At 45.8% G+C, this 131896-nt stretch overlaps 47 protein-coding genes and 1 non-coding gene across 51 annotated transcripts in view, besides 13 other annotated features; 23 read left to right on the top strand and 25 right to left on the bottom strand.

The window, feature by feature from the left end:
- TSTA_124070 (peroxisomal multifunctional beta-oxidation protein (MFP), putative) overlaps positions 1 to 1243 on the top strand; it is a gene marked incomplete at both ends in the record, with an annotated part of 2924 nt that extends 1681 nt beyond the window's left edge. The window contains one exon of the mRNA XM_002482625.1: positions 1 to 1243. This exon is cut by the window's left edge and continues 892 nt beyond it. Within this exon, the coding sequence (XP_002482670.1) occupies positions 1 to 1243 (1243 nt within the window).
- A 274-nt stretch (positions 1244 to 1517) lies between these two features.
- Positions 1518 to 4208, bottom strand: TSTA_124060 (Rho GTPase activator (Bem2), putative; the record flags this gene model as incomplete). Its single annotated transcript, XM_002482624.1, has 2 exons — positions 1518 to 4016; positions 4111 to 4208. 2 exons carry the CDS (start codon positions 4206 to 4208, stop codon positions 2000 to 2002), a joined length of 2115 nt encoding a protein of 704 aa, XP_002482669.1. The 3' UTR covers positions 1518 to 1999.
- Positions 4209 to 4415: 207 nt separating this feature from the next.
- Positions 4416 to 4438: a microsatellite.
- A 2852-nt stretch (positions 4439 to 7290) lies between these two features.
- On the bottom strand, positions 7291 to 7661 carry TSTA_124050 (uncharacterized protein; the record flags this gene model as incomplete). Its single annotated transcript, XM_002482623.1, has 2 exons — positions 7291 to 7308; positions 7356 to 7661. 2 exons carry the CDS (start codon positions 7659 to 7661, stop codon positions 7291 to 7293), a joined length of 324 nt encoding a protein of 107 aa, XP_002482668.1.
- Positions 7401 to 8897: a mobile genetic element.
- On the bottom strand, positions 7788 to 8942 carry TSTA_124040 (uncharacterized protein; the record flags this gene model as incomplete). Its single annotated transcript, XM_002482622.1, has 2 exons — positions 7788 to 7988; positions 8025 to 8942. 2 exons carry the CDS (start codon positions 8940 to 8942, stop codon positions 7788 to 7790), a joined length of 1119 nt encoding a protein of 372 aa, XP_002482667.1.
- Positions 8943 to 9104: 162 nt separating this feature from the next.
- TSTA_124030 (Rab geranylgeranyltransferase, beta subunit) lies at positions 9105 to 10717 on the top strand. Its single transcript, XM_002482621.1, has 5 exons — positions 9105 to 9315; positions 9389 to 9674; positions 9744 to 10195; positions 10254 to 10378; positions 10430 to 10717. The coding sequence occupies exons 1-5, from the start codon at positions 9214 to 9216 to the stop codon at positions 10470 to 10472; spliced, it is 1008 nt and encodes a 335-aa protein (XP_002482666.1). The 5' UTR covers positions 9105 to 9213; the 3' UTR covers positions 10473 to 10717.
- Positions 10718 to 11155: 438 nt separating this feature from the next.
- TSTA_124020 (uncharacterized protein) lies at positions 11156 to 13088 on the top strand (the record flags this gene model as incomplete). The annotated part of the gene is made up of 2 exons (XM_002482620.1): positions 11156 to 11432; positions 11499 to 13088. The coding sequence occupies 2 exons, from the start codon at positions 11156 to 11158 to the stop codon at positions 12935 to 12937; spliced, it is 1716 nt and encodes a 571-aa protein (XP_002482665.1). The 3' UTR covers positions 12938 to 13088.
- Positions 13089 to 13607: 519 nt separating this feature from the next.
- Positions 13608 to 16949, top strand: TSTA_124010 (DNA mismatch repair protein Msh3; the record flags this gene model as incomplete). The annotated part of the gene is made up of 1 exon (XM_002482619.1): positions 13608 to 16949. One exon carries the CDS (start codon positions 13608 to 13610, stop codon positions 16947 to 16949), a length of 3342 nt encoding a protein of 1113 aa, XP_002482664.1.
- Positions 16950 to 17738: 789 nt separating this feature from the next.
- TSTA_124000 lies at positions 17739 to 17810 on the top strand. The gene has a single exon. It is a non-coding gene; the product is annotated as a tRNA-Met (tRNA).
- A 1020-nt stretch (positions 17811 to 18830) lies between these two features.
- Positions 18831 to 21557, bottom strand: TSTA_123990 (oligopeptide transporter, putative; the record flags this gene model as incomplete). Its single annotated transcript, XM_002482618.1, has 10 exons — positions 18831 to 19088; positions 19264 to 19467; positions 19692 to 20229; positions 20372 to 20466; positions 20629 to 20683; positions 20759 to 20867; positions 20951 to 21099; positions 21161 to 21341; positions 21404 to 21451; positions 21506 to 21557. 10 exons carry the CDS (start codon positions 21555 to 21557, stop codon positions 18831 to 18833), a joined length of 1689 nt encoding a protein of 562 aa, XP_002482663.1.
- Positions 21558 to 22790: 1233 nt separating this feature from the next.
- On the top strand, positions 22791 to 23459 carry TSTA_123980 (uncharacterized protein; the record flags this gene model as incomplete). The annotated part of the gene is made up of 3 exons (XM_002482617.1): positions 22791 to 23204; positions 23260 to 23394; positions 23439 to 23459. 3 exons carry the CDS (start codon positions 22791 to 22793, stop codon positions 23457 to 23459), a joined length of 570 nt encoding a protein of 189 aa, XP_002482662.1.
- A 590-nt stretch (positions 23460 to 24049) lies between these two features.
- On the top strand, positions 24050 to 26201 carry TSTA_123970 (uncharacterized protein; the record flags this gene model as incomplete). The annotated part of the gene is made up of 2 exons (XM_002482616.1): positions 24050 to 26059; positions 26130 to 26201. 2 exons carry the CDS (start codon positions 24050 to 24052, stop codon positions 26199 to 26201), a joined length of 2082 nt encoding a protein of 693 aa, XP_002482661.1.
- A 1259-nt stretch (positions 26202 to 27460) lies between these two features.
- Positions 27461 to 27673: a mobile genetic element.
- A 70-nt stretch (positions 27674 to 27743) lies between these two features.
- TSTA_123960 (uncharacterized protein) lies at positions 27744 to 28350 on the bottom strand (the record flags this gene model as incomplete). Its single annotated transcript, XM_002482615.1, has 3 exons — positions 27744 to 27907; positions 27963 to 28107; positions 28192 to 28350. The coding sequence occupies 3 exons, from the start codon at positions 28348 to 28350 to the stop codon at positions 27744 to 27746; spliced, it is 468 nt and encodes a 155-aa protein (XP_002482660.1).
- Positions 28351 to 28714: 364 nt separating this feature from the next.
- TSTA_123950 (thioesterase domain protein) lies at positions 28715 to 29800 on the top strand (the record flags this gene model as incomplete). Its single annotated transcript, XM_002482614.1, has 2 exons — positions 28715 to 29235; positions 29263 to 29800. The coding sequence occupies 2 exons, from the start codon at positions 28715 to 28717 to the stop codon at positions 29798 to 29800; spliced, it is 1059 nt and encodes a 352-aa protein (XP_002482659.1).
- A 985-nt stretch (positions 29801 to 30785) lies between these two features.
- TSTA_123940 (DUF1479 domain protein) lies at positions 30786 to 32370 on the bottom strand (the record flags this gene model as incomplete). Its single annotated transcript, XM_002482613.1, has 3 exons — positions 32074 to 32370; positions 31196 to 32021; positions 30786 to 31120 (listed from the first exon to the last, which is right to left on the bottom strand). The coding sequence occupies exons 1-3, from the start codon at positions 32332 to 32334 to the stop codon at positions 30786 to 30788; spliced, it is 1422 nt and encodes a 473-aa protein (XP_002482658.1). The 5' UTR covers positions 32335 to 32370.
- A 4263-nt stretch (positions 32371 to 36633) lies between these two features.
- TSTA_123930 (fungal specific transcription factor, putative) lies at positions 36634 to 38305 on the top strand (the record flags this gene model as incomplete). The annotated part of the gene is made up of 2 exons (XM_002482612.1): positions 36634 to 37363; positions 37414 to 38305. 2 exons carry the CDS (start codon positions 36634 to 36636, stop codon positions 38082 to 38084), a joined length of 1401 nt encoding a protein of 466 aa, XP_002482657.1. The 3' UTR covers positions 38085 to 38305.
- A 697-nt stretch (positions 38306 to 39002) lies between these two features.
- Positions 39003 to 40260, top strand: TSTA_123920 (uncharacterized protein; the record flags this gene model as incomplete). The annotated part of the gene is made up of 5 exons (XM_002482611.1): positions 39003 to 39149; positions 39373 to 39573; positions 39671 to 39847; positions 39921 to 40067; positions 40174 to 40260. The coding sequence occupies 5 exons, from the start codon at positions 39003 to 39005 to the stop codon at positions 40258 to 40260; spliced, it is 759 nt and encodes a 252-aa protein (XP_002482656.1).
- Positions 40261 to 42230: 1970 nt separating this feature from the next.
- Positions 42231 to 43727, top strand: TSTA_123910 (uncharacterized protein; the record flags this gene model as incomplete). Its single annotated transcript, XM_002482610.1, has 2 exons — positions 42231 to 42477; positions 42556 to 43727. 2 exons carry the CDS (start codon positions 42231 to 42233, stop codon positions 43725 to 43727), a joined length of 1419 nt encoding a protein of 472 aa, XP_002482655.1.
- Positions 43728 to 44348: 621 nt separating this feature from the next.
- TSTA_123900 (uncharacterized protein) lies at positions 44349 to 45983 on the bottom strand (the record flags this gene model as incomplete). The annotated part of the gene is made up of 5 exons (XM_002482609.1): positions 44349 to 44884; positions 44957 to 45353; positions 45417 to 45683; positions 45715 to 45817; positions 45889 to 45983. 5 exons carry the CDS (start codon positions 45981 to 45983, stop codon positions 44349 to 44351), a joined length of 1398 nt encoding a protein of 465 aa, XP_002482654.1.
- Positions 45984 to 48942: 2959 nt separating this feature from the next.
- TSTA_123890 (pogo transposable element, putative) lies at positions 48943 to 50758 on the top strand (the record flags this gene model as incomplete). The annotated part of the gene is made up of 2 exons (XM_002482608.1): positions 48943 to 50535; positions 50672 to 50758. The coding sequence occupies 2 exons, from the start codon at positions 48943 to 48945 to the stop codon at positions 50756 to 50758; spliced, it is 1680 nt and encodes a 559-aa protein (XP_002482653.1).
- Positions 48988 to 50481: a mobile genetic element.
- Positions 50759 to 50775: 17 nt separating the features above from the next.
- Positions 50776 to 50804: a sequence feature (AT_rich).
- A 620-nt stretch (positions 50805 to 51424) lies between these two features.
- On the bottom strand, positions 51425 to 52571 carry TSTA_123880 (uncharacterized protein; the record flags this gene model as incomplete). Its single annotated transcript, XM_002482607.1, has 2 exons — positions 51425 to 51952; positions 52280 to 52571. The coding sequence occupies 2 exons, from the start codon at positions 52569 to 52571 to the stop codon at positions 51525 to 51527; spliced, it is 720 nt and encodes a 239-aa protein (XP_002482652.1). The 3' UTR covers positions 51425 to 51524.
- Positions 52572 to 54007: 1436 nt separating this feature from the next.
- On the top strand, positions 54008 to 57683 carry TSTA_123870 (ankyrin repeat-containing protein, putative; the record flags this gene model as incomplete). The annotated part of the gene is made up of 1 exon (XM_002482606.1): positions 54008 to 57683. One exon carries the CDS (start codon positions 54008 to 54010, stop codon positions 57614 to 57616), a length of 3609 nt encoding a protein of 1202 aa, XP_002482651.1. The 3' UTR covers positions 57617 to 57683.
- Positions 57684 to 58088: 405 nt separating this feature from the next.
- Positions 58089 to 59035, bottom strand: TSTA_123860 (uncharacterized protein; the record flags this gene model as incomplete). Its single annotated transcript, XM_002482605.1, has 4 exons — positions 58927 to 59035; positions 58691 to 58870; positions 58367 to 58617; positions 58089 to 58316 (listed from the first exon to the last, which is right to left on the bottom strand). Exons 2-4 carry the CDS (start codon positions 58707 to 58709, stop codon positions 58089 to 58091), a joined length of 498 nt encoding a protein of 165 aa, XP_002482650.1. The 5' UTR covers positions 58710 to 58870; positions 58927 to 59035.
- A 452-nt stretch (positions 59036 to 59487) lies between these two features.
- Positions 59488 to 60220, bottom strand: TSTA_123850 (uncharacterized protein; the record flags this gene model as incomplete). Its single annotated transcript, XM_002482604.1, has 2 exons — positions 59488 to 59576; positions 59602 to 60220. 2 exons carry the CDS (start codon positions 60218 to 60220, stop codon positions 59488 to 59490), a joined length of 708 nt encoding a protein of 235 aa, XP_002482649.1.
- A 562-nt stretch (positions 60221 to 60782) lies between these two features.
- Positions 60783 to 62899, top strand: TSTA_123840 (uncharacterized protein). 2 transcript variants are annotated; one of them, XM_002482602.1, is made up of 11 exons: positions 60783 to 60909; positions 61107 to 61156; positions 61212 to 61268; positions 61328 to 61357; positions 61409 to 61450; positions 61499 to 61574; positions 61631 to 61671; positions 61728 to 61753; positions 61804 to 61990; positions 62053 to 62481; positions 62533 to 62899. In XM_002482602.1, the coding sequence occupies exons 1-11, from the start codon at positions 60868 to 60870 to the stop codon at positions 62573 to 62575; spliced, it is 1023 nt and encodes a 340-aa protein (XP_002482647.1). In that variant the 5' UTR covers positions 60783 to 60867; the 3' UTR covers positions 62576 to 62899. The 2 variants fall into 2 exon arrangements, with proteins under 2 accessions (XP_002482647.1, XP_002482648.1); XM_002482603.1 differs by having other exon boundaries at positions 61212 to 61574.
- Positions 62900 to 63462: 563 nt separating this feature from the next.
- Positions 63463 to 66642: a mobile genetic element.
- TSTA_123830 (uncharacterized protein) lies at positions 65948 to 66312 on the top strand (the record flags this gene model as incomplete). Its single annotated transcript, XM_002482601.1, has 2 exons — positions 65948 to 65977; positions 66007 to 66312. The coding sequence occupies 2 exons, from the start codon at positions 65948 to 65950 to the stop codon at positions 66310 to 66312; spliced, it is 336 nt and encodes a 111-aa protein (XP_002482646.1).
- A 423-nt stretch (positions 66643 to 67065) lies between the features above and the next one.
- Positions 67066 to 67123: a microsatellite.
- A 1254-nt stretch (positions 67124 to 68377) lies between these two features.
- Positions 68378 to 68920: a mobile genetic element.
- TSTA_123820 (kinesin, putative) lies at positions 68635 to 73345 on the bottom strand (the record flags this gene model as incomplete). The annotated part of the gene is made up of 3 exons (XM_002482600.1): positions 68635 to 72982; positions 73034 to 73196; positions 73240 to 73345. The coding sequence occupies 3 exons, from the start codon at positions 73343 to 73345 to the stop codon at positions 69076 to 69078; spliced, it is 4176 nt and encodes a 1391-aa protein (XP_002482645.1). The 3' UTR covers positions 68635 to 69075.
- Positions 73346 to 73590: 245 nt separating this feature from the next.
- TSTA_123810 (pogo transposable element, putative) lies at positions 73591 to 75695 on the bottom strand (the record flags this gene model as incomplete). Its single annotated transcript, XM_002482599.1, has 2 exons — positions 73673 to 75695; positions 73591 to 73638 (listed from the first exon to the last, which is right to left on the bottom strand). The coding sequence occupies exons 1-2, from the start codon at positions 75518 to 75520 to the stop codon at positions 73591 to 73593; spliced, it is 1896 nt and encodes a 631-aa protein (XP_002482644.1). The 5' UTR covers positions 75521 to 75695.
- Positions 73871 to 75517: a mobile genetic element.
- Positions 75696 to 77453: 1758 nt separating the features above from the next.
- TSTA_123800 (uncharacterized protein) lies at positions 77454 to 78270 on the bottom strand (the record flags this gene model as incomplete). The annotated part of the gene is made up of 2 exons (XM_002482598.1): positions 77454 to 77755; positions 77910 to 78270. 2 exons carry the CDS (start codon positions 78268 to 78270, stop codon positions 77454 to 77456), a joined length of 663 nt encoding a protein of 220 aa, XP_002482643.1.
- A 1386-nt stretch (positions 78271 to 79656) lies between these two features.
- On the top strand, positions 79657 to 80006 carry TSTA_123790 (uncharacterized protein; the record flags this gene model as incomplete). Its single annotated transcript, XM_002482597.1, has 2 exons — positions 79657 to 79823; positions 79853 to 80006. 2 exons carry the CDS (start codon positions 79657 to 79659, stop codon positions 80004 to 80006), a joined length of 321 nt encoding a protein of 106 aa, XP_002482642.1.
- A 1837-nt stretch (positions 80007 to 81843) lies between these two features.
- On the bottom strand, positions 81844 to 82503 carry TSTA_123780 (phosphoglycerate mutase family protein, putative; the record flags this gene model as incomplete). Its single annotated transcript, XM_002482596.1, has 3 exons — positions 81844 to 81928; positions 81996 to 82218; positions 82287 to 82503. The coding sequence occupies 3 exons, from the start codon at positions 82501 to 82503 to the stop codon at positions 81844 to 81846; spliced, it is 525 nt and encodes a 174-aa protein (XP_002482641.1).
- A 1331-nt stretch (positions 82504 to 83834) lies between these two features.
- Positions 83835 to 86038, bottom strand: TSTA_123770 (sugar transporter, putative; the record flags this gene model as incomplete). Its single annotated transcript, XM_002482595.1, has 3 exons — positions 83835 to 85772; positions 85825 to 85932; positions 85979 to 86038. The coding sequence occupies 3 exons, from the start codon at positions 86036 to 86038 to the stop codon at positions 83835 to 83837; spliced, it is 2106 nt and encodes a 701-aa protein (XP_002482640.1).
- A 1047-nt stretch (positions 86039 to 87085) lies between these two features.
- Positions 87086 to 89324, bottom strand: TSTA_123760 (uncharacterized protein; the record flags this gene model as incomplete). The annotated part of the gene is made up of 6 exons (XM_002482594.1): positions 87086 to 87234; positions 87286 to 87480; positions 87534 to 87683; positions 87739 to 87863; positions 87912 to 88751; positions 88804 to 89324. 6 exons carry the CDS (start codon positions 89322 to 89324, stop codon positions 87086 to 87088), a joined length of 1980 nt encoding a protein of 659 aa, XP_002482639.1.
- Positions 89325 to 91045: 1721 nt separating this feature from the next.
- On the top strand, positions 91046 to 92495 carry TSTA_123750 (ATP phosphoribosyltransferase His1, putative). Its single transcript, XM_002482593.1, has 5 exons — positions 91046 to 91283; positions 91342 to 91376; positions 91429 to 91926; positions 91982 to 92119; positions 92167 to 92495. Exons 1-5 carry the CDS (start codon positions 91267 to 91269, stop codon positions 92400 to 92402), a joined length of 924 nt encoding a protein of 307 aa, XP_002482638.1. The 5' UTR covers positions 91046 to 91266; the 3' UTR covers positions 92403 to 92495.
- Positions 92496 to 92547: 52 nt separating this feature from the next.
- On the bottom strand, positions 92548 to 93689 carry TSTA_123740 (short chain dehydrogenase/reductase family; the record flags this gene model as incomplete). Its single annotated transcript, XM_002482592.1, has 2 exons — positions 92548 to 93383; positions 93440 to 93689. 2 exons carry the CDS (start codon positions 93687 to 93689, stop codon positions 92548 to 92550), a joined length of 1086 nt encoding a protein of 361 aa, XP_002482637.1.
- A 165-nt stretch (positions 93690 to 93854) lies between these two features.
- On the bottom strand, positions 93855 to 95034 carry TSTA_123730 (alcohol dehydrogenase, zinc-containing; the record flags this gene model as incomplete). Its single annotated transcript, XM_002482591.1, has 2 exons — positions 93855 to 94148; positions 94198 to 95034. 2 exons carry the CDS (start codon positions 95032 to 95034, stop codon positions 93900 to 93902), a joined length of 1086 nt encoding a protein of 361 aa, XP_002482636.1. The 3' UTR covers positions 93855 to 93899.
- A 494-nt stretch (positions 95035 to 95528) lies between these two features.
- Positions 95529 to 96568, top strand: TSTA_123720 (uncharacterized protein). Its single transcript, XM_002482590.1, has 2 exons — positions 95529 to 96292; positions 96352 to 96568. The coding sequence occupies exons 1-2, from the start codon at positions 95582 to 95584 to the stop codon at positions 96529 to 96531; spliced, it is 891 nt and encodes a 296-aa protein (XP_002482635.1). The 5' UTR covers positions 95529 to 95581; the 3' UTR covers positions 96532 to 96568.
- Positions 96569 to 96645: 77 nt separating this feature from the next.
- On the bottom strand, positions 96646 to 97197 carry TSTA_123710 (uncharacterized protein; the record flags this gene model as incomplete). The annotated part of the gene is made up of 2 exons (XM_002482589.1): positions 96646 to 97130; positions 97183 to 97197. 2 exons carry the CDS (start codon positions 97195 to 97197, stop codon positions 96702 to 96704), a joined length of 444 nt encoding a protein of 147 aa, XP_002482634.1. The 3' UTR covers positions 96646 to 96701.
- An 893-nt stretch (positions 97198 to 98090) lies between these two features.
- Positions 98091 to 98125: a microsatellite.
- Positions 98126 to 98455: 330 nt separating this feature from the next.
- Positions 98456 to 98492: a sequence feature (A-rich).
- Positions 98493 to 98725: 233 nt separating this feature from the next.
- Positions 98726 to 101299, top strand: TSTA_123700 (uncharacterized protein; the record flags this gene model as incomplete). The annotated part of the gene is made up of 1 exon (XM_002482588.1): positions 98726 to 101299. The coding sequence occupies one exon, from the start codon at positions 98726 to 98728 to the stop codon at positions 101297 to 101299; it is 2574 nt and encodes an 857-aa protein (XP_002482633.1).
- A 547-nt stretch (positions 101300 to 101846) lies between these two features.
- On the top strand, positions 101847 to 103767 carry TSTA_123690 (bicyclomycin resistance protein, putative; the record flags this gene model as incomplete). The annotated part of the gene is made up of 6 exons (XM_002482587.1): positions 101847 to 102076; positions 102129 to 102228; positions 102294 to 102621; positions 102645 to 103060; positions 103140 to 103567; positions 103596 to 103767. The coding sequence occupies 6 exons, from the start codon at positions 101847 to 101849 to the stop codon at positions 103765 to 103767; spliced, it is 1674 nt and encodes a 557-aa protein (XP_002482632.1).
- A 196-nt stretch (positions 103768 to 103963) lies between these two features.
- TSTA_123680 (uncharacterized protein) lies at positions 103964 to 105386 on the bottom strand (the record flags this gene model as incomplete). Its single annotated transcript, XM_002482586.1, has 3 exons — positions 103964 to 105027; positions 105083 to 105265; positions 105320 to 105386. 3 exons carry the CDS (start codon positions 105384 to 105386, stop codon positions 103964 to 103966), a joined length of 1314 nt encoding a protein of 437 aa, XP_002482631.1.
- Positions 105387 to 106772: 1386 nt separating this feature from the next.
- TSTA_123670 (flavin-binding monooxygenase-like protein) lies at positions 106773 to 109047 on the top strand. Its single transcript, XM_002482585.1, has 2 exons — positions 106773 to 107434; positions 107484 to 109047. Exons 1-2 carry the CDS (start codon positions 106798 to 106800, stop codon positions 108737 to 108739), a joined length of 1893 nt encoding a protein of 630 aa, XP_002482630.1. The 5' UTR covers positions 106773 to 106797; the 3' UTR covers positions 108740 to 109047.
- On the bottom strand, positions 107509 to 110812 carry TSTA_123660 (efflux pump antibiotic resistance protein, putative; the record flags this gene model as incomplete). Its single annotated transcript, XM_002482584.1, has 8 exons — positions 107509 to 109180; positions 109238 to 109468; positions 109519 to 109564; positions 109586 to 109652; positions 109698 to 110090; positions 110258 to 110358; positions 110413 to 110431; positions 110574 to 110812. 8 exons carry the CDS (start codon positions 110810 to 110812, stop codon positions 108786 to 108788), a joined length of 1491 nt encoding a protein of 496 aa, XP_002482629.1. The 3' UTR covers positions 107509 to 108785.
- An 894-nt stretch (positions 110813 to 111706) lies between these two features.
- TSTA_123650 (Maleylacetoacetate isomerase, putative) lies at positions 111707 to 113030 on the bottom strand (the record flags this gene model as incomplete). The annotated part of the gene is made up of 3 exons (XM_002482583.1): positions 111707 to 112169; positions 112224 to 112467; positions 113000 to 113030. 3 exons carry the CDS (start codon positions 113028 to 113030, stop codon positions 111707 to 111709), a joined length of 738 nt encoding a protein of 245 aa, XP_002482628.1.
- A 464-nt stretch (positions 113031 to 113494) lies between these two features.
- Positions 113495 to 115337, top strand: TSTA_123640 (D-amino acid oxidase, putative). 3 transcript variants are annotated; one of them, XM_002482580.1, is made up of 7 exons: positions 113495 to 114092; positions 114141 to 114309; positions 114367 to 114643; positions 114715 to 114814; positions 114872 to 114967; positions 115119 to 115223; positions 115276 to 115305. In XM_002482580.1, exons 1-5 carry the CDS (start codon positions 113626 to 113628, stop codon positions 114948 to 114950), a joined length of 1092 nt encoding a protein of 363 aa, XP_002482625.1. In that variant the 5' UTR covers positions 113495 to 113625; the 3' UTR covers positions 114951 to 114967; positions 115119 to 115223; positions 115276 to 115305. The 3 variants fall into 3 exon arrangements, with proteins under 3 accessions (XP_002482625.1, XP_002482627.1, XP_002482626.1); XM_002482582.1 differs by having other exon boundaries at positions 114872 to 115337; XM_002482581.1 differs by having other exon boundaries at positions 114367 to 114655; positions 114872 to 115337.
- Positions 115338 to 115912: 575 nt separating this feature from the next.
- Positions 115913 to 115995: a sequence feature (GA-rich).
- A 10563-nt stretch (positions 115996 to 126558) lies between these two features.
- On the top strand, positions 126559 to 127855 carry TSTA_123630 (uncharacterized protein). Its single transcript, XM_002482579.1, has 3 exons — positions 126559 to 126930; positions 126988 to 127037; positions 127085 to 127855. Exons 1-3 carry the CDS (start codon positions 126649 to 126651, stop codon positions 127695 to 127697), a joined length of 945 nt encoding a protein of 314 aa, XP_002482624.1. The 5' UTR covers positions 126559 to 126648; the 3' UTR covers positions 127698 to 127855.
- Positions 127856 to 128248: 393 nt separating this feature from the next.
- TSTA_123620 (short-chain dehydrogenase/reductase 2, putative) lies at positions 128249 to 129480 on the bottom strand (the record flags this gene model as incomplete). Its single annotated transcript, XM_002482578.1, has 3 exons — positions 129034 to 129480; positions 128585 to 128978; positions 128249 to 128528 (listed from the first exon to the last, which is right to left on the bottom strand). Exons 1-3 carry the CDS (start codon positions 129353 to 129355, stop codon positions 128249 to 128251), a joined length of 996 nt encoding a protein of 331 aa, XP_002482623.1. The 5' UTR covers positions 129356 to 129480.
- A 332-nt stretch (positions 129481 to 129812) lies between these two features.
- TSTA_123610 (sorbitol/xylulose reductase Sou1-like, putative) lies at positions 129813 to 130861 on the bottom strand (the record flags this gene model as incomplete). Its single annotated transcript, XM_002482577.1, has 2 exons — positions 129813 to 130744; positions 130801 to 130861. 2 exons carry the CDS (start codon positions 130859 to 130861, stop codon positions 129879 to 129881), a joined length of 927 nt encoding a protein of 308 aa, XP_002482622.1. The 3' UTR covers positions 129813 to 129878.
- A 629-nt stretch (positions 130862 to 131490) lies between these two features.
- Positions 131491 to 131896, bottom strand: part of TSTA_123600 (pH signal transduction protein PalI, putative) — a gene marked incomplete at its 5' end in the record, with an annotated part of 2268 nt that continues 1862 nt past the window's right edge. Inside the window, one exon of the mRNA XM_002482576.1 lies at positions 131491 to 131896. This exon is cut by the window's right edge and continues 251 nt beyond it. Within this exon, the coding sequence (XP_002482621.1) occupies positions 131586 to 131896 (311 nt within the window). The 3' untranslated portion in view covers positions 131491 to 131585.
- Positions 131493 to 131519: a microsatellite.

The raw sequence follows: 131896 nt of genomic DNA, 5'->3' as shown, positions 1-131896 counted from the left end.
CATGACCCGAACCATCTTGCCCGAGGAGTTGGTCCAGGCTTTCAAGCCTGAATACGTTGCACCTCTTGTTGTTGCTCTTGCTTCTGATGCCGTTCCCGAGCCTGGTACCAAGGGCCTATACGAAGTCGGCAGTGGTTGGTTCGCCGAGACCCGATGGCAGCGAAGCGGTGGCCATGCCTTCCCAGTCGATGTTGAGTTGACACCGGAGGCTGTCGCCGCTGTATGGAAGAAAATTGTTGACTTTGACGATGGTCGTGCTGACCACCCAACGGACGTGTCAGCCGGTTCTGAACGTGCCATGGCCAACATGAGCAACAAATCCGGTGGTCAAGCCAAGGCTGCCCCAAGTGCCGATCAAGGCATCTTGGCTAACATTGAAAAGGCCAAGAAGATGACTGCTGAGGGAACACCATTTGAATATACAGACCGCGATGTCATCTTGTACAATATCAGTCTCGGTGCTAAACGCACCGACCTGCCATTGGTCTACGAGAACAACGAGAACTTCCAACCTCTTCCAACCTTTGGTGTTATTCCATGGTTCAACACCCAGACTCCCTTCAACATGGACGACATTGTTGCCAACTTCTCACCAATGATGTTGCTTCACGGTGAGCAGTATCTCGAGATCCGCAAGTTTCCCATCCCCACAGCAGCCAAGACAGTCAATGTACCTAAACTGGTCGACGTCATTGACAAGGGCAACGCCGCCATTGTTATCTCCGGCTTCACCACCAAGGACGCACGAACCGGCGAAGATCTCTTCTACAACGAATCCACCGTCTTCATCCGCGGCAGCGGCGGTTTCGGCGGCTCCCCCAAACCCACAGCCCCTCGACCAAAAGCCGCCGTGGCGGCGTACAAACCCCCCAAACGCGCTGCGGACGTAGTCGTCGAAGAAAAGACGTCCGAAGACCAAGCTGCTCTCTACCGCCTAAACGGCGACCGAAACCCACTCCACATTGACCCCGAATTCAGCAAAGTAGGCGGCTTCAAGACCCCCATCCTACACGGTCTCTGCTCATTGGGCATCTCCGGTAAACACGTATACCAAAAATTCGGAGCATTCAAGAACCTCAAAGTCCGATTTGCGGGCGTCGTGTTACCGGGTCAAACACTCAAGACGGAGATGTGGAAGGAAGGGAATGTGGTTTTGTTTCAGACTACTGTTGTTGAGACTGGAAAGCCTGCTATTAGTGGTGCGGGGGCTGAGTTGCTTCAGGATGGGAAGGCGAAGTTGTAAGACGTACAAAATTTGGAAGGTGGTAGATAGGTTCATGGATAATTGGATATTTGTTATAGTATTTCAAAGTTTATATATTGGCTGTCATGATTATTGGATCAGTTTACTATTCTATTTCAATCCGAGTATCTATATGGAAACAATCAACCTTGTGCCTAGGCACCCAGTAGCAGGAACATACCTAGGTATTGAATGTCATAGATACAGTACAGTCTGCTCTGTAAATCCAACCTACGCACCAAAAAAAACACCAGCAGAAGGAGTCTAAGAATGACAAAACCAAAAAGATTTTAAATTCTCCTTCTCCACAGAGAAAACGAGGCGCGTGTATCTATCTACCATAGAAACAACAACATGCAAATGGAGCAAGAAGAAAACGAACCAACGCAGTTAACGCCAATAGAGGGAGAAAATGAGACAAAAAGAGAGACATCATTCCAGAAGTGTGGCTAAACCGAAAGACGAGAGACGGGCAAAAAGGACAGAGACAATAGAAGCATTCGCCAAATTGAGGACTCGCTATACGCCATTGTATGCTCCGTTGGTTAAACAAATAACAGACCGAGGAATGAAAAGATTGTGACGACAGAGCAGGCTGAAAAAAAAAAAAAAAAGAAACAAGTAGAAATCCAAACTAGTGTCGGTAAAAAATAGGTACAGCAATAGATGAAATGGTAAAGATTGATGTGATGCGTCGGATCTGCTGTTTCCAGAGTGTCAAGAGGTGCCAATTGGGACATGTCTGATGATAGTCGACTAAATTTTGATGGGTGAAAGAGGAGGTCCCAACTCTGGCAGTTGAGACATGCTCTGTCGATGGTTTTTCGTGTCCTCCAGGTTAGCAGGTCGCGTTTTTCGTGCTGTCGCTGCTGGATTGGGTATTGGTTGATCGTGATCTGGCTGGCTACTCCCCGACGATGAAATCGCACGCTCCTCGGCAGCTGACGAGGATTCAGGAAAATCAGTTCTCCGTTGTGAGAAATCTGGAATGGTGGTGCCGTTACGACCATTAGTAGTGTTGGTGGGTTTTCCATTGGGTTTCGTCTCCTGAGCCTCCTTGGCGGCCCTCTCCTGAGCTTCCTTTTCATCCTGCACCCATTCCTTTTCTGTCCAACAACCCTGCCAACAGTTCTTCCAGTCACAGACTAGAAACTGAAAGCAGAATCCGTCGATTTTCATGCATGGCTGGAAACAAATGCATAGATTCTGATAATTCATCTTGTTCTGCTCCACATACGAATGTAGTAGATTCAGGTGGCACGTTATTGCAAAAAGGAGATAGTAGTTGTATGGTGGAAGTTTAGACAGTTCGTCTTTAAGCAGCTGTGGTGCCGTCGTTGCACCTTCGCACTTCTCCGCGATCATTTGCTGAGTTGCTTTTGGTAGAAGCTCATCCGGTAGTTCTCGCAGCCACGCCTTAAACATAGATCCAATCGTGTTGATATCGTACAAGTCTGGTTCATCGAATAGATTGATGTCACCCTCCGTGTCAAATCGGCGCTGCCAATGTTTGACTTCTTTCCCACTTCCAGGAACCCTATATAATCCCTCCTCTTCACATCCTTTATAGTTCAAATAGTCGATACAGCGATAGGGCAGCGCGGGCATCCAGTATTCGGTCTTGTCCTTACAGTCTTCCAGCCGCTTTGAGATTCGTGTTTTTCGAGTTTGTTCCACAAGAGGGAGGTTAATAACAGTACACACATAGTTGTCATCCAGGACAACTTCCCGCTCATTTGTACTTCCGCTTCTTGTGATTTTGCCAAAAAATCCCTTTCCAGCCTTACCTAGTCGATCTGCAGCTCCACTCGATGTATGCTTGATATTGTTAAACAGAAAGGTTGATGCTCCTGATACTTGCATGAACGAGCTGGATGGCGCCAGCGACGGATTTTTCTCTCTGCGACTGGTCTGGGGCCGGCCCTCAACTGGTCGATCAGGCGGTCGGTTATTTGCATTCGAGTTGGACGTTTCGTAAGTGTCTTTATCCGATCGCATGGGTGCGGTTCTGGGAGGTCCGGATATCTCCTCCTGGCTTTCAGAGACCTTGAGCAGAGTTGCATTGGAAGGACGGCGCAGCCCTGCACTTCTAGGGGCAGACTTATCATCTACCCTGACGGAGCGAGTTCGTGAGAGTAAATTTCCGAACCGTGGCTTGCTCTTCTTTTGTGGCGGACCTCGAGCCTGTTGTTCTGCACCGTTGCGAATGTCACTCATACCTTGTCGACTGGATTGCTCGTTTTGAAAACCCTCGGATCTCTCCTTGTCTTGTCGAGAAGCGGCTTCTAGAAGATCAGGAGTTGATCCATTTCTCCGTAACATTGGATAGGACCGATCACGAGAGCTTCCACGGCTTTTGGACGGCGGTTCCGCTGAGAGACCTGAACTGTCAGAATTGGTAATCTTATGGGATGACCTAGAAGCTTTCAGATTGGCAAAGAAAGAACGTGAAGGATCGCGATTGTGTTTCGCATTGTCTTTTGGTGATGGTGGGTACTGAGGCATCGCAGTGAAACTCGGGGTGGGTGGCTCTGGTTCATTTGGAGAAAGTGGTGCATTCATAGAGCGTGTCCTCGATCGCGAGGTGACTGGCCGTATAGTTGGTTCATCTCTGATTGACCGCGGCGATGATGGTGAGGATCTCGGAGAACGGGGAGTAATGGGGCTTAAAGTGGATTCTGGTTTCAGACCATCGGCGCTTTTCGACGCAGGATTTAGCATGGCCTTATTGAACGTGGAAGTTTTGAGATCGAGGTTCGTGACTTGATTCGATCTGGAAGGCATTTTGAAAAATCGCTAAATTGGCACAGCCAAAACTAGCAATTGTTGTCGTATGGAATAACACTGCAATGTTTATCGTAACCCACCCCGCCAAGCGTGGAGCAGCCGATATTGTAACGAGGCTGTCGAATCGGAGCCGTACGAAAAGGAGAAACAGGGATTTGAGGTTTCTAGGAACAGACATGTTTTAGATTAGCAATCGTTTCAAAAGACAGAGATGTCGACGCAACATGAGTGTGACTGCTCAATTCACAAGCGCGGATACGTCTCTTAAACATGGGCTGCTCAGTTGTAGAAGCAACCCCACCATTGGGGACTGATTGTTGACTTGTGGTAGGCGATAGTCCATCGCTATCGCCAAAAGTCGTCTCGCTTTGTGGGAAACAGAGCCAAAAAAAAAAAAAAAAAAGAAAACCACAAAGGCAGGATAATTACCAACAAAGAAATGAGACAAAACACATACCAAATCTGGCCTGTCATATTACTCCGGAGACTTTCCTTCGCTATCGTCCCTGCTCCACTGTATCTGTCGTGTCCAAAAATAAGAACTACCGATTGCTAGTGAATGCTTCGTTGGGAGCATAGATCAGGCCGTGGAGCGAACAGTTTAGCGAGGTGACGATGCTCGATCGATCGCTTGAATATGTAATGGCCGGCACACAAATGCAAAGATGATCAACCGCATGTGTCTAATATCTCGGGTATTTCCAAAAGCAAGATAAGAGTCGTTCCAAGCGAATCAGGCGTTGAGTGCGGGATAGGAGGTGAGTAATCGTACAGGAACTGCGTCTTGTTGCGTGGGCGACAGGTGGTCGTAAACTGACTGAAGGTGAACAAGCCCGGTTGATGGCCGTCAACAGTGTGCACTGTGTGGTGGATGGCTGCGAAGGTCTCTGTGGGCTGCCCCCTGTCTCTATGATGGATCACAACACAAGCGGCTTTTAGGAGAACTGCTGGCTGTAGCAGCTGAATGTTTTCCGAACGTTATTTTTTCCGGTTGGGTTGGATTTGTTAGACACCAGACCCGCACAGACAATGCATTCCTAGGTACGGACGGAGCACGGAGTAGGCGGTGGCGTAGAGACTGTAATGCAGGCACGGACCCGAGAGTGTCGAGGCTAAGAATGGCACGGTATGAGGTCGTATGCAGTGGTATAGAATGCTATCCAATATTAAGGTGGACGTGATAAGGTGGTGTTATAGTCAGGATGAACGGTGAAGTTGTTGGAGAGAAAGAAGTCGTCGAAGTCACCGAGGGGCAGGAGCCAGGGGCGCTGACCAGGAAAGAATGCCCAGTCCCAATACGGAATACGGGGATGCCGGGACTATTACTTATTCCTCAGTCATCTCTACATTTGTACTACTACTGCCTTTCTCTTTTTATTCCACTGTGGACGATGTGTAAAGACAAAGGAAGAGGTATGGAAAATTATGATATTAGCCTTTCGCCCCAGGATCGCAAGAGAAGGAAAAATTGATCGGCTTGGCTACGCATTCTTATGAAATGTTTGAGATCTCAGGGCCTCCACCAGCAGCCATGGATCGTCGCTGGACGGAGTATGGCGTACCAACGAGTCAACATCCTGCTAGAGTAGATACCTTGTTATTGACGCGTGGCGGTACTTGTTGTAGCCTAGCAGACACGCGAGCAGCGCCATTACTTTGCGAAATGACAGCGTGTGTACAGAGTATGCAGGGGCTGATCCACTTCAGGGATAGTTACGTACGAGGTAACTGATCATTATTGTCAGTGATCAATGACCCCATAGCAAATGCAGGTTTAAATTCTGATATAAACGTCTTGAAGTTGGAGAAAATATAACCATGCTAAACATAACATTCAATAACTCTGAAATTAAAAGATCACCTCGCCAGGAACATTTATTGAGATATTGCCCGCTAGTCCTGTTTGAGTGCTGGACTCCACTATTTTCCATTAACAGACCCTCTTAAGGTGGCACTAATCCAGAGGTGGTATAGCTTGCGACGTTATTCTGGCCAATAAGTATTGCCAGTGTAGATGCGGTGAGAGAGTCCATGGTTCCAAAGCAATAACAGCTCGACACTCCGAAACTCCAATTTCCACATAGCCTACGCCATATCATTTCTTTCGACTTGACCACGAGAGACCGTTGCATTTACGTACATGGCAAATGGCCTGTGCCAATTTTGGCAGATGTAAGCAGTGTACGTACGCTGTCGGAGCATAGGCCAAGGGGCAGCCCATAACGCAACACGCTGCCCCCACTTGATTCTGAAACATGCATCTTGTGGCGGACTCAGCGGGTATATGAAACACTTTGCTCCACGAACTACTCAGGCTATCAGTACGTATAACTATGTTCTTCAGCTCGGAGACAGACAACAGAGATGCATTTTTATATCTATGCTATGACGACGACTTCTAGCCACAAGAGGATGAAGGTCTCAAAGGATGAGAGGCTGCAGTATTTACCTAAACCGGTATAGTCGACGGTACGTGCCATGGAGCATACCAAGATAGGTATCCACCTACATAGAAGTGCACGTGCTGAATCAACTGCCGAGTCCTCACTACGTTTCAGTATGCCAGTACTACAGAGGACGCTGTGCATCTTTGAGAAAAGTGTCTGCTTTCATACGGAGTACATAATGCACGGACCAGATGGCTCTTGCATTCTTGCCGGTGGCTGTCAAGCTTGATGGGTATGGAGCCCGTGGAACAGCATGCCGATTTGGGCAGATATTGAGACTCGGGGAATATTTGAGACTGAATCCTTCCGTCTGCCTGGAGTCTAGACTCCAGGATCTATCATCTGGACCGCGTTTAGGTGGTTGAGTCGTGTTTTGGAGTGCATGTTCAATTCCACGAACCCGCTCGATGTCGATTCTAGCTCAGGCAATTGACCGTACGATATATCGAAGAATCGGCTAATACAATCCGAAATCTCTCGTAGACGGTAGTACCAATCTTGTGCCGGATGTGACTGGCTGCACAGCACATGTCACGTGACCTTAGCTGGAATGTCAGCGTGCTACACCCGTGGATCTCCCTCCGGCGCGGATAAATTATGATCCGGGAGTCATGTGACCTCCGTAAAGGGGTCAGCGCAGTTGTAGTTTGCTTAGATAACCAATAACAACAACTAACTAACGTAATCGGTAAGCGAAGCGACAATGTAAGCGAGCCGACAGTTTCTCTCCGAACGCGTACGCAATATTGAATTCAAATCTCAATTTCTAACCCAAAATTATAATTATACACAAAAAATTAATTACTAGTAAGATTAGGGCATTGAGGTCTTCTATGCCCGAGAATATTACACTCACTACACCGAAATTGGCGACGTACTGGTGGATGAGAGACTGGGAGCTCAGGCTCGGCCGGAGCAGTGGTAACAGCTTGAGATGCCTCAACCTGACCTTGTAAAAGTGCCTGAGCTTCCTCTCTGGTAATTCCTTGATCATGGGATATTTGCTTTTTAGATTTTTGACGTTTTTGCTTCTCCTTCTCATATGCAGCCCGTAGATCATGGAGTTCCTTCTGGGTAATTGTAAGCTCATTAATACTCATCTCATAAGCCTTTGATGCCCGTGTAAACACTTCACCAATAGCTTCAGATGAACTTCTTGTATGCCGGCTTATTCTCTTTTTCATTGTAGTCATTTGGCGCTTAAATTAACGTGGGTTTTGAGAGATTTGCAAGCAGGATGATTGTGTATCACTTGATCGACTTGGAGGGGGTGTTGGAGTCTTCAATCGAACAGTAAGCTGTTGATAAACTCAATCTGGATTGAATGGTACTAATCCAGTTACTGTAAAGCTATTCCGAACAGTTTGGGCTTTATATGCCATCGTACGAGCCTTTGGGAATGCAGTAAGAAAGTCAAGTTTATCAATATGATTAAATCCAAGCCTCATTTGCTGCTCAACAAGCTGTCCATAATGTCGCTTTAAAACAGCAAAACAGCCAACATCAAGAGGCTGTAAAAGATGTGAAGAATGAGGAGGCATACAGACTGGAATAATATTATTCTCAGTGCATGTACGGTCAAATTCAGCAGTCAAATGACTTCCATGGCCATCAAGAATTAACATGCGATAATTTCCCATTGCACGGCCATTAGTAAGAGGAATAAAATGGGTTTTAAGCCATTCTAACCCAATCTTATCTGTAGTCCATCCATTATCACTGATATTGATTCTCCAGTCATCAGGAAGATCCTCAAACCAGCCTAACCAAGTATATTTCTTTGCCTTGAAAATGATATATGAAGGCAGGGCCCATCCAGTTGAATTAATTACCTCAATTGCAGTCACCCATTCTCGATTTCCAGGCTGTAATAGCTTTGGCCGAGCATATCGATCGCTTCCAGTAATAACCTTTGCGGTTGCACAGAGTCCCATAGCAAAGCCAGTCTCATCAAAATTGTAGATATCTTCTAGTAAGATTCCGTACTTTGATATAACCTCTCGTACGCGATCAAAGTATTCTTGGATTAACTTCGGATCTTCGCATTTAGCACGCTCGTAGTTATATTTCCGTGAAAATTTTGATTCAATCTCTGGGCGACGTTGAATGAGATTATAGACCCATTTCTCTCCAACCTGTTGATTTCCACGTTGTGAAAGAAGGTAATTAGCCATCTCTCGTACAAGAGAGTGCCGAGGGGGTAATCCACGTTTGTCTAGATCGAGTACCCATTTGACAAGTGATTCCTCTTCAAATTGAGACAATTTATGTCCATTGGCACGTATTATAGATCTTTGTTGAATTCCGTTTAACCTGTCATATAGCGTCGTCCGAGGAATATTGTAAATGATTGCAGCTTGATACACACTTGAGATTTTTCCATTTTTTAAGTCGGAAATAGCTAACAAGATCCGCCCCTCTTGCTCTGCTAAATTCTTTTCGTTTTTATTGCGAATTGGTGGCATGTTGACGCGTTGAATAGTATGGAATCAATATTGAGTACGCGTTCGGAAAGAAACTGTCGGCTCGGTTACATTGTCGCTTCGCTTACCGATTACGTTAGCTTAGCACATTAACATGGGAATCGCTTGTCATGGACCCACATCGACTTCACGATCCGATGCAGGCATCCGCTTAACACTTGAACAGAGCATCATTCGAGTTCCCTTCCGCATAATCACTGACAAACGGGAGATCGATCCTCAATTCATTAATTCCAGTGGCTCTGACGAGGAAATGTCGCTAGTCTCGGGCCCTGGTAGAGGCGGAGGAGGTGCTGGTATGCAAGAAGAGCTATGTACAGACAAACATGTGTCATATATTCAGAGTCTCAACAAAGTGCGTCACCCCCCTACCTATCCGTTATTGATCAAGCACTAAGTGGTCAAGTCTGATTTTGATAAACTCTCAGCGCAGTGATGAACTTGAATATGCATACACAGATCATCTTCGTATGAACGGTGTCTACTGGGGTTTAACCCCATTGCATCTTATGAATCATGCTGAGGCGTTACCAAGAGATGAGACGATAGACTTTGTACTCTCGTGTCAGCATGAAAGTGGTGGATTTGGAGCTGCACCTTTGCATGATGCGCATATGCTGTACACCGTGTCTGCTATACAGATATTGGCTACTCTCGACGCCTTGGATGAATTAGACAGAGCAGGCCGTGATGGGAAGAGAAGAGTGGCGTCATGTATGTTTGTCCTATTCAAATAAATATTTCCGCGTGCAATGATACTGACGCTTCTTCTGAATACTACAGTCATAGCATCCTTACAAGATCCCAAAACCGGGGTCTTCAGAGGCGACGAATGGGGTGAGTCAGACACGCGCTTTCTATACGGCGCTCTTCTGTCCTTGTCGTTGCTAGGAAAGTTAGACTTGATTGACGTCGACAAGGCTGTCTCCTACGTTCAGCAATGCATGAATCTGGATGGAGCGTACGGCGTCCGGCCGGGGGCTGAGTCTCATGCCGGCCAAGTGTTGACATGTGTGGCTTCTCTAGCTATTGCTGGTCGCTTGGATCTCATTGATAGAAGTCGTCTTGGGACCTGGTTAAGCGAGCGCCAGCTAGAAATAGGTGGGCTCAATGGACGGCCTGAGAAGCTTGAAGACGTGTGCTACAGTTGGTGGGTAGGTGCCAGCCTCGCGATAATTGAGCGTCTAGATTGGATTGATAAGCCGAAGCTTCAGTCTTTTATATTGCGCTGTCAGGTAGGCTCCTATCTACGACTAACCGCATATCAACTGAGCTCTGGTTGACTCGCAATAGGATTATGATCATGGTGGACTGTCTGATCGGCCGGGGAATGTAGTTGATGTATTTCATACTCATTTTGGTCTGGCTGGTCTAAGTCTCTTAGGACATCCGGGCCTTAAACAAATAGACCCTGTGTAGTAAGTTCAGCAGCCGCTTAGGAGTTTGGATTGGCTAACATCATGCCACAGTTGTATGCCTAAAGACGTAATAGAAAGGCTGCTTGGAGAGTAAATGTCGGTTTCTCTGTCAATTATAAGTGGCTATGTCTGTGTTCTTGTCGTACTAGTACGATATGTTGATATACTATCACCAGCCTTCTTACCTCTTGCTATCTAATAACCCACTTTCGACATGCATGGATGCTGGGATACAAAGCAAGAGGATAGCAATATTCTGTGAGAATTGTCTTCAGGCTCGGTTGTACTGTATTCCAAAGTAACTAAGCCTCCCAAGATAACACAGTACATGTTGTGATGGACTTAGGACTGTAGACACCAAATCAAGTGACTCAAGGGTCGTTCCTGCCGCGTTTGTCTCGTGAGGGCCGTAGTTTCCCGTTTGCCTCTACCTTCCCTGTGTGTGCACTCGCCCTCTCAGAAACAACATCGTCTGTTCTTTCTCTCTTCAAAACCCTGTACAATCTGATCTTTTCACGACTTTCTTGTGTAAGCGCTCTACTTTTATTGAGCATTGTTTGCTCAACTTATCCTCCTGTAAACTTCCACTCCTCAGCTACCATGTGGTAGATTGAGTAAGTAGAAACCAGGAGTGTCTTGTCCTTGTTTCTGTCTCTTTTTTGTTTTCATCGCTCAGTTTGAATCAATTGCATGCTTTTATTTGTTACTGTCTGGGGGTTTTTCACATTTACAACTGTTGTTACGTGTGTTTAAGTGAGCCCTTTCATTCTATCCACGATGGATGCAACCTCCCTCTCTTGCAGCATCTGCAACAAAAAGCCCCAGTTCAGCGACATCTCTCATCTTCTTACCCATATTGCCTCAAAGGCCCATCTTGCAAGTCACTTCAGGCTCCAGGTAAAAAGCCATCATGACCCTTTCGCTAATGAGGCTTTGACTCAATATGACCAATGGTATGAGGAAAATGATATTGCTCGACTGCTCTCTGACCGTATGGCTTCGTCGAAGTCATCTCGAAGGCGACCGAGTAATCGATCGCTCGGAACAGAAACTGGTAAGACTCTCAGTGTTCCTTCTTACTCTCGACAAGTCTGCATCAGTGGTACTAATTGCCTGGAAGATGTGCCGTCTCAATCATCGTTCACTTTCCCTGAAAACAATATCGACCCCCGTCTATCTGACGCCTACCAGCCCCTGACCGAAGGTGGCCATGACAGAATCAAGGTCTCTTCATTGATCAATTCTTCTGACCCAAGAGGGATGTTTGCTCCCAAAGTCGAAACAGGGTCACCGTTACCAGGAATCGAGAACATCCCATGGTATGGCCACAACAGGGGCAGACACAGCTTTGAGCACAAATACAACCCGTTCCTTTCCATGGAACTACACGGAACACCACTCAAGGAAAAAGAGAATCTAGAATTCTCTGGCTCCAACCTTGATATTCCAGAAGATAAAAAAGTTGACGAGGTCTCTAGACTGAAAGGGATTCAGTGGCCGGGCATGGACTGTTTCGACGCTGCGTCGGATGCCATGAAGCGCCAAAGAAACCAGAAAAAAGACGCTAGTACTTTCAAAGCGATGGAGGCGGCTTCCTGTGCCAGCGAACCGAGCGAACTAGTGTTTTCCCCTTCGGGGACATTGCGGAGAGAGCGTCAAATTACTGGATTTGTCGAAGAGGATGATCTTCTCCCTGGAGAGTGGACTATTCCAAAATATCGTCGAGACCGTCGCGATCGCCGTGGTCGTGAGATACAGGAGACGTCTACTGCTCGTGGCAGGCAGGGATCCCAACGTATTGCACTTGCCGTGGCGGATGCCAATCGGTCGGTACTCGGAGGTCGGGTAGCAAAAAGAGAACCTCAGGCGAAGCGTTCAGCATTAGGGGATGAAAAGCGTCGAGAGCCCTCGATCCAGATTACCTCTTCCAAAAGCAAAGACCACGGGCTTTCTCATGGCCATTTTCGTCGTACCTACGATGAAGATGTTGATTTACAACTTTCGGCTGGGCCCACTGGCCGACGACGTCTTAGGTCTCGACTGAACATCTTCAGAGATAATCACACTCCCGAGGTAGAGCACAAGCGTGATGCTCCTAGCCTCGACATAGTCTCACATCCTACCACCCGCAATGAGCAGCACGGTCTGACGTATCAGCAACGAGCGAGTGATGCTCTCCATAACCTGATGGAGACGAACGATTCGTATAAGATGCCAACGCTATCACATGATACTGGGCCAACTGCTGAGCACAGTGACTCCCACAATCGTACAAGCGCTCCAAATACATCCAGAAATATCGATGGTATATATCTCGTCGACACAGCCATCGGCCCAACCCACCGAGTCCCATACGATCCCCTTGTTGGAGGCAACGTACTTCACTATCGATGGGACTGGCATGGCACTGAATTGGGACGAGGCGCGAATGATGCCGACGACTCCATGCTCGATGGTAGCTTATTCTATAACCGTGCAGTATCCACTGACTCGACAATTTACCAGGACGAGCAGGATACTAAGAGCTGCCTCTGGCTCGACGGCAGCTATGGCCGATGAATGAAGCCAATGCACAAACCGATTTTATAACCCACTGGGGTATTATCCATTGCATCTCTTTCTCTTTTATGAGCAAGTCTGCTTGCTATAACAGACACCCACCTTCATTTGACAATCCGATGCTTCGAGACTTGGCATTGATATTCGAACTCAACAGGGTCGTGTTATACATTTCATGTTCAGCAGTTTCTCATTGTTATGTCCTTTTTTTTTCCCCTATGATCGAACCACATCAGAACTGGAAACGATGTCTTTCTTGGCCAAGAAGAGCATCAGTTATATTATATTCTTTGTGACGCATGTTATGTATCTATTATCAAATTAGCCAGAACATCAATCAAGCTTTGTAGTCTTTCGAAACCGGAACTTTTAGTTAAGTTACAGATGGTTGTATGACTGCTTATGTAAGTGGGCAATTAAGCCGAAAAGGGACGGCGCGTCGCGCGTCAAGCCCTCCGCTTTCTGTAAACTCGTAACTTGAGCTCGGGTTGGGACATCAATTCAACAAGAAGGCTATTTGCACGTTATCCCATTTATTTGTCTTTTATGTGCCAAATATTCGAGCCTCTACCTGCTGCTACAGGCAAGTAAGTTAATTGACCCCTTTGTTGCCACCCTCCGAATCAGTTTCATATAGCTAACAAACCTGCAAAGATAGCAGAACACAAGCATGCCCTCTCAATCATCACCGCCGTCATCATCACCCGCCTTGAAGCGCAAACAGCAGACTATATCGAGCTTCTTCACCAAGAAACCTCTTACAAAGGAACAAGGAGGATCTTCGAGTCAAGCAGCCGCCAAAGTCGAAGCAGAACAGACTAAGACAATTCCCTCGGGAAAGGAGAATGCAGTCTTTGTTGGCGAAACAGTCAGTCCAGTATCAAGGAAAGATGAAGAAGGGGAAAATGATATTGCCCTCCCGGCCCGCAAACGGGTTAAGGTTGACGTTGGAAAAGAGACTCGCACGGATGTTGACAACATCCTGAATTCGTCACAGCGCACGGACAAATTCAAATTCAATAGCTCGCAGTTAATAAATGGCGGCCAGGGAAATGGAGAGGATGAACAAGCCCGGAAAGAGAAGGAACGACTACACCAGAAGTTCGTCAGGCGATTAGGTGGACCGGATTGTCTTATCGGCATCAATAAAGCTGCCGCGAATGCGGATGAGGGACTTGCAGAAGGAGGAGAAGATGCTGAAGAGGAAGAGGAACAGCCTGCTCCGGCGCCACTGCCCCCAAAGGGCAGACAGAAAAAAAAGTCCGGATCGAAACTCACGCCAATGGAGAAACAGGTCATTGATATCAAACGCAAACATATGGATACACTACTCGTCGTGGAAGTCGGATACAAATTTCGATTCTTTGGTGAAGACGCTAGAACTGCAGCCAAGGAATTGAGTATTGTTTGCATACCGGGAAAGATGCGATTTGATGAGCATCCTTCCGAAGAGCATTTGGATCGCTTCGCTTCCGCGAGTATACCCGTCCACCGACTGCATGTCCATGTGAAACGGCTCGTTACTGCTGGACACAAAGTAGGCGTTGTTCGACAGTTGGAGACCGCGGCACTCAAGGCAGCTGGTGATAATCGAAATGCGCCGTTTGTGCGAAAGCTTACGAATGTGTATACAAAGGGGACGTATATTGATGATGCGGAAGGATTGTCGGCTCCGGCAGCTGCGTCGGCAGGTGCTACGCATACGACTGGGTATTTGCTGTGTATTACGGAATCGAATACAAGTGGGAGTGATGAGCGTGTGCATGTGGGTATAGTTGCTGTACAACCCGCCACGGGTGATATCGTCTACGACGAATTTGAAGATGGGTTTATGAGAGGCGAGATCGAAACGAGATTGCTACACATCGCTCCTTGCGAGATTCTTATTGTGGGTGAACTTTCAAGGGCCACGGACAAGTTGGTTAAGCATCTCTCGGGTAGTAAAATGAATGTCTTTGGCGACAAAGTTCGAGTTGAGCGAGTGGCACGATCGAAGACAGCCGCAGTAGAAGGACACAGCCGTGTTGCAAGTTTCTATGCGGAGAAGCTCAAATCAACAGAGACTCGTGATGATGGTAATGCTAGTGCACTTCTGGAAAAGGTTCTACAACTACCGGATCAAGTCACGATATGTCTATCTTCTATGATTGATCACTTGTCTGAATATGGTCTGGAGCATATATTCGACCTGACCAAGTATTTTCAGTCTTTCTCTGCGCGGTCTCATATGCTTTTGAACGGTAATACGTTAACAAGTTTGGAGATCTATCAAAATCAGACGGATCATTCCAGCAAAGGCAGCTTGTTCTGGATCATGGACCGAACACGAACACGCTTTGGTCAAAGACTTCTCCGCAAATGGGTGGGCAGGCCTTTGTTGGATAAAAGACAGCTAGAAGAGCGAGTGGGTGCAGTGGAAGAGTTGTTAAACTCTGAGCAAAGTACTCTTACTGGGAGATTGAAGGACTTGCTCAGTAACATTCGAAGCGATCTGGAGAGAAGTTTGATCCGCGTCTATTACGGGAAATGCACTCGGCCAGAACTTCTCACGCTTCTTCGAAATCTACAGAAGATTGCGAATCAGTTTGTTTATATAAAATCCCCTGAAGAGACGGGATTTCAATCTACCATGATTAGTGAAGCCATCGCTGCACTACCTACCATCCAAGATGACGTTATCATGTTTCTCGACAAGATCAACGCATATGCAGCGGAGCACGATGACAAGTATGAATTCTTCCGCGAATCTGAAGAGTCAGAAGATATCACCGAACAAAAAATGGGCATAGCTAGCGTTGAGCATGACTTGGAACAACATCAGTCCGTTGTCGCAGAGATACTAGGTAAAAAGAAGGTTGAATACGTGACTTCAGCAGGGATTGAGTACCTGATTGAAGTTGAGAACAATTCGGCTCAGATCAAGCGCGTTCCTGCATCATGGGTTAAGATTAGCGGAACTAAGAAGTTATCTCGTTTTCATACACCGGATGTCGTTCAGCTTATGAGACAGCGGGATCAGCACAAGGAGGCACTTGCCGCTGCTTGCGATAAGGAATATATGAGACTTCTGGCTGAGATATCTACTAGATACCAGTCTTTCCGGGACTGTATCCAGTCTTTGGCATTGCTGGACTGCTTGCTCTCGCTCGCAGCTATTGCTACGCAGCCCGGATACACGAAACCTCAATACACCGACGAAACTCGCATTGTAGTTGAACAAGGTCGCCACCCAATGGTCGAGCAACTCTTACTGGATAGCTATGTTCCAAACGATACAGCTCTTGCCACGAATGAAACGCGCGCTCTTCTAGTCACTGGTCCGAACATGGGTGGAAAATCGAGTTATGTCCGACAGGTAGCTCTGATAGCTATCATGGGCCAGATTGGGTCTTATGTGCCCGCCAAATCAGCGACGTTGGGCATGTTAGATGCCGTGTTCACACGCATGGGTGCATTCGACAATATGCTGACGGGCGAATCAACCTTTATGGTTGAGTTGTCCGAAACAGCAGATATCCTGAAACAAGCTACACCTCGCTCTCTAGTCGTACTCGACGAACTGGGCCGAGGTACATCCACCCACGACGGCGTCGCAATTGCACAAGCCGTGCTGGATTACATGGTCCGCTCCATCCGCAGCTTAACATTATTCATCACGCACTACCAAAACCTCTCCGTCATGACCAAATCCTTCCCAAACAATGAACTCCGCAACGTGCACATGCGCTTCACCGAGTCTGGTGAACCCGGCGGCGAGGAAGAAATCACATTTCTGTATGAAGTCGGCGAGGGTGTCGCGCACCGCAGTTACGGGCTGAATGTCGCACGCTTAGCGAATTTGCCTCCTTCGGTACTAGATTTGGCCAAGTTGATGAGTAGTGAACTGGAGGAGAGGATTAAGCGTAGACGGTTGGCGAATGTGGCTAGGAGTGTTGGGGCGATACTGTCTGATACGGATGGGGATAGGGAGGGAGTTATTGAAAAGCTTGTTGGGTTTGCGGATCAGCTATGATTCCGTGTTGTTTGTATATTATTGAATGTTAATGAGGAGACTAAGATAAAGTTGTGTTTGGCATGTAGAAGTAGAGCATGCATACATGGTTAGCCTGGAGGCTTGAGAACCCGATATAAGAAATTCATCAGGGGGTTACTTAAATAGACCTAACAGCTCGTTGTAAGTTGTCCTTTTTACACACGGTCATCTGTCTCGTCTCTCTTTTCCGTATATCGACTAATGCAAATAATTGCTTCGCTCTCTCTATTTTTGGAGCTCGGTTCATGTCTTATCGTAATCTACCAAGGTACGACGTAGATTTCCTAGTTTGCTATCTACCCGACCTCGGAACTCATTGGAGTCATTATATATTCCACCTTGGGAGCCTTAGGAGTAACTACAACCTTGGAACAGTACATGTACGGATCGGGGAATATTTCACCTAAACTCAGAATTTGACATTATTCTAGCAAGATATGATTTAATAAATGCTCCACTCCCGGCTCAATGAATACCGAGGTAGCTAAACATCCATGGATATACTCCCTGGGGCAGGTCAATGTCCACGGACCACTGGTCCGTTCCGGGTTGTGCCTCAACTAAGCAACTAGCTAGATGCAGACAGTTCTAAATCCACCAGGTACCTAAGACTTATTCCAGCTTTGTAAAGTCTATAATTCATCACCTCAGTGATATAGAACATTTCAAAATATTAAAAATCGCCTATCTGGGTAAGTACACGTACAAAAGCGGCATGGTTGATTTCAGCAGTTATGATACAGAATCTAGGAAAAACTTTCCATCGAAAGCATGTTAGATCAGAGGAAGATCGCCGGGCTCATAACCCGGATGTCCCTGGATCGAAACCAGGACATGCTAAGATGTTCAATTTTTTTCTCACCTTTCACCAAGGTTTATTCCTGATCGTGAATTCAGGTTTCTTTTATTATTATTTACTGTAGGTGTACATGTTCAATAAACATGAATTACATACGAAAGCAAAGAAAAAGCCCAGGACTCACCTCGACCACAATATGGTATCCTACGTGTTATGGGCAGAATCCCCGTTCTTGGATTCTCGAACTTCGCCTAAGCTTATCCTCAACACGCTGACTGGCTGTGAACCTCACCGCCGCGGAGAGCAGAATACTAACCAATCAAAGCTCGCCTTCGCACACGTACCCGCTACACCACACCTTCATATAAAACCCCTATTTGGGCGCCAGGAATAGTTGCACTTTTTCTTCCTTTCTTTCCTTATCGAATTCTTTTTGTATGTTAGGCTCTAGATAGCCCGTACCCTGATCTTAGACTGGGACACTAAGGTTCTGGGAAAACAGATATTTCTCCAGTTTCTGGAATATCTATAGAGATCGGCTCAGTTATGCAGTTAAGTTAAGTTAGCATCTTTTAAGTGCAGTTACTGCGTAACTGGCAGATAATAAGACAGAAATTTTATGTACAGGACAAATAGTAATCCCTTAGCAAAATCAACATTCTCATACCTTCTCTATTCATCCTGTGCCGTCTTAATCCCAAGAAATCCCTTCCAGGAAATAAACGTTTTACAGAAACCTCTGGTCTAGGAATTGCTAGAAAGTCACGCACAGTTTATGTCATGCATGGATATTTTATTAACTATCAACAAGTAACTTGGCTTTGCATCTAAGCTCAAAGCACAACATTACGAGATAACCCTAATGGCAAATGTATTACCAATAACCGTACGACTCTTTTGTATTAAATACTGCGTGTTTTACCAGTACGGATTTGCAAACGCCGTTGATGTCGACGAACAGACCTACTCAATCCATGACTACGAAGGTAATTCTGTTTATGACAATTTTCAATTTGAGATATGCTACAAAATCCGATCCATGGGCATTCTTGCGACATTATCTACGTGGAAGAAGACGACAACTTTCCATTACAGATTTCGGCCAGGTCGGACGGTATTTTCCAGTACATCTGGGACGACGAAGGTGATATTATCAGCGGACACAAGGCCCGTTGGGTGTTACGTGAGAGCCCAGTGTTATTGACCATTTGCTCACTGCAGAACCGCCTCATCCACACGAAACTCTGGTTTCTGGAATACCTGAGAGCGCCTCTGCAAGCTACGACGCAATAGATAGTCGCATCACTGCCCTCCACATTCTGTGCCTGATGGTTACATTTATCCTTTCTATTACTTTTGGTTTAGCTACGTCCTGATAACACGAAGCACAGGATTACGCAGTAAGGCTATTCCAAAGAGCCCATGAGCCTGATAATATTGATGTTATTCGAATATTATGACTGATCCCCAAAAAGGGAGGAGAAGGATAATTACATGCAGGTAAAGGGGATATCCCCAGGGAACCGGAATAGCTAATATTCCGGTGTTGATACTCAACACCTGGGGATTCCCGTACGCACAATTGCCGAAGACCCCCTCCCTGGTTCTTGCGTCTCTAGTGCAGAGGGTTGATCGTCTTGAAGGCGAAAATGAATGATTATTTCCTCCAACCTCGGAAGGGATCCTTAATAGGGGTGTCTAGAAAGAGAGGTCCAGATGATATAATTTATATACTCATTGATTTCACGACAACCAAACTGCACGGCTCCATCTAATGACAAATACTTGGGTTTAACTATAACAACTGCTGTCTATCTTTGAACAACCTCACTCGTAGTTCCTATCATATTTTTTGAACACCACCCAAAACACCGAAGCACAGACGATCATAACCGATGCTAACCCTGTATATAGATACATACCCTTTGGATCATCCGAGAGTGGGATACAACAATCTCCAATGCAGACCCAACGCCGGACGATAATTGCGCGAGAGCCTGCACTAAAGTGCGCATATTTTTTGGTGCCTCAGAATAGCTGTATTCGGACAAAGTTGTAAACCCTAGAATCTCGGCAGTTGCTAGCAGGAAGTATATAGGGGTTTGTGACCATACGCTAATATCGTTAGGTCTATTTGTATCATCCTTACAAGCAAGTGGATGATCATAACAGGGACCTCGTGTGTATATAAGCTTTTGTATTACTGCTGCAACCGCCACGGATCCGCCCATTGTGATAAAAGCCCAGGTCATGCGAGCAATAGGCCTGAATGGGATTCCAATCCTTCGAAGTGAAGGATATAGGAACTTTTGGATTATTGGTCCGAGTAAGACACACACGACAGGGTTCAGAGCCTTGATGGTGTCGTTTGGAATGCCGTCTAGTCGTATTTGGCCAGCTTGAGTAATCAAATTGTTGACGCTTTGATTATTGCACAGATGATACAGCACGAAGCATGCCCTGGATATTCGATCGAGATGTTAGTGGCTTAACAAGCTAAGTCTTAAATGTTTTATGATAGACAGACATGACTTTACACGCTTTGAGTCCTCTTCGGATCTCTGAGACAAACAGGTCGTCTCATTCGACTTCTCTTCCGTACTTTTCTAGTTGATATGCAGGTTTTGCCCCATCTAACTGGAATCCTTCTCGAACAGAGTATATGATGACCTTGATTGCCTGCGGAAGTACGTTTCCCTGAGGCGGAAGCTTCACTTTTCCAGAATTAGAACAGTTCTTCTGCTTTTGTGGGACATAGAGGTAATTTTAAATACCTAAAGGCTTGTACCAGAAGAATAGCAAAGGGACCACGATCCAGACAGAACACAGAGGCATGAGGTAGGCTGCCCAGAACCCAACCTTTTTCTCTAGATAGGTAGAGGCAACCAGAGACAAGCTTGCAATACTGGTGAACCTGATGGTAACATTTGAAGACTTAGCTCATAATACTTGCCAGATCATGTCTTAGCAAATTCACAGTATAGCTCACCAGTAGAAAACATTGTATATATACTGGAGAGTCAACATGCGGCCTGTGACAGCTCGTTCACCGGTTTTTGTAACCACAAGCTGCGGGACCATAGTAGTATATTGATCTCCTGTCCAAGGAGAGAATTAATAAACCCAACCATAGAATGGTGACCTGCCCGATGCATCTGCCCGTGGGAGCAGGGAAGCATACCTATAAAAGGGCTTATAGTAGCTTTCACACCACCAGTCCCAAATCCTAAAAGAAACATTGAAAGTGCCAATCCAACCACTTTTACCGAATGCTCTTCAACAGCCGGAAGAGAAGTAACGAAGACCACTAAACATCCGCAAAAGTTGAGACTATAGACGAAACATCAGTGACTCCCCTATAAAATGACAGCAACAAAAAGGAGAAACTTACAAGAAGCAGATACACAGAGTTTTGTACCGTCCCAGCCAGGCATCTGACAAGATAGCGAATGGTACCGATGAAAATAACGTAAAGGCATAAAACGCACTCGAGAGCGTTGTAGCGGTTGCTTGACCTAGCCCTAGGGCGCCTGGGATTGCATTACTATCCCGGGGATACTGCGTGTAGTTCTCTACAGAAGAGAAGTTTCAATATGAGTGTATCTTCATATAGAGATATTGTTCCGAAACTTACGCCATGGAGTGGTGACAGCATAGAATGTAAACCGCTTCGCTCCACTGGCTATAAGAGCAATTCAGACAACAAATGGCAACGAGTCAACGACGTGCCGTAGACTTTGTATCTCCTCCTCGGTTGCATTCTGCCTCTCACTTTGTTTCTTTGGCATTTTGTTAGTCTTAAGAAGAACTTTGAGGAAGAGGCGTAGAAAATTGAAAGTCAATAGTCACCTAGGCACTGAGAATCAATCGTTTAAGATTGACAACTTGAAAGGGAAGATGTGGAATTGCACCATATGGCCTAGCATATTGCAGAGCATTATATATTTCCGAGTTTTCGAGGAAACGTAACGGTGATAATTTGTAGCGGGAGGACTAGGGACGCAGGATGAAGAAAGGAAAACATGAACTAAAATGACAATCTCCAGCACGCGGCTGACGCAAGCCAGCAGAAAGAAGATTGGTGTAAAAGGAAGCATGCATGCGGGCCTCTTAGTATCGACAGTAATTATCCATCCTATAGAATTAGGTCCGTGGTCTTAACATGCGGACTGATCCCCATGAGTCACCTGATCACCTGCCTCTTTAGGAAATGTCTCTCGTGAGCAATTTGTAACTAAAGAGACAGCATTCAGACGCACTCTTAGTGCAGATGCTAATGCCTAACGCTGTCAGGTAACTAATCAGTAAAATGAGCTTTGTGTACACTGTTCGCATGGATCCAACTACGTAGGTACTTGAAGTCTTGTTTGGAGAAGATTGGGAGAAAGAGAGAGTATTGTCATCACTATGCCCAAAAGAGGTTGGAGGGAGCTAGTCTTGGCACCATGTCCAGACTCCATACTCTTTCAGAGTTTTTCTTCTCCTTCACCCCGTCATCTTCTTTCATTATTTACTGATTCTATCACCAGGTTCCCTGTACAATCTTTTGATTACAGAGTTGTTACACAAAATGAAAATTTTCAGGTTAAGTGTTTTATCGGACACTCCCAGTTTCTGTTAGATCAGTCTAGGGCCAGGGTCACATCTTGCTCGGTGAAGCTATTCATAAATGAGTTTGATCTTCAGCGCCCTGAGGATCCGCTAGTAATGTCCATCTAAATCTCTGGCTTTGTTCGACTCTTGGTGACTCACTTCTGGCAAAGAGGCGTTGACTACCTGCCTTTTAGGATCTGTAATACAGCAGCATCCAATACGCTACCGGATAGCTAAAATGCATTTCTTCATTTCCATATGCACCGGTGGCAGTTCAGTTCTGAGCTTCGAGATGGGTTAAGTGACTATTTATATGTTCCTTGAACCCCGAGTGAATCGAATCTTTTTGACATTCAGATTTCAACCTCTGTAAACCAACTCTTCCTCTTCTATCTCATATCATCCGCTGATACGAAGTCGAATACAACATGGCGTCTAGACGCTTTACGTTCCTGGCGGTTTGGCACGGTGTACTAGGCTTACAACGCCAGAAACCTCATTCATGGCATTTTGATCGGCTTCGAGAGGAAGAGCAAGAGCTCCGAGAAGCGCAAGCCTATCTGGAGAAAATCAGCGAGGCTTCGGATGTCATCTTCTCAATCAGTCGAGCTCAGCATGATGGTTTCAATATCCAACCCTTGCCTAGCTTCTTTGATCGAAAGTATATGCTTGCCTACCCGTACATGTTCGGGAAGTTCTCGTCGCGATGGCTCTTCTACATCACAGCTTCCTTGTTGTGTCGCGCTCCCCATATCGTACGCGAGGTGGTCAACCCGACAAAGAACGAAAAGCTACTTCAAGTTGCCACTCGTCATCAGATTGATCCCGTCCGATTTACCCGAGTTTGCTCGAAGCTGCTACGTATTTGGCCACTTCTTCCGTGACATCTCGTCATAGGCCTTGGTTGATCGGACCCTGGTTGGTGACAAGTCGGGAAAGACGGGCAACTTTTGGCACTTTCTACCTACAGGTTTTGACTCTATTTCTCATGATTTATCTACTCCGAGGTCCAGTTTATGGCGGGACACACATGTGTGTTGCGCTGGTATATTGGTATATTGCATTGTCTTATATAGATACCACTACGATATGGCTGACTGTCTTTTTTTGTCATAACTTTCACGAAGTGCAAAGGCATTGTGTAGGGAACATTCTTTTAAAAAATATGATGTGGTGACCTTAAGATAACTCTTTCTGGGAACCAACGCTAGTCTGTTAGGTGAAGTGTTCTTTTGATATGAAATCAGACATTCTTTGAGCTTTGCTTGCTTATATGAACAATCAATCCAATGTGTCTAGTGCATTGTCTCTTCTGATGCCTGATGCCGGATATATTATCTCAAAGCACGTCTCAAACAAAGAGATTTCTGCAGGATTCTTTCAACTTGTTGCTAATCCGTGTGAGAGTGGTAGACAAAGAAATGCTGTATTGGGCTGCAGTGCTGCACTTACGATGTGCAGAACACTCCAATATCGCGGTGCAACATAGCGGAAACTGATTCACTTACTGCTCTCCATGGGTATTTAAGTAGCTGTTTCCCCAGCCCAGGTCTGGAAGTATTGACTCTACATTTTCTCAAACTCACGCTACTTGCGTGTCTATCGATCAAATATGTCTCCAAATACGACGGAAGTCTATACATCTACGACAATTAGAACCCTCAATTCATCCCGGTCAGCAACTCCTATGACTGAGCAAACTCCTACTTCTCCAAATGCCAAACCGACTGTTATCGGACTGTACGGAATCCCCGGCTGTGGAAAGACATTTCTTCTGAAGAAGTTGAAAGTCATCCTCAGGGATGATAAATTCATATTTTTCGATGGCTCTGATGTGATAAAGGAACTCGTTCCAGGTGGTCTGGATGCCTTTTCTAGATTTCCCAACAGCAGCAGGAAACATTGGCGGACCTGCGCTATCAAAAAGATCAAAAAAGATGCCGAGGATAGCGGAAAGACGGCGATCGTTGCAGGGCACTTCATGTTCTGGTCCGAAGTCAAGGAAAAGGACGTCGTTTGCAACGAAGCGGATTTAAATACTTACACTCACATCCTCTACTTGGATGTCCAACCTAAAGTTATTGCGCAACGACGACTTGAAGATCAGACTCGCAATAGAGCCAATGACTCCATGGCACATTTACAAGAATGGCAAGATTACGAGAAGTCACAGATGCGCAAACTTTGCCACAAAAATTCGATCCTATTTATGTCCTTGTCTCCTCGTCTTATGGATTTGTCGATGATTTCAAAACTGATAATGGATTTCCATTATCATAACGAGAAGATCAACTCGGCATCAATCGACCATAGACTAGACGAAATCATGGCGCGCATGGATGGCCCTGTCGAAACAATGCTAGTTCTCGATGCTGATCGAACTCTGACGGCTGAAGATACAGGCAAGCTCTTCTGGGATGACGATGGCCCTGGACCATCGCGGTTGGACGGTATCTTCCGCAAGCCGCTCCGATATTCATACCTCGCCTTTCGCCAAGCGATGCTGTTTTACGAGGAAACATATGACGATGACGAATTCGACCGCCGCTGCCGAGATGTCGCAACACGAACGAGCGTATATCCCGAGTTCTTGTCACTATTACGCCTGGTAAAAGCCGAACCTCATGTCGGTGCCGTAATCGTCACTTCAGGACTTGGCCGTGTCTGGGAGAAAGTGCTACAACGAGAAGGACTTTCCGAGAAAATCAAGGTTATCGGGGGCGGCCGTCTTAGTGACCGCATTGTTGTTACCCCGTCGGCCAAAGAAGCGGTAGTGGACCGTTTACAAGAGCACTACAAGACTTATGTCTGGGCTTTCGGAGATAGCCCGCTGGACATTCCAATGTTGAAGAAAGCGAACCAGGCAATTATTGTCGTGGGAAACAAAAATGAACGAAGCAAGACGATGGATGAAGCCTTAGAACAGGCTTTTGAGGACGCAGATTTTAAGCCTCAACAGGTGGTTTTACCTTCTGACGCTCCTCCACGTCTTGACGCAACCCGACTGCCAGTGATGAGTTTGACACAACAACAGTTCACTGCCGACGTCTTCACTCGTGGCCGGCCAAAGCAAAATATCGACATTATCAGCGCGACAGATAGAACATCTGCAAAGTTGCTTATGACGGCTATGCGGGATGCACGCAATAATGGTCCTATTCTATGTAAAGCTCACCGGCGTGTGGGCAGCTATTTGGCAACCGAGTTTGTCAGCTCAGTCATTGGTGTAGAAAAAAGCACTATTCCACATGTCCAGGGGTATTCCACTGATGGATACCGACTCTTCCGGGAGGACCAGACCTTGATCGTTTCTCTTATGAGAGGAGGAGACCCCATGGCTCGTGGAGTCTGGGACGTGTTCCCCTGTGCAATGTATCTACATGCAAAAAATCCCACAGACATCAAGTGCGATCACTTAGATGGTCAAATCAACATTCTACTTGTTGACTCCGTTGTGAATACGGGAAAGTCCATTGCAGAATTTGTGCAACACATTCGCAACCTTCATCCCACCGTTCGCGTTGTGGTTGTTGCTGGCGTTGTTCAAGCTGAGTGTACTTCCAGCGGCCATCTCTCCCAGGTCTTGGCTGGAAGCTACGACAGTCTCAGCATTGTCACATTACGTCTGTCCCAAAACAGATACACTGGCTCTGGAAGTACCGATACGGGCAATCGGCTTTTCAATACCAAGCATTTGGTATGATGTTAAGCACCTTCATGTACTGATGATATATGGATCTCGAGGTCCCATAGTCGCTAATACATAGCATGAGCCTGGAAATAAGAATTCACACAGCTTTACCTTCAATCAATCCAATTTGAAATTGCTACGGATATAGAAACCTTCATCTGATAGTACTGTACTGCACTTTGTCGTTGAGTAAGCAACGATCTCCGTTCAAGAGCAAATTGCCTGCAAATAATCATGTCAAGAAGTTTCAATAGTGTAGTGGCTTAGCACACACGCTTCCAAGCGTGAGGTCCGGGTTCCCGGCTGTGTGCCGTAAGTGTCTTGAAGCTTAAGCTTCCTTTTCCTTTTACCTTTTCGCCTCAGCATATTATAGATATGGTTCTTTGAAGAGTCTCGATCCCATTTGGCAGAGCGCACTGAGGTGAGTCCTTGAGGGCATCGGACTTCACATCCAGTACCATCCACATATTCGGCAACACCGGCACATCTCCTGTCTCTTAGGTTTCGACCACCTACTGGATTCTGAAACCACAATCCGGGGGGAAGCGACGAGACGGGTATCAACTTTTTAGAAGCGAGGTCGCCATGGGAGTTCAAGTAGCTCATTGGCTCAGTGAGTGAACCAGAGTGCACAGCTTTAGCTCACTGATCTGGTCAGCGTGGTCAGGACGTGCTCAGTCTACTCAGTGAGTAAAAGCAGCGAGGGGGCGAGCACTAAAACGGAAGGGGAAAGTCGAGGCGCATCAAAGGGAATCCGGTAGCCGTCTCGTCGCTCCCCCCGACCCTTGACCGGGTGGTAGTCTGCCGAGGCTCAACAACCACCGAAGCTCAACAACCAATATGTGTGAAACGTTTTGTAGTCCACCAACGCCATATATTTTATATATAATAACTAGACAAACTAATAATACCAAGACACGATTCACCTGTTACCTGTAGTGTCGATTAAAAAAACCCAAGTTTTGAGGCTCTGTTGCAGCCTCTTCCTCCCCCGGCTGCCGTTTACTAAGAACATATTGTTTATGAATTTTCATCAAATCCCCATCATGACGGCGTTTTATGAGGCGATTCGCATTCTTTACATAGAGCCTAAATTGGCCATTATGAGGTTGCCTTGATTAACTGTTTTTATACGGCGTGCGAGACCGGGGTTTGCTCATCCAAAATATCCTTTATACTCTCAATTGCTTTCACAATCTTATTGACGTAGCAACGAAGTTCGAATGGATGAAGATGAGATCGGTTTAATGGTTGGCGAGCTGGGAATAGTATCATCAACATCGCCATAAATTTTGAACGTATTCCCATTATCAATAATTGCATCCTCAGGTTGGATCATTTTATCCAATGCAGCACGAGGATTGTAAGGCCAAATTCTTCGATCTTTCCAACCATGTTGTCGGATTATTCGTGTTGTAAAGTTTTGTAAACAGATATCACGTAGCTCATCAAAAAGTCGTTTTTATCAAAATCGAAGCTACCGAGCCGAGCCACCTGATTCACCACTCGTCCATGAACATGTTTATATTGTTGAAACGGGACTCCATCGAGCGGTTGTAAAAGATGTGTTGAGTGTAGAGGAAAAGTAAATGCTCGAATGCGATCAATTGTGCAATACTCAAAGATGATTATCCATAATAAGTAATCGCCAACTCTTCCCATCGTCTGTAAACCGATTGAAATGCTGTAATCATTCAAATACGATCTCATCGGTTATAAAACCACTTGAAGCCGGTGCAGTAAGCCAATCCTCATCTTTTATATGGTTATACCATTCCTCCATATGCTTTTCACCCTTTTGGATATGCTGTAGCCACTGCCTCCTCTTCCCCTTTCCAACAATAAATCCAGTCTCTTCATCGCGGGGGTAATTTTGAGGTCATCCATAACCAGTTTGAGGTCAATAAACCATCGTTCAACCTGGCCATAATGCTTGGAAGCCGTATGTTCCATTTCTTGAGGGCTTTGAACGATCCGTTGATAATTATCTGGTAAACGCTTAAGATAAATCCAATCTTTGCCGGCTCTCCGTGGCGTTCCGTGAGCAGCAAAATCTTTGACGATCAATAATTCGCATTTTCCTCAATTTACTTAGCTGTAGGAGCTGCACCCATATTATCTAGATATCAAATCCATACCAAAAGCGCTTTTTCTTGATCAACCAATAACAATCTGTTCGTTGGTGAGAGAGTATACCCTCGATCCGTCGTGCTAGCCTTTGTCGGGAGACTCCAAATGCACGCGCTAAAAGCGAGATTTTTTTGATTTTTACCGTGTTTATATGTGTCAACGGCCATGGTGATCATTTGTTCCTCCTGTTTTATTGCCCAGCGGTAATTTTGGCGGTGTTTTGGACGTTGGAAAATGTAAAGCTGAGATTCTTAGAATATTGGTTGTTGAGCTCCGGTGGTTGTTGAGCCCCGGCAGACTACCACCCGGTCAAGGGTCGGGGAAGCGACGAGACGGCTACGTATGTTTTGTTGGTTGCTGAACTGACAACAACAGTACCTAATTGTTTACACTTGCCTCCAACCAGTAGTGCGATTGCGAAGATACATACCTTGCATCGTCTTATTTTGAGCAGACGACAAATTTCCACAAAGAGCTATTAGCTATTAGAGATAGCACCGAATATTAGCCCAACAAATATCATCACCAAAGATGATCGCATCAGCACCAAAGTTATATGCCGGAGAACAACTGGAGCAGGCGGCCGGTTTTCCCACACTTTATAACTACTTTCCAGCTGATCCGGAAAAGCAGTTGATCGTATTCATTCCCGGCAGTGGACACAACGCCCGAGTCGCTTATGGCGCACACCGGGGTTACCAGCAAAAGGATTTTCTAGCATACTGGCTAAACAGTCATGGCCATGGGCTGCTAGCGATTTCATATCCCATCGAAAGCGACCCCGAACTTATACCAGCTACTGCTCCCCATTTCCGCATTCGTGATTGGGGAAAGCAAGCTGCCGAGGTGACACATAAGATAATTGAACAACATGGCCTGTTTAAGGAAGTTGTGCTCGTTGCATGGAGTATGGGTGGAAGGATAGTTGTTCCGTACTGTGCTCATGCGCATTCCCTGGGGATCGATGTGGCCTTGTTCGCCTCTCTTGCGGCTACCCCTGGTGTTCATGGTTCACGACCGCCGCCGGCGGAAATGTCAAGTACGACAGCTGGGTATGCCGGAGCGACAAATCAGTACAGGTCATTCGCGTTACAGGTCGAAGAACAGAATCAGAAATTCAATAATGGGAGAGCCATATTTTCCGAGGGCGTCTATCCACGGGAATACTGTGGATATACCCCGGTGAGTCTGACAGGATGGGGCTATCGCTATGATAATGAGAGCCGCAAACTCGTCGTTGATAGGTGGATATCAACTGAAGACGCTGCGGTAGATCAGTTCGAACATTGGCCCATGCTTGTTGCTTTGACGGGCACTAGTTCGCTAGATGCTCGTCACGTTATAACTGACCAGGCAACCTGGAGTTATATGCTCACTCGCAAACTGATGCATATGATAGAGGCTCACGATGTGAAGAAGATTGCGGAGAATGGAAACTGGGGCAAATTGATTGAGATGGTGCATTCCTTGCCAAGTCAGATTTCATATTCTATTCCAGGAAACCATTTCTTCTTTGTGGGCGAGCCAGGGGCACGTACAACTGCGGCATTTATAGTTGAGCATCTGGAAAAGGCGAAGAAATTCAAACAAGAATTTCAGGCCTTGCTCAATACCTAAAAAGAATCTATTCATGCGATAGAGACCGAGGACACCTAGTTATAGGCAGAAGAGAATAGGATGCCAAAGGCTTCAAGCGGATTACTTTTGAATTTACAGACGGCTGTTAGTGCAACCACGAACTCATGAAAACTTCTACCTCTCCAGACAAGAAGCCAAAGGTATGTAAACATCAAAAGAAGAAAGTAAGAACAGCTGTATTCTCCCTTCACCTGCTGGTAACCTATCACACATGCCATATAACCAAGGATAATATCTAGATGGACATATCCTCAGTAGTGAAACAAGAACTGCTCCCAGAAAGTACTGCATCTGATCTTAGGCTTGTCACCAACATCAAGGCCCATGAAATATTTATTCAATGCTACACATCTAAAACTCAAATCTAATCAATTTGGTTCATGTATATCATTTTAAAACAGGCCCTAGTAGCACATTAATGTATACAAAGTAACAGTATAATGTGAAGTGAACAGTGGGAATTGTACTTGCATGAAACTCTTTCAACCACGACTGAGTGATGGATGTAGAGTGGCTACCACCAATTGCATACCCACATAAAACATAAGCGAAAACAACAGGACTCATGAAGATTCTAGGCACTAAGGAATTATCACAGCTTTTGGTGCTGATAGTGCAATATATGCCTTCAAATGATGTTTGGAATGTTGCCAAGTTAGTGGTGATTCTTTTCTTATTAGCTTCGAAACTCGCCCCCCGCGTCTTGCGCTGTTTAAAAGAGATGTTGATTGTTTCTCTGTTGACTCCCATCACCTTATTTCTCTCACCCACCCCGCGTCTGCGAAACAGTATAGATTCATCTAGTGTACGATGTCAGGGAGAAGTCTGAGCACAATGCAATTCTACTGTGTCCTGGTGTACTGCCCAGGTGTTTCTGGAATTGTATAATAACAGACTAAGGCTACAATTTTTTGATATATATTTTTCAGACATAACTGTTTCTTCACATATCACCATCAACCACTCAACCAAAGCATCTTCTGTTTGCAGTTTCAATTACTGCCTTTTCACCATCAGACATATTTTCCTCAGTTGTCCATGTGTTTGAACCCATACCCATGGCATGTAACCCCTCATCCGAGACTGTATCCCAATCAAGCTGACCAACAAAGCCTCGCTCGCCGACACCACCGGCATCTGGAAAATCAGGAGGTGGGCTGAATTTCAAGGCTGCCTCACGCTGTCTAACCAAGTACTGGGCATTAGACGATGTCAAAGGGCATACTGGAATATACAGTACGCTAGAATCCCCTTGCCCATGGTGTTCCTTATCAACAGAGTGAATGGAATCACAATGCCCTGGTGGGGCTACAGTCAGTTTTATGAAGATCCATTGTGGGCAAAAAAAAAAACATCAGGAATGGAAAGACTCACATGCAACATAGTCTCCTGGCTCTACGTGAGGTACAGAGCACATGGTATCAGCCAAGTCGAGATCCGGATGTGTCTTGTTGTTATACTCCTGGCAAGCTCCAGGCACAGCTCCAGGAAACTCAGCATTAAGATATTTAATAGATCCAGTAGTCATGAAAGGTCTAAGCACCAAATATGCTGTAGCATGTCTGAGCAATGGGTAAATCTTCAACGTTCCTTCACCTGGACCCGTAGACGACATGCTCAACCAGCCCTGGAAGAAGCGAAACATTGAACATGCCCCAGCACCATTGTAAAGATCTTGATGGGCGGAAATGCGGTGGTTTGCATCGAACGGGTCGTACTCCTCCCATTTCCCTTCTAAGATCTTAGAATAACATCGACGATATTCGGGGTCTTCCCACCGTTCGAGCGATCCACCATCAGAATGGGGCCCTAAGGCGAATTTCGCATCGCCCGGGTTACGAATACGAAACCGATCTGCGTACATGAGGGGATGCGTAGTTGATATTTGAGAGAGCGGATTGGAGGAGTACCACAACTTTGCGAGGAACTTTTGCGTGTTTATCATTCCTGGATGCGTTCGGGCATGGACTTGGCTTGGAGCCCAGTAGAGCTCGTATACCGCTGGGTCGTCATTTGGGAATGCTTTAACTCTTTCTTTGTTGGATTTTATGTATTCTCTGACTTTTTCTTTGTATTTGAGAGCAGTTTCCTTGGGAATCACACCTCGGATGACCACGGAGCCACGATGGCGGATATTGTTCAGTTGCTCTTGGGTCAGGGTTCCATTTTGTATATCTCTATAGCTAATTGAAGGAATGGCCTGTGATTCCGTTTAATATCATTTGCTGGTTTCTGGGATGATATTTGCTTACGTCACTTCCCAGTGCTTTAATCTTCTTGACTTCTTCTCGAAGGGAATCCAAGAGCCGTGACCAGGAGTCGGTCAAGACTTGTTCTCTCCCTGTAGACAGTTGGGTTTTAAGAGTTTGAAAACGCGGCGGAAGTGGATCTGGTGCTTTCCCAGACAATGATGGGAAAACAGAGCTTATATCTCCAGCTGCTTTTGTGGACGTTGCTGTCGTTGTTGACGTATTTCGAACGAAGGATAGGGGTACTCGTTTCAAAGCTACCATTTTCTGATCACAGCAAGATTAGGAATAATTTATAACAAGTATCAATGAGAAGTAAGAAACAACAGAGGTCGGGAATTCCCAGGTCTTATACTCGCGTCCAAAAACTGTGGCGATCATGATACCGACTACAAGCGGATGCGGATTCCCCAAATAAGTAAAAACCCGGCTGCGGGGTACCACAACTGGGATATCATTTTCCGTATATTTTTCAGATACGAGAGCAATCATTGGCGCTAGTTTTTCTTATTCTTGGGTGACTCAACCTAACTACTCTTTGGAAGTTCATGAGTGGACTCATGCTAAGCAACCACCGCAAACTGTGAGAGCGCAGTTTTAGGGTTAGCATTAGAAGCCCTAAAGACCAATGGCCCCGCTGCCATCAAACTGGTTCATCTTCTCTTTACTACGCACTCAAGGTTTGGTATATATCCATTTATTGTAAGGCTTATCATATTACGATTCCAGACCTTCAGCCTCGGAATAGCATAGGGAGTCTCCTAGCTTAATGCTTCCATTCATTTGGCAATAATAACAAAGTTACAACAACTCATTATCCTCTTTCACTGAGTCGACACTTGCAGATTCATCATCAGACCTCTGCCAGCTATATAAGACATCCTCCCCCAGTGGAACAAGTTGCGTGAATTAATTACGAGTGTCCAAAATCCGCTGATACTCCACGCCATAATCGAGGGGACGGCCATTGATCTCCTGGTATAATCTAGGGAGAATGACCCCTGTATATGGACCCATGATACCAAGCTCAAAATCTTGGCGAGATATGGCATTTCCCATCAAATTCTTCCTGAGTTCCGGGGATTGCAAAGCGAACGAGGAAAATTGACATTCTCGATAAACGAATACCTTAAGATAGATGCCTCGATCGATCACTAGTCCACTGATATTGTCACTGAATGACTACGGATATACATATAACAATCCTAGTGGTACAATTGTGCCTAGAAAGCTGATAATCCCAGTTATGTTAAGATTCTCGTCAACCTTGAAGTTCCCGAGTCAGCATATGTTCATAGTAGTCAAAAATAAGCTGTTTGCCTTACTAGAACATTCTGAATGGTAAGATCGTTATGTTTGATTACGAATAGGCCTTTTTTGAATTCCAGCAGAACGAAATGCTCAGAAAGTTCCGCGAGAAGCTCATATGTAGCAACAGTTTCCGCTCTGTCCCCTTCTTCTTCAGGGTCTTCTATCGCATATGTACGATTAAGATTCAGCATAGAATTATACGAATCTAGGTAGATTTGAAGGGACCCCTGTATCGAGTATCAAGTTTATTTTAAATGTTATCGCCTTGTGTTCCGGATACGCTGTTGCATTCTTGTCAATGAATGGACTAATAAAGAAGGTTCCGTCCGAAGCTTCTTTTAAGGAACCAATTTTCTCAAACTGAAGGGAAGCTGATAAGTAAGGGATTCCATAGGGTTAGCAATTTAAATAACTATAAATGCTTAAGCATACCTAACTGCAGAATTATATCTGTCAAATGTGTGTGAACCTTCTTTGCTCGGGTTATATCTTCCGGTTCAGGGTCGCGGCATAGGAGATGGAGATCTCTTCCGGCTGGTAATAATTATAATATGGAAGTGGAATTCATGCAAACCAAGTGACCCCGTCCGAAAAGCTGAGCTCATAGAGAACGTTGAATCATAAAAGTTTGCGTTCGGCATTATTTAGTGACCGATTAAGAACACAGCAGGCAGTTGAATACCTCCAATTATATGATATGCAAGACAACACATCATACCGTTGCGACAACCGGAGGCAACAGTACAGAGCTCAGACACACAAATGCTCTGAGAAAATCGAGTGAACTCATCGAATTCGGCTTCGTGATCTTCGCTCATGGTATCTGAACACGAGAGAAATTCAAGTTTGAACGGCTCCGAAAGTCGTAACACATGAAATCTAAAGCGTGTTATGGTAACGAGCGACAATGCTTGTAGTTTCTCGATGTTCAAGTCGGGGATTTTGGAGCAGGTGACGGATCTCAGATCTGAGAGGCCTGAATAGATTTGTGATTGGACCAGAGCTCAATTTCTCTAGTTACTTCTGAGAAATGAGATAATACAGTAGGAGCGCATGTATGGAAACTTATCTTTTTATGACTTTGTCTTGCATAAAAATACTAAAACGAACCTAAGGACGACAAATCTATAAAAATACCTCAATAGACAAGAATGAGGTTGCCGTAACTGCCTAGGTGCCTGCAAGTTTAGGCATAGATGACGATAGCTGGTACTGGCATAGAGCAAACCTGGCTACACCGGGATGATACTACTACTAGGTCGAAATGAAATGGCTAATGCTGTCCACAACATATAAAAATTTCTGGATCTAGCTTGTAAACATTTGAGCAAGTCAGGTAAGCACATCCATGGATGTCCTTGTGCACTATCTAGGTAGGTCTATGATTTGTAACAGTGAACGACATGGTCATGACAGTTTGGTAATCGTGAAGAATTATGCTAAGGCGACATTTATACCCCATGCTCTGGTACTTAAATTCTTGTGAAGTATCTGAGGGAGGGTCAGGAGTCGTGTTAAACCATAGATTTTTTTATGGTTCTTCACCAAGTTTTGGTAACTGTACCTTTTCTCTTAAGATTGCGCCCTGTCCCACTGTGATTTTGCATAGTCATGGGTATCCTCGGGCATTTGTTTCAAGGCATAATCCATTCCCCTCTCATTACAGAGTATAACATCCTTCTTCTTGGGGTTTTCTTTGATCGTTTTAAATTCATTTCCTTCATCTCCATATAGTCTTCTGCCCTGCTCCTCCTGCTCCCAAGCTTTTATAACATTAATATATACATTCACGAAGCTTATTGCAATACGGTCTCACACAGGACAATCAATAACTGTATTGTGGAGCACTGCTTCAAATTTGTCCTCCACCAGCTCTTCAGGTGGGCCATCGTTGCCGTTTATTCGAGGCCAGCTAATAATAGGGTCATCTTCTTCAAATGTATGACCATACCACAGGAGATTCATCCATTTAGATTCAGTTAGTGCTCGACATTCCGTTCTGGATAATCTCTAGGCTCAAGATGCCCTGTCATTTGCGTGACAAGACTTTCCCTTTGAATTGTGACAATAAAATCCCGGGCGTCCAGCGACACAACAAAGCCTCCTCTTTCGGATGACTCGAAGTTCACCTTTGCTCATTTGCTAGTGCCAGGACTGTTAAACCCCAGGAATCCAGATTAGGTGCTGGCAAAGAGGAAATGGAACCAAGCTACGAGAGAGATGACATGGTACTTTGGGTATAAGGTATTTCTGCTCGGCCTGAAATTAGACAAGGAGTTTATCTGGGTTTTCTTGTCGATTTTGAGGTACTGCCCTAAAAATTAAAGCAGTTAAGTCCATAGTACTCTGTTTCCTGGTCACTTGGCGACTACTGCTTCTCCACTATGTAGGTAGATTGATGCATCTTTATCAAGATAAGATTATGGTTGATGCGGCGGGTCGTTCCGTAGATCTGCCTTATCTTCACCTTATTTAGACATCCTTTGATGCCTGAAATTTGAGGTTTCAATATATGTCAGCGGGGCAGTCGGAAGTTTTCCTGTTACGTCCAAGCAGCGGAGCGGACCTACCGAAAACCACAACTTTCCATCATCGGGTCATACGTACCATCAGAGTGATTCTGCTTATAGGCTTGTGGGAGCTTGGAGTATATGTCTGTGGTGCATCTCGATGAAATTCATATCTCATAACGCGGATACCATCCTACGCAAACGCAAGCACACTCGGCGCGCTTGCGAGCCATGTCGAAGAGGTAAAAGACGTTGCAATCACACGTTGAATTTGGATGGTCGCGTGAACGAAGTTGCTGAGACTTCTACCAGTCCAAAAACCGTATATCATGGCCAGGGGAGACATAGAGGGCATGGCTCTAAGCAAGGTCGTGGGCTGACACCAGACTTCGAAACCCCAGAGAATGCCAATTTCCTTCCACGGTCGAGGCATTCTATTGGGGAACTGCTTGAGGCAGCACAGTGTAGTAATTAAGAAGATCCAGACTCTAGCTTAGACCCTTCCAGGCGATTTGTTGGGGACTCAAACCCAGAGACTGTTTTCCGCTCCATCACTAGTCCTGAGACGACTACGCGCGGCCAATCTAGCCAAAACAATATAGGGACGTGGCTTGTCGATAATCTCACCTCAACTGGGCGAGAACTAGTGACTGGTACAGCTAGGCATAATACCATCTTTTACAGCTCGAGTTCTGCAACTCAGAAACTGCTATCCTCGCTGCTTGAAACTGAATGTTTCACCATGCTACCACCGATGCCATATCTATCCCAGCTACTATCGTTCTATTCTGACGAGATTCATCTTATTTTGCCACTTATCGACATCAATTTTTTTCAAAGGGACATCGACGGCCGCTTGAAAATCCTACTTTCGCAGGCTATGTGTCTACTTGCCTCAATGAGCCCCCATTGTAAATCGCTATTGTACCTACCGGGAGAGAACAAACTGCTGGCGCCTCGCCTCTTTGGATATCGCATCTTCTGTGCCATGCGATGTGAAATTGAACTCGGTGCAGTGACTAACAGACTAGTGTTAATACAGGCACTAGGTGCCTTGACTCTATTCATAGAAGGTCCAGAAGGTCCTGAAACCGCATCACAGCTCTGTGCTAAGATGATACAGCTAGTCCAGACACTAGGCCTTCATATACAAAGAGGATCCGATCACGAGGAGGACTATGAAGTGACATGTCTCTGTTGTGCATGGGCTCTGGATCGACTCAACGCAGCGATCCATGGGCGGTCAGTTCTTATGCACGAGAGAGATATAGCAAGGGACCTCAATAAATGCTTTGAAAACCAAAAACCTGCCTTTAGACTGCTCTTAGCAGTCATCTCTCAATTAGATCAAGTCATTGATCTATATCGACCACACTCGAGATCGAAAGGTGCAGACCTCAAGTCCCACTATCCCCAATTTGATGACATTGTTGTGTCCGCTCAATGCACCAATCTACATGCCAAGCTACTCAGTAAGTGCTATTGTACCTGGCTCTGTGGGACTTATGCTTACTTTATATAGGTACTGTTGAAGTCTTGTACTATGCGGTTGCCATACTTTCATGCCGAAGTACAGAAAGACCATCAAATAATGACTTTCGACAAATCTATGCCGCCTCAAAGATCAATTCTATTGTTGAGCAGGATATCCGGAACCAAAAGCGCCTACTAGTATTCCTTCCATTTATCCCATATGCAGTTTCGCTGTCACTTAGCATCTCTTACAATCAAATGCGTTATACGAGAGTTGCAATGTATCGGACGCGCGCACGGGAGGAACTGCAGTTTACTTGCGGTTTGCTAGAGCAGTTGGGTACTCATTTTTACGTCGCCTCTGCTATGGCCAGCATGGGTAAAGCAACAATAGCAGAGATTGACCGAGTGTCTGAGAATATGCTTCGAGAAAAGAATCCCGACGGCCGATCTCACAACAATCAACGTCCGACGGAGTCTAGTTCTCGTAATGATCGACCTGCCGCTGTCAATACATCAGATGGTGCTATTGAGCTGGATCCCTCAAATTCCGGGCTGTCTTCTACAGTCAATGAGTTCAGTGTTTCTGATATTGATGTGTTTGATATGTTTGATCCTAACTTTGGACTGGATAATATTGACGCGGTCTTTCGGAGCAACCTTGATCTATCTACCCCAATGTATCTTCCGTTCTATACTGGAGATATTGATTCGTTCTGATGGCCATTACGATTAAACTCTAAACCTTGACCGCAGCAATTCAGCGATATGCCTTTGAATGAAGCAATTGCGACAGGAGAATAATTCGTTTACTTTCGGTCCCAAATACATGAACAGATTCTGTCTATGCACAGAGCAAGGCGTCAAACTCCCCTGAGGAAGAATTATAGTATAACCACGCGGTCTAAACCTCGTGATACCATGAATCATTAGCATTCTTATAGGGCCTTTCATTTCATACACAGCTGAAAAGCCCTGGCTCTTAGTGGTCCATAAAAACTACTATCTGCTGTAATTGATGCTGATATCAGGTCGATAACCGATTGACTGTACCATCGCCAAGCCTAATGTTGCCTCAAGCTACTCTCCCTTGGAACATCCTGTTGAACGACGTCAATTCGCTGGTAATTTCCAATTCGTTTGGTCAGGCGACCTCTACGATTCCTCACTGGCCAAAGGTGGTGAGTGTTCTGCTGCCTAGTTGATATTCGAAAAGACTTCCTTCCTTTATGCTTTCTGTTTTCGTTCAGTTCCATGAAACTGACTGAATTCATCACTATTTCTTTGATAAACATCATTCTTATCAATATTATCATGACCGGGATGTTCTGACGGCATCACAATATTAAGGAATGCCTTTGTCTTGGGAAGATTCGTTGTTGATTTCCATTTCTTGAGCATATTGCTGATGGAGTATTGATGCAGTGGATGACTTTACAAAGACTCATAAAGCTGGAGTGACTATCACCAAGGCTCGGGATACTACTCGCCCTGCTCTTATCACCGACTGGCATTGCGCGAAGTAACTGGTACTCACTCAAACCCGCCACTGCTTTGAAAGCGTGCCAAAGGGATGATGCAGAGTTACCCTGGCGAAGTAGTCCATTTTGGCTCGTCCTCCGCGTCTCCGTTCAACGAATGCTGTACCTGACATTTGGTGAGGAAAAGGGATCGGCATACTACAAATTCCTCCTGTGTGTATTACTCTCACAACTCTTGATGGATTGCTTCTTGCCAGTAGGTGGGCGTGGATCTGATTATCTCCCTTCGACTCAGCTCGTTCAGGTAGATCTCACTTTTCCTTCTACGAAATATATAAGATTCGTGGGGCCATCTGCTCCTGTCCCATTCCCAAAGCTAATGTTGCATCCTGGACCTGGGTTCAGCAGCTACTCGACTGACCCATCTCCATAAGGTCGCCGTCACCCCCGACTGACTCATTTTCGGGTTTTACAGCACCAGTCCCACGACACCCTGGGATCTGCGAATGTGAAAACTCATTGATGAGGAGAGGTTGCTTAACGACTGCGCCATTTTTTCGTACTCACCTGAAGACGATATAAATGATGACGACGATGGCGCAATCTGGAATCGCAATTATTTCTTCTTTAACAAACAGCGCAAACGTGTTTGCTACGTTTATCTACGCTGGATCCCGATAATGAGCCACGACGATGGCAAAATTATGGCCATGTGGGAAGACGATGATGTTGCGACACCTATCAGGCCCCAAGCCAAAAGCATTATGTGGAAAGGACCTCGGCCAAATCACGCCTAGCAATCATGCTGAACAAACATGATCCAAGGCGAAAATAAAGTACATGTCGACGATCAGAATGAGTGCGCAAAATTTCCCCGTCTTACTACCTGAGAAGGCCGGAATTGTGGTAGATCTGAAATATATGCGAGCAATGCTCGAGAAACTTGATATTCCGCGAAGATACAGCAGCCAGATGATGAAGGACATGTGCGAGAAGATGGATGTAGTGTCGTTTTCTTATACTTCTAGGATTCATGGGGTCTCCTGTAGCTAATTGGGAATATATGATTTAACAGGGAACAAAATGCGCTTGCACTACGTTCTCAGCCGGTATTACCTGGCATAGAAAACTATTCTTTCCTGCGGATTTTCAAGGATCGTCCGGGGCCAGCTCTGCCAGCCGCGGAATCCTAGCTTCTGTGACGGCTGCAAGAATCGCTGTCGTGTGAGCTCGGTCCGTTGTAGTGCCGCTCCGTGGTCTCGTTGAGCCCTAAGCCCTAGCTGGCCGTACAACGGGATATCCCTTTGTTGTTACGACTTCCTATTTAGGCACCGCCGAGGCCATACGCGCTTACAAAGGGCTGTAGCGAGCTCACACACAAATTCTTCCTTTCTCCTTCTTTTCTGTATGCTTAGTTTCTTGAAGATGAGCTACCCTAGAGTTTAGGCCTGAGCAAATGTCACACTTCGGGCAAACCGGTTTCAGAGTGATAGGCTGCAAAGAACCTCAGTCTATATAGAATTTGACCAATTGTTTGCTTTACAATGGTACCACCCATAGGTTTTTTTCCCTGGGATAAACTTTTTATTTTTTCCTTCATAGGGTACGAACAGTCAAAGCCCCAATTCCCTCCATGACATCGCTAAGGAAGATGGACCGCACTTCACCCAGATCATCGACCTTTTCAAAGCCATCTCTTCCGATCTAACTGACGCCCAATTCCTGGTGTTATCAATCACAAGTCTCTGGAGGAATCCAGTAATTTATTGAAGCTATCTTATTCGAGCCCTACATACAGACTCAAACCCTCATCACTCTCGGCGAGGTAGCGGCTCAATTACCGAATGAGATCATCGTTGACACAGGAAGATTACTTTTTGCAACAGCTCAAGTCCTCCTGGTACAGTATCTGCATTGCCGTGGGGGTTGTACCTGACCAGCGTCCTCGGCATTTGGAATCAAGACTGCCCGGCCGAAAATAGGCTCCTTCACCATATTGTACGCAATTTACGGCAAGACCTAGAGTATAGTATTGTGGATGTCATGAGGAATAATACAGATACAGCCGCGCAGGAGTTGTGGTTCTGGAAAGCCTTTGTTGTAGCATGGAAATTTGCTTATGTCGGTTCAGTGGCAGATGGTGAGCGAGCTATGCAAGACTTCTGAATCTTGTACCAGATTTCAATTGTTATATCCAGATTGCGGCTCAGTCTATCGGAATTTACTCGAGACAATATGCTAGATATAGATTGGAAAATATCGCTTTCCTCATACTTCCAGGGCGATACACCAGCTCAGGCATTATGAGCGTCGGTCACGACTACTCAGAAAAAAGAGTATAACTAACGGCCTTGGAGAGAGAGAGCTCTGATTTGTATAAAACACAGCATCCTTTCAGTAGGCAAGTTGGCTCGTACGGTACTGCTCAAAGAACCTTCGTCGATGTCGGACGGAGGTTGAAATCGAATCTTCTCCCGTTCAAGTAGTGGTGGAATTTATAGTGGTTAGTTGCATTGAAATGCTTGCGATATTCCGCGCAGATGACTCAAAACTACTTTCAGGGGCCATGAAATTTCCCTCTTATTATGTATTAAGTACTAGGTGAGGGCGCAGTCCAGCATTACCTCAGTCAGGCTACTCTGGGAGCTTACTGTTTTCCTAACTTATTGAACGGGGGCCTGAGTACCGATAGACCTTCGACCCCTTTGTGTGAAAGCCAGTCCCCGCAAAATTCACAATTCAACACGCGTAGTTATAGTCAAATGGCATGCGGGGTTTGCGGAGAGTCTGTGGGGTGATTTACAGGTCTCACCTCAACTTACCATTGCCGAAACTGAGGACCGTCGGTGAGTCCAAAGATCAGCAACAATTCGTCAGTGGCAGTTGCTAGTTCCCAAGCCACAATAAAGTAAGTTTCTCCTTGCTCAGGATGCTAAAAATTCTGCAGAAACATGTACATAGTTTTCTCGGACGTTTCCGCTCTGACTAGGTAGTACTAAGATTTCGAAGTTACGCTACCTAGGTAGCGTCCCACAGGAGATTTTCCCAAAAGAGCCAAATATCATTCTGATAGAGCCTGTTTTCTACAATATATCACCGCCGTTGGCAAACACATATGACCGTCGTGTTGAAACGAGAACATCTAGAGATAGAATTACGTGAAACTGTGCTAGTTGCATAATTCTCACAAGCTGGCTGCACAGCTACATACTCAGGTAACCTATCCCACAGGAGGTTTTGATATCATATCAAAAGAGGTAATCTCGCCTCCGATGGAGTCGAAAAAAATAAAGTATTAAAAGGAGGGCGAATATGGAGCTGTTCTCGCTGTGTATCAGTGCTGTGAACAAAGCGATAATCTTATGGTCTCCCAGCCAGAAGAAAGATGCGTCTCCTACAAACTCTTCATTTTCTTGCAGCAACTACGCTGAGTAACGCTGCAGCCGAACCACTTACACGGCGGCAAACCTCCTCTAACACTGCTGTTGTTGATTTAAGTGTTAATCGTGGGCAGCCGAAACATTTGGCATCTGGTTTCATCTACGGTATTCCTGACAATGAAAACCAGATTCCAGACCACTGGTATACAAACATGGGATTTGAGTATAATCGAGGGGGCGGTGCCCAAATGGGTAAGTCTGGATTACAGACTTTATAAACTGCCCGAATACTGGCAAAGTTATCGTTGTGATCTGACCTTCTGGCAATAGGTGCGCCAAATCGTGGCTGGATCTGGGGCTTGAATGAGTACAAAGGCCGGTTTCAGTCAACACTGTCAAACTATCAAGTCACCGTGCGCCATGGAGGCACTTTTATCATCTTACCCCATGACATTTGGGGTACTGATAATGCCAATTCCTCAACACACTGGCCCGGTGATAATGGGGACTGGTCTAGCTATGATGCTTTCCTCAACCAGCTATTATCAGATATCAAGGCCAATAACATGGTAGATCATACCGTGTTCGACATCTGGAATGAGCCAGATATCTCCATTTTCTGGGCTCGCTCTGCTGCACAGTGGGTTCAGCTCTATGTCCGAACACATCAACGCATTCGGTCTGATCCTGCGCTGAACGGTATGCTGATCTCAGGTCCAACGCTTGCATATCGGCCAGCATCTAGCAACAATTGGTGGACTAGTTGGCTGCAGGCTATAAAATCCAACAACACAGTACCAGATCAGTATGCATATCACCTTGAGGGAGGAACAACGGATGTGGACAATGATCTCCAGACCAGTAGCCAAACCCTTTCGACCTTACTATCGCAATACGGTCTACCCAGTCGGCAAATCAATATCAATGAGTATGCAAACACCAACGAGCAAGTTCCCGCTGGTGCTGCCTGGTGGATCTCACGATTTGAGCGGTACGATGCCATAGGCCTGCGAGGCAACTGGCGTGGCGGCTGTGTGCTACATGATCTCTTCGCTGATCTACTCACAAAGTCCTCCAACCCCAACTCCTGCGGAGCTACAGACTATGCACCAGCCCCGGAATATCCAGTATACCAGTATTACAACCTCAACATGACTGGTCATCGTGTTTCGACAATAGGCACAGGTGACCGAAAAATGGATGTATATGCTACTGTTGGTAGCGACGGCGTTGTACGTGTGCTGTGTGGCGTCCGTATTACCACGGGGACTTGGTATATCACTATTGATAACTTGAGCTCTGTCGGTCTTCCCACGTCTGGAAGCCTTGCTATTCAAACCTGGGGCTTTCCAGGTGGCAGTAGCGTCTTCTCTGTAGCACCTGGTCTCCAGAACAAGGGCATTGTTTCCCACACATACTCTGGAAACTCAGTTACCTTTGCCATCTATCAAACCGACAGTTCTACTGCTTGGGCTTTTGAGTTCAAAGCGGCCTCAGGTTAGCGTACCGCCCAATATGAACGCACAAGCACAATGTGATGGTGTAGAGTGGAATTTGCCAACGCCGTGTGTCCATGAGAGAGAAAAATAGTACTCTCCCGGCCCCTTGGACTGTCTGGGTTGCGAAAAGGATTCAAGAACTTTGCTGAAGAAGCACTTTGCATTGTCTACACATTTCAGAGTAGCAATATTTCTCAAATTTAATGTGCGTAATCACCTATACCTTACTTATTGAGTTGAATTCAGATGAAAATTCCTTTAGAATCAGAGTAGTAGCCATTAGCTCATCGGCATTCAATAGACAACATGCATTGGGCAGATAAATTAATTGGAGTCCAATAATGGCTGTCAAAAGTTGAGTCTTGTACACGTACTTGGCCATTGATTTGCAACATTTCGTAATAAAATTTGTTGTCCCGAGGTGTCCCTAAGACAGAAGTATCTAGACTATATGGTTTCGTTTCTGTTCTTGTTCTCAAATAAACCTACGATATAATTCTACCTCGCACTCATGTCAAATCAGATGGAGACTAGCTATGAGATAATAATCGCATAGAGAACCGTGTCCAAATCCTTTGGGAGAAGCACACATTTTGAAGTTGTTTTGTAACAATTCTGGTTAGATTAGAGTTGGCTGAAGTTGATTCCCATATTGATATACCAATATCCTGCAATTGCCGTGTTAGGCGCAGTCCAGTTCGTGATAACAGCCTCATTAACGATCTGCTCGCCTGTCGCACTTGTCAGCCGTACCCCCATTGGTAAATTTATAGGCCCAGCATTAGCTGGCAAAGTCCAAGCACCATATCGTTCCTGCGGATGACCTTCCGGGTAGTCGTCCTCTTGTACGAGAGCCAGCCAGTCCGATTGCCCGTCAGGGCGAATCTCGAAGCCTACGATGGAACCCAGCCCCGCAGCATTGACAGCTGTGATCTGGAAAAAGTAAGGTCCGGCACTACCCCGGAGCCATAAGTATACATTTCCTTTCTTGGGACATGGTACGCGCTTGTACTGCGTCGGGATCACACCCTCGACTAACACACCGGCCTGTGCTCGCGTCATAGCCACGTCGGACAGGTCCAAGTGTATTGAGCCGTTAGGAAGGGGACAGCCGTATTTAAAGTCGGAGACTTCCTGGCATTGATCAACACCAGGACCGCCTGTGTTTGATCGTTAGAACAGTTTAGGGCTCATTTTGCTGGCTAGGAAGGCAAATTGGAAGTTTCACTTACAACACCATTTAGTATTTGCCGAACATGGGCAGCTATCTACAATCTCAAGAATAATCGGTGGTGCATAGCCAGAATCGCTTGTGGTATAAAGGGTGCCGTTGGGGTAGGTGCGCACCAACTCAAAGCACTCGCCGCAGGAGAGGTAATTGTCTTGCTCTGCGCGGGTATCCAGGGATGGCAGCATGGGCCAGAACTGTGTATAGTAATTGCCATTAGGTGCCGCAAAGTTGCCTCTGAGTGTGTAATTGGCTGGGTCGGCGCATAGATCCGGGTACATAGAGCAGAACTGTGCACAGTCATCACCCAGGTCAATTCCTGAGACGCTGGCAGTCGTACACATGCCGTATAAGCCGAAACCGCAGGCTCCAGCTGGTGTTTCGCCGAAATGGGTAGAACGCTATGCAATTGAAGGTTAGAAATTATACTAGGACCGAAGGTAAGCCGACTGGAAGGTGTTTACACTGTAGTGCCAGGGCATACTGTCATTCACTGTGGTAATATCAGGGTATATAGTCCCTGACCCACAGTCCGCGTTATCACATTCGAGGGTCGTGTACGGCACCTGCGTATGACTCGCTAACGCAGCTCCGGTCAAAAAGGTCGTTGAAGTGCGGTAAGGCGTCGTCCTGGTAGTTGGTGGTGAGGATGTTGTTACAGGCCCGGTTGAGCCACCTGAACCGGCCGAGCTAGTTGGCTGTAGAAATGTTAGAAATTCTTGTAGAAATACCTTATGTGGGCCATAGAAAAGTTACACTTACAGTGCCACTGAGGCATTGAGCATAGTATGAATCTTGTGTCTGGCATGACCATCCTGTAGGGCAGCATGTTGCTCCTGTGAACCCGATACCGCCACATTGTGAGCTATTAAAGCCGTAAGAGTATGTCAGACAATATCAAGATGGTGACTGTAGCTATGTGCCAGGATAACGCACTAAGACGAAGCACAGGCGCTGGCTTGTTGTAAGGATGGTTGAGCGAGACAAACCAAACTCACTACTCCAAGCAAGACGTCTCTCTTGAACTTCATAATGTAGGTAATACTATAATCGTGAACTCATAAGTCCTTGCTGGCATATAGTAAGAAAGCAACCGAACAAGAGTTTTACATCAAGCAGATTTACGGAATGTTTTATACCCAACTAAAAGCCTCTCGTGATGAGTAGATATCGAAAGAACTAGGACATACTCTCCGGAAGATTGCACACTATTGTTGCTAGGAGTAACTTCAACCTAAAGGCTGCGGTGCAATCTAGAAAAGATTGCGCAGCTGCTACATGATTCGCCATCCGGCATTTGCTGTCCGTTATATCCAACCAAAGCCTTATTTCTTGGCCTGTTGCATGGTAATATCTTAATTTTTATTATTCACTCAATCGGAACAGTGCGTTGTTGTAGTCCAGGCGTATAGCGGAATATCGGAGGATTTTGAACTACTCCTTTACCCTTGGCCAACAGATTTAGCGCGAGACATTTTAAAATTTAGGCTGAAGCATCATCAGCGTCTGGTTTGCTTCACTAGACCAATGAAGCCATTTCCTTTGTGGCCGATTATAGCAATTTGCAGATGTGATGTACTGAAATGATCCATAAAACTAGCGGCTATATCGAGTCTCTCTAGTACATGTACAGTACATAAACAACGTTGAATTGAAGATGCAAGTATAATTCTACCTAGGTGTTTACTCAAAGAAGGCCCAGGTGTGATTTTCATGTCCCAAGATTGGAAGGTGTCCGTGAATATGCTGTAAATCATGTTAAGTACAATTTATTATACAATGACTTCAGGGCCCTGGGCATCTGAAATAATGGAGTTCAATGATTATATAGCTGCGTGTTTTAGTGAAATTCCTATTTCATACTTAGTATGGTTTCTAGAGTATATCTATGTATTCTTCTACTTAGGTAAGAACTACATCTAGAAAGACTGAAAGAGTGGGTAAGAGTTCATAATATAAACACGTCCAAGAATTAACACAATATTTCAACCTAAAAAGCAGAGATTATGGCTGACTGCGCAGTACCTCGAGCGATATTCCATGGTCTGAACTCAACTGACTGGGAAACATAGCAGTCATATGACGCGGGAATCCATGGATGTATATGAGGAATATTATGCGCAATAGCGTGGAGAAAATATGAACCTTGGAAGCAGAAGTGGCATACATAATAGACAAACATGAAATTATGTTAAATCAGAATATAATAGAAGGACGAGCGGATGCTCCGGGTGTAAAAAATGAAAACAGAGCAGATTTATCTTTGTCATTCTCAAATAATGTGAAAGCTATACAACGCCAGCTATCATACGAATTGTGCAGGTAGATTGATCGTAATCAGGCTCAGTAGGGATAGCTATATAAGCTACTGACTGCCTGGGTAATCATATATAGCATCACGACCCGACTATCAATGTAGATAGAGATTGACTATCATTACCTAGGTAGGTAGAATAGAGAGTAGAGACTTTTGAGTAAACCGTGGGCAGCCCTTATTGATGTAAGCTTGATCTTCATGGTAGGAGGGAAGATGAAAGCTATATGGAAGCGGAACGTGTTGGAATATCATCGGTAATACGAAGAAGATAAAGTGAAGAAGGAGGAAATGGATTGAGAAAGTAGAATTAGAAGCACATCAAGACCGCTAAGAAATCCTTAATTTGCTTTTAGTATGGCAAGAAGTTCTCAGCATCAGAGTCTTCTCAGACATTTTTGGCCCAAGCATTTAAACAATCAAATTTGTAACTTCTGCGCTGATAGAATAGAATGTTTAGAACGAATGCATTGGTAGAATCATGCTAGTACAGTTCATCACTTGAATACCTGATTGAAATATTTAGGAAGCATTGCATCTGACATATAGAATCTAGTGAGAACTTGATTGTAGACCGCTCTATAGTCAAATTTCTTTGAAGCACATTGATTTTTGATATAGCATGTGATTTAGGGACTGTAGTTGACGACAATTCTTCACACATATATATATATGGGGGAGTAAGGGCCAACAAACACTTTTCTTCTTAGTCTTTATAGACCTGGGTAATAGACCAGTGCAAGTTATACTATTTCCCTCAAATAAATAAACACAGCAGATCATGCTCAAACTGATGATCAGACTGAAATAGCTAACCAGTATCTATCTCAGAGATTGAAACCGGACGTAAGCCATTTTCAAGACATTTGCTCTAAGTAGCTGCCAATTATCGACTTCGCCGCGGCGGGGCTCATCAGGTGGGATTATCACTATTTATGATAGAGAGGGGCTACCAACTGGGGACGTCGCTTCTAGGAAAATTGACCTAGAACGAACAAGAGGTCGCAAATAGCCTGAAAGGATAAGCCAAATATAGGACTTTGCGAGGAAGAGCATAGAGCAGGGCCCAGGCTCAGCTTCGGCAAAATGAGCAAGTTAACAGAAAACAACAAGAGATGGTCTTGAATATCAAAGATGAAATTCTGATTACGAATAAGAGTCAAAATGTTGGCAGGTCTAGGGCTGTTGACGATATCCGCCGAGGCGGATATTATTCCATCGGATATCGGCGGCGGATACAATATTCGTTGTTCTTTCCACGGCGGATACGAATATCGAATATTATTCGACTGCTAGTCACGCTGGCGGATACAATATCTGCCATATCGTGCCGATATTCGAGTTATCCGCCGTATATTCAATATACGGAGAGAGATGAAACAATTTGTGATCGTGCCAGTGCTTAGCCAAGAGCCATAAGGCTATAATTATTAGTTCAGAAATTGCACTCGTAACTAGTTCTATAAGTTGTCTGTCCGTATGAAAAGAGTAGCATAATCAATAATATAATTAGGTGTGATTAGCCGGCAAACTCTGACTATTCAAGAAATCCCATTTGATATATATTGAGATATATATATTGTCGAAAGCTGTAGTTAACGTAATCGGTAAGCGAACCGGCCACCTCTCCAGAAAATAACTCTCTATATTGATTTACCATATTACAACGCGTCAAAATGCCACCAATTCGCAAAAAAGACCCCCTAAAATCCACTCAGGATGAGGGAAAGATCGAATTAGCTATTTCCGATTTAAAAAATGGAAGAATTCGCAGTATTCGTGAAGCTGCAAGAATCTATATGGTTGCTCGTACAACTCTTCAAGATCGAATGAAAGGAGTGCCGTATCGACAAATAACACGCGCCAACAACCATAAATTGAGTCAATCTGAGGAGGATTCGCTTGTCAAATGGGTGCTTGATTTAACTAAACGTGGATTACCGCCCCGGCACTTTCTCGTACGAGATATGGCTAATTATCTTCTCTTACAACATGGAGATCAACGGGTTGGAGATAAATGGGTATATAATCTTGTTCAACGTCGCCCAGAGATTGAATCCAAATTCTCACGAAAATACAACTACGAACGTGCCAAATGTGAAGATCCAAAGATTATACAAGGCCATTTTGACCGCGTACGAGATATAATATCTGAGTACGGCATCTTACCAGAAGATATCTATAATTTTGATGAGACGGGCTTTGCTATGGGACTCTGCGCAACTGCAAAGGTTATTACTGGAAGCGATCGATATGCTCAGCCAAAGCTTCTACAGCCTGGAAATCGAGAATGGGTGACTGCAATTGAGGCAATAAATTCAACCGGATGGGCTCTGCCTTCGTATGTGATTTTCAAAGCAAAGAAAAACGTACGATTAGGCTGGTTTGATGAGCTTCCGGATGATTGGAGAATCAATATTAGCGATAATGGCTGGACTACAGATCAGATAGGATTAGAATGGCTTAAAACCCATTTTATTCCTCTTACTAGTGGTCGTACATTGGGAACATATAGTATGTTGATTCTTGATGGCCATGGAAGCCATTTGACTGCAGAATTTGACCGTACATGTACGGATCATAAGATTATTCTAGTCTGTATGCCTCCTCATTCTTCACATCTCTTACAGCCTCTTGATGTTGGCTGTTTTGCAGTTCTAAAGCGATATTATGGGCAGCTTGTTGAACAACGAATGAGGCTTGGTTTTAATCATATTGACAAAATCGACTTCTTAACAGCATTTCCACAGGCTCGTACAGTGGCATATAAAGCTCAAACTATTCGGAATAGCTTCGCAGCCACCGGATTAGTGCCTTTCAATCCAGATCGAGTTCTTCAACATCTCAATATTCAATTGAAGACTCCAACCCCCCCTCCAAGTCGATCAAGCAATACAGCATCATCCTGCTTACAAACACCTCAAAATATACGCCAATTTGTACGCCAGTCAACTACAATCAATAAGCGTATAAATAAGCGTACAGGAAGCCTGAATCAGAATGAAGAAATCAATCAGGCAGTTATATGGTTATCAAAAGCCTACGAAATACTAGCGAATGATGCTTTACTCGTACGGAAAGAAAACCGTGATTTACGAGCTGCGCATGAAAAAGAGAAGCAAAAGCGCAAAAGATCTAATAAACAGATATCTATTGAGCAAGGGATTACTAGAGAGGAAGCTCAGGCGCTCGTACAAGGTCAGGTTGAGGCATCTCATGCTGTTACTACTACTCTGGCTGAGCCGGAGCTCCCAGCTTCTCAAGCAGTCGTACGCCGCCAATTTCGCTGCAGTGGTTGTAACGTTATGGGGCATAGAATAAATCAATGTCCTAGTCGTACTAGTAGTTAGATTTTTGTATATAATTTGTACGTGATTGAGAAATTGGGATTTGAAATCAATATAGAAAGTTATTTTCCGGAGAGGTGGCCGGTTCGCTTACATGGCCGGTTCGCTTACCGATTACGTTAGTTATGAAGTTTATCTTGTATAGCCTAATGCATAAATCACTTTATTTTTTATAACTAAATATTAATAAACAAGATGCAGTATAACAAAGCCTAATGAATGATGACAAAATTAGAGACTATGAAGTGGTGGCTGTGTCTGAACTACACGCATGGGTAATTAAAAATACTATGGTAATAAGCCCAATGGGATACTACTATTAGACAAAGATAATGTAACAACCAGCAGGCTTGGGGTCTCACTATTCTAAGAAATGCACCCATAACGTCTCAAGTTGGGTTTCAGCTACAACAGGAGAAGGTTTATATGTTCGAGGATGGTTTCAGCTCCACCTCGACTGTTGGAGCTATTCGGAAAAGGGAGATCTGGTATAAGTTATATGTCTATAAAGATAGCAGATGCTCCAGGATAGCGGAAGATAGGTTTCATTTCCATACCCTACCTTGTGTGCTTTATCTTCAGTGATTCCTCTCGAATGTAATCATATAACCGTCTCGTCGCATCCCCCCACCCTGCCGGGTTGGAGTCTGCCGGAGCTCAACGTCCACCGGAGCTCAACGTCCAATATTTCAAAAATCTCAACGCTACATTTTCCAACGTCCAAAACACCGCCAAAATGACCGCTGAGGAATATAAAGAGGAGGAGAAATTAATCGAAAATGCTGTCAACGCGTATAAACACGGAAAAATAAAAAATATCTCGCATTTAGCGCGTGAATTTGGAGTCCCCCGTAAAAAGCTCTCTCGCCGGATCAACGGCATACCCTCTTAACTATATACCCAATCCTTGCCTAGGGACTAGCGTAGCTAGAGAGTTGGCTCGTCTCCAAAATCTTACTACTACATACCCCTAAGTCCAGAATCGGCTTGCTCCCCCAAAGACTTCCACTGACGCTAGAATTCGAGAGTATCCTTGTTGCAGGAGCTAAATGTGCTTGTTGTGTAAGAGATGGAGGCTGTTTAGACAGCTGTCGCGACGCGGGTCCATCATTTGTGCCAGCAGGGGTGCCATTGGTATTGCCATCAGTCTCGGCGGCAGGGTCCGGGCTCGGTGGAAACTTGAAATCGGTAGGAAAAGATGGAGTTCTGGTACGAGGACTCCTTAGATGACTTGCGTTGCTTGGGCTAGTTGAGATAGTTCGACCTGTCTTTTCGGCCTCAAGTCGCGGGCTAAGAGCTGATTCCTTCGGGATGCCTCTAGTCGGGTTCCTGCCGTTCCCTAGAGAGAGTTAGTAAGCTTAGATGAGGTGTGAACTTCGCGCCAAACATACCCAAAAACTCGTCCAACCCATTCGACCGGCTGGGAGGCATCTGTAAGCTCGCAGACCGCCCGTGACCCCATGGTCGCGAACGAGAGAATTGTGTGGCCGGTGACTTCTCCAATGCACCTCCGTTATCACTCTCAATCGATAAAATTGACACTGATCTTTTGTGTTTGTGCGAATTGGGGGCTCCATTGTTCAACTGTGATGGCGTATGCAGAGGAGGAAAGCTATGAGAGACCCCGTCAACGGCGAGCTCAACGACGCTGAAACCCGATGCGAACCCAGCGTCGGCCGGCGAGGACTCGATGTAACGGACCGTCGACTCCCATTGAAAAAGAACGTAGGCGAAGACTTGGCCGCGAAATAGCCATCGTTGTTGGTGCCATTCAGAGCGGTCAGCGGTCGGGATACTCTGCGCTGGTGTTGTTGCTGATGGGACGGATTATTGGATTTCTCCTCGGCGATCTCTGCAACATTCTTAAAGGTGATTGTGCACTCGACGTCTTCGCCGGCGAAGACTGTCTGCTCTTTCCATTTCACGAACACTTGCAGGTCCGATGGCACGGCGACCATGGCGGCTTGGTCTACCACATGGGTGTGTAATGGAAAAGGAGTAGCGGGGTTATCTGAATGCGTCGGTCGTCGTGTTGAATAACATTCTGTATACGGCGGTCATGTTATCCGGAAGCGATCAATGTCGATGCCGAACGATATAGAATGACGAATGGATTGTAAGTAGTGGGTGAGTGGAAGGACAGATGAAGGAGCAACATGTGTCAGTCAGTGAGTGATGTGCTTAGTGGATCGCAGAGTTATCCACCTCCACTTTATTGGCTCCAAACTGTCAGATAATCCGGCTTTCAAACGAGGCAGAGAGATCGACTGTTCAATCTTACAGGTCCAAAAGGCACCTTTAGGCATATATCTGGGCACCTAGATTTCAGCCCAATATTTACCCCTCCTGATAGCTCACAAATCACCCCGCCAAAGGTGTCTATAAAGGACCCGGCTTTGAAACCTTTGGGATAGACAGACAGAACTCAATACACATACAATCTTGCTAGTCACTTCTTTTCTTTGATCCTAGTAAAACACTCTTCAGGATTGGCCTGGAATAAACCGACTAATCCGACACAAACCGCCTCGGCCTGTTAATATCCTTGGAAGCTCTGGTCAATGGCGATCTTGATCTTTCTTCTTACCTTAACACTGGTTGTTTACTACGTATCTAGCAATCAATTGCCTTCGCGACGCTTTACGAATTGTAATGATATAGATAAGATATGGAGATCTATCAATTGCTCCTCTATCTGGTACATTTGTTTGGAAATTCCCTCCTTTAGGCTCCTGCCTCTTCTCTTTATTAGAGGTGTTCTACCAGTCGTGCTCCCATTCCTCAATATATCTACGCAATAATCCCTTCCGAAATTTGCTCACAAGCTCTGGATATGCCATCTTTAGCCTCATGGATATACACGACCTTTTGCAACATACCTATGCCTCCAATGGCATGGAACACCAGCTATGGTCCTGAATGCTAGTGCTGGTTGCAAGAAACTACGCATAGTTGCACGAGGAGCTTTAGTATCCTGCAGCTAAACTACAGTCTGTTTTGACCTCCGTACATCCGTCCGAGTGACTTTCTCGTGCAGAGTACAGGGGTCTTGAGGTATTTTCAGCTACGCCCGTCGCGGAAGTCCAACTTAGATTTACGATGATTGGCCCTTCTGTTGACAACGTGATAGCAATAGTGACAAACCAAAATATACCATACGGCCAAAAACAGGACCCTGTTAATGGGGTGGTAATTTAGTGGTCATATAAGTCTGTCAAATAGGTAACGGATAAACCCCAAAAAGTAAAATGTGGCTATATCAAGACCCCTCTTTCAGCCTTGCTGCCCTAACCCACCGAAACTAGGTCTCATATATATCAGGATGAACGATCTTCCTCACGCCCACAGCTGATGTCTAAGAGAGTATCTCTTGTATACGATGTATGATAGCAACATGGAAGCCACCAGAATCGACGAAGCTCTACAAAGAGCAACAAATGAATTTGGACTCTGTCCCAACCGCGTCTGGGCCATTGGGCACAACCTCGAGGACTGGGAGAAAAAGCTCCCGGATCTAGTTCCCACGAGCGAGCGGCAAAAGAGTGTGGGCATAATCGGGCATGAGGGCCATGAACGTTGCACATTCGAGCTCTGCGAATACTCAATCCTCAACTACACATCAGTAACTCAGCGGCATGAAGATGGTATAGCGTCCTGCCGGGAGGAAAAACGCTGTGATACCCTTAAGGGGCTGTTTGCAGTGAATAAGCTTGACGAAGCGTCTCTTGCGGGAAAACCGACTGCCTGGAGGCTCGATGGGGAATCGACCATCGACGTGGCTGAGCCTTACATGGCCATATCGCATGTCTGGTCCGATGGAACCGGAAACGGAGTCTCGGCTGATGGAGAAGTGAATGAATGTCTATATCGATACTTTGAGCGGATCGCAAGACGCTGGCAATGCACCGGCATCTGGTGGGATGCAATCTGTATACCGAAGGACAAAGCTGCCAAAGACAAGGCAATATGCCGGATGGAGCACAACTACGAGGGTGCAAGGATTACACTTGTTCACGACTGCTATATTCGGAGTTGGAAATGGGTGGATGCTGAGACTGCGTGTCTTGCCATCATACTCTCGCCATGGTTTAGTCGTGGGTGGACTGCATTGGAATTAGCGAGGTCTACTAGGGTTAAAGTGATCTTCAAGGGTAATGTGATCAAGGATCTGGATGAAGATATCCTGTCCAAATCGGACAGTGATTCTGCTTGTCATCGATTTGCTACGGAAGCTATCAGAGGTTTGCGTAGGAAGCGCGTTGAAAATCTGAACGATCTGCTGACTGCACTTGGTCCTCGCTCTACCTCGTGGGCGCGCGACATGCCAAGGATCTCGGCGCTTCTTGTCGGGACTCCCAAAGCGAGCGGAGAGGACAAACAACATCATATATATCAGCAAGTACTGCATAATATTGGATGGGTGGCTCACGGACACCTGTTCCATAGGTCCGCAACGATGGCGGGCAATTTCAGCTGGTGTGCAACGAATCTGCTGGCTATGCCTATTGCTTCTCAAACGCAAGAACGACTTAACATCAAGTATGACGGATCCATCACTGGCCGTTGGAAAGTCATCAAACAGGCCTCGGTCCCAAGAGAACGCTACGTGCTACAAAACGGCTTTCCGCTCGTAGACATGAAAGTCAACGTTACCCTAGAAGCAGCAGACAAATCTGTACTCTTGGGAGAGCCTGATGCCAAAGTGCTGACCAGAGCAATCGCAGCGAAAGTTTTGGACCGTGCAAAGCAACGCTATGAATTCATGGGGCCTGTATATTTCAACCCCCCTCTTGCCCTTGACGAGATTCGCTGGAAGACTATTGATTTTGTCACAATCAGCGGCAGTCAGGAAGAGACAGACTCCTCTCAGACAATACCATTTGAGCCTGAGTTGCCGCATGTACCCGATCATCTCAAATATCTCATACCTCCAGTACCGACGGTAATGGACACTGCTTTTAGACGAAAGATTCGTCTAGCCCAGATGGCTGGTGACCATGAAAAAATTAGAAAAATCTCAAATGAAGGAGTTGTCGGTGCCATGTCTCGCAATGATGCCTCTATTAAAGAAGAGGAACGTTTGGTTCGTGCCGTCATGGAAGGCGACGAAAAGACTGCTCTCGATGTCTTGGAAGATAAATTCATCAATGTTAGCTTCAAGGACGGTGCCGGATGGACGGCTCTGCATTATGCCGTGCGGAGAGGATACAATTCGATTGTTGAACGACTTTTTTATAACATGCGCCGTGGAAGGGGACGCTATAGAAGGGGAGAATTAGCGGCTCAAATAGCGGTTCAGGATGACCTGGGACAACAGTGCATTCATCTGGCAGCTGAACGCGGGGATTGCGAGCTCGTTGAATCCGAAGAGGAATTGCTGAATGTGCACAAAGAGTGTAAGGATGGTCAGACTGCTCTTCATCGGGCTGTTTTGGGTGGATCTTTGGAAATGGTTATGCTGTTGCCGAACACGTTTTGTGACGCCGTAAAAGACGCTCAGGATTCGCAGGGTAGAACAGCGCTGCATCTGTGCGCTGAACTGGGCCAGGGCAGGATTTTCAACGAACTACTATCTAGAAAAGCAAACATTTTGCTTAAAGACAGCAGTGGACGCACGACGCTTCATTACGCAGTTATGGACTGGAACGATACTACAGATGTAGACATGGTCTCTCTTCTGCTGGAATATGAGGAGCTCAATGTCCCCGACAATGACGGTCGTATGCCTCTTCATTATGCCGCTGAGATAGGCTATCCTCGCTACGTCAGACTACTTTGCCGAAAAACAAACCTAGGTGTGGCTGATTCGAGCGAGCAGACGGCACTCCATGTAGCAGTTAATGGCGGTCACCTAGAGGCTGTGAATGAACTGCTAGAATGGGATAGAGAAAGACACGAGCTTTTGCAGATTACTCTGGATACAGCATTACACCTGGCGGCCTCTTTGAATCACTTGAAGATCGTACAGGCTCTTGTAAACCATGGAGCAAGCATCTGGTACCGAGATCCCAGTGACAACAAAACGCCCGCAGAGGTGGCAGTAGATCAGAAAAGGGCACCGCTGACCATGTACCTTGTGGAGCTTGTGCTCTCATCATCACGATCCGAAGAAGCGCCCCCCGGCTGGATCGAAGTGGCAAGCACTTGTTCGCTTGAAAAGAGTAATGATGCATCACCACTACATCATGCAGTGAAAAGAGATTATCAGAAAGTGGCAGTGGCGTTGACACTTAGCGGAGAAGACGTTTTCGTGACGGACGAGATTGGCAAGACTATCATCTCCTTGGCCGTGGCCAAAATGGCCAAGGATGTGGTATATGCGCTCGCTTATCAGTACGGACAAGCAATCTATAAAGCCAAGCAAGCCGAACAGGTTCTCCAGCAAGCGGTATACCATTCGTCTAAACCACTTGCCTCCTATACATATGAATTGGGGGGCGTTTGGAGGAATCTATACGGAGCAATTCTCTCTGATTCCTGGACAGCGGTAATGCATCTTGAGCAGGCATTCAAATCTACTAGTGATCTGGAGATGCAGGCGCTGTTAACTCCGGATTGGGAAGTTCTGCGCTCGGAGTTTCCGAATGTGAAGTTGGATGAAGCGAAGCTGCTTCAAGATGAGTGGTTGAATGTGAAGTTTGGTGAAGCGAGTCAGGATCAGTTGACTCCTTTGTATCTACATCAGCAGGATATTGGGAGATTGGATCCGTATGTGCGGCAGTATATGGCTAGATATAGGGCCTCGAATAGACAGTATGGGCTCGAAGGTGAGGATGACGACGCTGGTCAGCAGGATATTTGGAGATTGGTTGTGCGGCAGTATATTGCTAGATATAGGGCCTCGAATAGACAGTATGGGCTCGAAGGTGAGGACGACGATGACGGCGATGATACCGATGAAGATGAGGATGAGGATTCAAGCTCGGAGTCAGGCTTGTACAACTCAAGACGTAGACCGCGAAGACGGGAAGAAGACTCAGAAGAGGACTCCGATTCTGAGTAAGGGTGAAAACGAGGAAGACACAAGTAGAGGACGAAAGAGAAAGAGTGGCATTTTCCATTTCTTCAACATTGATTGAACAGCGTACATGTAGCTGGGTCAAGATATGTCCATGAATATCATTGACTACTCCCAAGGTTCACTTCAATATCTATACAAAGATAGGATTAGTACCTTAGGCCACTTAACAGTTGAACCTGAACATAACATTATGAATAGAGGCCTCTCCGTAATTATATCAATTACTACTAGAATTGATTCGGCTCAGCATTCAGGGGAGTTTTTAATCATAAATTCAAGTTCTTCCGGTCCCAATCCTTCAAATGTAGTGTCTAGAATTTATTCTGATATGAGAGGGAAGTGCACACTGATGTATCAATGACATACTGATTTTTAATTCAAGATTGGGAAGCACTCTGATATACTAATTGATCTGATCACTCATAATTGGCGTACCTCTCGTCGCCAAATCAAATCAAGTCCAGTCATACCACTCATATTCACTATCATCCGAGTCTGCCCTGCGTCCTTTATCATACAAATACCGCTCCACAGCACCATCAATGTAAAAGCGAAGATTCTTCAGAGACAAGGGCAGGGGAGCCTTTTTAGGGTTAAGATTCCGTTCCTGTTCGCGTAGTAGATTTTGCCACGAGAATGTGATTTCCTGTTTTGCATGATAGGAAGGGCGAGGATAGAGTTGCTAGGATTGTTAGTATTCGAACCGCTTTTGAAATATTGATAGTGACTGACTTGATTGCCGAGTTTGAAGTAGTTCTTTCTCTCATGATCGTATGTCCAGACCTCCAAAAACCCCTTTTGGATCTCCGTTTCGTCTTCTTTCAAAGGTTGTAGCTTGACCAGAATCACCAGACTGATCCTCTCTTGTGAGCCTCTCAAGAGAAGCGTTGCATTTTGAACGAGGTTCTCGTATGACTCGGCATACCCTACTTCTAGAGCGACTGTAGGCCACTTTCGGTCTAGAGACGGGTAAAATGCACAATCTGCTACTTTGTAACTAGATTTTAGTCCATAAAATTAGCTTGAACTATAAGTAAGATAGCAGCAGTGGCTTACCTTCCATGAAATCTGCCATGGAAACCCTCAAGAATACTGTCACTTTCAACAAAGGTCGAGCGTCGGACCCTGGGTAATCCAGATGCCCAATTTGAGAACCAATCGCATACAACACTGTGCATTGGGCTAGGCTGTGTAACGAATTCCAGCGTTCTTTGGGCAGCGTTGAAACAAAGACTCCTATAATGACTGACTGTGAATATCTTGAGGTCAGAGTTAGAAGTGATAATCCTTACACGTAGGGCCTCCAATCATTTTCACCAGACTCCAGGAACCTTTCAACACGTGCAAAGTTTGTGAACGCGCACAAGAAGTAATTGTTTGTACGTGCACAACATCCTGTCGGAATTTGGCACCACTGCAAGAAGCTGCGGGGAGTTTCTGTTATACGTGTTTCATGATTTCGGGATAGCTCACAAAATCCTTTGTGAGCTCATATCCATACTTCACTCGTTGTTTGTACATGTCTCAATTGCCGGATTGAGTCCTTACTCAATTCCCAACGTAGGTCCCTACGCAGGCATAAATATGGCCTGCGTTCCCCATGAGATAGTCGGAGTTATCAGTTATCAATTAGGAATCATGTTACTATATTGATCGAACTCACCCATAGGCTTGTTGGACTAGCCTTGCACCAATCCCTGCTTCGTGTTCTGGGACCGTGCTAAACCAACATAATATGTAAGGAACGACATTCAGAAATCAAATTACAAAGCGAACTTCCTGTGAGAGGGAACATGGTTTTTTGCTTGACATTGTGATTGACTTTGACTCTTTACATGATGTTAACCAGTTGCCTACTTGTGCAGAACCACGTGGCGTGATGTCTCATAAAGTGTCCAAATCGCAAGTGTCCAAGAGATCTTGGGTGAGCTTGCCCTTTCGACTATATCCCTCCACATATTTATCACCCCACTCCCCGACGGTGTTGTCATATGTCGTGTCAGGCTTGGTAATACAGAGGTTACACATGACTCCTTTGAGTCCTTTCATCAGTTCCAGCCTGGGCAATTCGGCGATGACTTTATTATACTCCTCCCATGTTAAGAGGCCGTTAGGGACTCGATCGGGTCCTTGAAAGTCCGCCCAGATACCATATGCACACGCTTGCACCTCCGGCTCTTTGTAGAAGACAATGCTGCCAATAGTGTGTAGAGCAATAGCATCCCAAACAAGCTGCAGACGATGCTTGTCCCATTCCGCCGTCACTCCTTCGCGACGAAGAAAATCACGAGCCGCATCAGCGCCGTCCACTTCGAAACGGCGGTCTTTCGAGATGAGTTTTCCTGTATAGTCCCAGCCCAGGTCATGTAAAAGTGCTGCAATAGCATGTGCCTCCCTATCTCGATCCTTCAACTCGGGAATCTTGTCAGAAATAATGAAGCCAAGTAACAGGGACCGGTAGATATGATTGTATGCATAGTCCTCCAAGTGTATACGCGCAAATTCGAGGGCCTTGGTGATCAGGGGCGTATCGGGAATGGTGACTCCGGCGAAAACTCGGGTGGCTGGAACTTGCTCTGCAGCCATGTCTGTCTAATAAGGATTGTGAGATCGGTTGACAAGGGTTCTTTCTCAACCAGTCTTTGCCAGCTAACTAGGATACTACAGTACTGTCAGTGTTATTCTCGGGAGGAATTCTTTGTAGGTGCCTCCAGGATCATGACCGCTTCGTTCCCAAGGTGCGCCAGTGTTCGCTTAGAGTCCTTAGTACATTTAGGAAGAATCCTTAGCCTCTTATTGGTCATATGAGCGGTAGCGGCCCCCCAGGCCCTGATCTGGAGTCTCCTATTGATTAGAATAGCGGTAGGCCCTGAGTCATAAAAACGGCAGAACTTTCCTAATATGAGATCATAATCACCAAAATAAACTGGCAGCAAGGGCGGTGATATCAGTTCAGCCAATTACTCTGTAAAGCGAGACTCTGACGGGGAACCCACTGGTGTAGTGCGCGCCCGGTGGGTTCTGCCAAGCTCATCATGGGAGTGCACGTACTATTGCTGACGCAGCTATGGTCCCCTGACATGCTAGGCACCTGTTACCGAATATCCGCTAGTCGCCAATATTGCTCGCCCGTAAGTTTCCACCATACAGCAACGACTACAAGAACAGAACCAGCGTTTTCCTTTTCGAAGCGGCATTGAACGAATGAGTTGTTCTGGTCGAAAAGACTAGTCATGGCAACCAGTGATGAAGGCAATGCTCCTGCGATTGACGTCGTAAGCAACATCCAAGTTTTCCTATACTACGCATACACACATTTTTATTAGCGCCCGGCGGGTGACCGATATGGCAACTATTGCTACTCTACGCGAATTCCTGTTTCGTTGAGCCCTTCCAACAATTGTTCCTGGCTTCTGTCCACTCTTTCCGTCGTCCACTATTTTATGGCTGCTGCAAACTAACTATAACGTAGGACGAGCAATTTGAAAACGACTCGGCCTGGGGGCAAGATGACTCAGCATCGTACGACATCCTCATCACTTGTTATCTGCTCAGGACTAAGATTATTCGATCATAGAGAGTCAACCTCAGTCACTTCAAGTATTTACAGGGGACTGGCTGAAAATGGGCGACGGTGCGTTCCAAGAAGAAGCGGTAGATGCCAGACTTGAATGATGACACCTTGCATAATAGATATCAAACTTTTCGCGAACATATATATTGGTAAGCACAATGAAGACGAGGATAATATACTCATCTGAAATGTGGAGGTAGGGGACCATCTGACGAAAAACAATTCGAAACGATGGAAGCAGGGTACTAATACCCCGCACACGTCCCATAACGGAGGCTGATGGAAATAAGACATTTCATGTATTCCGTCCTTGATTACCACGAGCCGAATCGACTGCATAGAGCTCCCATTGGAAATTCACCAGAGGTACGTCTACGGCCAGGAATGATTCACAAGAAGGAAGCAAAGCCTAATGAAAACAGCACATTCTCGACATCGGCACTGGGAAGGGGTCATGGGCCATGTATGGCTGACATTTTTCTACGATCATGAGCTGCAAGATTCTAACAAATATTCTAGCGATGCAGCAGACATGTACGAGTCTGGTAAGTAGTCCTAACTTTGATCCAAGTTCGGATCTAACTGTCTGCTTCAGCTACCGTACGCGGAATCGACTTATATCCTCCCCCAGTTGGCTGGGTTCCGCCAAATTGCATTCTGGAAGTCGATGATGTCCTTGAAGAATGGACATGGCGACAAAAGTTTGACCTTATACATATGAGACTTCTACTGGGAGCATTCACACCTGAGGAGTGGGACGATGTGTATAGGAAATGCTATAAGTAAGCATTAGTCATTTCTTGAAACGAAAACTGATATAGTGGAGCTCATGAAATGCCCTTAGCAATCTCAAACCTGGTGGGTGGATTGAGCAAGTCGAATTGGACGTGCGTGTCATGTCGGATGACGGAACACTTCCTGAAGACAGCCTGCTAGCAGGATGGGGTCCAAACTTTCTAGGGTGCGGTGAGCGATCAGGACGACCACTGAATACGCAGACGACGATGCGAGCCGCCATCGAGAAGGCAGGTTTTAGAGATGTCCACGAAAAGCTGTATAAATGTCCTATTGGCACGTGGCCTAAGGATCCTCAGTTAAAAGATGCTGGTGCGATTAATATGGAGCACTGGTCTTCGGGACTCGAGGGTTGGGCTATGTGGTTATTAACCAAACATGGTGCACCTATACCGTGGTCCCCAGACGAGGTCACGGTATATGTAGCTAAGGTGCGCGCGGAACTGAGGAACCCGAAGCTACATATCTATCATTACACGTGAGGTTATCTTCCTTATTATTTGTTGACATTGGCTGAAGAGCATTACAGTCGACGAGTATGGGGGATGAAACCAACCGAAGTCACGCCATAAAGGTAGGGATGACGTTGGATAGAAGCCACACCATGGTTCCTGTAAGGCGGAACATGGAATGCCCCTCTGGAATGGCTTCAAGATGAATGTGTTCATGAGGGAAACTGATTTTGCAAGGCACTGTAATCATGCCATTATGTTTGGCTAGTTCAGGGCTTCATTCTAATTCATTTGTGTTCAAATTTTGATGGAAATGAGATAAGAAATTTGATCTATAGCAGAACCTGTATGTCCTCTGAACCCAGGGAACAAGTTGGCTATACCATGCAGTTTACTAAAAGAAAGGAAAGAAAGTGATGTCTAGTCAAATATAATAGCTCAATTCAATGTTTATTCCAGCAGCTAGGCTAGGTAACTAGACATGAGGAAGGAAATGGGAAAAGAAGAAGGGTGCCCTAAAGTTATCCACTGATATTTCAAGCTCTATCGCGTAGCCATAGCTTAACTAAATCTAATCCTACATTTGTCCTTCACCACTTTCTGCCTCAGGCTCTGTCATGCTATGGTTATGGCCATGGGATGTGGATCTATTTGAATGTAGATCTATGTTAATCTAGATCTGTTTTAAAGTATAAATATGTTCAAATATAAACGTTAATCTCACTGTGGACCCATTTAACTGTACTATGATACACAGTAGATCCATTCAAGTGTGGATCTTGTTCAAGTGTGGATCTGCTCAACTAAATCTGTTCAACTGTGGATTCGTTCGACCAGATCCGTTCAATTGGATTCGTTTAACTGTGGATCTATATACTGTATTGTTGTAGTCCTGCTAGAGGCTCTAAGTGTGACGGCTCAGTCAGTCGATGCCTGATGAATGCCTTAAAGCCTTGCACGTGACCTCGATATATATAACTAAACTCTTTTTGACTGTTTCAATAAGCGGTCGACCACGAGTCCTCACATATGTCCGAAAGAAGAAAGGCATTCGGACCTCCCAGCTTCGCCCCTTCACAACTGACATTAAAGAGGCCTCGGATCTCCTTTTCCTTCAGATTTTCTCGCCCACAGGAAAGTCTGCTCTGATAGTTAACATCTATAATGCCCCAGCAGGCTCCATCAGAGCAGGTGAAGCCGCGAAAGCTCTTACAACCCTGCCAGAGGCGTATTTCCCTCAAACAACAATACTCGCAGGCGATCTCAACCTACTACACAATAGATGGCAACCCTCACTACAATGCAGCCCTACAACTTTTGCAGAGCCATTTATTAACTGGCTGGACCTCCAAGGTCTAGTACTCATCTCCGACATAGACTGTCCCACACACGACAGGGGTAACGTGTTAGACCTCAGTTTTGCCTCAAGCCCTCTGGCACTCGCGGGAGCCAAAGCTAGCATAGCAAGCCACCTAGATGCAACCTCAGATCATCAACCACTAATCACCACTGTACCATGGGATCAGAGATACAAGGAAACAGCTCAGAAACTGAGATTTGACACGCTAGACCACACCTGCTTCCTCTCACTCCTCGCCTCTAATCTTGCTAGTATCGAGAGCTCAACCATGACAGAAGAAGACCTTGATGCCCTTGCCAAAAAACTGACATCTGCAATCCAAGGAGCATATAGAGGCTCTACTAAGAGAACCCTGACATAAGGCATAGGACAACCTTGATAGAATGAAGACTACAAGAAAGCTTTACACAACTATCGCTCAGGCCTCTACTCAAAGACAGACTTCCGCAGGATAACTGGATGGTCTCAACGACAATTTTGGCGAGAGAAGCTCTCTACAGTCACACAAATGAAGAATGTCTTCAATATAAGTAAATAGTATAAGTCCACAGGCACCTTCCGAAGCCCTCCACTAAAGAATCCACTGAGATCCAACAGCTACCCAGCAGTTACTATACACGAGAAACAAGACATACTAGTCCACAATCTTCTCCAAAACTCAGCTAAGGCAGGAGATATACTATTGGACTCCCTAGCAGTCCCTACCACTAGTCTCTACTTCCCAGACATATCAATGATACAGGTGGAGGAGTTAGTACTTCAGGCAGGAAACATAGCCCCTGGCGCAGATGAAATCCCAACCTGCATACTCAAAGTGGCATAGCCTTTAATTAAGGACAAGATACTAATGCTATACCAAGGGTGCCTAAAGATTAGTTATCACCTAAAATGCTTTCGACATGCAATTTTAGCAATTATCTAGAAACCAAAGAAGATCGATTGGTCCTCACCTAGATCATACAGACTAATTGCCCTCCTCTCAGTCCTAGGTAAAGGACTTGAGCACTTGGTGGCACAGAATATAGCATGGACCTCTATACACTATAAAGTATTAGCAAGGCAACAGTTTAAGGCTCTCCCACTAAGATCTGCAACCGACCTGACCACATGCCTAACACAGAATATTGAATAAGCACTAAATCAAGGCATGACCGCCTCACTCCTCACCCTAGATGTCAAAGGCACCTTTAATGCTATGCTTCCTGGCAGACTGATCCGCAGATTATGTGAGCAGGGCTAGCCTACCAATCTTGTTCTCTGGATTACCTCCTTCGTCACTGGATGATCAGTCCAGATCCAACTCAATAGAGAGATTGGCCCCTCAACAGACATTGCCTGCGGTCTTCCATAAGGATCCTTAGTATCTGGCATTCTTTTCATGCTCTACATAGCGCCTCTATTCCGTCTAGAAAACCCAAGGAACAGATTTAGTTACGCGGACGACGCAGTCAACCTGGCGATCTTAACATCTCTTGCTACTAATTGCGAAGCCTTATCAGACTCACTTTAAGAAGCTCTTAACTAGGGCGCTACAGAGGGTATTATATTTGCACCAGATAAATACAAGCTTCTTCACTTCTCCCGACATAAAGCAGACCAGGATCCAACCCGCACATCTTCAGTGAAAGCTGGATCTATTACAATATCAGAAAACACTAAATGGCTATATCTACGATGGCTAGGAATTCTCTTTGATAAAAAGCTAATATTTAAATGGCACGTTAGAGAAACAGCATCTAAAGCCCTTACTATAGCCAATGCTCTTCACTCTCTAGGGAATACGGTTTGAGGAGTCAAACCTCATTTACTATAGCAGGCTGTATCAGCCTATATACTCTATAAAGCATACTATGGCGCAGAAACCTGGTGGCTAGGATATACTTGCCCTGAGCCTTCTCAGACTTCAAACCAAGTTAGAGAATATCTTGAGAAACTAACTAAAGTAATACTAACAGGCGCAAGAGCAGTCCTTCCAGTCTTCCGCACAACTCCAAAGCCAGTCCTTTATCGAGAGTCTAGATTCTCTCCACCAGAAATCGAACTAGATTGAATAGCCCTCCTTGCAACTGTCCGCCTACGGCGTCTTGACTCTTATCACCCACTTCAAAGACGCGCAGAACAGATTGCTAGTAATGGCCGACAAACCAGCCGATTTGCCCGCCGTATACTAGCCCTCCTAAACTCTGAACAGATAAACCCTCTCCAATACGCTCCCTGGCACCCTCGCGAGCCTCGTGGGAATACTCAAGCTCAAATAGGAGCTCCCATGGGACACACTAAGGAACAGGCAGCGGCTAATTTCATGGCTTTTCAACGTACTATCTCTAGCTCAGATATTGTAATCTTTTCAGATGGATCTAGGCTAGCAGACGGACGTGCAGGAGATAGCTATATTGGACTTCAAGCACACCATCAGTTTCTCCGCTCCTCACTCTCATACAGACACAGGAAAGAGGTCTTCGACACAGAAGTAGAAGCAGCTCTAGCTGGTGCTTAAGCAGTAATAGCATACCCAACAGCTTAATTTGCTACTAACCTATAGATCTACCTTGACAACCTAGAAGTTACTACACGCCTTCTATCTCCCCCTACAGGATCTTCCCAAGAAATCTTTGAATCCTTCTACATCCTTGTAGCTGCCTGGCCACTCCGCAAAAGGTTTCCTCATACTAAAAGTGGATCTATCTAAATCTGATGGGTCCCTGGACACGCTAAAATCCCTAAGAACAAAGCAGCTAATCTTGCTACCAAAGAGGGAGCTGCCTCAATCCCTCCTGCTCCTCACAAATTCTTATACGCCTTGCTAAAGAGATATGCCAAGACTCAATCCCTCTCCACTGCTCAGTCACAATGAGAGAAGATAGCACCACAGAGTTATTAAGATCTAGAAATAACCACTTCCCCTAAGCGCCCTAGGGAGCTTCAACTCAACTGACTTGACCTCGGCTGTGTTATTATGGCCCATACTAGTTATAGAGACTTTGCAGACTACCATAAATGTTTTAACCATGATAATGCTTATCTTCTCTGCTAATGCAGAGCATAAAAAGCACCTCTACACTTCTTCTTCTGTTATATAGCTAAGAGATGAGCCCCTTGGCCTCCTGGGCCCCCTTCTGAGGTCATCTCTTTTCTCTTAGGCACTGCTAAAGGAGCACAAAAGCTAGCCACATAGCTAGCAGAGACCCACTTCTTTGAGGATATCTGCCCTCGCTAACCTCTCCTTAGCACCTAGCTAAGTCAGCCCTACTCTTCCTTTATATTTTTCTTCTTCTTCTTTCTTTCTCTTCTCTTCTTTCTTTCCCTCTCTGCAAAACTTACTGTTTAGTTATAATAGTAGTGGAGTAATAGGTCATGGAGTGTAGGCGGACCATTGCAGCTGGCAAATACCTAAAACCCACTCAAAGTGGACCTCCCTGTAAGACCACGGCAGCTATGGAAACGCGCCAAAGAGTCTCTTATTTGTACATAAATCTGATAGGACCTGAAACCCGAGGCTTACCCCTCGGCGGCCTATGTCCCAATAGGGATCGGTGGGAAGCGTGCGAGTCACGAACCACGGCCGTTAAATATACACACACACACACACACTATGTTGATAGTTTCTTCCTTCTTCTTTTATGCTTAGCTTTCTTGTTTATAGCTTCCAATATGATATTGATTGGGCCCTCACACAGGATCGAAAACTGGCCAAGGCCAGATCTACACATAAAGACCTTGGGCCAGTTACCGCAGTAAAGAAGGTCAACAGCGGTCGTCAGTTCTAAAGCTTCGTAGTTAGGTAGTCGCGAGTTTTGTTTGAATTTTTAATGATATCTCGTTCAGTGGCATCAGAGATTGATACTTCTCTCACACATCATTTGCACCTACTCTTTTATATCTTCTGGGCTCATAGCGTCCTCGTCTTCCATGTTATTGCCTAGCTAGTCACCAAATTCATCCAGGGGATCCAAATTGTTGTATCGCAGCCACTTCTGTCCCTATAGCGGCTAAGCCGTTTGCCTGGTCCGATACGTCGTCCATTTTATCTAGTATTGGCGGAGAGTGTTATGCTGTCGGAGCTGAATTACTCCAGTAATTGTCCATGGAAGGAAGTATTGATGCAGTCAACTGAGTGACCTACAGCATTGGTGTCGAGCTAGCTATTTCGTTGGCCGATGTTATTTCCAAACGCCGGGCTAGGAGGCCTCAGTGCAATAGAAATTTTCTTATGTGCAACCGTTTGTTGCGGTTGAATGAGAAGTTCTAACTTATATAAATTATAAACACTGCGTCAGGGAGTTTCTTCTGATATTACAGAATTGTCGAATCTAGTGAGTATCAAAACAGGGCTCAATCTGGCATTATCAAGTACATGCTTCACCCCAGTCAACATGGCTACCATCATCAAAAGGTTCTATAAGGTCGTTGGCAATATCACCTTGGATCATGTGAGACTGGCGAACACCAATAGAGATTGATAATAAGCTATACGTGATAATGTAACATACAATTTGGTAGCTGAAAACAAACACAAGCCACAATTCACCGGTGCTCGACATAGAACAAAGGGAACAAGGGATGATCTAGACGACAGAGGACTCCTTCCAACTACTTATATGATTCGAAACTACGCAGAAAGAGTGCTTCAAAACCTATACCCCGACGCGGCCGACCCCCACCACTTGGAGATCGTTGGACGCAGCGATTTCTCACTAGACTAGGGACAGAGTATGAAATTCAGAAGCAAAAGACTATTGATCCAAAGCGTCATCTTGCTGAGGATCTGAATATAACTCAAGCTTGGTTTGACCGTCAAGAGATCGCATTATAGAAGAAACGAAATTTTACCATGCAACTATTAGAACTTTGATGAATCCGGATTTCAAATTGGACAAGGAGGCGACGAAAAAGTTGTGACAAAGTATCAAGAAACGATACGCAGTGTTCCAAGCTCTTCTGGACGAGAATTAGTAACTGCCATTGAGGGTATAAACGCTGAAGGAAGCGCGATTCCTCCGTTCCTGATTTTCATCGGCAAGGTCATCCCTGAAGAATGGTTTCAATATCTCACTGAGGCTGACTGGAAAGTGACTATAACCGAATCCGGCTTTTCCTGCAATGACTTCCCACAATCATATTGCACGACCCCTTCCGTAGACTTGGTGTGGAGACTAACTACGACATCGCCCAGCCTGATATCTGGTACTTGCTCCAGATTAGTGTACATTCAGACATCAACCGCCCTGAGCTGTTCACAGTCCATAGGTACTACATCGGTTTATACGGCACCATTGGCTGCTGGCTCCTTGATGTCCAATTTCTCAGCCTGCCAACAAATCAATGTTGCAGAGGATGACACAGTATCAATATGTTTAACACCTAGAACCTTTGACCGTAGTTGTACACATTCCTGCAAAAGGTCAAGGGCTTCCACGCCGCGGCCCTGCTCTTTCCAAGTGAAGGCCATGTTAGTCATGCTGGTCAGCGTGTCAGGATGCTTCGCACCCAGCACCCTCTTCCTCATCTCCATCACCTGCACGTCCAGCTCTTCCGCTTCATTCCATCGTCCTTGATTCCTGTACGTCGACGCCAGATTAGCTATGCTTGTCAGCGTGTCAGGATGCTCTGCACCCAGCACCCTCTTTCTCATATCCATCACCTGCACGTCCAGCTCTTCCGCTTCATTCCATCGTCCTTGATTCCTGTACGTCGACGCCAGATTGGCCATGCTTGTCAGCGTGTCAGGATGCTCCGCACCCAGCGCCCTCTTTCTTATATCCATCACCTGCACGTCCAGCTCTTCCGCTTTATTCCATCGTCCTTGATTCCTGTACGTCGACGCCAGATTGGCCATGCTTGTCAGCGTGTCAGGATGCTCCGCACCCAGCACCCTCTTTCTCATATCCATCACCTGCACGTCCAGCTCTTCCGCTTTATTCCATCGTCCTTGATTCCTGTACGTCGACGCCAGATTGGCCATGCTTGTCAGCGTGTCGGGATGCTCCGCACCCAGCACCCTCTTCCTCATATCCATAACCTGCATCTCCAGCTCTTCCGCTTCATTCCATCGTCCTTGATTCCTGTATGTCGCCGCCAGATTGGCCATGCTGGTTAGTGTGGAAGGATGCTTCGCGCCCAGCACGCTCTTTGTTGTCTCCATCACCTGCATCTCCAGCTCTTCCGCTTCATTCCATCGTCCTTGATTCCTGTATGTCGCCGCCAGATTGGCCATGCTGGTTAGTGTGGAAGGATGCTTCGCGCCCAGCACGCTCTTTGTTGTCTCCATCACCTGCATCTCCAGCTCTTCCGCTTCATTCCATCGTCCTTGATTCCTGTACGTCGACGCCAGATTAGCTATGCTGGTTAGTGTGTCAGGATGCTTTGCACCCAGCACCCTCTTTCTTATCTCCATCACCTGCACTTCTAGCTCTTCCGCTTCATTCCATCGTCCTTGACTCCAGTGTGTCGACGCCAGGTTAGCCATAATGGTCAGTGTGTCAGGATGCTTCGCACCCAGCACCTTCTTTGTTATCTCCATCACCAGTACAAACAGCTCTTCTGCTTCTTTCCATCGTCCTTGATTCCAGTATATTGACGCCAGGTTGGCCATGCTGGTCAGCGTGTCAGGATGCTTCGCACCCAGCACCCTCTTCCTCATCTCCACCACCTGCACGTTCAGCTCTTCCGCTTCATTCCATCGTCCTTGATTCCTGTACGTGGATGCCAGATTGGCCATGCTTGTCAGCGTGTCAGGATGCTCCGCACCCAGCACCCTCTTTCTCATCTCCACCACCTGCACTTCCAGCTCTTCCGCTTCATTCCATCGTCCTTGATTCCTGTACGTCGACGCCAGATTAGCTATGCTGGTCAGCGTGTCAGGATGCTTTGCACCCAGCACCCTCTTCCTCGTCTCTATCACCTGCACTTCCAGCTCTTCCGCTTCATTCCATCGTCCTTGATTCCTGTACGTGGATGCCAGGTTGGCCATAATGGTTAGCGTGTCAGGATGCTTCGCACCCAGCTCCTTCTTTGTTATCTCCATCACCAGTACAAACAGCTCTTCTGCCTCTTTCCATCGTCCTTGATTCCAGTATGTCGCTGCCAGATTGGCCATGCTTGTCAGCGTGTCAGGATGCTTCGCACCCAGCACCCTCTTCCTCGTCTCCATCACCTGCACTTCGAGCTCTTCCGCTTCATTCCATCGTCCTTGATTCCTGTACGTGGATGCCAGATTGGCCATGCTAGTTAGTGTGGAAGGATGCTCTACACCCAGCACCCTCTTTGTTGTCTCCATCACCTGCATCTCCAGCTCTTCCGCTTCATTCCATCGTCCTTGATTCCTGTACGTCGACGCCAGATTGGCCATGCTGGTTAGTGTGGAACGATGCTCCGCACCCAGCACCCTCTTTCTTATCTCCATCACCTGCACAACCAGCTCTTCCGCTTCATTCCATCGTCCTTGATTCCTGTACGTCGATGCCAGGTTGGCCATAATGGTCAGCGTATCAGGATGCTTCGTACCCAGCACCCTCTTCCTCGTCTCCATCACCTGCACTTCCAGCTCTTCCGCTTCATTCCATCGTCCTTGATTCATGTACGTGGATGCCAGATTGGCCATGCTAGTTAGTGTGGAAAGATGTTCCGCACCCAGTACCCTCTTTGTTGTCTCCACCACCTGCATCTCCAGCTCTTCCGCCTCTTTCCATCGTCCTCGATTCATGTACGCCGACGCCAGATTGGCCATGCTTGCCAGCGTGTGAGGATGCTCCGCGCCCAGCACCCTCTTTCTTATCTCCATCACCTGCACAAACAGCTCTTCCGCCTCTTTCCATCGACCCTGAAGCAAGTCGATCAATCCTATAATATCTATACTGCTTAACGTCTTTTCATGTTCTAGACCCAGATATTGTTTCCAAGTCTTCATCGCTCTGACTGACAGCTCTGCTCCCTCACCACCATTACCTTTTCTCCAGTCATACCATGCAGACTTATACAGCACGGAAGCCCATTCAATCAAAGCGTCCCGGCTTTCTGGCTGTTGCCTTGCGGCGGCCTTCGCATGCGGGAACAGTATCTGGCATTGTTCCCAATTCTCATACTCTCCACTAGGAAACTCCGCATTTAGATTCCGGATATATTGCCACTTCCACTTCTCCAGCTCGCCATTCACCTCCAGCCATCGTCGTGTTGCAAGCTGCACTAGGTTGTGCATACTGAAGGTCGTTCGGTCTATATTGATCGAGATCAAGGAGTACCTTCGCAATATGAGGATATCATTGTTAAACTCATCCGTCATGCTAGACTGTGCTTCACTGTCGTTATCGTCTTCACTACGAGATTCCTCGGCGTCTCCGCCGCTACGGTTGTAGAGGAGAGCCTTAGGAATCCCTTGGCGGTCAAAGAAACTCATCAACGACAGTAGATCACTCGCTGATCGTCGATTTTCGCGAATGCTCTCAAATGAGATCTGCCATGTGATCAGGATCGAGTTCTTGGCCTCCCAATCTCGACGAAACTGGCCCTCCTCATGATCTAGCAGATGGATCTTCTTGCAATCATTCTTCTGAAACTCGTTAAGATATTGTCGCACCGAACAGCCCCGATCCGGGTCAGAAATATATGCCGCCGCTTGGACAATCGCCAGCGGGATGAAGTCCAATGCTGCTGCCAGTTCGGCAACATCCTGGCTGTTGTGATATTGCTCATCCCCCTTTCCCAGCTTCGTCTCGAACAGTGCTTGTGCGTGTGTACCATCCATCGGCTCTACTGGAATAATGTCGCGCTGGTTCACTAGCTTCAATGCGGCCTCCCTGCTTCGTGATGTTATCAAAATAGATCCATTTGGGCTTTGAGGAAGATAATCTCGCAGCGACCGATCCACTCTGCTAGTTTCATGACTAGTCTGACCCTGCATATTATCAGAGCGGTTGACGAAAAAATGACCATCATCAATATTGTCCAGTATCAGAATCCATTTTCCGTTCTTGCATTCTCGCAGCCAGTTGTACACAAGCTTGAAGATGTTGGCCTTCGGATCCCGCCGCCCAAAGAGCTTGACAGTATCGGCAATCTCCCGGTAGCTCTGCTCAAACCGAGCGGCATTACTAGCATGGACCCAAAAAATCCACGTTTCCGGTTCTCGCTCGTGAATTCGGTATGCATGTTCAATCGCGAGCTGTGACTTGCTGCACATCAAGTTAGCGGCGACCGGGGAAGTACATATGCTCTTTACCCACCCAACACCACCCAAACCTACCAGCGCCGTCCTGGATCCTGGTGCAGCACATCGGTCATGGAGCTGATTCAGGATCGTCGCACGGTCGATGAAATCCTGATCGCGGAGGAACGGGATCGAAAGGACGGACTGGGAGGAGTCTCGGGACGTTCTACGCAATGGGGCTATTGTCAGCACGAATTCATGGTGGACAAAACAGCAGCTTACCAAAGGCGTAGTGGTGGTGGGTCTCAACATTTCCCGCGATATAGCCAGCTTGTAGTCCGTTATTGTGCGGACCCGAAAAGGTGGCGTGGTACTCAGCACGAGGCATCTCGACCATTGATGATTTGAGAGTCACAATTCTGCTATGTGAGCCAGGAATGGATGTCCCTTTTTGTGCTGGAAGTTCGCGTGTGTCCAGCTCGTAGCACTGTGATATAACAATCTAGCTGGTGGGTGGGGCATCATGATCTGCACTACCGTCCTTCACCGCCTGAGGAATAACCCTACCTGAGGAATAATTTCAACGGCTTACTGTACAGAATATTTTGAAGCTTTTACAACACCACATAATAATTAAATATAGTGAATTTCTGGTGTAGCACTAAATAAGCTATGGCGAATCTAAAAAGCATAAAAGTTAATCGCGAAAACGTACAGGGGGCCGTATCGCGCGGCCCCTACGGTTTGTAGTAACAACCACCTCATTATCCTCCACATGAGCCTCAGGTTGCACTCTTGGCTTTGCTTGCCTAGAAATTTGCTCTGTGGGTTTTTTTGAAGCCTTTGGAGTTGATATAACATCATTTTGAAGCTGTAAATCAGCTAGCTTAGCCAATTCTTGCTCGTCCTTAAGCCGTTGCTTTTCCGCAGCCTCTTGCTCACGCTGCTCACGTTTTTCTTGTCGGATTTGAGCTCTTTTAACCTTTTCGGCCTCTTTAGCTTGCTTTTTAAGCTGTTGTTGAAGCTTTTTATCATCTTTATGAGCCTGCTTCTGCGCGGCTTCGTCATTTTTTTGAGAAATAATATCACGAGCTTGCTGAACCTTAGTAGGGCTCATAAAAAGCGCTCCACCATCTTGTTCTGATGGTAAACCTAGTAATAAAGGCTGTTTCTTGTTTTTAGGCTTCTTTGCATTTATGAGAGCTCTTTTCAGGCCTTGCTTCTCATTTTGAAGCAAGGTAAGCTGAGTAGAAAGATGTGACACCGTTTCTCGAAGCTGTACAGCCTTTTCATCATAAATATTGTTAACAACAGTTTTAACAAGCTTCTCAAGCCGTCTCCAATCTTCTGGAGGAATAATTGAAGCTCCGGATTCGCTTGAGGATGGCCGGCTGGTGATTTTCTTGTTGAATTTGTTGATAACAATCTCCGGATCAAAGGGATATAGACCAGTCGTTCTGAATGCTGAATTGATATTCTTGCTTATAAAAACCTCATTCCAGCTAGCCCAAAAAAGGCGAAAAAAGTCACGTTTAGTGAGCCGGGTGAAGCCTTGGCTATCCCTTATAAAATCATCCAATTGCTTCGTATAAGCGTTAGAAAGAGGCGAGAAAAGAGCGACATCAAGAGGCTGTAAAGTATGTGTTGCATGAGCCGGAAAGATTGCTAATAGAATTCGATTCGAGTCGCAGTATTCAATAAACTTCATTGTAACGTGGGATCCATGCCCATCGAGGATAAGAAGGCGCCATCCCCGGCTTGCTTGAGATTTTGTCTCTTTATCAAAAACATCCACCAACCAGCGATATCCGATATCATTATTAGTCCACCCTGACTCTGAGGCTGCAAAGAAGCATCTCTGTGTTTGGGGATCGTAATCTTGAAGCCAAGAATCCTGTATAAAGCCCGATTTTGCCATATAAATAAGACTAGGCGCTAAAGCAGTTCCATTGGCACAGATACAACCAATTGTTGTAATCCATTCTCGATTTCCATCCTGAAGATGCTGCTTATAGCCCCCTTGCTCATATTTGCGCCGAGTAAAGATTCTTTTCCGTTTTGTGCTTACCCCAAGCATGAAGCCCTTCTCATCCATATTATAGATTTGCTCTGGGCCGAGGTTATATTCCCGTATTTTCCGTCCAATAAGCTCAAAATATAAAGCATATTTATATGCCGAATCTGCCTTTTTTCTATCCGAATCAAGGCCCGTTGAATAGCGAGAAATCACCTTATCCGAATGAGCCTTGAGCCAGCGTGAAGCCCAGTTTTTCCCAGGCTCTTTACCAGATATTTCTCTTGCAAAGTTCGCTAACATTGAATTTGTAGGGGGCAGGCCTCGCTCGGTGAGTTGATTTATCCATTTTATAAGCGCTCTTGATTGCGTGGTGGTGAGTATTCGTTGCTTGTCGTATTGCTCTTCTTTTGAGCCTGTAACACCGTGAAAACGTTTATAAAGGCCCGATTGGCTAACGCCGTATGTTCTTGCAACCAAACTAATATTAGGCTTTTCTCCAGGATCCGCTGAATGTAATGCTGCAAGTGCGAGCTCCATTGAAGCCATATTGGTTGATATATCGCGGTGTGAAATATTCGCGATTTTTCGCGTTTTGGGGTAAATTTATTCCTCAGGTGGGTTTATTCCTCAGGCGGTGAGGGACGGTAGCACAAACTCAGTTAAGCTTAATACTCAAAGATATCTTTATAGTGGAAATATTGATATTGACCTTATTCTGCCCACTCTTCTATCTACATCTTGAGGAGATTGTTGGACACTATTTATGCTTGAGAATCCCATCCACGCAATCTCAAATAGAAGATTCTCGACACAGAGCTGTAAAGTTGATTCGTAGATTCAATCTTGTGACTTCAATTCTCGAATTTTCCTTGATTAGGTTTAGCTTACCTAATCCTCGACAGGATACAGAAGTCGAACTACGGAACGGTTCGCAAATACCTCAAAAATACCAAATTCCCTTTAAGGGCGTCCTTTTTGGTGAAATGGTATTACGTTTTAGTTCCGACAGAGTCCGTGCGGGAGAAATCAACAGGGACCTTTTCCGCTTTAAGAGTAGCGTACATAGCCTTAGCCCTGGATCGTTTACAAAATTCAATTTTGACAGTCCACATGCTGCAAATTGAAGAGCTGTATAAGATTATGGAGGCATTGGGAATATCTGAAACGACCATGGTTCGCTTGTTCTTGGTCTTATACGGCTTTTTTCCAGCTATGAGTGATGATGGAAATCACAAGCCATGCTACAGAGGCGCATGGTCGTGGCATATAATCCATTGGATTGTTTGAACACGATAAATCAGATTCTGCAAGAACTGACTTAGAATAGCATGTATTCGACATCAATGAGATTGCGAAGATTGACTGTCCTATTTAGACGTTCTTCTAAAACACTTGAAATGAGACTAATAAGTCTTCCGTCAGGTGTTTCGAGGTCCTCCAACATTTGAACTACACCGGCACATAACGGTCTGGAGAGCGACAAGAACTCCTAGTATTCCTTGGAGATGCTACTGTAGTACCCTGCGCTTGGGCAGTCCTCGGTCTGATAAAACCTCCTGACTGGGTCTGATGCGGCCTTCTTTTCAGTTTGGTAAAGTATCGCCCCTGCAAGGCCAGCTGCGTTCTTTTGGGAAAGCGTGCTGCAATGCTTGGCCACGAAAGCTTTTCAATCTCTTTGAGATTGACTATCAGTGCATCTTCTTCGGCAGTATAACCCTTGCGCTTCGGAGACGCAGACACGTCCGCCCGCGGGGAAATCTGGTTGTCTACCACAAGGTCATCTAGAGTCGGTGATAGACTTCCTTCCTGAGGCAAGGAATCATTTTCCGGTGATTTCGCGTATGTCTCTTTAAAATTAAGGCTCCATATATAGCCACACGGCTTAAGTTCACGAGTAAATAAGCCTTCTATGTCAATAACTTGAAAGTCAGACATGCCAGTTGACTGGTCCCCCCCGTCTGCCAGCTTCTGAAATGATGCCAAGATGTCGGACGACTCAGGATTAGAGGCGGTCGAGTTCATATCTTCTGTGACCCAGCAACAATACTCAACGCGGCTTAAAGAGACTTTACGCAGAAATTGGCCGTGGATACATATAGTCTCTGGACTGGTGGACTGTGAACTCAGGGCTCGCCAATCTCGGCGGAGAGCTTTTTGGATAAGCTTGTGCCCGCACTCTTTTTCTGTGCAACTGAGAAGTATCCATACTAGTGTCCACCCGCCTTTTTCTCTTGATTGGACGTGTTGCTGGTTCATCATATTCTATTCGACTCTCTGCATGGCTGTCCTTACGATAGTCACTCTCCCCTAGATCATCACTTTCTGTACTCCGAATGAACCGAGAACGACGTGAGTGACGAGCGGTGCGAGTGAACTTGCTAGACTGTAGCGGTTGACAAGGGACTACCACTGATAGAGATTTGCAAGGCATCTCTGCTGAGGAATTGCGTCCCTGTTGGCTGCCATTGAGCTGTCGGGTTTAAGTGGGCGCAAACTGGGCTACTGCCACTTCAGCAATCGGAGAGTGTTGACACACAGATCGTTGCCTACCCTTATCCGCTAGAGTGTCGAGGCACATTGCGTCACCGGTTGGAGTATTGACAGGACTCATTAACATTTGATCTATACCAGTTGTGTCAGACTGAACCGCCGAGGCGATGGGGTCATCTAGAACGGTTGACGGTATTTCTTCAATAAAAGTTTCTAGGACAGTGCTGCAGTGTTGCTCACATCCACTATCAGAAACAAGGGGCGACATCTCTGTTTCTAGAGATTCTATTACTGTAGCATCTTTAGCTAATAAGATTTCTGTAACCTCTAGAGGTTCAGACAAATCCTTGTTTTTCTCGATGTAGTGGTTGTCATAGATTCATTCGTTGGCTGGAAGTAATGTTCTTAGTTGTCGTATAGTAGTATCGACGGGGTCTATACTTACAGCTTTGACACGCATCCTGCTCTATCTTCTGATCACATATGTTCTGGTCTTTGTTTTTGTCCTTCTCATCGAATCCATCAGAGTCGACGATTGTGGCTGCCGGCGGTGGACAAGACTCCTCAATTTGAATTTGAGTCTGTGTAGCCACAGAGTTGATATTTGCCAAAGAGGATGGATTCTCGCTAGCTGACGCAGGCGGTACCACTGTTGTGCAAACATCGACAGAAGTAGAACGGTTAAGGAAAGGTTCGGTGGTCGATTGAAACGAAGAAGCTCCACAAGGGATCAGAGGCAATTTGGATGGCTTCTTAGGCTTAGGATATTGGTACTCGACCACGTTGTCAAGAGAGATATATGCCATGGCTGAGGTTGTATGAGAGATCAAACAAGATGCGCGTTCCTATAGATAATCACAGATTGAAGTTGCGTCTTTGGTGGCCAACAGCCGATTAATATACCCGAGCTGAGAATGGCCTGATGCAGGGAATATACGAATTAGGCAATGCTATAATAGGAAAAAGAAGAAGGAACCTATTCAGCTTGTAAGTCTAGCCTTTCTAGGAAGCACACCGAGACTTTCCATCAATACTCAGTCCACATAGACGGGATAGGCAATACCTAGAATAGGAAAGAGACCGAAAGGAGTCTTATACAAGGACCTTGCATGATAACCATCCTGGTCGACCACCCTGTCATACTCGGGCAACAGTGGAAACATTTCCACTTAGCGTGCACACCAGTGATATATTTTGGTTTGAGGTATTTTTCTCATTGGTGTATAGCCACTTGTAGCAGTGTAACAACCATGAGAATGATTGCATAGCGCTGGCACAGCCTTCATCAGCGACCTGTTGCGTTTAGTATGATGATGTCGTAGTCACTATTCCTTTCAGCCAAGGTACAGCACGGTATAGGATGGAATTCCTACCATCAAAAAAATCTATCCCAAGTGTTAATTGCATCCGCTATCTCTAGCCGAGACGTAGAGCCAAGTAGTTTCATTGACTCACAGGCAGCTCAGCCCTTGGATCAGTCGTGCTTCTCCTCAAACAGAATCTTCCATACACAACATTGGCGCCTCGACTAAATCCTTCAAGGCTAGTGCTTCAACCCCTGGGCCATGAGCAGCCACTGCCCCGGCATGATCCTGGAATTGCAATCGGACATCACCGGCTCCAATAACAGTACCTTCGAACGGACAGAAAGAGGCAGTACTCAACTACTTTCAACACCTTTCAGGTCCACCTCGCCAAATATAGTGTATTGATTGGTGCTTAAGCATAGAGCTGGTTATAGCAAAAAGAAGTCTCCTTTTGATGCAACCGATGCATTCGCTGGTGGACCCTGGATGCGGTCGCCCAATCGGCTAGTCTATCAGAACAGACCTCATCCTCGCAGAAAGACAGCTGGCCCACTAATGTCGCACTAAGTGCCATTCGCGTGGTGGCTGGCTCAAATTTGTGAGTCATCATGTGGAATCGGACGTCAGCTGACACATGATTCACTTCAATCTCCTCACGCTGTAATGTCAGCGCAATCCACAGAGATATCACTCAGGGGTTAGCCATGACGTGCCGAAAAACAGATACTTGAATATTGATGGAATAGGCCGAAGAATGATAAAGCAGGCTGTAAAATAGTACCGCTCAATCATCGTCTAGGGCATAAACAACTGACGAGACCATTGCCTACTGAAGTGCTGAAACATTGGTCTAGCTTGTATAGAGTGCACAGGCTTGATGTAGCGATGGAGCTTTCGTTTCGTGATTTTGTCCAACGCTATGACCGACCAATTTTTCAGCTGTCGGGCGGTGGTGCGCCGATGCCAATCACGGGCTTGAGACCGCGTCAGTTAGGGCCGCTGGAAAGTTTTGAAGATGTTCACGAACGACGGTGGTTGAGCGACGCACCAGGGTTTATATACTCGGGCAGACGAGGTACAGGCACGCTATCCCGCATCAGGACCGACTCCCAGCAATCCGCCAGATCGGGTCTGCCGCTAAACCGGTTATGGCTAGCGCTAGTCCCAGGATGGTGATCCCGGAGGGCAAGCCGAATCCGGCCGCGCCGGTACAAATCGACAATCTACTCTTCTAGAAATTATATATGGTGTTTCACTCGTCTTCAATCCTTATATGTTTATTATGGGTCTACTGCTTCATGCGAATGCCTTTGAAGCTAACGTCAAGTTAATGGATGATTTGCGTCGACTATTTGTGATGCATGGCTGCCAACAGCTAGAGTTACCATTGAAGAAAGAAATGGATAACTATTACTTATTTTGTAAAGTGGAAGAGACTGGTGATGAGCCTCGTGTTATACGTGATCAACCCATAACTGATGGTGTCTTCTATGGAGCTATCAAATCTATCTTATTCATCATAGATCTCTTAAATGTCTTCTTTTATCATCAATTTTGATATGGCACGGGGAAATTGCTAGACAAAACTGGTAAGTCGTTATACTTGAAATTCAAGATATCATGCTTTTTGATATGAAGTGCCAGGATGGGCTAGCAACTCTAAGCGTACCTCATCATGAAATATGCGGACACTTTAATCTTTCTCAAACATTGTTGCCTACAAAATCATACTCAGATGCAACAAGTGGTCTTTAGTTTAGAGGCAGATCAGCATTGGGATTGGACTCTGAAAAGCTTTAATCAAAATAAAGATAAATACCACCCGCGGTTTCTAGACAACACAGAAAAGGCTTTCGTGGAGAGTAAACTAGAATTGCAAGAGACTATCCGTGAGCTGGGACTCTTGGAGGATAATATGACAGAAATCCAGTCACTAAGCTTACCTCAGAGCTCGCTCAAGTACAGAGCCAGGTTCTCAATACTCGTCAGACTCAGATACAAGCGTTTAGCTCAGGTTCGGCGCAAGTTTGGACTAAAACAAGCAGTTATCAATATTAATAGGCAGCTTGACGGCACAATCTTACAGGAAGATGATGTGGCTGAAGAAGACCTGCCAGATGATGACATGCCTCTTCAGTAGGTCAGACTTGTAGAAGAGCTGACGACTATTCCGATCATATAAAAACTTGAAAGAGAATAGCAGCGTCACAATGTGGGCGTAGAAGTCATTATATTGTACTATGAGTTCTAGGAAGGTGGGTTCCTTCAAGGACGACAGAAGCAAAAATGGAATGCAAGTAATAACGATATGTATAAGAAAGCGGTAAAAAGGTCCAACAATGTAGAGAATTGCTAAGATTCTTGAGGAAGATCTGGTTGCCGAGGATTACGAGCAGTAGTGGAGATATCAGTTGTACGCTTCCCTTTGGGGATTGATGGATTCTCGATGGAGCGTTCTCGACGTTCGTTTTCTTCTCTTTCTTGTTATCTAGGAAACTATCTAAGGAGTGAGGTGTTCTATCCCGTACGGATAAATATCGGCCCGAAGGCTATAATCTTTACAAGAATAATAAATTATCTATTGCGAAGAAAATACTCCGTATATGAGTGGAAAAGGCAATATAAGCATGATTACTGTCTCTGACATTAATTAAATCCCCTAGACCCATTGTTGGATTGGAGATGTCTTTTAGGGCTTCTTTCCGTTTTTGGCTTAGTAGTGATGACAGCCCATAATTGTCGACAACTCCAACATTCATGCTCATCCTCAGATACCAACAAATTGATCGCTCTTTCTTATCAATTATTCATATCGTGTGTGTGACATGGCTGTAGTGGAAGGATTTTGAATGCTCAGTAGTGAATTATGTACAGAAAATCTAGGTGGCTCCCTATCATTCGCATGAAGGATTAACATCAATGGTATTCTGATTTTTATGTATACCAAGGCCTTTTGTTAAATATACCTAGGCACTGCCAGCGTGGTTTTAGAAACAGTCATGGTGCCACAAATTGACTTGAATTCAAAAGTGTGAGACGATTATCTCAAATTGTCTATTTCAAATGTCGCACCTACTGCCCAAGGCCGGGGCAGTTTTCATCAGTGATGTCAGTGATAGTATCCCAAGGATAAGGAAGAGTCCAGATTTGACCGAATCTGTTTATTCTATCAATGAGCAGCCACACAACGTCATATCTCAGACGGACGGAAAGAAACTACATACTCATCGTCAGGATAGTCTGGTGCATCGTCAACACCCAATTTCTCCGCAATCAGGGTCAACTCGTCATGTTCCCAGCAAATCAAAATATTGCCGTCGCCGTCATAGTTATCGACGGCTTTCTTAACACACTTCTCGTCGGTCTTGCTGCAAGAAGTATCGACGGTAAGACCCAATTCTTCCGCTAGGGGCTCCACGGTCTCGTAGGGTCGCTCACGAGAGCCATCTACACCATATACCAAGTCAGGAACCTATTGAAGTTTGAGCTATTGAGAAGATTCAGAATTAGCGTACCATCCTTGGGCTGCTCGGCCAAAATATATCCGATATTGTATGAAGAGCCTGGTCCGAAGACAGAGGTTAAGCACTGAGCACGCTGTTCGCCCGCAGCACTAAGTCCGTCACTGCCATCTGAGGGCTTCTCGCCGTGGCGGATCATGTAAACAATAGGATCGGCAACAGCGGAACCCAATAAAAGAAGGGAAACATTAGTTAGGATAAGAACCTTCATCTTTGCTTGGGTTTAATTTTGAAGGGAAGGTTGATCGGAATTAACCAGATTGGATATTCAGTGTGGAAAAAGTCCCGAAACAAAACTTGTCGAATATTTTTAGGGGAAATGACTATTTGTATAATGATTGTTTCACACTAATTGCCGACTTGACGTCGCACACCAGGGTCCCTGAAAGATATTTGTGCAGAAACAAACACGGACAATTAACTTCCCACACAAGACTCGATCTGACGACTCGTATCTTGTCATCTTGCGGACCTGACGATGCAGGGAGACGAATAAGGATGCTTATATTCCAATTAATTGACTCTTCCAAACATCCCAAATAAGCGAGAAATGTATGCAAAATGACTCGATGTAACCTCATGATTTCGAAGACGACGCTGACTGACGATCATGAAGCCGCCCACGTGATGGCTCTAAATGGTCATATTGGCGCGGTTAGTGCGTGTAAATACTTAGATGAGTTGGGCTTACATGGGTTTCTTTAGATCTACTTTAGTTAGAAATTAGAACTCCGCTATGTGTACATACGTAAGTACGTAGATGTTTGGATAGCGTGAGTAATCGGCTGATCGGAACAGATCTGATTTGATCTGCGCTGAAGAGATGTAGATGCGATAGTTACTTAATCACCCGAATAAGCAATTTTCAGTGAAGTCCACTATTTCCTAATTCCAAATTATGCATAGGCTTAGTTATCCAACTTTTCTATGAAGAATCAATTTACCAATTAGTGGGAAATGCTAAGAGTACTTGATCCCGACTTAGAACAGCCCATTCCTCTGGATCTCCGAAATAAAGCACCACCTCATGTGCAATTTGATCTAGATATCCATGGATGTAGGAAGAAGGGAATTTACCTGCCTTTTGCTTGGTTGCGTGCATATATTCGAACTACGGATTGAAACCGTAAAGGAGCTTTATTAACTGCAGGCCCACTACGGTGGTTCTTGACCCTTTATATCCTACACGTGCTTCAAGAGATGCTATAGCCCCGTTTCTATGCATCATCTCCTGCAATGTCCGAGAGCCGAAGGCTCATACGAGTAAAAAATCGCGCTGTAGTTGCACTGTTCCCGAGTCCAATGGATTTTACCAAGATGGGTTGAAGAGGCTGGATAAAGATTTTACTCAGAGTGCGCCCGCGAATTGTGCTAAGTGAAGATGAGCGAGAAATCGTCTAGAGCAATTATGCATTAAAATTACACTGGTTGCTAGTATAGTTAAACAAGTTGCACACAATCTTATAACTGTCGTGACGTGACGGTACAGAGAACCCTAAACCCTAATTCCAAATCCATGCCTGCACCCGACGAGTAACAGCATCAATGAACAAAACCTGATGCACCATTATGATTCTCCGCATTGGTAACTTCCATACAAACTTCCTCTTTATTCCTTGATTTGCGGGACTTGACTGGCCACTTTGGACCAGCATACTCCAACTTCTCCAACGGCACAGGCTTCATACCATCCGCTCTCGTCTCGGGTGTCAACCACTTCGTAAGTGCAGCACCAATTAACATAAAAGCACTAAACACAATAATCCCGTATCCAAACTCATTTGAATCTCCATGAGGTCCCAGGCGAGATAATGAAGCAAATATCTGCACAATCACAGCGGCCGTTTTGCCCGCAGCGGCAGATATGCCTACTGCCGTGCAACGTAGTTGAGTTGGAAACAACTCTGAGGGGATGATATACGTTGTGAAGTTTGGTCCGATTTGGAAAAAGATCATGGAAATGACGTATAGAAACACGACGAGCGGCGTTCGAGACGGCGCGGAGAGGAACCGAAATACTAGACCGACGACGATGAAAAGAACGAACACGATTAGAAACCCGGCGAGCTGGAGTTTGCGGGGCGAGATGCGTCCAACTAGGTAAATCATGCATATGCCTCCTAGTATTGCTCCAAGTGAAACAATCACGAGCGAATGCCACGATTCCGTCATGAGGTTAGTGTAAACGTCTTGCCCATCGCGAGAGGAAGTGTTGAAGACTTTGCTGACGACTTGATATGAATTGGGTCCCATAACGTAGAATGCAAAATCGAAACAGAACCATGTCATCGACGTGCCTAGAAGCACAACCCAATGGCCCTTTTCCCAGAGGTATTGGTTCAAGCCGGAGCGATAAATGGCCCAGACGTTTCGGCTTTCAACATCGGCTCCGTCACTTTCGGATGATGAGCTGCCGCTTTCGTGAGACGATTGACGGCTGAGCATTGTCGGGCTCAAGGCGGATGAAGGTGGTCGGTCGTTATTTGCTATTGGTGCTCGTGTGAAGGATACCTCACCATTGCTGGTAAAAGTAGGACTGTGCATTTCGGTGGCTGAGAGATATTGGGCCGAGCTAACATGATGGCTTACTGTCTCATCGACCGCGGTGGTCGAGGATGCGTCGCGAAACGTTGGTGATCCGGGACTTGATATCCAGCTCCTTTGCTCAGCAGCATGCTCACCGTCCAGAGGATCATCATCTTCATGCATGACATGCTCATCAAAGTCAGGAACATGCTGATCATGATTCATCTCCATATCATGCACATTCGCATCGACACCACCCTCATGAGGTGTTGGAGACGACACAGTAGGCAGATCCATATCGTTAACATCCTCCAAGGCTTCATCCGGTCGATTCAGCACCTCAATCGTATATCTTGGACTCTCCGGAATACTGAATCGCAGAAAGATAGCCAATGCAGCAGGTATAGTGCCAAGGCCAATCACCCATCTCCACACACTATCCAATGCGCGACGACATTCATCATTGACGCACGTCATATTACCATCCGTGCTGAGCTGTGTAAGATGCGGCTTATACGCCGCCAATGCAATGATACACACAACCGTCGCAAGCAAGTAGCCAAAGGGTTGCATGAAGAAAACACTCGCCAACATCCTCCCCCGGCTCCTCGTAGGAGCAAACTCGGAGGTGATCACAGCACTTAATGGGTAATCGCCACCTATTCCCACGCCGAGTAGTACCCTCCATGATATAAGCCACCCCAGCAAATCCATTGACCCAGCTGTTCCAGGCGAAGACATTGTTATACCCACAGTCGATCCAATGATTATAAGAAGTTCAAGACCATACATGGACTTGCGACCAAAGACATCCGCAAAGATTCCGAAGCCGAGTTGACCAATGACTGTTCCGGCGAGGACTGCAGCGTTGAGCGATGCTTCGATGTTGGTACCCATTTGGTTGTTCCAGTATACATGGTTGAGCATGGGGATTGTGAGGGAGGCTGCATAGATCTGCAGATGTCAGTCACATCCAAAAAGTATCTGGGGAATGGAAGGAACACACATCATATCCATCGGCCAAGAAGCCAACACCAGCTACAAACACTACTAGCCATTGGAAATGTGTTCTATCAAGTTCATCAAGAACGCGCCTTCTTCGAAGTTTGAGATCCTGCCGCAAATTAGCTAAAAGAAGACAGAGTGGTGGTGACACATACCCTAATATGATCAAAGTTGACTGTCCGATTCTTAACATGCAAAGTAAATGGATTCTTCATTGCGCCAGCTGTACACCTAGAAAGGTAGTTCTGGACTGGAATTGATCATACGCAGCTGCTGTAATGAGCACCTTCATTCACATACTCATTACGCGTGACAATCGAGCTCAAAGGCGGCTACAAACCACAATTAAATAAGCAAAACAAAAAGAATCAGAGTCTGTCTACCTCCACCTCGAGGTACTAAGCGGCTCAAAACCATGTGCCATTTTCCCTGCATGATAATGGCCATTTTCTTTCCCATCATATATGCGTCAGGCCATGTACCAAGAGCGCTAAGAGTATGACTGGACAGCTGAACAAGGCAGGGACAAGGAAATTCGTCTTGATCACATCTGGAAAAAGTAAACGATTGATTGAGGCTGAGCGAGGCACACTTGTCCTTTATCTCTTTAAGTAACTCGTTACGTATGTGTACGTGTATATATATGTATTGGTATTGTCATGGCAATTTAATACAGTATTGTGGTATTAGGGCTACGTAAGTAGTTTGGGGTGCTGCATGAGGGTAATTCTCCGAGTTTAGTTTTGACCACCTGCTCTACCATTTAACTCAGCTATCCTCGTATCTGCATTTCTCAAACCATAAGTTGCAGGGGTTTTCGTTGAAGAAGTATCTGTGACCAACGAACAGGTGGTCTTATCATGAATTTCGAACTGTCTGAGAATCCAAAGATCAAGTACTCTTAATATTTCAAAATATGACAGTTCCTAGCTAATAGTATATCTATTTTTACAATTTCAATTAGTCAGTACAAAAAAAATCCGTCCGGCCTGTCCTTCGAGGTATCTGTTAAACATCCATGCTCGAAATACCCCTGAACGCCGCATCAGATTAGTCATAAGTCGTAACGTGCATCAAGTGTCGTAAATGATTTTCTTATAATGCCATCCAATTAATTATCCTTCGACCCGCTCAGACTTGAACATTGTGTAGGTGTATATTAGAAGAAGTAGGAAACTGTGTTGTTGTGAAAAGATTAGGGCTTCATGCAGCTCCTTTCGTTAAGAATTCAGTTGAGAAGGAAGTCAGATCTGAATTATCTGTTAGAATGATGAGAAGTAAGGGTTATATGCAGACCAACCAGTCTTATTCAAGAACTCAATTTTGAGATCCTGCAAATGGTGACTATTATTTTGGAGCTTAAGGTCCAACGAACTCTTGCCTACAACCTTGGACTGGAGAACTTCTCGTGCTTGATACTATGTCAGTACATCAACAACAAGAAGTCAGGGTCAAGACCTACCAGGAATAGAATGATACCTTCCCTTCGACTTTTCACATTTCGTTGTATAGAAAAGTAGTGATTTTGTGTCATTCTTCTTCCAAACACGCAGTCTTTGACCTTCACTGAGATTCTTCCCAGATGAGGAGATTTTCTTGATATTGACTGTCAAAAGTAGTTCTTGGCCATAAACCAAGGACTCGAAATCATTTAGAGCTGTTAATCATTGTTAGTTCACACTCGCACATTGACAGAAATAGGGTACATACATTTCTCATTCTGGAAGAAGAATTGTACTTCTACACCCTTTGGTTCGGTATCCAGCGGGCTTATAAAGTATGCTTGATACCCTTCTTCGGGGATATCGCGTTCACCGAATGGTTCCACTTGAGGGAGTGGTCTCTTTTTGTGTGTAGAAACTGTAGGCTATGTCAGTGATAGAGGCTTTATGGCCATACTTATTCTGAAACTGACGTTTTATGATAAATGAAGAACTGCTTGAATCCTGCTTTCGGATCTGAAGAGCGTAAAGTTTGCCATTTGAGTCATAACCACCATTCACAGTGCAGGATATCGGTCTGCCGGAGGTAGTAGTAGTACTGTCAACAAGTCAATACGGTTTTCTCTGAATTTGATAAGGGTCATACCATTTCACCCAACCATCAAACTGGATAGTCTGCCAATGCGATACTCCGGCAGAGAACGACACTTCCGACGAGGACATACTAAAAGTGCGGGACTGACGAGGTGAGCGCGAAAACGGCGCAGTAGACGCTCCAACCGATTCCGCAGACGAAGAAGGGCTCAAAACTGGCCTTGATAATGAGCTGACAGATAGAGTTCGCTGCTTCAAAAGTGTATTTGGCGTCATTGGTTTATAATGCTCCACCATCCCGTCAGGCAAGAAAGATGACTGCGGCTGAACAGGTTTTACAACATGAGCGCTTTGAGCGAATGCTTCACTAAGTCCTGAGCTCTCCTCGGGCAGCGGAGCTAGTGCTTGAGGTAGCATTTCCGCAAATCCGCTGTCGTGCGTATCAGTTCTTTGTATCGGTCGTAACGATGGCGGGGTCCCAATGGTATGATGAGGCGTAAGCATGCGGTTGAGTTTTATTTGATACGAAGCTGATCCTGTGCGCCGTTGCGCTGTCGAACTAGCTGTTCTTTCTGCTGCATTCAGAACCCTTCTACTTATAATTTCGAGATGGTCGAGGATATCATTCCATTCTTGTAGTGTGTCGTCGTTATCCGCTCGCTCTGTCTCCATTAGAGCTAATCGTTTCTGCTCGTTGAGGGCTCGAAAGATGGCTTCGTAGTCTTCATAGTCGGTGTCATTTTGGCGTTGGTAGTGCATGCGCGGTGATCTCGGAAGTGTATCTGGCGATCCTGTGTTTGAGAGACGTCGGTTAGAGTGGAGGTCTTTGACCATTGCCTCGACATTCGATAAGCGTTTGTTGACATTGGAATCTTCTTTTATGCGTCGGTTACTATATGTTGTTAGTTAAGCCACTGGCAGGGTGGCCACTACAAGAAACGTACCGCTCTAGAATTTGAAGATAAAGCACCAACGTCTGCCGATGTCGTGCAAGTTTGCGCTGCAACTCCTGTATCTCCGATTCACCACCTAACGTCGTCCATATCACCGCTTGTGAAAGCTTCAACCCTGTTTCTTTCGACTTATCAAGCAACTCTTTCGACTTTGAAAACGACGATCGACGTTTAAGACCTTCGCTGCTATTCGTACTGCTGGTGGCAACATTCGGGCCCGAATTATTCGAACCAACGCCTTTCGACAACTGCAAATGCTTATACTTATCCAAATAAGCATCACAACTCTTCATCGTCGCCTTCATATCCTTCAAATCAAAGAAAGCAATATTCTTCCCATCCTTGACAACCTCATGCAGATGCACGAGCACCGTATAGAATTCTTCCAGATCATTTCGTAGTCCCTTGATTTGTATGGATGCGCTGGTTAGTCCTTCACGGCAGTTTTCGACAATCTTGTAGCAGGTAGCTACAAGCGTGAAGATGTCGCCGGCAGACCATCCAAAACTCATTGAGACGATATGCAAGCGAAACTAGTGGGTGTGACGGTGTTGTAGGTGTTGCTGTGTGTCTTTGGACATATAGTGACACGTGCGCCGGAATTGCGCAGTGACGATCGCTCGTATGTGTAATTTGTCGACCGGGTTGAGACTGTCCTAGATACTTCGGAGTATAAAGATTCAGAAAAACAAGAACCACCTATTCAGAACTGATAAAAGCTGGGCGGAGGCTCGGGTGTATATGAATAATGGATAAGAAGTATATGCTGTATGTAGATGGAGGACATATGAGAGCTCACCTCCCTAATCAGTCTCGAGTCATACTAAGAAAGCTCTCCCATATACTTAGTGGCGCTATACTCGGAAGTAAGATTAGTATCTCCTCGCCTACCGGTCTTAATCACTGGCGCATGCAGACGTATGTGTCAGAAGGAACCCAGTTCGTCCTCACTGTCGGCATGTCGCAAAAACATCCGATGCGTTGACGGATGTCGCTTCTTCACTCGCCGGTAGATCAGTCTGAGGCGATTCGGAGTCTGTTCTTCTGTAAGCGATGCTGTACGAACTGTCAGCCACCGCACAGGCACCAACAATAAACAGATTCTGGAGAAAGTGGATGTTGAATCATTGCCATATGTATGGAATAGCCAGACCACATGGTACTAATAGCATACAGTAATACGGGTGAATACAGGTATATACATTACGGATCTGGATACATTACATTACGATATAACTAGTAGACTTAGAAATATGATTGGCGGATAGCGCAATATAAAATATACAACGGTATTATTCCCGTAATAAATACTATCTAGCCCTAAGTTCTCGAGTTCCTGGACTAACAACGGGCCTATCGGAACGAGGATCAGCATCACGTTTTTGCTCTACTGGATGTCAATTGGGTTCAACGAAGCAGACTCCTTACGGGAGTGCTTGTGCGTGTATTTTCATTGCGGCTGGATTGAACGCCTGATGTTTATGCTATGACAGTGACCAGTCGATTGTTTTGATTGATGCTCAGAACAAGCAGTTCAACAGACAAAGCAGTAAGAAGGCCTAGACTATCTGAGTCGGTTCAGTAGATGCAAGGGCTTAGGGCTATCGAATTTCTTCAATGATACCAAGTCCTGTGTAAACACACCGGTTTCATTCCAACGGGCTAGAAAGCTAGTAATAGGGATATGTTCTCTGTTCGCCGTACATAGGTGAAGTAAGTACGGAGTAAGGCCATGAGCTTTTGCCACGAGGTGAATCGATGAGGGATTTCTTTGACAGACCTAACTCTTTGCGACTGTTAAGAGCTCAGCCACATCTCATTATTTATTCCTGTTGATGAGAGAAGGCTCGTCATGTCAATAGATCAACAGACACTGTACTATGTAACTTAAGAGAGCCTGGTTAGTATCAGCCAATCAGATAACTTCTGAACCCTGATATGCGCTAGTCTATTTCTGGACGATATAGCTTGGCATGCGATTATCTCTATGCACTATTTAACTAATACGTAGCTTCAAACAATTCAATTCAAAACTTACTGAAAGTTGGGTTCCATTCCATGTAGCTACTCAGCAATGAGCATACCTGCATATGTGTGTATATGTACACTCATTGTCGCTGATTCTCGCACGTGGCCGCGACGACAGCGGAACGATGCCTCAGGCCACTAACTCCGAGACCTCCCCGCAATGACTCAAAACTCCGGTATCGTCGCCGCAAACGTTTTGCAAAGAATCTCATTCAAGAACAACGAACAGCACAACGAACTCTCAGACTCTCTCCAATCGCTCTTAGCTCTTTTACATCGAGAGTAACTGCAATAGATATTTTATGACCGAGACCCCAATTGACAAACCCAATTGCCAATTGCGGTTGCAAGTTTTTTCTTGGCCGACGATAAAATCTGACCCCGCGCGGCTTGCGCGATTGTGAATCTTGAATTTTTAACGACAACATGGATCTCGTCAATCAGTGGGTTATTACTACAAGAACATCAATTCAGTATGAGTGTTGTCTAACGTATTCCCAGCCTCGAAGGACGATTACTTTTCGCCGTGCCCAAAAGTCAGCTTCCCCCCTCGCCTTTAAACAAACTCACTCTAACATCAGGAAAAAGAGGGCCGCCTCCAACAAGCAACCCTAGACCTCCTCTCCGGGTCCGACATCCAATTCCGGCGCGAAACCCGCCTCGACATCGCCCTCGTGAAAAACCTGCCCATAGCACTCATCTTCCTCCCCGCCGCCGACATACCTACTTTTGTCGGTGAAGGACGCGTCGATCTCGGTATTACGGGTAGAGACCAAGTAGGCGAACACGACGCCGCTCTGCCCGAAGGCGAGGAATCCGGTGTCACTGAAATCCTTGACTTGGGTTTTGGAGGGTGTAAATTGCAGGTACAAGTTCCCGAAAAGGGCGATATTACAGATTCGAAACAACTGGTGGGTAGGAATGTTGTGACCAGTTTTACGGCGTTGGCGACACAGTTTTTCGCAGGGTTGGAGGGGGTGAATGAAAAGTCAAAGGGGGAGTTGAAGACTAAGATTAAGTATGTTGGCGGGAGTGTGGAGGCGGCTTGTGCGTTGGGTGTTGCGGATGGTATTGTTGATTTGGTCGGTATGTATATCTCGTATCTTTGACAGTTGGGGGAAAGATGAGCTGATGAATACAGAATCCGGCGAGACGATGAAAGCAGCTGGTCTCAAGGCTATTGATACCGTTGTTCAGAGTACGGCTGTCCTAATCAAGTCGAAAAACACCAAGAACGAGCTCGTGGATTTGATCGCCAGTCGTATCCGCGGTGTCATTGGTACGTCCTATCCATTCATCTTCTTGTTCTGTGCTAATGATTTGAAGACGCCCAGAAATATGTCCTATGTCAATACAACATCCCCCGCGACAGAATCGCTATCGCCTCAAAAGTCACACCTGGAAAGCGTGCGCCAACTGTCACTGCACTCGAACAAGCGGATTGGGTTGCGATTAGTGCCATGGTTGAGAAGAAGAAGATTGCCACTGTGATGGATGAGTTGACTACTGTCGGGGCTACGGATATTTTGGTTCTGAAGATTGAGAATACTCGGTCTGGTTAGATTGGATAAAAGCTGTCCTGGATTTACGCGTGGCAGCTTACGAAAACTGATTATAGACCAAATATAAAGAAATTGGACATGTACCTTGATTGAACTTAGAACATAATTCGTTACAGTATTTACCTACAAAACCACGGATAAAAGATTAAACAGTCCCAGTAGCCAACACATACCCGCCGTCAACAACCACCGTCTGCCCATTCAAATACTGATTCGTAGCCGCAAACAAGACTGCACTTCCCATATCCCTGTCATTGCCCGGCCGCCTGGCCGGAACCTTATTCTCATACTTCTCCTTTGGCAACTCACTCTTTTGCTTCTCATCACTTTCCTGCGCCGTCATCTCAGAAGGGAAAACACCAGGCGCGATGTTATTAACTCTGATTTTCAGGCCTGAAGAACTGATTTCGTATGCGAGCATCTTTGTGAGATGGATGGCAGCAGCCTTGGAGGCATTGTATGCAAAATGATGTTGAGCGGATTTGACAATTCCAGAGATGGAGGTAATATTCAAGATTGTGCTGCTGAAGCCGGGGATTGTATCAGTTGCCTTTTGCAAGAACGGCAAAAATGCAGAGCTCATAAAGTATAGTTGAGCAACATTTGTCCTGTACACGCTAGTCCAGTCTTCGATTGTAGCTGCGTTGTTGTCAAATAGAGTCTCCTTAAGACCCTCCGGATGCTCTCGCTCGGTATCATGACGGGCTTCTCCCGAAATTCCAGCGTTGTTGATCAGAATAGAGAGATGGTCTTCCTTGGCCTTGAATTCGGATACCAATCGATCAATATCGTCCTTACTGGAGACGTCAGCGACAATAGGGATGATTTGTCCCTCGCCATTCCGGCCGGTTGAATACAGTTCAGCAACGCGGTCGAGTTTCTCTTTTGTGCGGCCGACAATGTAGACTTTTGCGCCGTTGACGGCTAGGGCTTGCACGGCCATTAGACCGATCCCTGAGCCGCCGCCGGTGACGAGGGCAACTGTTTATCATTAGTTTGATGCTCAGCTTATACATGAAAGAGAGGAGTGGGCGTACCTCTCCCCTTGACATTGAACAAATTCTCAAGCTTGAATTGTTCGTTATTAGTTTCTGCGCCCATTTTCGCGGTTGATGATACAGATCGTTTTTGGAGTGATTTAATCGGGAGAATATTCTTTTGTTGGATGAAGGTATGATTGTGAATGTGGAATTGTCGAGTCCAGACTGGAGGTGCTCTGGGGAGAGCCTTATATACTGCTCCTCGAGATAGCAGCCTATGACGCGCCGAAGTGTAAACTGATGACATTGTGCTGGGTTGACGAGCTGGCAGACATCAATGGTTATACATGTCTTTATCTGAACGATGCTTGATCTATTGCAGTACGTATCATCAGTATGACGTCGTTAGGGCTTGGTAGGTCATGTGTGCTTATGTAAGATATCTTCTTAGATCCAACAGACTGTTAAAAAGCATAACTTAACTTACACACTTATTATTGTATGTATATACGCTATGTTATAACTTCGCTGGCGTCTCTTGAATCGCCTTTGAAAAGGGCACCACTTCCACCATCGTCTTGCCCGTATTGGCACCCGCATACATATCCACCAACCCCTGTGGACAAGCCTCGAGACCACCTTTGATTATATACTCTTTCCGCTTGATCTTGCCTTCGATCAGCCATTTCTGGAGATCGGCTATAGCACTGGGGAATTTTTTGTGATAATCCAAATAGATGAAACCCTTCATCATGACTCGTTGGCCCTGTAACAGTTAGTAATCGATCGTTCAACAGACAAAGAAGGAAACGTACAATCAACATCATGATATTCCTCGGCCCCTCCGGTTTCGCCGCCGAATACTGACTGATATGCCCGCTAATCGGAAACCGTGCATCCTTCGCCGCAAGTCCCAAACAAACATCCAAAATCTCTCCTCCAACATTATCAAAATAGACATCAATATACTCCGGACAAGCCGCTCGCAGCTGTTTTTTCCAATCTTTATCCTTGTAATTGATCGCAACGTCAAATCCCAGTTCTTCTGTCAGGAAGCGACACTTATCAGGACTACCCGCGATGCCAACAACGCGTTTTGCGCCCTTGATTCTGGCGATTTGTCCCACAATCATACCCGTTGCGCCTGCCGCACCGGACACGACTACAGTGTCACCGGCTCGCATCTGACCGACTTCCAACAGACCAAAATAAGCCGTTAATCCCGTCGTACCCAACACCGCCATGGCGTCCATGGGCGAACAACCAGGGGGAACAACAGCTCTCTGTTTCGCAGCTTCCTTTGCGCCCAACAATGCATATTCCTGCCATCCCGTGACAGCAATCAGCCACTCCCCTTTTTTGAATTGCGAGGTGAGCGACTCGCCAACGTCCACGATTTGGGCGATTGCCAAACTGCGCATTACGTCGCCGAGTTCGACGGGGGCGATGTAGGATCGTTTGGCGGTTAGCCATTGGCGCATTGCTGGGTCGAGGGAGAGGTAGTGGTTTCGGACGAGGAGTTTGTCGGTTGGAATGGGTAGACTGATGGAGCTTTGGCGGAGGGAGAAGGTGCCATTGTTGCTGGAGAGGTCGGGGTTGATGGCTGGAGAGGGCGGGTGGGTGTAGATGATTTGTTTGTTTGCGATTGCCATGTTGTATATAGCTAGCCACCTGTAGGGTACGGTATATATAGAATGTAGGCATGCGAAGGAGTGGAGGGATTATTTCATTTCATTGTCGACATTTTAGAGTCGACATTCGGTAAGCGGTAAGACACTAACAAAGGACCTCGGCATGTTGTTTCATCGAGGTAGAGTGGGACAATGAAGTCGGGGATGTTGCCGGATTGAGGCTGTTCATGCGACGCTCCACGGAGAGGCCGGCTTAGTCATAATCCTTAGTCATTCAGCTTCAACGACAGGGCGACGACCTCTTGTCCAGGCATTGAACAGCAGAATAACCTCGTACGGCAGTGAGTTTCTCAATCTAGCGAGATAAGCCGCTGACAGGCCTGTTGGTGAAATAGTTGTTCATCCAAATTGGTTAATATGCAGCAGACGTCATCCAGTGACGTCAAGGTCGATCGATGATGTCGACGCAGGCCAGCTATAAGAATCACTCGGAAAGCCGCTTATCAACATATCCGTTGACTGTGAATCATACATATATGCAAACTTCATATATCATAACTACTACATCATGGCCTCATCAAACTATAATCAACCCCAACCACAACCACAAGAATACATCCCAAACCTCTTCAGCTACGAAACTGGCCCCGCCAACAATACCGCTGGCCCTCATCAGTCCGATCTCGCCAACAAACTCGATCCCAGCGTGGACAGCGACTTGAACAATCGCGCTCAATACGCTCCCGGAACAACCAGGACAACAAACACTCATCCCGGCGCAACTTCTTATACCGCGAATCCCGGAGCTCAAAACACTTTGGGACCTCACGAGTCCGATTTCAAGAATAGGATTGATCCGCGAGTGAACAGTAAAACGGGCGAGATGACAACCAAGACGACGAATAATGGAGGTACAGGTTCGAAGAAGGAGCCTGTCACTTCTGGAAGTAACTATACAAGCGGAAATCCCGGACAGACGCAGCCATCCTCATCAACCAGTCCCGGTCGTACCGGCGGCGTAGTCGGCGGTTCGTCGACGGGTGCACCTGCCGTACCGTCACCGGTCTCGACGCCAAGGGAATATAGCCGTGAGCAGTCGAGTTACAATCCTGCGACTGGGACGGGGTATACGCCGTCTCATCGACAGCAGCAGCAGGAAGCTACGCAACCTGCTACTGTGCCTGCGACAACGACTACTGGGACGCAGACTGGTTCTACCGAGGCGTCGGGAAGTAAGGGTTTAGGAGGGGGGATTAAGGGTGTTGTTGCTGGTATTCACGTAAGTTGCCCTATCTCTCAATATGAATATTGCTCTAATAAGGAATGGGGGGGTTGAAGGGCGCCGGAGAATCTCTCCGAGGAACATTCAATGCCGCCGTTGACCGCGCATTCAATGAACCCGAAGGTGTTGTCAAAAACGAAGCTATTGGCCGTGAAGGAGAATACGAGGCCAAATCAGGACAATTCGCACCTTCGACAAAGCAGCGCGAGGGATTCAACACGCAGAATGGGACTTGATTATCTATCATGTTGAAGTTTGTGTACGATGTTATGATTGCATTTAATGATTGTATTCTTGAATTAGAATGAAACTGATGGACTGATTCAATCCGTGCATGCTGACGCCAATAGTAAATCAAGGGTATCATCCATAGCCAACGCCCCTCCTGGAACCCCCATATGAATGATCACACCATCCACACATCAGCAATCTTCCGCCCTCCTTCCATATGAATACAAATTTCAATCCCGCAATCCTTCAAGATTGTTTTGACCTCGTCCAACTCAACCAATTCCGGCTTTTGGGCGAGATCATCCAGGATCGCTTTGAGTTCAGCTCTAGCGTCTGCCGCGGCAGCGCCTGTTCCTCCATTACCAGCCACGGTAGAATTGTTGGTTGCGTTGACATGCTCATCAGCAGCAATGGTAGCAGCGTAATGTTGCAATAGACTCTTGATTTCGGCGATGGTTTCGAGGTAGGTCTGTTGGTAGAGAGAGGATACTTTGTGAATCTTTGTGTCAGCTTGGGTTGTTGCTGCGACCATTTGGGTGTTGTCGTTGCGGTTGGTGTTTGGTGGGAGTTCACGAGATGCTTTGCGTTTGAGGGGATTGAGTTTCTGATTTCTTAGAGTTAGTTGTGATGCTAGTCGTCAGCGTGAAGGGAAATACCTGTTTGGATGACATCGTGCAGATTTCTGCTGCTTTTGTAGTAGAGATAGACTTCTTAATGTATCAAAGAGATAAGATTTGACGATTTAAGGATTTAACGATCAAGAGTTGATAAAAATCAAGAAGAAGAGCAGATGTGAGTGATAGCCAAAGGGTGACACGATAAAAGAGAAGTTGACCAGCCACAAGGACAGAACAGTGCCATTATTTGTTGTATAATCTGATGAATATCCATCTCAACCATAATAGGCATGTGATATTGATAATATCTTTGCAAAGACAAATAAATAATTCTAGCTACCTTCCTAATTGGGCATTCTGTGACGACTCAGTCAGTTGATGCCTCATGGATGCCTTAGAGCCTTGCACATGATCTCGATATATACAGTACCACAAAAAAAGTGTTGACACCCTCGTGCGGGTGTTACCGATATTAGGGGGTGCCAACACTTTTTTCATCCCACTGTAGTTGGAACCAAAATCATGTGACTAGCAGAATATGTCGGAACTAAAACGTAATACCATTTCACCAAAAAGGACGCCCTTAAAGGGAATTTGGTATTTTTGAGGTATTTGCGAACCGTTCCGTAGTTCGACTTCTGTATCCTGCTAGTCACGTGATTTTATTTCCAACAGAATACAGAAGTCGAACTACAGAATGGTTTGCAAACACCACAAAAAAAAACCCAGAATCCCTAAGGGCGTCCTGTTTGGTGAAACGGTATTACAACCCTGCTCACACACTTACCTTTGTTTTCCTTTCTTCTTCATGCTTTATAACTCTGTATTCTCGTCAAATTGCACCTAGCTCAGGCATAGCAATGGATTGTTATTAGATCTAGCTTGGCACCTTCACATGTCCTTTCAGCTCTATATATGATGTCATATATCATTATATATTTATATTCTCTTTTTCTTTTCTTTCTTCTTCTTCTTCTTTTTCAGTTCAAGCGATACCTTTGAATAATTGACATACAGAGAAGGGTAATATTATCTGTATGCAGCATGTCGTCACATCCCTGCCAAGCTCAACACAGCAAAACTAAGCTTTTTAGTGTCCTGGTCTGGTCTAGGAACTTATATAATATGTCGTATTACTGATCTTTCGTAATCTGTATCTCATATGCCCTCCATACCAGTCATGAATCAGTCTATACGACAAGGATATGATAAGAGAAAAGCAATGATTCATCGATCCAGCGGACCGGCAGAGGGCGGAAACGCGGGAATCGCGGGGATCCGCTATGTAGGCTGTGCAATCTATCAGATCGGGTCTTTTCTTTTCTTTTTCCTTCTTGTTTTTCTTTTCTCCCCGGAATAAGCAGACTATATAACGACTGTACATGACAGATACTTTTTGCGCTTGTTTATTTTTGTTGTTGCATCGTACAGAATAGCATCGTCTTTATGGCATTCTCCTCTCTATCGCATATACAATCAGCGGGGTTTACCTATAATATTAATCATGGAAACCGAAACAACACCAACTACACGAACCAGCGGGGAAATCCCACCTGTCAATAGTACTAATCAATTACACAAAATGGATATTCAAGCAGATATGACACCTCCGGAAAGTGGCTCGGAGCAACCGAAATTATCATCAGATTCGAATAGCGACGTGTGCAGCAGCGATGAAATCGATGAACCTGACGCAGATGATGAGGATCAGGTTAATGATGTGCTCGGGGTTAGTATTAGTCAGGTCCAGAGTCGGATGAAGGCAAGACAGACACCGGCCGAAGAAAAGAGTCGCGCGATTGAGAGCTCGGGTGGTTATTTTGATATGATACCGGATGAGCCGTCGGAACAGGATCAAAGGCAGATATTTGAGGAGCCGGAATCCATTGATGGGCCTACGACACAAAGCGATGAAAAGAAAAAGACTGAGAAGAATGGGAATAAAAATAATCGACATTCGTTTACGAGGTCTATGTTAATGTCTAGTTTATCCGGACGGAGACGGGCGTCGTCTGGTGATTCGGGGTATGGTATTAATCTGAGGAAATTGTTGCCGGACTTCAGCCTGTCGCCCAGTCGACAGAGCTCGTCGTCCTCGAAATTAGGTTCTACCGATTTAACGATCCGCTCGAGATCATCTAGTACACCGCAAGGAGGACGAGACACAGACACCAGAAATAATCCAGCTACTAAATCCTCAAGTACAATCCAATCCAATACCGACGATGGTCTAGCAGCGCTAGGCGCATTGCAAAATAGCAGAACACATTCCTATCAACAATACCCAATAGCGAAGAAACGTCCCCCCCTGAGCGTGAGACAATCCATGTCCGATGAAAGTTTATACGTGAGAAGTCTTTCCCGCGTTTCGACCTTGGAACACAGACCGCATTACGAGAATGTGCATTCGCAGGTGAACAGTCGCTACAAAGCGATCAAAGACAGTTTACAGGATTCGAGTAGTCGGATCTTCAGTATGCCGAGTTTCAATCTCCCGGATTTCAGACATGAGTGGCATCCCGGGCGGTTTTTGGGGGATTATCAGCGAAAGGATAGTGTGGGAGAAAGTACCGCTACGCCAGAAGTTAATAGTGGTGAGACCAGTGTCAACGGCAAGCCAACGACCAGATCAAATACAACTTACCCGTTACTGGACCAAGCCGCGTTCCAAATCACGGGCGACGTCGTGGTCATGGGCGGATATAGAGGCTCAATTTTGAGGTCTGCAAAACCACCCCATCGACAACTCTGGGTGCCCATGAAGGTTGGCCTAAACATCCGCAAAGTCGATCTCGAAGTCGGTCTCTCACACGAAGACGAAGAGCGCATGGAAAAAACTATCATCGCGAGGGAAGTACTCTCCCACATCGGTCCGGTGGACATCTGCCGACGATTATTGCAGCGACTAAGCAAGTTTCAAAAGTCGCGGAATGGGGATATACGCGTCTGGGATTATGGGTATGATTGGCGGTTAAGTCCGCATTTACTCTCGAAACGATTAATCAAATTTCTGGAGGGTTTGCCGTGTAATGCGCCTGGAGTACCAGTCGAAAAACGGGGTGCGTATGTGATTGCGCACAGTCTGGGAGGATTGATTACGCGTCACGCTGTTAATCAACGCCCTGATCTATTCGCCGGTGTTGTCTACGCGGGCACTCCACAACATTGCGTGAATATTCTCGGTCCCCTACGAAACGGCGACGAAGTATTGTTGAGTAGCAAAGTGCTCACTGCACAGGTCAATTTCACGATTCGAACGAGCTATGCATTACTCCCGGATGACGGAAGATGTTTTATCAATCGGGATACCAAGGAAGATTATTTGATTGATTTCTTTGACGTCAAGTCATGGGATGAATATTCTTTGTCGCCGTGTATCAGGGCACCGTTACCGCCGGCCGGAAACGATAATAAAAAAAGTCTTACCACGCTTCCACGCATCGGGCTGGGGAAGAAGAGACTTTCCGTTAAACTCGGGAAATCGAATTCCGTGTCTTCGCATCCACATGGACCACGAGCGTCTCGTGAAAAGGATCAAAGGGAGAACGTCCCCGGTGGAAGCGAAAATGAAGAAATCCCCATCGACTCCAAAACCAGCGGATCAACAGGAGGAACAACAGGCGATATTCTAGGTCCCAACACATCCAAAGCACCACAAGAAATAAACACCAACCAAGCAACTACCAGCGGTAGCAGTATTCCGTCGAATATGAACACAGGCGGAAACATCGCAGCAGCCACAAGCACAATCCCGCGTGAACAAGCGCTCGAATACCTTGACCGAACCCTCAAAGAAGTCAAACAATTCCGGCAAGAATTAACCTTTGACGAATCACATCAACAAGAAAATCGATACCCGCCATTTGCGGTGTTGTATTCCAAGGCATTACCAACCGTGTACGGAGCACGGGTCTCGTCGCGAGAGGATATCAAACGGTCCGATGCGTACGATGACCTTGCGTTTGCGGCGGGGGATGGTGTCTGTTTGGCTTCGGCGGCGATGTTGCCGAAGGGGTATAGGGTTATTAAGCATGGGCTCGTGAGGAGTGATAGGGGTCATGTTGGATTATTGGGGGATTTGGAGGGAGTTGGGCAGTGTTTGTTGGCTTTGGCGAGGGGAAGGGAGGCTGGGGTTGGGTTGGGGGTGACTAAATAGAGGTACATAGATAATACCCTGTATATAAACAAGATGATATGATGATTATGATTATGATAATAATAATGCGACTATATAAATTATGCTGATGCTTTATCGTCGAGAAAGTGGCCGGTCTCAGACTCGTCACTTGGTTTGCATGATTTATCATCGACAAAGAAGCTAAACTGCACATGCTAGGAAGGAAAGCACACACTGTGCTTTAGCTCCTATGATAGTCCTATCATAGCATCAAGATAAGCTCTTCTAGTAGCAGCAGGCAACAAAGCTTAGCGTTCTTATCAGCTGATGGTACAAAGGGCTAGAGGGTACTCAAGTATAATCTTTCCTTTCTTTTTAGTTCCAATACTTTTTTCGGTATATAATAGAAACACAGCTATCCAGCTGCTGCCTCATACTTTCCAAGGTTTAACATAGAGTCTCGACTAATATAAAATACACGTTAATTCTGTCTAGCATAGTACACAACGCACAATTCCCACTAGGACGCACAGTGAGAACCAACATCTCATTCTGCTCCCAAACCCGACTCATCTCGAATATCATAATGGAAAACAACACCGAACAACAGTATCAAGGCGAAGAAGGCCATGGTCAATTTCCCGTAGCTTCGCTTATGAACATATCCAAAAATGACGAAGAAAAAGGCAACACAAGTATTACTTTACCAATCGAATCTCCATACGCCAATGTGGTAGCTACAGAAGATTATTCGGTTTTTACAAAAAGGCAGAAACGAATGATGATTGCGACTGCTTCATTCGTTAGTTGGATAAGGTAATGACTGATACCAAAAGAAAGTGAGAAAAAGGTAGGCTGATTGACCAAGTCCATTGACCGGAGCTATTTATTATCCTGCAGTCAACCAGATTGCTGCAGACTTGCATGTTACGAATTCCAAAGTCGCGTTGACAGTTACAACATATTTAGTAAGTGCATAACACTTTGAAATACTCGTAATGGACCGATCAGAGGAAACTTCTGACACCGACAGATCTTCCAAGACCTAGGCCCCATGATGATCGTTGGTTTTTCCGATAAAGCAGGACGCAAGCCGGCATATATAGCTTGTTTCTCGATATATATGATTGCAAACCTGGCCCTAGCACTGCAGAACAATTACATTGCCTTGTTGCTCCTCCGCATGCTACAGGCAGGAGGTAGTAGTGGCACGATAGTGCTCTCGAATGGACTGGTCGGTGACTTGATTCCATCGTCTGAGCGGGGGAAGTACATAGCTTTTGCGTCGATTGGATTGATTCTTGGACCTAGTCTGTCTCCATTTCTCGGTGGAATCATCAGTGAATTTTGGGATGGCATTGGTCAGTTGATTAACTTGATTGAGGGGAAAAGTCAGGGGCTGATAACAGCAGGATCTTTTGGTTTCTTCTCATCCTCTCTGGAACTTGCTTCGTTCCATTATTGCTCTTCCTACCAGAAACATGTCGTAACATCATCGGCAATGGCTCTGTTCCTCCTCCCAAGTCGAGTTGGAATCTAAGCGATCAAATCCGTTTTCGCAATCGAGCGAAGAACGGCATCCCCGTTGACGAAGCAAAGCTGGAGGCTTTGCGGAAGAATTACAGAATCACTCTTCCCAACCCTATTTCTACACTGCTCATATTGAGAGAATTGGAGATTGTGATGTTGCTTTTTGGTAATGGTGTGGCAATGGCATGCTTCTATGCCGTTTCAACTGGCGCAGCTGGAGGGTTTCGGGGAAATTATGGGTTTAATGAACTGCGGATTTCTCTCATGTTTGTATGTCCCCTCTCTCGACTTTGCTTGACATCACTCGCAATCTCTTATGGGCGACTGCGTGCACTAACGTATTTTCAAGCTTCCCATTGGTGCCGGTGGTATAGTCTCAGCCTTCACAGCCGGCTACCTCGTTGACTGGAACTACCGCCGCCATGCAAACCGCCTAGGCTACCCCGTGCACAAGAACCGGCAGACCGATCTAGCTCATTTCCCCATCGAAGTAGCACGCATGCAGATCGCTGTACCACATTTCTTCCTCGGTGCTGCGGCAATGGTAGGGTACGGATGGGTCTTGGCCTCTAACGTCTCCTTTGGTGTTCTGATCGTCTTCTTATTTCTGATCGGGTACACAACTGACGTAGTAGGCCAGACGGTGATGGTTCTCTGTGTGGATATTAATCCTGGGAAACCGGCCAATGTGTCAGCTGCGAATAACGTGGTGAAATGTCTGGTTGGAGCTGCGGCAAGCGCGGCGATTGTGCCCATGAGTCAGACGATTGGGTATGGGTGAGTAGCTTTTCCATTTGACAATTAGACTCTTCCTGATGTGTCAATGCTGGGGAGTTAGCTGGGCGTATACCATCCTCGGAGTACTGTTTTTGACTAGTAGCTTGGGGCCGATTGCGAGTATGAGTTATGGAATTGCGTGGAGGCGAGCGAAGAAGGAAAGAGATGATCGCAAGGCGGAGGCAAAGAGGCCTAGTTAGGAAGGGAAGTAGTATGTTGAACGTGAATTGGAGGCTGATAATTGCTCCGAAAGACCAGAGCACTATATTTGCAATTGTACAGTGGTGGGAAATGCGTTATTTCTAGGTCCAAGGCTTGTGGATTATACTGGATAGAATCTATCTAGAACTTGTAATATTTAGCGGAAAGGACCTTCAACAGACGAACATCGACAGACTAAGCCGGATCAACCTGAATGGCCCTAACTTTCCTAATCCTCCCCTTGAGAAACAACTCCGTCGGTGTGGCCCCAACTTCCCTAATTATTTGCCCATCCTTCAACATCCACTCCCTCTCACCATGCTCCCCACCAATCCGTCGAGCAATCACCTTACTAGGCCAGACCTTGGCATCCAGCGCCGGCCCCTTTTCACTAAACTTATTCAACCTCCTATCCTTGACCGATTCATGAATCCACTCATTCGTATACCCAACCTGATCATTCCCATCCACATACAGCAGCGGTGTACGATTCCCCTTGCCAAATACAAGAGCTTCCACATACTGCGTAAATTTCCAATGATCCTCCTGCCCGAGGCTGGTTGTCCAGGGCCTGAGGGCAGATTCTCGCAATTGTTCCGACGATACTTCCGCTGCCGGGTCATGAAACAGATACGTAAGGTCAAAATCCAACTGCTTATCCTTACTGGCATGCGCAATCATCCACGCAAGCGCAATATCAGATAATCTCGGATCCTCCGCGCCACCGCCAACATCCGCGTGCGCCCCCGAGAACCAAACCTGCAGTAATTCCTGATCCGGAACTCTTTGTGGCGTATGCCATAATGTAGGCTCAAACGCTTTTCTGCGTTCGTCGAGTGCCAACGCGTGAAACGCATACCTTACATCTGGCGACAAGATCGTATTCGGCAACTCAAACTTCTCTCCAAAAATCTTAGATGTGAACCTAAAATCGTGAAATCCCACAGTGTCAAACACGCCGATGACACGGATTGTGAATCGCGGTAATTTATCGCGAAACCCGAGTTTGCGACGCATATCTTCGTCGTCGTCGTAGCTTAGACGTTTCTTTTTGTAGTAATCATGATATATTATAGGGAAATTATCCATGCCACGCGGAGTGAGTAATCCCATATCAGCTACCAAACCTGCCACAGCGCGTGCTGTATAGGCACCGCGCGAAAAGCCAAAGAAGAAGAGTTCATCGCCTGGTTCGTAGTTTTCAGCTAGAAAGGCGTATGCTGCACGTACATTGGCGCTTAGACCAACTCCCGTGAGGCCTGTCCTCGTCAACTTCATTTGTCCTTTCTTTGGTTCAAGAGAAGAGACACATACCGCCGAGATACTGATCCAAAACGCCGGTTCCGACACCTTTTTGGTAATATGTGATTTGCGGGATGAGGATTTTGTCACCGTTCGCATCTATGATTTCGGCATGCTGTCTTATTGACCGGGCTATGCGGGTTATGTTGCTTAACGGATTGTCGATTTCGTCTGAGGTGCCGTCTTCCCATGTTCCTAGGAGTTCGTATGGTTAGTTAGGGTTACACTGGGATGAAATGGGAGGCGTACCGTCGCAGCAGACGATTAGGCGCTTGTTTAGGGATACTCGAAATTTTAGCTCTGATGGGTTTCCCATCGTTTCAGTATTTACTGTTGATAAGAATATTAAACTACACAATAATCAAACCATGAGCAAACCAGGCTTTATTTATGCCCCTAGACTAGCACCAGCATTAGTCTAAGCACGAACCATTCCATGTGGAGTCCCTAAATTCTCCAAAGCGATCGATCGCCTGCATCAGCTATTCAATATTTCGATCTTTTCCCATGACGATCCCAGCTGAAGAGCCGTTCATAATCAGCAGACCTTCCCTGATGTAAATTCCGTAGAATTGATTGGCTCAACACTGCATTCAGGCCGGTGGTTCGCTGAAACTCAGCTGAATAGCGTGCGTCTTTAGGTAGTTTTAAACTTCCCCTAGAAAGTGAGGCCAAGTGAATAATTTTAGGGCTTGCCAGCTTGGGGGTCTGGGCGGAGTCTGAGGACTGGTCCACTGCGGCATAGCCCGTGGGCTAAAGTCATCTATAGTTGGTGGTTCTAACTTCTTCCCGGAACGGTGATTGATCTGATTTGTTTAGTCGGTTGACCGACTTGTCAAGTCGAAGATTAGGAAACGTGCCAGTGTGGAAGATATGATTTGTATGACTCTGCCTACGGAGTGCATGGAATACGAAAGTACTCTGATAAATATGCAATGCTGCAGCAATCGAACTCGTCTTACTTCTATGCCATGACTAATCAGAGTACTAGGCAAACCTTGGTTACCATCATAGCGATAATCTATCTATAGCTGAGCAATAACCTTGCAAGTTCGCGCTTCGGGGTAAGACGAAGCTACTTTCCAGTCTATACGTAAAAGCTGAGGTATATGGGTAGCTGAACGTACCTGAAGATTGTAGCTGACATACGGACATTATTGATCATTCGTAATGTCAATTTGAAGTTCATTCCTGTCAGGCAGTTACACTTCTACTTGCACAGCTTGTTCCTCTAATCCTTTTTTGGTTCAAGTCCGTGGAACCCGAGTAGGCCAGCCGCAATGTGGTATATGCTTGACAACTCGGTTCACGTACAGACCGCCAAGAGTGGATGGTTCCTAGTTCCTACTGCTGATGGACTTTATAAAACTATGGTGCAACTATACTTACGTACATTCAGTACTTCAGTACTGCCATCAGATGAGTAATCCCATATATCACGGCAACTATCCATAGATGGTTTCAAATACTGTCAATTCTTTGGAGTTCCCCTGACCGTGAATGTGCAGTGCTATCTACTGTATCGAGAAGCAGAGAAGAGGACAGGAATCAGTCGGCCGAAAGGCGAAACTGGTATCACGATGCTCAACATCTCGGAAAGGTCACTTTCCCAATTTGGCAATTGTAAAGTGTGGGGTAAGCATCCCCGCATTTTCTCTTCTTCATAAATGAGAGAAGTGATCCATCATCCCGTTTATTCTTCAATCAACCTTGGAAGAACCATCACAATGGCTACTCCCTCCAAAGATCGAGTTGAGCCAGGCTCAGTCAACATTCCAATCGGAAAGTATCCATCGACAGTCCCATTAGACCCGTCCGGGTCACCACCGGCGGTAGAAATTGCCTCCAAACTCGTGGAAGACTTCAATCAAGCCCTGGCCAACAAAGATCCTCACGCCATCTCCCAATTATTCTTTCCAACCGGTTATTGGCGTGACCATCTCGCTCTCTCATGGGACTTTCACACGTTATCTGGCCGAGAAAGTATTGCCAAATTCTTGAGCACGAACGGTATACGAATTACCAAAGTCGAGCTTGATATATCAACGGCTGCTCGAACACCGCATTTTGGACCTATCGACGGCGGGCTGGGAGAAGCCAATGGCGTGGAATTCTTTATCAAATTTACGTCTGATATTGGGTCTGGAAATGGCGTGGCGAGGGTAGCTGAAGAATCCGCCGGACAATGGAGGTTCTTCTTGCTGTCGACTACACTGTCTGAATTGACCGGTCACGAACGCCGGATCAATCGGCTTAGGCCAAAGGGGGTGGAGCATGGAGGGGATCCCAACCGACAGAATTGGAAAGAGAGACGTGCTGCAGAAATTAACCTTGAGAATAGGCAGCCGCAGGTTATTATCATTGGTAGGTATATCTTCAAGCACTCATTATCATATAACTAATGTAGACATAGGTGCCGGCCAAGCAGGACTGACTGTCGCTGCATCGTTGAAATTGCTTGGCGTTGAAACTCTCATCATCGACCGCGAGGACCATATTGGCGACAATTGGCGAAACAGATATCGACATCTCGTACTTCATGATCCCGTCTGGATGGATCATTTACCCTATATGCCCTTCCCGCCAACATGGCCCATCTTCACACCCAAGGATAAACTTGCAGATTTCTTGGAGTCATATGCATCGTTCCTTGAATTGAATGTATGGACAAAGACGAATTTGACTTCATCATCATGGGACGATAGCACAAAACAGTGGGCTGTGACAGTCGAAAGGCAGAAAGAAGACGGGAGCAAAGAATCTCGCACTTTTAAACCACATCATGTTATTCTGGCAACTGGCCATTCGGGTAAAAAGAACTTCCCTACCATCAAAGGCATGGACTCTTTTGCAGGTGACCGACTTTGCCATAGCTCCGAATTTACTGGTGCGTTCTCTCAGACGGATTCAGCAAAGCCGAAAAAAGCTGTTGTCGTTGGTTGCTGCAATTCAGGCCATGATATCGCGCAGGACTTTTACGAAAAAGGATACGATATCACCATGGTACAACGCAGTTCGACTCTAGTCGTCTCATCTACTTCCATCCTCGCAGTGTACGTCAAAAGTCTCTTTGACGAAGACGGTCCCGCCACCGAAGACGCGGATTTATGGATTCAAAGCTTTCCCGCTGAAGTTTTCAAGGGTATTCAAATCAAAGCCACAGATATAGCCGCCACCCAAATTGACGCCGAAATCATTAGCGGTCTCGAAAAAGTCGGATTCAAAGTAGACCGTGGTCCCGACGACGGCGGCATCTTTATGAAATATTACCAGCGTGGCGGAGGATACTACATCGACGTCGGAGCGAGCCAGTTAATTATTGACGGTAAAATCAAGATTAAACAGGGACAAGAAATCACTCAAATCTTACCGCATGGTATTGAATTTGCCGACGGCTCTGTCCTGGAGGCTGATGAAATCGTGTTCGCTACGGGATACCAGAATATGCGGACAGAGGCGAGACATATATTCGGTGACACCGTTGCGGATCGTTTGGGTTCTGTTTGGGGATATGATAAGGAAGGAGAGTTTAGATCTATTTGGAGACCGAGTGGACATCCGGGGTTTTGGTATATGGGTGGTAATCTGGCGCTGTGTAGGTATTATTCGAAGTTGTTGGCTTTGCAGATTAAGGCTATTGAGGAGGGGCTGAATACGGTTCAAAACTAAGCCATGGTATCTTCATTCAGAAGTCTATTCTCCCGAGAAATACCGATTATACCTGGTTACTGTTTTCGCCAGAGTTTACGCCTCTGGACTCTGTATCCTCTTCACCGTTCTGATTCTCAGCCTCTTCTATCTTCTCCTTGAACGTAGTCGGATGTCTCTGCCACGTCCCCAGGACACATATCAATGCCAACCCCGTAATACCCATATTAATGTCCAACTGCGTCACAAACGCATTCGCAAATGGCCTCCGTACAGTCTCCGCCTGTTCCGGCGTAAGTAATGTCATGGCAAGCAACGAATGTCGTAAACTATCAATCTCGTCTGCTGGCACAACACCTCGTAGGTCAGAGATGAGATTTTGATTCAGGACAATGGTGGCAATGGCGAGGCTGATGTTTCCACCTAGAAGGCGGGCTTGGGACATTAGACCTTGTGCGGATGCTTCATATCATTAGTCTACCCAGCAGGAATTGTTAGTGATTGAGGGGAAGAGAATACCGGAATCTCTCTGATCAGCATGAAGTTTAATCAACACTATCGTTGTGGAGAAAATCATTTTAAATCCAAAACACATCAAAACCTCGAGACCGTATATTTTTACTGGAATGGAATGACCGGAGTTGATAGTGTGCATTATTCCGGTGCCGAGCATGATAAAACTGCAGCCGGCGAGGAGGGTGTAGAAGGTATTATTTCTTTTGACCGATGCTGTGCCGCCGATAAAGGAGCCTGTATCATGTTAGTAATGAGAAAGGGGTCTGAGGAGGATGGCAGCTGACCGAATGCTGACGGCCCTGAGAGAGCTAGAAGGGATACGCCGGCCATCTATGCAGAATCGCCATTGACGATTTGAAAGCGTTCTGGGAGTTGGATTAGGATAGAATAGAAGACGAATCCGACGCATGTTGATACTCTGCTCTCATCAGTCTCTTCTTCGGCGAAGATTTGGAGGTCTTACAGTATGGTAGACAACATAATCCGATGCGTAACAATTCTAGCCGGGAACAGTGGAATAGTCGAATGTTTCCCCTTGGAAAGATAGGCAATCCACAACGCAAAAGAGGCAAATATCACCCCGGCGAGAATCATACAGGCGATGAACGCAGCCGAGTTCCAGTTCATTGACCCACTACCGCCTTCTTGTAATGCGGTGATGAGTAGTGTGCAAGAAGCGAGATATATCAAGCAGCCAAAGAGATCAAATTGTTTCCAGGTAATGCGTCCTTGGTATTTGATATTGGGACACAAGAGGAGAAGAAGCAGAAGAATAGTGCCGCTGATGGGGATGTTGAACCAGAATACCCAGCGCCAGGTGGAATGAGTTGTTATGATGCCGCCTACGACGGGGCCTCTGCTCATCATGATCAGTAAGTTATAGAGACAAGACGCAGAGAGGGAGTCAGAACGCGTACAGAACAGCAGATATAACAGTCACACCCCCAATCAAACCACTCATCACGGCAATCTTCTCAGGGGGGGGTGATCTCTGGTAAAACTATAAGAGCCATGGAATATAACCCTGCACCACCAATACCTTGCAAGGCGCGAAAGGCAATTAATTGTTGGATTGTCTGCGCGCAACCGCAGCCTATTGAAAATGCTGTAATGAACGCCAAAGCCTATTCTTTTGTCATTATCACTGCATGCCGGGTTGAAAGAGGCGAAAGACGTACGGCAATAGTGGCCCATTTCCTACCAATAACGTCACTTATTCGAGAAAATGCTAGTGCAACTCCTGTCGGTATGCAAATCAGCAAGTTTCATAACTAAATGTGAAGAGAGATCAGGTATAGATGTACCAAGATAAGTCAACATATAAGCCAACACCACCCACTGGATGTGCATAAAGTCATTGAAATGGTCGCCAATAGTGACAAGGGCCGTGGAGACGGCCGATGAGTCCATAATACTCAGGATAAGTCCGAGATAGAGACTCGATTGGAGAAGGTAGAGACGCCATCCGTACAGATACTGTCTTTGCTTCGTCGGTTCATCATGCTGCTGAGAGGATGACGGCTCTTCATTGGGGACAGTGGGTTCTGGGACTTGATCTGGTACCCTTATTTTCTCCATAATAATGTGCCTCTGCCAGGATGCTGATATAGTATAGAAGGAGATGTTAGACCGATTCAGAAGATGAGGTTGTATCAGCTGCTCAGGAAACCGTATACTGTATCTGGCTAGGATACGAGCACATATCAACTGAACATAGTATTAGTCGCAACCTAGTATATAATTAGATACCGAATTATAAAGAAAACAATTCTAAAACTCCGGTGGGCCATCACGACTATATAGGGCCAAAGGATCAGTCTAACCCAATATGGAGTCCAGTGCGAGATCGAGTCAGCCAACGCAAGACATTCGGCGTCGTTCAGCCAGTCAATCACTGAAATTAGTTCCTGGGATTGGAGGAATGTCGGATTATATAAGGATTTTTGATAGGATGTGTTAACCATATGTTTAGGACAGACACCGTATGCTATGGATTTATGTAGCCCTAATTACCCAAGTACGGATTAACCCTGAATAACCCTAAGATGGTATTTACCCATCGAGGCCTGTCGGATTGGTGTGTTAACTCCGGTCCAATCCTGAGAAATTGTTTACAAGGATGGTAAAATAAGAAGTGACTAGCAAGATTGTGTATGTATTCTCCTTGTCTGTCCTCTCCGAGTACATCAGGTTCCAAAGCCGGGTTTATATAGATATTTTGCCAAGATGTGTAACAACTAACAGAGTTGGGGTTCTAACTGTTCCAAGGAATACGGTCATGATGTCTCAAGTCGAGTTTCAGGTGCACCAGGTGAAGTTTTATATGTTTGAGGATGGCCTTTTGGATTCTATTCCTCGTTGGAAATCCGGATTATCTGACAAGGCCCGAATCTTTGAGCATCATTCTTCCGAGTGACAGATTCAGATCTTTGTCTCGAAACAAAGAGATTGAGCGGATTTGAATTTATCTATTTATTCATGTAGATTGGCAGACTGACTACGCAATTTACTAGTCATATAGCTAGTGCAATCATTTGCCCTGAATCTTTCCGGTGTATCTCCTTGATTCCGCCAATGCGCAGCCTTGAAGGCATCCAATTCCTTAAGGGCGAGACACACACGTTTGACATTAGGCACAAAGTCCAAATCCAATCTGTACACCACAAGCTGATCAACTGTAGGAACTAGCACCACATCCGCCATGGAGATAGAGTTGCCAAAGGAATAAGACTCTCTTTCTGAGCCTTGCTTGACCAGCAAATCCTCAAAAGCTTCGAATCCATCGATAAAAGACGGATGAGCAAGGGCAACCTGGTCGTCGAGACTTTCTCGCAGAGCTCTTACCCGCTGCACGATACGGAAGTTTGTCGGGAGCTGTGTATCAATAGTGATGATATTGGTCAAGTCGCGTACATACACCCGATCCGACATTGCGCTGACGGGCGGAAGTAGTGGGTATCATCTGTCTGGGAAACATTCCTCAAAATACTCTAAAGTAGCCATGGACTGTCGGATGATAGTCTTTTCGCCTCCGTTGCGCGGAGTGATCACCAATGTGGGCACGCTAGTACTGGGGTTGAGGTCGTTTTTATATCCGTCTGTACGGTGCTCTTTCACGCTAAAGTTGAGATAGGAGTACTCGAGGTCAATGCCCTTGAGATGAGCGGCGATGATAATCCGTTGACAGCATGAGGAACGGTAATAGGAGTAGAAGTGAAAGGCGGCTTCAGTATCTATGACGAGTTTGACTGGTTTAGTTGGGATACAAAGAATAGGAATTGTGTTGAGTATGAGATTTGGGAAACGGTCTGTTTGTAGAAAGGCCGGTCGAAGAGTTGGTGAAATAGATATGCTGCTGGTTTATAATTGGCTGGCAGATTGATCGAAAAGTGCCATCAATAAACCCCCAGATTTTTCCTGACCCTATATTGAGCCCCTGTGCGTAGAATTGTATCATTAAATATCACTGAAATATAAAACATTGATCTGCCAAAAAATGTTTCGAGGTCTTCATGCCTTCGAGGTCATGCAAGGCGTGCAAGCAGTATAGAGAACGCAAGCTCCGGAGAGGCAGTTAATTGATTGCGAAATACTATTTCTTCAAGCTTTAGGAATGACCGCATTGTAATTTTCTCATTCCAATTAAACCTAGTAAACCATTAGTAGACGATTGCTAACTACAAAGACATTTCCAAACCGAAGCATGGAGCGGATTGTAGCATCTGGGTATGTCGAGAGGCTGTAATCGAAACGTCTATAGCGCACCATTCTGAGTGAAATCTGCTGTCGCCGCCATTTTGTATAGATTGCCAAAATCAAGATAAGGAAAGGAGCTGTTTTCGAACTATCGATCCGGCCATTTTTTTCAAAGAAGGCCAAGTAGGGTCGATGAAGTTTTATAATTCCTGAATAATAGCTTTCTATCAGATATAGCAAAGGCTTGGCACGCTTGCCTATTAGGATTCTGCCGGTTTTTCCGAGTTGTAATTTTCACTTGTAATTACAGGCTGCTAAAACTCTCCAATATGAGGTCAGCTCATAACATGAGTCTACCCAAAACAGATACCGTGGTTAAGAGCAAGCGAAGTTCACATACCCAATTAATTGAATCGCGATATAATGAATAAAGTCAACCAATCACAATCCGACACGTTTTATTATATAGGAGTTGAAAAAAGCGGTAAATATATAACCCAATCAAAATGTGTTCGTGGCGATAAGTGAATATATTACGAATAATACAACATCGAATTCAGTCTTAACGACGGAGTGCTCGATTAACTTATCTGTGGAGTTTATCGCGACGTCGGAACTCCCCAATTCCTTCAAATTTCCTCAAGACACCTTGCAAATACTTCAACTTCGAGAGATAACACTGAAGTAAGAACAATATGCCAACCGATACCCTCAATATCATCGTTCTCGGTGCTGGGGTGGCAGGTCTCACGACTGCTCACAGCCTCCTCGCCAAATTCCCATCTCACCTTTCTGTCAAACTAAACCTCACCATCATCGCCAAACATCTTCCCGGCGACATCAATCAAACAGAATATTGCTCTCCACAAGCAGGCGCGAATTGGCGCTCCTTTGAGAAGGAACTTAACCAATACGGCCAGTATGATAAAGTTGCCTTTGAACGCTTCCTGCAAATCGCGCGGGAATCACCCGAAAGTGGAGTGAAGCGATTCCCCTTGAGATTGGTGTATGGCGATGAAGATGATAAGCGGAGAGAAGAATTTTGGTTTGAGGAGTTGGTTGGTGGGATTGTTGATGTTCCGAAGGACAAATTGCCGGAGGGAGCTTCGTGGGGTGTTGATTTGGAGACGTTCATATTCAACCCGGTTATATACTGCAATTGGTAGGCTTATCGTGTAGGCTTGTGAGGGACCAAGCTAATATTACGTAGGTTATTTGCAAGTCTGATCAAGAGAGGTGTGAAAATTATTAGACGCTCTTACGATCATGTTGATTCTGTGGTATCTGATTTTCCAAATACGACTGCCATTTTCAATTGTACAGGATTGGGCTCGAGGTATCTCGGTGGTGTGAAGGATAAGAAAGTGCACCCAACAAAGGTTAATCTTTCCTACAACGCTCTATCCCGTGATTTCATTGACTAACACCATTACAAGGGGCACACAATACTGATATCAGAACCCAAGAAACCTCTTGAAAGAATGTACGTCTGGACCCAGCCTTCCATTTTCCCACCCGGAGAATTCTCGCACGTCTTTCCAAGACCACTTGGCGGTGGAGTCATCATCGGTGGCGTACGTCTAGACGACGATTGGAACGACTCCTTTGATGAGTCACGAGTCGAGCGAATCAAGCAACGAGCTTGTCAACTTGCCCCTGAATTGGGTAAACCGGAGGACCTGCAGGTAGTGCGGAACAATGTTGGCTTGCGACGTAAGTGAAAATGTTTGTGCTGATTGAAATATTGGTGTTTTTGACAGCACTGACGAGTCTTATGGATCCAGCGAGCCGCGAAGGTGGCGCAAGAGTTGACATTGAAGATCGAAATGGGGCGTGGCTGGTCCATAATTACGGTGCTGGTGGTGCTGGATATCAATCTTCGTGGTATGTCGCACAGGAATTGACAACTCGAGAAGACCTATATGCTGACTCGAAGAGCAGGGGCATGGCCGAGCATGCGGTTTCATTGTTTACTCAGAAGTTGGGATTGAGTCTGGATGCCAAGCAGGCAAAGCTGTGAGAACAGGAAACCTATCGGTAAGGCTAAATAGGCACCCCCATGTTTTCACCGGGTTCCCCCTTCTACATGAAACAAAGTCCAGCCGCTTGCATATATGATACATGATGACATCGGCCCTTACCTGTGTGTGCAGAGTCATGTCGGTGTCTCTAATGTGGAAATGTTCAGCAATTACCTCTCCTAATAATAGCAGAGCTAATTATATCATATCAAACAATGAAACCTGCTCTGATTCAAATAGGAAGTCATACTACAGAACATTCTTTCACAGAGGTCGGTGACCCTTTAGGGCTACCGAGGCAGAAGGTTTTAATGAGATCAACAGGACGTCAATATAAGGGTCTTACCGATCCGATCAGACCCGCTACTTTAATTCAAAAGTGCATTCTGATCGTAATGCAATTGGATCTCATCGGCCAGTGCTGACACCCAATGACAGGATGACGAAGAGCTTTTGATACCGAAGCATTTCATCGGGTATACCCAGTACTCCAGGGTATGGCCATTCACAAAATCCCTGCACATCCACGTGAGTTTCTGGGTGGATTCTTTGAATTTAAATCTCCAGGACGCCCCATCCAGAGTGTGGTTTTGTTTGATATCAGCCCTTTGAGCCTACGCCCAGCTATGTTGTCTGGATGCGTCTTTTGTGTGAACTCAACCATCATTATGAGAGTGGCGATGTCTTTTCCACTGACCAGGATATTCTATTAGGCAATCTTTTGTTCTATATTTGTCTCTCACTGGTGGAGATCATAAAACACGCCTTTGTTCATTGTTTGATATAGACGTCACTACTTCATGTCATTGTCTGATAACGGTGAAGAATTTTTTTGAACATAATGCTATCCGAGAGAAATGGATTCTGCCTAGGGGCCTGACTTGAGCATAAATAGAGCCTTGCTCCCCCTTCCTCGACTTGACTTTTCTTCCTCATCATAATCCCCCCCAAAAAAATCAAACCTCCTTTTCCTTTCCTTCCTTTCTTTTCTTTCATTTCTTCATGTATCCTTTCTTCTTCTCTTTCTTTACTCCATCTATCCTTGAGGCTACATGGCATATCTTCATCCACTATCACTTCACATTTTATGTATCCCCAGTCATGTTTCTACAATCATGTTTCTCTAATAATGTACCACAAGAAATACCCAAAACTATGCTTGCTTATCCTGTTTCCACAGCCATGTATTCCCATGATCGGAGAAGATCCATTTGACGCTATCACATATGGAGCAAAAAGAAAAGATGGCAGGTAAGTCAAGCGCAAGAACATCTTTTTCCAGATTCAATAGCTAATATACCTCAGGACCAGTTGCTGCACCAACATTTGGACGCAGCCAACAGAGCTGGGGTTCCCTCTGTTATTCATTATTGCAATCTGTAGAAAGCTCATCGAGATCCATTTAGGAAATTCTCAAGCCCACTTCTCAATTGCAATTCAATCCACGACAAGAAGCACGTCCATAAGTAAGTAAAGAGCAGTCCCCTATGGCTTAGAGTCCGAGAGAAGAATTCTGTTTATAATGAGTTACCATAGCATGGCAAACTTTTCTTACCACTGCGAATCTATGCTGCCTAAGGAAAGAAAGTGACATAAAGCTTCTTGTCCAAGATCCAGAATATACACTTACCGACCCTGAGTCCTCGGCAATGGATCTCTGCGTGATGTCTTGGCTGAAGAAGTGATTGAAGACACTAGTACAATGGCGTTGCCAACTGACTAGAGAGAAATTTATGGGTTGTGTTTTGAATTCGCCCTGAAGAAAGTGACCAAGACCTTCTCCTATATCATTACACATTCACTTCGCGCTCGAATCCGTACATTGTTTCGTCGATGATGTGCTTCAAAAAAATTACTTTTGCTGAAGCTGAGGATTGCGAAGCTAACAGACCTTCACCTCATTTTCTCTTCATCTGCTGTTCCATCACAGTATTCCTTCATTCCATACGATGCCTTTCCCAGAAGATGAACAGAAAATGTAGAAATCTCATTTTGGGCTCGTATCCGGTCATGCAGACTTTCTTGAATTAGAAGTCTGCCTTCGTTTCGGTGAGTACTTCATTTCCTTGCATCGATTATCGCTTCTCTTCCTCACACACAAAGTAACTCGTTTGTAGGCTATGGGAGGTAGATGGGGGCTCATATCTGGTCATGCAGACTTTCTTGAATTAGAAGCCAATGCCTTCGTTTCGGTAAAGTACATTTTAATTTCTTGCATCGATTATCACTTCTCTCTCACACAAACTAACTTGCTTGTAGGCAACGGGGGCCAACGATGTATGGACCGATGAGAAAACATTTATTGCCTTTGTCTTTTCGACGAATCGCAAGAAGCTCGCCTGCTGAAGATTATTCACTGAATTCATCATCGAATCTGCAAGCACAACATTAGCCACACCAGCCCTTTCATGTGGCGGACGGTTATTGTCTTGTCGCTCCATGACCTATTTGATAGAAACAGTGTCCTGTTGAGGCAGTCAACTACAGCGGCGAACATGGAGGAAGAACAAGTGCGTCAACTTCTGTCGCATGGTGTCTCGCTGAACCATTTCCCACATATCCTTGTAGCCGACACTTGACTTCAATCCTAGACAGAATGATCTCATCAGCAGGAAACAGGAAGGAACTGGAGAGCGGCTAGTCGAAACAAGTGAATATCAGGAATGGCCCTGGGGATACCATGCTCCGTGCCCAATGGTCTCTGCAATATGAGCCGGCCACAGAGAGGGAGAAGAAGCACAGCAAAATTGGCATGGCTTTAGTGTTCAAATAATTTGGACCTTTTTATCGATTTATGCCTCATCCGTCCTCACTGTCAACGCCACTGGCAGACTTCAGTCGAATCGAAGGTTACTACAACGTCAATTCATGGATGGACTGAGGTAGACAAGCGCTGTGAGAACCAAAAACAGGCTCTCTACCCCTCCGGCTGTCCTGAGGACAATGACACCGTCGAATGTCGTCTCATGGACTTCCCTTAGTTCCAACTGCGTTGGATGCTTGGCGCTACTGCCTTGTGGACGAACATGCAGGTTAATATCGGCCTTCGCAACTGGGGACGCATGTCGCCGTATTTTTCGCGCCACATGGCTGCGTGTGTTGTTGGGTACGTCTTCTTACATGATTTATCAATGATCAGTGATTCAGTTGCTAATCGTTTGAACAGTCTGACTATTTTACTCTGATAGCATGGACTTGGTCACTCTCATGTTCGCGTCCATCAAGGTGTGGTTGAGTGTTATCAGTATCAGCTGCATGTTGTGTGCCTGCCTCGTAAGTACTCCATGGCACGAGCATTGATAGGTGACCTAGTTGCTGACTAGTTCCTGACAGCTCATTCTTGATGGCAGAATCAACCGCCGCCAGTGCGAACTATTTCTGACGGGAGGTAGTTCGTATCCATATGTGGACTTGCGGCCATTAAAGAGCTTCTTCCCAGCCGTATATACTCTCCGATAGAGTCAACGATTGATATTCGATCTACTTGCGTTCCAGCTGTTAACTCTCAACCCACCAGGTATGAAGTGCAACGTCGGTCCAGAGAATAATATAACGGACTGCCTCAACTACCGGTTCCTGGCGATGAGATTCTTGCCGTAAGTAGTTCTTCAATCAAAAACATCGATATGTGATTTCATTACTGACTCTTGTTTGAACAGTCATTGCAACCAAATTGTTTAATGTTGAAGGATGGTTTGCCCACCCCTGAACGGCTAATACTTGAACCAAGCGATTATTCGTCGATAGCGCGAGTATACGCCGAATCAGACAGTTCAGAGGCGATACCTTGCCACTTTCATCCCGCAAAATGCAAGGGCGAGTCTGACGGCACCTTCAGGGGTGCGGCCGAACATCTTTGGACAAGACACCCCAAAAAACCAAATCTATTGGCAGTGCTTTCTAATTGTATCTATTATCGACATCAGTCCGTCCATGTACTACCACATCCATGAACATCGGTACAACTTTTGTCACCGCTGTATCCGAGCTCAACACTGTTTCGAAACAAGCATAGTCATGCTACGATCCTACCAGGACCATTCCTTTGTGTTTTTCACTTACAGAATCCTGGAAATGTCATAGTGGAGGTCGAATCTGGTCCAGTCACTTTCCAGAAGGAAAGTCAGTTGATCAGCTCCGGTACCGACAAACGCCACTGGCAGTGGCGCGTTGTCTTAAAGAATGGTTGCTTCAGTTTCAGGAACATGTATTCCAGTGGCCTGCTCCAAATCGCAAGCAGCAACGCCAATGTAATCGGCCTCTTGTTCAAAACTGGACCGGATACAGATGGACCAAGGGCAAGGCTCTGTGTCGGCGAGGAATCGGGTAATGGTTGCTTCAACTGCTCTGCAAGCAGTTTCGAAAGTAGAACGAGGCTTTTGATCCAGTTGCATTCCTTGATCCCGCCTGGTATGATGCCTCTCAAAGGTTTCCACTTTTCATCCGCACAAAATCAGCATCCGCCAAAATCTGCCGAGTCGAGTTGTGCGAAGGACTCACTTGGCTGCGCAAGATTGTGAGTCCAAATCCAACAAGGACTTGGGAAGGAAAGCGTTCTCGAGGCAGCTATTCGCCACCGTGGAGATCTCTCTGGGTCAAGCCCAGACTACCTATGCATGATCGTAGGTTATTCACGCCTCTTCAACTTTGGAAATGGACGACACGCAGTCAGTGGACTTCGTCCAGGATGCACTACTGCTCCTGGGCGATGTCCCATTCGATCCCCAGCATCACTGTTGCTTTGCAGGCGAGGAGTTGGATCCAGAGTCTTCAATCACCAGCAAGCTCTGATCTGTGCGTGGTTCTCTGTTCTACAACATGATCATGAGTATTTTCGCAAGACACTGGAAAATTCAAGTCGAGCACCACGAAACGATGTTTTTTAGACTTGGGTACATGCCCCGATCTTGAAGGGCTCCGAACTGATGATCGAATACAAGCTTTTGAATGGTCAAAATCTTCGTCAGAAGCTGCCTGCTAGACGCATTGGCGAAGGTCCATGTTTTAACAACACGTACACTGAGCTTGAAGCATGGTATTCGCTTAGGGCACTTTGAACGGTTCCTTGCTTGGAAAAGATGATACGGCCACCCGGACTAACAACTAGCGATGAGCGCTCGAGATACTTGGGTGGGAATACTGCGGCTGAGTCTTCCAGTATGCTTCGGCCATTCTGTCCGAAAATCACGACGGCCACCATATATGGTCACGCAAAAAAAAAAAAAAAAGGAAAGGAAATATGTCCGTTTACTACTAGAAAAGCTGATGGCTTCATCGTGATTACGCCGTTCACAGCACCTCTGGCCGGTCGTTCTTACCTTATCACCAGCCGGGCTGGTTCCAAACAATATGTCTTGGTCAAAATGTTCCGTTATCAACAGGATCACTAGAAGACAGTTCCGATGCGAAATCTGATCAAACCTCGATATCTTTCCTTCGCACAAATCCCCTTTCATCTTCAAAGGAAGGACCTTGTTTGCAGGAGATCAGTATAGGATCTAGGTACCTTGTTTTTCATCGTCGATAGCCAAGGACAAAGACTGTTGGATACACGCATTAACAGCACCCAAAGCCAGTCTGAGCGCATCTTGATGTCTATACCTGGGGAGGTCATCCAATCCCGCCTATTGATTAAGTTCTCGAGTCAGATAATGAGAAACTCGATGAGCGTCTACGCGATATCGTGCTTGATGATAATGAACCTCCTGACAGTGATAACGATGAGACTTCTGACCATGATGATTCCGATCCGGTTTGAGATGCCACTACCTCCAGGAGCGAATTGCGATCGCCCTTTAGGAGATCTTTGACCGCTGGCCTGATCAAGATTCGGAATCAAACAATGACTCCACCAATAGTTTCCTTGATCTATCCTATGATGCCGTAAATGATCGGTTTGCAGAACATACGGGGAGATCTATCGACGCAATACTTTTTTTAGCACAGCAGCAGGTCTGCAATATTTCGGATAGCACGCCAACTTACAAATCCGATCTCGATGGGCAGCCTTTCAAGCGTGTCACTCATTCTGCTGTTAGCAAGACAGTCGAAAAGTGGCGATCCAATGAGTCTATATGCGATATCCATGTTATGCAAACATGGCGTGCATATATCTGTCAAGAATCTGTATTAGGGACCAGCTGAGTGCTGCTGAACTGATGTATGGAGCTCGTCCCTCCGCTGAAGCTGGTTCCCCACCTACGGATACTGAAGTACTATCATTGGCACCTTGCGTGGGTGTGAAAATGAATAGATGCTTCAAGTTATGCCACAATTGTGGAGGCCATTTGATCCTATTGATCATACAAACCTCTCAATTGGGTACCGACTACACAGTCTTGTTGGACGATGTCGGGAATCGTCACATCCCTTTCTTCAAGTTTGGCTTGGCGTATGGATGGCCGGGATCGAAAAGTTGGGACGCAGAGATCACAGACCGATGACTAGCGGGGACGGATAGCAGAGAAAGAGGTTGGAAGCGAAATTGACCGAACTGCTTAAGACGAAGAAGCGTCGAACCGTATTTGACGATTGGTATTTCTCGGTCTGATTTCAATATCGAAGGAATCAGATACAAGTGTCCTGCCGCAAACTCCCACGCTTCCAATCATCATCACATAGTTGGCTATGGATGGTTCCTCGGCCGCTAAACCTTGGTTGCAATCATATAAGCGGCGTGGATTTGCAATTGGTGTAATGTTGTGTTCCATGGAAGTCTTGTTCATACAAAATAAAATGAACATATAGTGCCAGTAGGAATTCACTATGGCTCTAGGTTTGACGGAAGCAATGGGTGCGATCGACAAGACTCTGATCTCGCCCATCTGTCCTGGACCTTTGGTGATTACCTGCTGTCATCGATTCCCCCGTTGGATTCCCCATTTTGAGAAGTGCGGTGGAGTGATTATCTCCAATTCCACCAGCAGCCAGGGCATCCTATACCAAATTTTCCATGTTCAGGATCAACGGTTATAACTCTCGAATTATTCGTCACGTACAACTGTCTCATGCGGCACAATCCGATGGGGAAGGGCAAAATATCGAGGAGTCGGTCCATTGGAGAGCTTTCACGTCTCATCCCTGACAATACTATGGATGGGACAATGCAGCTCTCTTCCATTGCGGCGTTTGAATTGAATGATGAATCTTTCTTACAAAGGACCACGACCCGTAGATGGGGAACACAAAACCGTCTGCGGGTCCGGGCCTACCAGCTAACCATATGCAAGGTCTCAGGTCAATCATGACAGAGATGTGAGCTTGGGCTGAACTTATTAATCTCAAGAGGTAGAGTATAAGGTTGCAGAGCATTCACGTACTATACTCTACCGCACTATGGAGAAGGAAGTGTGGCCTTCTTCAATTCCCACGATCTCCGGAGGTCCCTACTGAATTTTCACAACTCGAATCTGAACGACAGATTTACCGTCTTACCGTGTCGGGTTTTATGTCAACCATCATACCGAAAGGTCTCGCAGAACAAGATGCTGGCCAAAATAAAGCGGTCGTTCAAAAGAAAACAGAAAAGAAAAAGAATGAAATCCGTCGTGTTGCACTCCGATTCAACTATTGGAGACAATTAGTCTGCGAAAGAGATCAGAGCTAAGAGCAGGAGATTGTTGCAGCTTCCAACGAATGGAGCTGTCAATATCACCAACCATGGTTTGCAGAACAAGATGCAAGCCAAACTACAAGATATTGCCGCTGTCTCTGAACAAATACAATACGATTCTACCTGCAAGACTTTGCCATCTGAAATTCATGTCTGAATCGCAGACTGGTGGGATGTAACGGAGCGGGCTCAATAGGGTAAAACGTATGGCATAGAAAACTAACAAGACGTGAGCTGAAGAGAAGAAACTAATCTACAGGGGAGCAAGCCCATATTTATGTCTGCGCAGGACCTGCTCCAGGGCATGCTTCCTGACGGAGCATGCCTGCTAAATCCGTACAAAGATCCTAAACAAAAGAATACAACAAAACCACCAACAAAGCCTTTAGTGAAGCTATTCCCAAGACTTGAAACTCATAGAACAAAGATTTTCAAGGGTGTCCTTGGTGTCGTAAACCCTCGCCGCCTAAGGCAGACCTCTGAGTCAGATCCGTGACATGGGATCATTGCAGTCAACACATGTCGAGCGATATCCAAACTGCTACGATCTGCCACCAGCTCGACTATCTCATCAAAGATGTCCGCCTTGCTAAGAATTGTTCTTGGAGTTGTTGGAGTTCGTGTCGAGTGAGTTATTCTTCCACCTATATCAACCAAGTCGAACGGAAGAGACTAACATAACCGTTCAGATCCCCCCACTTCACTTTGAGAGGGAGGACTCATGGACATATTAGAACCCCAATATCATACCGGTTCCTGGCGTGAATGGGTGACCCAATATTGGAGAGCCTCTTGGGATTTCATTAAACGCCACAACGTTTATAAGGAACCGATAACTTGTTATTATGAAAACCGTTATTACATTTCAATGTTTACACCTCTTCAAGAGACTTCCTACGCAGCAGCGCTAGTATTACTCCATCCGCGTCGTACCAAGAGGCGGAGAATTAGGTATGAGGAATGTAATGACGGAACAAAACATGAAGTGAATTCGACACATCACTGCAACCGCCAGAGCAGATCACCACATAGATCGCTGACGGAAGCGGAGGAGAACGAGAACTGGAGGCTGAGAGAAGAGGTAGCAGAGCTAAAACCGAGGTCGAGAGAACGCCACATCAAGTTTCGGTATGCATTTGCCATTGCCGAGGCTGGTACCATGCTCAGGAGTAGAACGTATACTTGTAGGATTTGGGTATATGATCGAGACATTAATTTTCCGTTGAAGAATCAGTTGCGAGACGTTCGATATACCAAATCATTAGCTTATATTTCGGTTTCCACTATCACGTCTTCACAGTCATGCTTCCACAATCATGATGGGTGACAGTCTTCGGCCACACCAACAAATATTATTGCTGTCTTAAGGCAATATTTCGAGACCAGTCATTCTCTATTCGCGAGCTACCATCAAGATTATATGAAGTGTCTAATGAAGGACAAGGTTACGGCAAATGCCTTTTTAAAATGCAACATACGGCCCACTCAAGATCGGCAAGTCATTTCATATGAACCTCTTTGCAAAGGAAATTGCTGCATTCGGGGACCGAGCACAATCATTTACTGTGCGAGGTATCACGACTGTCGAAGACTTATACGCCCTTTTTGGAACTGAACGATTCCACTGAACGACGACTCAGAAGCAACCTTAACTTGTATCCGGAGAGAAGTAAGCCGAAGCCAAAGCCAGTCCGAGACGTCCAACATGCCATATCATGCCTGGTGGCTGCGTCTGTTATCCAGTTTCCCGTCATGTCTTTGCACGTGGTGAGTGGAAAACATACACAGACATACGGTGTACCAGATCATTTTCTGGTGTCTGTGTCTGTTGTCCAGTTTCCCCTCATCTTTTCGACTTCATGAAAGACGGTATACGTAGCAAAGACATTCGGTACACCAGATCATTTCTGGGAAATCTGCGTGCCCAATCATGTTTCCACAATCACGAAGGACGGCAAGCCATCGAGCATGAAGCTTCGCATGTTCAACAACACTCCGGAAACCCCTCACAAGAGGCGGTCTGGACAATACGTTTATAAAAGCCGAAGAGACAGGCAGAACCCCATACGGAGATCTTTGGAAGAACTGCCCGAAGATTGAAACTATACGAAAATATCATGATCATTTTCCATAGTATCTGGCGGGGTTCCGTGTATATTAGATCATTAACAGGTATATGAATAGAAAATATCCCGAAAAGTCATGTATTGAGAAGTTGCATGAACTTATAACGATGAAATAACATATCAGACAAACTACTATCATTACTGTCTTCCAAATCCGTAGTAAGATTCCCATACAATGAAGATATATCAATCCATTAAATCAAATAAAAAGAGTTAAGCTCTTTGGTAACTGCAAACGTCGATGCACTTATGTGTTTCACCCTCATAAGCGGATGACTCGAGCAGTTCCTGCAGATAATATGGAACTGTCACGAACCACATCAACTCAAAGTTGACGAGCCAAAGGCCCATTAAGCACTATATCGAACTGGCGAGAATGCGTATTCAGAACTGATACACCAATGCTGAAATCCACAGAACACATCATTATCCAAATTTCTTCGTTCGCGACCCAGTCCGAACGAACCTCTGGTCCAGCTTTGGACAATTCGACCAAGAACATTTCAAGAATTTCGAGCTATTCGTCGGGTAGGAAAATAGAGCGTGTATAGTACTCGATGCTTCTAAATGGTCAAAACGATCAAAGGGGCCGGAGTTGAAGTCTCTCTTGTCGGAGATGAATTCGACATGAGCACTCCGCATTGCCCAATTGAGATTTCTGGCATTCATTCATATTTCACGCAGCGAAAGCCGCTAAACCATCCCCTAGCATCATTACATGAAGCAAAGATAAATGCAAATCCACAGAATGGCCGGTAGTAGAAAACTCAGTGCCAACAGGAAATTCGACGGACGAGGTGGTCTTCGAGCAGGGACAAACTCCATCTTGATTATTATATTGTCCGTGTCTCCGTGTCTCCGTGTATCTTCTTTGGTGAGTTGCTTTAGTTGAAGATCGAGAAGAAAAACGAACGAGGACCTTGAGTGGTATCGACTTCGGACCGATTTGAGGCAAGTTTCCAAGAACAGGACGCTGTTGACTTATAACTTGTACCAGAAGTACACCCAAGTTGTGAGTGAAAATCGTAAATTCAACAACTCTGAGAGGGATCAACTTCTTTTATACGATAGCATAGTCGATACACAATGGCCATACTAGAAGGCGGTCATCCAACCTCGCAGGACTGAAGTAGATATAGATAAGAAAAATTCATTTCGTTCGTCCCTATACACCATGTGATATGCCAGGCAACATTAGCAAGTAAGAAAAGAGGGGGCGAAATTGACTCTACATTCGGGCCGGGGTGGTCATCCATCTCGGAAACCGAAGGGGAGTGGTGGCTTGCATGATCCATTAATAAGCATGTTTGCTTTCTTGCAGAAGCTATATAAGGCGCCTAGGTATGTAACCTGTACGGGTATGTGATACAATAAACGGATTGTATGCAGCACTAGGGATATGGATTGGACGGAACAATAATATCCTCACGAATAGTATTGCACTTGATAGCTGAGGGAGCCTGTTGGAGATATATACTGGATGCACAACCTTGGAAGTGTTATGGAATCAAGTACTTGATGGGATTAGGCCCGCAGTCATGTTAATTTCATTTATGTCGATGCTCAGGAGCCTATATTGGAGGGAATCACTTTTCTTAACGGACCTTGAAATATTCGTGTGGACTTGTTGAATACATGTCTGCGCGCAGAACGGTGCTCATGGATATTATGCATGTTTACTCCAGCTTGATGGACGAATTTTGACTCACCATACTATTATTAAATCTTCATCGAGTACCTTTATCAAAATGATGCCATACATCTTGATAATAGGGCAAGCTTATTGGTAGTTGTTGACCCGCAGTACAGAGGTTCTGACTTCTCTCCGCTTTCTGACTCACATCAACAACATTCCATTCCCTCTTCCTTACAATTCACTACTGAACTGTTGCCAATATAAACTTCTTTATAACTTCTCAATCAAGACTCCACATTTGCTGGGGCCCCTAAAAAGACAAAATGGAACCAAACTTCTTCCCCAAACCCACAACCCCTCAGTCCAGCAAAACCGAACTCCAAATCGGAGGAATCAAAGTATACATTTTCGGTCTCGCACAAGCCAAGGAACAAGGACACACCGATCTGGGAGTACTATACATTGCGCACGGAAGAACAAGAACGTATCGTGATAGCGAAGGATTGGCGCATGAAATTCTACATCAGGTTCGATCTGATACTAAACCCAAAAAGGCGGGGTTGATTGTCGTTGCGGTTGATGCGCGGAATCATGGGGAGAGGAAGGTATAGCATATTTTTCTTTATCTCACAGATGTATGGAATGAGAACTGATATTTGCAGTTGAATGAACTGACGAACATGGGATGGAATGAAGGAAATGAATCCCACGCGTATGGCCCCCTTTCTAGAACTCTTAGACTTATCTAACCGTCAAAAGACAAGACATGCTCTCCTCTATCTCTGGTGGTGCACACGACTACGAACTCCTCATAGACTATCTACCCACCTACCTCACGGAATTCAACAACTTCTACAACTTCATGTCCGGTATTTCCCTAGGAGGCCACACATCCTGGCGCATAGCAACCTCCTCCGTCGCGCAAAGGGGGAAACTTCACGGTCTCGCCATTATTATCGGATGCCCGAAACTTACGTCTTTACTGCTGGCTCGTTTAGGAGTCGACCTGGAAGCTACAGCAAGTAAATTTGACGTCTCTGAAGATTTGATTCATATTATACCGTATGATAAGCTATCGACTATATTAACTGAGGAACAACAACGACGATGGCCAAGGGCACTTGCGAATTTGGTCACGGAAATGGATCGAGTGACTGAACAAGCGTACCCAAGGAATATTCCGACGTATATTCTAAATGGGAGACTTGATCCGTTGGTGCCGGATAAGTTTACGGCGCAGTGGGTGAAGCAAAGGAAGACGGAGGGGTATCAGAATATTGAGTACCTTGCGCAGGAGAATACGGGTCACGCGTGTACGAATCAGATGGTAGATAATGTTTCAGGGTGGTTGGTAAGGATGCTTAGGAAATAGGGGTGGTATGTATATTTCTATGCGATCTTTGTACATAGCTGGGTTGCTATCTCCATAACTTTACTGTCGGTTCAGGTTCGTCACCTACTCCGTTGGTACTCGTGTAGAGATTATCGCATATACACACCAGTGTGACCACAATTCATATAATCTGCATCAAATCTGAACATGCTAGGTGTCTACATGTGATCCAGGTGTCCACCGTATACGCATGACACGCGGTAGCTAACTGCCAAACCCTATTCTCTCATCTGGTAGTTGTTCAAGTTCATCCAGGCAAAACCCATCGACACTATCTCCATCCCTCAGTTAAATGTCAAGGCATTTCTAGCAACTGATACCGATGTAGCCTTGAAGATATATATCAGTTCCGCGGTGTCTTGGTTAGATACGTCTTCCTACAGGTAACTAATTCTGCTGCGATTACATTATCCGAAAGCAAGACAGTTAACTACCGAGTATAAGAATCCATCAAATTTGATTCATTTACCAGCCCAAGTAGTGATACCCAATATCTAATCAAGCATCATCAACGACTCGACCAAGAAGATTCAAATACCATCCTTCGCATCAACCAAATCCCTAACCCTCTTCAAATCCGACGACACAAGAGATCGAATCCATTCCTGCAACCAATTCGGAAACCCACGAATCATAGCACCTACACCAACACGATCGGGGATACTGATCTGTCCACTGTTCCCACTCAGCACGTGCTCGACAATGATTCCCGCGACATCTTCGACATCGAGCATGGGCTGTTTGAGTTCCGCGCCGGAGTCGGTGATGGGTTTGGTCAGGGGTGTTTTGACCCAGAATGGATGGATGATACTTCAACAGTCAGCATTATATATCCAATGCAAGTGAAAGAAAGAAAAGGGAAAGACCTAGTCCGAATTTTCTTGGCTTTATACCAAAACCGAATCTCCTGCGTCAATCCTTCATGAAACGCCAACGCACTCGCTTTACTACAACTATAATCCACCATCTCGCCCACACCTAAAAAGCTGCCCGCGCTCGCAATGGTAACTACATGGCCATGATTACGCTTTATCATGGCAGGCAGAAACTCGCGGACGGTCCACCAGTGAGCCAAAGTATTGACTTCGAAGACGAGTCGAACCACGGATTCAGGTTTTTCGAGAATTGAGCCTTCTTTACCCACACCAGCATTGTTGATGAGGACTGTTGGATCGCCGTGGTCAGCACGGATTTGGGCACCGGCTTGTTGGATGCTGGTTGTTGATGTGACGTCGCATTTATAGAAGTAGACGTTTTTTGCTGCCTCCATTAGTCTGTGGACCGCTCAGAAAAGAAAGAAGGGAGGGAGACGTACGGAGAGGGGTAGTAGGTTCCTGGATATCAGCAACAATCACCTTTACGCCTCGATTCGCCAGTTGATGTGCAAGGCTTTGTCCGATTCCACTACATCCTCCCGTCACGAGGACGATTTCCCGGGACCAGTCGTATTTGTCTGAGGTCCAGTTGTTGAGCACAGAGCGAGACAGGGCACGGTTGAAAGTTTTGAGGAGATACAGGGCAAGGACGACGGCTAGAACATTGCGTGTTGTCGACGACAGCAAAATTCGTTGAGCAGATGGATGGAGTTTTTGGAGGATGTCTTGACTGAGCTTTTGGGCTGTGGTGATTGCGTCCATTTTGTCTGGCACCCACCCACGATCTGGGGAATGAAGATAAGAGAGGAGGGAAGAAGATGGGCAGGTATTTATGATGCATGGATATCTCGAGACATGGGTTGAGCCAGGTTGAGCCTCGGTAGCGTCTGAGTGGGCACATGGTTAACCCATATGTAAGTACACCTGATCTGCAGATCAGCGTTGTTGGGGTAGTTGGTCTAAAAGTGTAACTATTCAAAATTAACAACGATACTGCTATACATAATCTAGCTGAAATGCATACAATCTAAATATATCGTCTTTGTTGGTCATACCTATTACTAGAAATTTTTCTTATAACCAACAAAGATGATACGCATATTTATATTTCTTTTAACGCAGTCAACATCTATTTGATAAACGTGGATTTGCCCCGTCGCCGAACGTTAATTGGCCTGAGCCGAGGTCCGCACGTGCATCGATTAGGGTTAGGGCTGGATCAGGCTGACGATCATAAAGACTTCATTAAGATTGATTCTCATTGCATGCATACACAGATAAACATTTATCGCACGGTGTATCCACCGTCAATGACAAGGTCGTGTCCCGTGGTATAGGTACTGGCATCACTGAGCAAATACACATACGCACCCTTCAACTCCTTCGCATTCCCATTTCGTCCCAAGGGGATCATAGAATTCCACAAATCCTGCGTCTCCTGAGGCACAAAGTCCGAGAGACCGGTATCAATATAGCCGGGCGAGATAGAATTGACGCGCGCAAAATCGCGCCATTCATTAGCCAACGACCGGGCGAAATGAATACATCCGGCCTTGGCGACGTTGTATGAGGTCTGTTCCTGCGGGAAATTGGCAATGTGACCTGACATACTGGCCGTGATCACAAAGGATCCCTTGCCGCGTTGTTTGAAATGGGGGCCCACGGCTTTGGCGCAGTGGAATGTACCCGTCAAATCGGTCTGGATAACTTCTTCCCAGTCCTTGACGGAGCCATCGAGGATACCCTTATCAGCGGTTCGGCCAGCGTTGGCGACGAATCCGTCAATGTGGCCGAATTCTTGAATCACGTCCTGGACGAGCTTTTGCACGTCCTCCCATTTTCCGACGTTGCATTTGTAGGCCTTGGCTTTGATGCCGTATTTCTCGGCGAGTTCGCGGGCGTTCTTTTCGCCGCCTTCGGGTCGTGAGGCATAGGTGATGGCGACGTTGGCGCCCATTTCGGCGCAACCGCGGGCTGATTCGATGCCCATGCCGCGGGGGCCGGAGGCGCCGGTGATCACGATGACCTTGCCTTTGAGGCTGAAGAGGTCCTTGAGGGAGTCGGCGGTGGGGACGGTGACGGGCATTTTTATGTTCTGCTGAGAAGAGAGTAGAAAGATGAATGGAGATGTAATGTGTTGTTGATTGTGTTCTGGGTAGATCAGATGAGAAGGGATATACCGGAATATATATACACATCTCCCCAACCATGGCACACAACCCCGCCCTTGCTCTCTACCCAGTTAAAGAGTCCAAATGCAATCGTCATGATTGCCAAATCAGGAAATCCAGATCCACCACCAACAGCTACAAGCATCGCAGCAAATCAGGTCGAACAACAACTGGATTATCTAACGCGGTCCTAATCTTTGTCACAATTAGATAAGACACCATCCGGACTACTTAGGCATAGAATCCATGCCACTGTTAAGCAGCTCGCATGGTGTCAAGGGAACGGATGTACGGGCACGGATTGCTCGGATTTGACAGCGATGACTATGAGGGTACTCGTATTAGGTCATCCAGGCAATGAATCAGCTAAGTTAACTAACTCGAACAAGCATCGTGCCATTGTGAATAAGCCAGGCTGAGCTGTTCGTAATCTGTGACTAAGCAAGCGGATGCGGGGTTAGGGCTAGAACTCATCCGCTCTTAAGTTAATTCCGGATACGCGAAGCAGCGAATGAGATATATGATAGATAGTAGGAGTAAACAAACATCCAGTATTCATTCACTATACCATAACCCGCGCATAAGCACGTCTTCAAAACGCCATCCGATATGTATATACACAATCCAATCCAGAAACTCCGACATCCTCATCCGTGTTTTCGGAGGATGTAAACCTGGTTGCCCAATACCCGATATAATAACATGGTCCACCCAAATTGTAGCCGGAAAAAAAAAGAAAGAAAGAAAGCAAGAAAACAAAATAAAATAAATGAAAGTGATATACGCGCCAAGAAAGAAACAAAAAAACGAAAGATGGTCAATCACAACGGATATCGACTTCCCGCATGCTCAATCACAGGGGTCATCCGGCCAGTTCCTCTACCATACCTGGATCCCCCTCCGCCACGACCTCGACCTCGCAAGCTTGAACCAGGAAGCTCAAAATCTGGGTTTCCTTCAAGCAACATATCCTGCATTCGCGGTCCTCGATTCGCCGTCGACCCCGGTCCGGGAGCAGGAGGAGGTGCTTGCCATTTCGGGTTTATAGGTCGTTCCGATATCGAGGTGAAATGACTGGTTTGACTTATATCGCTAATAGCTGGTGAGCCAGGTCCAAGATCACCGACATTTT

This window comes from Talaromyces stipitatus, genomic scaffold (assembly GCF_000003125.1).
Source record: "Talaromyces stipitatus ATCC 10500 scf_1105507295555 genomic scaffold, whole genome shotgun sequence".
NCBI classification, from domain to species: Eukaryota; Fungi; Ascomycota; class Eurotiomycetes; order Eurotiales; family Trichocomaceae; genus Talaromyces; species Talaromyces stipitatus.
The sequence above is the reverse complement of the archived record's forward strand: the minus strand, read 5'-3'. Positions and strand labels throughout refer to the sequence as shown.

Excerpts from the sequence above, each read along its gene's own strand:
- TSTA_123840 (XM_002482602.1), top strand. The coding sequence starts at position 60,868 with ATGGCAACCAGTGATGAAGGCAATGCTCCTGCGATTGACGTC. Across the intron at positions 61,672-61,727 it reads GGGAAGGGGTCATGGGCCAT|CGATGCAGCAGACATGTACG; the intron begins GTATGGCTGACA and ends CAAATATTCTAG. Across the intron at positions 62,482-62,532 it reads CTACATATCTATCATTACAC|TCGACGAGTATGGGGGATGA; the intron begins GTGAGGTTATCT and ends AGAGCATTACAG.
- TSTA_123630 (XM_002482579.1), top strand. The coding sequence starts at position 126,649 with ATGGAACCAAACTTCTTCCCCAAACCCACAACCCCTCAGTCCAGCAAA. Across the intron at positions 126,931-126,987 it reads GGAATCATGGGGAGAGGAAG|TTGAATGAACTGACGAACAT; the intron begins GTATAGCATATT and ends TGATATTTGCAG. Across the intron at positions 127,038-127,084 it reads GAAGGAAATGAATCCCACGC|ACAAGACATGCTCTCCTCTA; the intron begins GTATGGCCCCCT and ends AACCGTCAAAAG.
- TSTA_123670 (XM_002482585.1), top strand. The coding sequence starts at position 106,798 with ATGGCTACTCCCTCCAAAGATCGAGTTGAGCCAGGCTCAGTCAACATT. Across the intron at positions 107,435-107,483 it reads GCCGCAGGTTATTATCATTG|GTGCCGGCCAAGCAGGACTG; the intron begins GTAGGTATATCT and ends ATGTAGACATAG.
- TSTA_123640 (XM_002482582.1), top strand. The coding sequence starts at position 113,626 with ATGCCAACCGATACCCTCAATATCATCGTTCTCGGTGCTGGGGTGGCA. Across the intron at positions 114,093-114,140 it reads CCGGTTATATACTGCAATTG|GTTATTTGCAAGTCTGATCA; the intron begins GTAGGCTTATCG and ends AATATTACGTAG. Across the intron at positions 114,310-114,366 it reads AGAAAGTGCACCCAACAAAG|GGGCACACAATACTGATATC; the intron begins GTTAATCTTTCC and ends CACCATTACAAG.
- TSTA_123720 (XM_002482590.1), top strand. The coding sequence starts at position 95,582 with ATGGCCTCATCAAACTATAATCAACCCCAACCACAACCACAAGAATAC. Across the intron at positions 96,293-96,351 it reads GTGTTGTTGCTGGTATTCAC|GGCGCCGGAGAATCTCTCCG; the intron begins GTAAGTTGCCCT and ends GGGGGGTTGAAG.
- TSTA_124030 (XM_002482621.1), top strand. The coding sequence starts at position 9,214 with ATGTCGCTAGTCTCGGGCCCTGGTAGAGGCGGAGGAGGTGCTGGTATG. Across the intron at positions 9,675-9,743 it reads GAAGAGAAGAGTGGCGTCAT|TCATAGCATCCTTACAAGAT; the intron begins GTATGTTTGTCC and ends TGAATACTACAG. Across the intron at positions 10,196-10,253 it reads CTTTTATATTGCGCTGTCAG|GATTATGATCATGGTGGACT; the intron begins GTAGGCTCCTAT and ends GACTCGCAATAG.
- TSTA_123750 (XM_002482593.1), top strand. Across the intron at positions 91,377-91,428 it reads ACTTTTCGCCGTGCCCAAAA|AGGGCCGCCTCCAACAAGCA; the intron begins GTCAGCTTCCCC and ends ATCAGGAAAAAG. Across the intron at positions 92,120-92,166 it reads TCGTATCCGCGGTGTCATTG|ACGCCCAGAAATATGTCCTA; the intron begins GTACGTCCTATC and ends AATGATTTGAAG.